This window comes from Anolis sagrei, chromosome 2 (genome assembly GCF_037176765.1).
Source record: "Anolis sagrei isolate rAnoSag1 chromosome 2, rAnoSag1.mat, whole genome shotgun sequence".
Classification (NCBI taxonomy): Eukaryota; Metazoa; Chordata; class Lepidosauria; order Squamata; family Dactyloidae; genus Anolis; species Anolis sagrei.
Window position 1 is genome coordinate 138,863,747 of NC_090022.1, and position 144,179 is coordinate 139,007,925.

General features: G+C 42.3%; 2 protein-coding genes across 8 annotated transcripts in view; one reads left to right on the forward strand and one right to left on the reverse strand.

The window, feature by feature from the left end:
- The first annotated feature begins 4,996 nt into the window (after positions 1-4,996).
- Positions 4,997-85,846, forward strand: RBMS2 (RNA binding motif single stranded interacting protein 2). 3 transcript variants are annotated; one of them, XM_060764067.2, is made up of 14 exons: positions 4,997-5,244; positions 56,011-56,201; positions 63,470-63,528; positions 65,368-65,459; positions 67,720-67,877; positions 70,347-70,426; positions 71,401-71,510; positions 73,342-73,388; positions 73,545-73,638; positions 76,355-76,405; positions 76,733-76,843; positions 76,938-77,030; positions 78,299-78,385; positions 80,281-85,846. In XM_060764067.2, exons 1-13 carry the CDS (start codon positions 5,101-5,103, stop codon positions 78,377-78,379), a joined length of 1,311 nt encoding a protein of 436 aa, XP_060620050.2. In that variant the 5' UTR covers positions 4,997-5,100; the 3' UTR covers positions 78,380-78,385; positions 80,281-85,846. The 3 variants fall into 3 exon arrangements, with proteins under 3 accessions (XP_060620050.2, XP_067320018.1, XP_060620051.2); XM_067463917.1 differs by lacking the exon at positions 4,997-5,244 and adding an exon at positions 6,010-6,202; XM_060764068.2 differs by lacking the exon at positions 4,997-5,244 and adding an exon at positions 6,011-6,188.
- Positions 85,847-90,823: 4,977 nt separating this feature from the next.
- Positions 90,824-144,179, reverse strand: part of BAZ2A (bromodomain adjacent to zinc finger domain 2A) — a 75,902-nt gene continuing 22,546 nt past the window's right edge. Inside the window, exons 1-30 of one of the 5 annotated variants that reach the window (XM_060764065.2) lie at positions 143,933-144,179; positions 141,086-141,154; positions 134,838-134,972; positions 133,300-133,842; positions 130,562-130,684; positions 125,332-125,553; positions 123,927-124,109; positions 123,766-123,826; positions 123,552-123,660; positions 123,101-123,202; positions 121,124-121,334; positions 118,804-118,865; positions 118,452-118,532; positions 118,106-118,354; positions 115,928-116,182; positions 115,033-115,247; positions 113,773-113,847; positions 107,576-107,741; positions 106,640-106,699; positions 106,349-106,493; positions 104,022-104,605; positions 102,891-103,116; positions 101,491-101,646; positions 101,230-101,393; positions 100,192-100,475; positions 97,850-97,982; positions 97,388-97,534; positions 96,849-97,087; positions 96,449-96,592; positions 90,824-95,328 (exon numbers count right to left, since the gene is read on the reverse strand). The exon at positions 143,933-144,179 is cut by the window's right edge and continues 34 nt beyond it. In XM_060764065.2, the coding sequence (XP_060620048.2) occupies positions 95,160-95,328; positions 96,449-96,592; positions 96,849-97,087; positions 97,388-97,534; positions 97,850-97,982; positions 100,192-100,475; positions 101,230-101,393; positions 101,491-101,646; positions 102,891-103,116; positions 104,022-104,605; positions 106,349-106,493; positions 106,640-106,699; positions 107,576-107,741; positions 113,773-113,847; positions 115,033-115,247; positions 115,928-116,182; positions 118,106-118,354; positions 118,452-118,532; positions 118,804-118,865; positions 121,124-121,334; positions 123,101-123,202; positions 123,552-123,660; positions 123,766-123,826; positions 123,927-124,109; positions 125,332-125,553; positions 130,562-130,684; positions 133,300-133,842; positions 134,838-134,970 (5,241 nt within the window). In that variant the 5' untranslated portion in view covers positions 134,971-134,972; positions 141,086-141,154; positions 143,933-144,179 and the 3' untranslated portion in view covers positions 90,824-95,159. Of the gene's footprint in view, positions 95,329-96,448; positions 96,593-96,848; positions 97,088-97,387; positions 97,535-97,849; positions 97,983-100,191; positions 100,476-101,229; positions 101,394-101,490; positions 101,647-102,890; positions 103,117-104,021; positions 104,609-106,348; positions 106,494-106,639; positions 106,700-107,575; positions 107,742-113,772; positions 113,848-115,032; positions 115,248-115,927; positions 116,183-118,105; positions 118,355-118,451; positions 118,533-118,803; positions 118,866-121,123; positions 121,335-123,100; positions 123,203-123,551; positions 123,661-123,765; positions 123,827-123,926; positions 124,110-125,331; positions 125,554-130,561; positions 130,685-133,299; positions 133,843-134,837; positions 134,973-141,085; positions 141,155-143,932 lie in introns of all 5 variants that reach the window. The other 4 variants (XM_060764062.2, XM_060764066.2, XM_060764064.2 and 1 more) reach the window with 4 other exon arrangements.

Below are 144,179 nucleotides of genomic sequence, written 5' to 3' on the forward strand. Positions count from 1 at the left end.
ATCTGTGTTAAGGGGGAACCATAATGCTCTTTATGGCCATTGAGAAGTCCATTGGGCCTGAACCAAGTGATGGGAGTGAGTCTTAGAAGTAGTAAGTGCCGCTGGAACATGGCCGTACAGCTCGAAAAACTCACAGCAACCCAAAAGCGGTAACACTTGGAAAGTATAGCACTTGGAAGGAGCAAGATGAGAAGAAGCACCCTGGCAAAGCTATTTACAAGGACTAGGGAGTTCCAGAAAAGAGTGAGATTATCTGCTTTAATGTTTTATCCTTTGCTGCCAAACCGCTCAAGAGAACACTTTCGTATACTTTCAACACAGATTAATTGCCACTTAACACCCTTTAATCACCTTTGTAATTCAATCTATTAAATAATAATACAAGACTGACTTTCTCCCCCACCCCTAATATTTAATTGTGTAGTGAAGGGGAATGTATCGTTGCCATTTGCCAATCAATGAGGTAACATTCTGTTCTGTTCCTATGCATTAAAAGAACGGAAAGTCATGGGTGAGGATTATGACTAATATGAAGATAGAAATCATCACCTGCACACCAAGCTATAGTTGGTTGCAAAGTTGCCAATCTTATTTCTGATCCTAGTACAAGAATATCTCTCTCCATGCATGTGTGACTCTGTGCCTGTGTATTATTTTGTGTTTGTGTTAGTACAGGTTGTCTCTGAGCTACAAACATCTGACTTACAAATGACTCACAATAAAGAACGGGGGTGAGACAACAGGAACTGAGAGAAATCTACCCTTTGAAAGGGAAATTCTGTCTTGAAAGAGTTTTCATGGGGAAAATGTGTCTCCACTGAAGCTTTTTCACCAATCCATGTTTCCACAACAAGCCAAATTTTTCAGAATTCAATTATCACAGGGACAGAAAGTGAGGTGATATCTTCTTAAGAAGGACACAGTCAGCAAAGCGAATGTTACAGGAGTAGTAACCATTCCCTATGCTATCCAGACCTAAAATTATAGATTTATTTGGCTGGAGTTACACTTTAAAATCCTTCAGAACAAATCTACAGAACCTATCTTGTTCTTTAACTCTTTGTTGTGGGAGGGGCTGCAGACCATGTGATCAGACCTGGGTTTGTTCAGGACTCAGACTCCATTTTAGAAACAGTTTGCTTTAGAATTCAGCAGAAATCGTATGCTTAGAGACTTTAGTGTGCTTTGAGAGTCTAGTGAACTTTCAGACTAGACAGAGACTCTATTAAACTCTCAGAACAGAGTGATACTTTATATTATGGACTGTTGATTCTAAGAACGATGCCCTGTCTTATCCACATAGGGAAACGACGTCAAATTATATCTGTAACTGGACTGATAAACAAAGTACTTGTATGGTGAATACATGAAGTTTGTGAGTAAACCAACTATGTTACTTTTAAAGAAGTCTGCTTATTTTTGTCTCTTAAGAGCATGATTTAAAGACAAATATATTTTAAGGGAGTAGATGTTTTGGGGTAACTAAAAGAACACTTCTGAAACCCTGCTATATATATGTATGTTTTTGTGCATTGACATCTCTTTGTCTCTAAAAGTTCAAAGACATGCCTAGGTACATCAGTTGAACAGCTGAGAAACCTAATTGCCTTGCACAAATTCCAATTTTATCAAAAGGTTATGGCATCCTTTTTCAACACGTTGTGGCTTCTATCAAGGTCATGCCTTTCCAAAGATCATAAAATCTCCAAAAAATTATAGAGATTTTCAAAATATAATTATCGTACATTTAATAAATGAACTCAGACTTGTGTAGGCAGGAGCTCTGCTCCTATATGGAAAACTTGCAAGAGGATTTTACACTATGGCGGTGTATGGACTTCTAGACCTAAGAGGGTTAGGATAATCTTTGGAGAAAGCTTCATTCATCTTAATGTAAATGGAAGTAGATGTGATGTAATTTAGACCCTTTCTACACTGCCGTGCAAAATCCGGATTATCTGCTTTGAACTGGATTATATGGCAGTGTAGACAACCTCACAACCACTGAGGATGCCTGCCATAGATGCAGGTGAAACTTCAGGAGAGAATGCTTCTAGAGACTCATATAATGCAGCTCAAAGCAGATAATGCAGATTATCTGTTTTGATAATCTGGATTATATGGCCATGTAGAAGGGGAAGACACCAGATCTCCTTTTGAATCATTATTGCTGTAATAATATGTAAGTTCCAGAGCAGAAGGGAAGAACTTTTGACCCTCCTGAATTTCCATCTGTCCCAGTTATCAGAGCCAGTGATCAGGAATGTTGGAAGCTAGTGTTCAACAAGCCCAGAAGGGCCATGGGTTCTCCATCTATTCTTGCCTTATGGGATTTTAATGGAGTGGGAGAGGTCACTGTTGATTTTGTTCCACAGGTGAGGATCTGAGACCAAGATGTCCGACTCCTATGTTCCATTGGAATGGACATTTGCCAGTTGCACACCACTGTAGACTGCTGCAGATGTTTCTCCTCTGTGCACGGGTTGGCACCACAGTTACATCCAGGCTTCTTTGTAGCCCCTAATGCCAGCTAACCTTCAGAATGTAGTATGGGATGCTGTAGAGTAAGTACTGGAAGATGCTGTGCTTTATTTTCACAACTTTCTCCCTGAAGACTGAGGAACATAGTTTTTATATGGCCTGTAGTATTTTCCCCTGTAGGGTTGTGCTAGCAAATGCTCTCTTACTGTTTCCAAGTAGTGGAAATTCTAACTGCACTTGCCTTTATCACTTGTTTCATTGTTTGGGTCTGGATAAAAGTTAACACCAAATAATGATGTAGATTGCAATTATCATTGCTTGGCATTGGCATACTGGCTGGGGCTGGTGGAAGTTGTAGTCCAACCCTGTCTGGAAGAGCACATGCTTCCTAACCTGGATTAATATATCATCCTGACTTTATCTTCCCTACAGATATGGATTCGGTACTGCTATTCTGTCTGGTGTTATTCGTACTTGTTCTCGTTGAAGGGTCCCAGTGATGAGGATTGGTTTCCAAAGGAGCTGCACTCATGAAAAGAAAAAATATACACGGTAAGAGCCATGTATGCCAATTTGTCAAGATGTCAGAGACATGCTGGAAGAAAGAAGCAAACAAAAGATGGTTATTCCATTAATTTGTCTTTTGATCCAATTCTTCCTGGGGAAAATCCTTGATTTGACAGCAGATGGGTCACGAGGCCACATGACTTACGAATTACCACATATAAGGAAAATTCCTTTGTTCAAATATTAACTATGTAGGCATAGAACGTATCTTGGAAATGGCAATTCTGCAGTGTTCTCAACATGATGGGACTAGAATTTATTTACCATATGGATGAAGTGGAAGAAGTAAAAAGGTAAAGGTTTCCCCTGACATTAAGTCCAGTCTGGGGGTTGGTGCTCATCTCCATTTCTAAGCTGAAGAGCTGGTGTTGCCCGTAGACACCTACAAAGTCATGTGGCCAGCATGACTGCATGGAGCGCTGTTACTTTCCCACCAGAGCAGTACCTATTGGTCTACTCACATTTGAATGGTTTTGAACTGCTAGGTTGGCAGAAGCTGGGCTGACAGGTGAATATGGCTGTGAGGAAGGAATAGACAGGTTCTCATAAGGGGGTTTAGCATTGTCCATATAGGATGTGAGAACTCCCTTGATGCTGAATCCAATATGGTTTCTGTATTTTCTAGTAAGGTATATTACTCTAGTCATGAGGTATAGTGATATGCTTCTTAAACATGTTTGGGTTCTATAAAATGTATGGTGCCATTGGATATTATGCTGCAAGACAGAAGAATGAGTGTCCCTCCAGCCAGTGTTTGACTGCCATTACTATGTGTTTACCTCCCAGCTATACTATTGGGAGCTGCAATCTCACACCAGTCCATAGATTCCCAGCTCCTCAAAATCTGTCTTCTGCATGGAAATGAAAACAATGGGCTTCATAATAGAGTGTAAAAGTTACTTGAATCTCTCCTGACGTTTTGTTCACATCTATGGCAGGCATCGTCAGAGGTGTGAGTGGGGTTTATATATCTGTGGAATAATGTCCAGGGTGGGAGAAAGAACTCTTGTCTGTCAGAGGCAAGCGTGAATGTTGCACTTGGCTACCTTGATTAGCATTGAATGGCCTTGCAGCTTCAAAGCCTGGCTGCTTCCTGCCTGGGGGAATCCTTTCTTGGGAGGTATAATACAACAGTCAGCAGAGTGATCTTGTCTGCTGTGGACTCATTTTGTTGTGTTTTGAATAATAATAATAATAATAATAATAACAACAACAACAACAACAACAACAACAACAATAATAATAATAATAATAACTACTTCATTTTTATACCCTGCCTCCATCTCCCCGAAGGGACTTGGAGTGGCTTACAAAGGGACAAGCCCGGATAATACAGATTAAAACATAGCACAATAAAATAAAGTCAAAACCAACCCAGCAGGTAAAAACATATCAATAACAAAGTAAACATCATAAAAACAATATCATGGCTGAATGATAATAGATGCTGAGTTCAGAGGGCTTAGAGTTTGCGCAGTGGTTCCTAAATAGAGCCAAGGGAAAGTGCAAAATCGATAAGGCCGGGATGGGAGGGTAATGTCCTTAGACATTAAGTGTCAGAATTACAGGACGGGAGGCCAAACTAAAGTGCAGGAGCTTTGGTAAGATAGGGCCAATTCTCTGGTGAACTGACTAGTCAAAGGCAGTTAGCTGGCCCTGATTGTTTCTTGTCTTGATTTTTTTATAGTGTTGTTTTTGTAGTATCAATGTGAACAGACTGCTGGAGACTTTAGTGAACTTGCCAGATCGGTCCTGTGCTACTGTTTCTTCCATTCAGTGCAACTGGAATGTGTAATTTGTATCCAGACTCTCATGTCATTTATGCTTGAAATTTTTCTCAATGTGAGTTTTTCCCCCCCTAGTTCTTTGGGTGGGGGAGCTGTGCCCGTCTGCCCAGTGCGAGCATTAGGACCTTGCGGAAAGCAGACACTCTAGCCCTGGATTCCAGGCTGGCTTGCCTTGGTGACGTAAGCCAGAAGCCCTGTCTCCTCTCTCTCTCTCCTCACTCTCTCTCTCTCTCTTTCTCTCTCTCTCTCTCTTTTCTGTGTGTGTATGTGTGTATGTGTGTGTGTGTCTCTCTCTTTCCCCTCTTCCCCCTCCCTTCCCAAGCTCACTAACATTAAAGCGAAAATGCTCCTTTCTGTGCCTCCTCGTGCAGGAATTGCCACTTTTGGCTACAACAAGAGCAACAAGAAGGTAAGGAGCCAATCCAGCATTTTTCCTCTCCTCCCCCCCCACCCCCCACAACCAGCCCCCTTCTGCTTCCTATTCCCAAGATCTTGGAAATGTCCTTGGCTCAGACAGGGAGGAGAGGCGCGGGGAGCAAAGGGTTGGCCTCCCCTGAATCTCCAAAAAGGAGGATTGTGCTAATTTGTGTGGAAAGGCTGGCAACAGGGCAAGAAGCCTATGGCGGGCTGGGTGATCTTGGCCCCTGTTCCCTTGGTGACCCCCATCCACCCTCTTTCACCAAGGCCAGTCTTCCCAAGGGCGAGTTGGAGCCTGGAGTGATGAGGGGGGAGCGGAAGAAAGGGGGAAGGAAGGCCGGACAGAGCAGAAGGCAGGGGGGCAGTGGAAATCACAGCACTTTGTGGCTCTCCCCGGCCATTAATGATCCCCTGGGTTCCCCCGGAGGGTGGGTTTGGGTGACAGGAGAGGAGAGCGGGCGATGGCGAGGGGAGGGTGGCCCCTCTGCTCCAGGAAATGGCAGGCAGTTCACATTTTTCTCCTGCATGGGGTTCCCATCAGGATCGGAGGGAGCCAGGCCTGCTCTGTTAACCCTCTCCTGGCCCCTTCCTGGGTGGTGGAGACTTCTGAGTCCACCTCCCACTGGGTGTTTTTCTGGGTGGGGTTCCAGGATGTGGTTTCTATGGCATCCACGTGTTCGGAGGAAGTGTGTGCCATAAAACAGGCTTCAGTCCCACCGCCCCAGCCTCCCTCCCTCCCTCCTTGCCCGCCCCACTGCCCTCCCTGATCCCAGTGCCTTGAGCCAGGCAGGAACACCACCACACGTGGCTGGGGAGATGGGGCATTCTGGCCGCAGGAGGATGCCGTGGAGCTGTCGTGAAGGGGGGATCGTGCCCATCGCCTGCTCCCCCTCTCCTTGGCTGAGCTGTCATTGAGAATCAGAAAGGCCTTCTCAGGTTGGCAAATAAAGGTTGGCTGCCATTGGGTTGAAGACTGGAACCTAGATGAGTTGTACCTCCATCATGAAGTATCTAGTTGAGGTTCAAAATGGGGCTATTTACAAGTCTGGATTTGGGAACCCAGCATTCTGGCATTTGAAAATCTCTGACTTCTCTCCATTGTTGGTTTACTGTGACCTTGGGTGCATGTTTTGCAGAGTAAAAAAGCATGGTGGGTGAAAAGGACACGCTCCTTTATGTTTTATTTTTCTGGTGGTGGGCACAGGGCTTGGTGTCCTCTCTCTGCAACTGGGGTCAAATGTTCTACAATGAATGTGCAATTTGTGGCCATTGTAGGAAAGAGGTTGCACTTGAAATCTAGGATGGAAAGCAAAGGCCAAATGTGTGTTGATGAATTGTGTTTCTCCATTTCAAGCACTTCAAAGATCCCCCGCTCTCTTGATTGTTTTGTGCTCATTTGACCATGTTTTCCCCTTTGAACCTGAGTGACATTCTCTTATCCTGACCCTTAGGTGTCCAGGATGTGTAAAAAAAAGGCCGATGGGCAGGCACAGGCTTTTTTTTTTTTGTATTGGAGAGGTGGCTGACTGTGCCATTCAGATATATCTCTGGGTTATGGACACATACACTGACTTGACCTAAAACCCATTTAAGGACAAATTTGCCAGCAATGCGGGTACAGTTAATATAAGCTGTGAGTCAAAGCAAAGTTGCTGCCACTTTTCTAGGGGTGTTGTGTACATGTTGTATAAATGTTTCCTATCTCTGCCACCTTATGCACCACAATTTGTACATTTGTGAATTTATTTATTTGCTTTATTGTATCATTTTCCTGTCTTCCAAATGGGGGCTCAGAGCAATTCCCCACAAGAAACCCAGATACAACCTCAAAGACAAAAAGTTGTAATGGTAAACAATGCCTGTGTGAGTTCTCGGCATCTGTGTTTATTTTAAAAGTACATTTATTATTAGATTGGCATATCTCTGGCTTTTTTTTTTTTTTAGTGAACTGGCATTTCAGTTCATGGTTTTGGCCCTGTAGGTTCAGGTTCGCTTTGTAGAAGTAGTTTTCCCAGTGGAAAGTGTGGAAGAAATTGGCCTCCTTCTGAATGTACACACATTCGTGCTTTAGTAAACAGGCATAACTATATGCTTTTTTCTGTACCAGATGATTTTATGTATACATTTAACTCATATGCTAGATCTTCAACCCATAGAGGTGTACTGTTCTGAGCTGGGACAATCATGGCTGTCTCTGTGAGTGTGAAAGAGAGCAGACAAGGATGTGTATGATATATGTAGACCAGTGGTTCTCAACTTGTTGGTCCCCAGGTGTTTTGGCCTACAACTCCTAGAAATCCCAGCCAGTTTCTGCTGTTAGTATTTCTGGGAGTTGAAGGCCAAAACATCTGAGGACCCACAGGTTGAGAACCACTGGTGTAGACTAATGCACTTGTGTGACCATAGGTAGGAGAAATGCCTTTTGCGTTTTAATTGAATGGTCAGGACGCCATGGAAAGCCAAGTATGTACAACAAGTGACTTTTGCTTGAAATAGACAAATCGTTTCCTATTCTGTAAAATGTTAAGCCAGCAACACTATTATATTTAACTCCATTTACATGGAAATAAAACCTGTTGATTGCAACAAAATTTAAATGGTGAAAACCAATGAAGCTAAACATGTTTAGGCACAAAACTAAGCAGATTCTGGATTGTATTTTGTGTTCTTCTAAGCCAATTCACATTCTGTAATGAGAACCCCACCATCTTGGACCATTTCCTGCCACTCCAATATTTTAGTCTTGAGTAAGTGCTGGAGTGTGTGGTAGCTCAGCACCAGTTACTTTTTTTTTTTTTTGATGCAGTAAATAATCTAGATCCAGCTCGGAATGGTACTCTTGTTAATTTTTGATACTGTGTCAACTCTAGGTATCTTTCATAATGACTTGGAGAAATTGGTTTCATAGTAGCTCGAAAAGGAGAGGCAGACTCAGTAGTGGTATTGGGGAAGCTTTGATCAGACACATATCATCAACCTATGGTGTTTCTCGCATTCCACCTTCTCCCCCATTCCTCTTGGAGGGATTTTCCAGAGCTTTGATTTTGTTGCTATCATATGATAATGATTCCCAACTCTTATCTTTCTTTTCCATCTGTTTCCTTTCCATCTTCATTTGGAGTGGCCTCAATGATAGCGAACAAAAAGAAAGTTAATCCAGGCAAGGCTGAAGTGCTCCTAGATAGTGGAAAGGTAGGCTAGGGAATAGAGATTCAATTTGTGCTGGATGTGATCAAACCTCCTTTGGAGACTCAGACCATCTATCTGGGTATCTTCCTGAATTTATTACTAAACCTAGATGTCCAAGTTCTGTCAGTGGCCAGGATTGAATTTTTCACTGAACTGAGTCTCGTTCATCAACCAGGAAATACCTGATCTTGCCTAAATGATGCATACATTACTTGGCTCATGTAAGGTGGTCTTCATGGGGCAGTCTTTGAAGAATATTTGAGAACTTCAGCTGATTCAAATATTGCAGGACTTGACTTTGTGAAACTTTTGTTAAAGCAGTCAGAGTAGCTGCATTTTTCAGCCCAGTTATAAAACACTGAGCATGCCAGGACCAGGTTATTTGAAATATATCCCAAATAGACTACTGCAACATGTTCTACATGGGATTGCCTTTGAAGACTATTCGGAAGCCAGATTTCTCACTGGAGTGGCATACAGGGAGCATACAACCTCCCTGTTGTGTCAGCTCCACTGGCTGCCAGTCTGCTACCGAGCACAATTCAAAGTGCTGGCTTTAACCTATAAAGCCCTAAATCAGTGGTTCTCAACTTGTGGGTCTCCAGATATTTGGCCTTCAACACCCAGAAATCATAACAGCTAGTGAACTGGCTGGGACTTCTTGGACTTGTAGATCAAAACACCTGGGGACCCACAGGTTGAGAACCACTGCCTTAAAGGTTCTGACCCAGCATACCTGTCCGAATATGTCTTCCTTTATGAACCAACTCAGAGGTTAAGACTGTCTGGGGAGGCCCTGCTCTCGGTCCCACCTCTTTAGCAGGTGCAACTGGTGGGGACGAGAGACAGGGCCTTCTCAGCGATGGCCCCTCGGCTAATGGAACTCCCCAGTGAAATCAGCTCCTAGTCTCCTGACCTTCAGAAAGCATGTTAAAACATGGCTTTGGGACCAGGCCTTTGGCCAATTATGCACTGCAATAAGTGATGGTGAAAAATGTGCAATGACTTTTTGACTATGATCTCGAATTGTGTGGTTTAATAATGTGTTTTAATCTTTATATGATTTTAAATTCATGTTTTAATGTAAATGTTTATTTTATGTCTGTTGTGTATATGGCATCAAATTGTTGCCTTTGTAAGGCCACTCTGAGTCTCCTTCGGGATAGAGAAGGGCGGGATATAAATACTGTAAAATAAATAAATAAATGAATGAACGAATAAAGTACTCTTCTATGTGAACTTGTTGTCATGTGCCTTCAGGTTGTTTCCAAGTAATGGCAACCCTATTGCTGGCTTTTCTTGGCAAGATTTGTCCAGACGAGGCTTGTCTTTGTTTTTCTCCTAAGACCAAGGGAATGTGGCTTGCCCAAGGCCACCGAATGGGTTTCCTTGGCCAAGTGGGGATTTGAATCCCAGTCTCCCAAGTTGTAGTCCATCATGCTTCCTGACCCCCATTTGAACTTGCCTGTATTTTAAGACCCTGGGGGACAGATGGCACAGCCAAAGTCCTGCTTGATGGGGCTGCAAGATGGGCTTCTCTAGGATGACCCCCAGGTTCTGCAACTCCTTTTCAGGGGAGGCTGGGCTCTTGCCCATGCTGTTCTCCTTCTGTCAGGCAGCAGAGATGTGCTCATAGAGGCAAATATGTAAGTCTTGCTGTATATGCTTTTCTATTGGTATAAGCATTTTAAGAGGTTGTAACAAAATATGTATATTGTTGTATTTTTCAGTAGTTTGTTGTATCATGTACTAATCAAGAGTTTGATTTGTATTTTATTATTGTTCCTTGCCTTGAGCATCACTAATGGGGGGAAGACAGGATGCAATTTTTTTTAAAGAAGAGTGTTTCACAAATGTAATGATAGACAGGATATGAATTTCAAAAACAATTGGGCTGTTTTATGTCAACATTGTGTAAGCTAAGCAGCATAGCAGCAGAGCTCACAGATGGTGATTGCAGAATCTTCTGTGAATTGTAATGATTATAAAAATAGGATTTGGGTCATTTTGGATCATTAGAGGTCACTGTAACTATGGATTTTTGTGTTATGTTGCTAATAATAATAATAATAATAATAATAATAATACCCCTGCAAAGGTAGTGGAAAATGAACACGCAAAAATACTGTGGGGCTTTCCAGACTGACAAAGTTTTGGAACATAATATCCCAGACGTCATGATTGTGGAAAAGAAAAAAGTTTGGATTATTGATGTCACCATACCGGGTGACAGTCGCATTGAGGAAGAACAACAGGAAATACTCGGCTATTATGAAGACATCAAAATCGAACTGCAAAATCTCTGGCATAAACCAGTACAGGTGGTCCCAGTGATCGTCGGCACACTGGGTGCCATGCCAAAAGATCTCAGACGGCATTTGGAAACAATAAACAGTGACAAAATCACGATCTGTCAACTGCAAAAGGCCACTTTACTTGGATCTGCACGCATCATTCAAAAATACATCACACAGTGCTAGACGCTTGGGAAGTGTTAGACTTGTGATTTGTGATACAAAATCCAGCATATAGATCTCATTTGTGTTTTTGTGTCAGAATAATAATAATAATAATAATACTTTATTTAAATGAAGATTTTAAAATGCCACCAGAGTCAGTGTGTTGAGCATTGAACTAGGACTTGGGAGACCAGGGCCCAAAGCCCCACTTGGTCATATTCTCTCAGCTGCAGAGGAAGGCAAAGCAAGCCTTGTATGAACAGATCTTGCCAAGAAAACCCAGTGATAGGACCTCCTTAGGATTGACATAATTTGGAAATGACTTGAGGGCACATGACAACAACAATATATATAGTAAAGTGAAACCCCAGCATTAACTTGAGAACTGGGCCCAAATGAGAACGAGGAATGTAAACTTTCTGGGGTTATGTTCCCTGAGTCCTGGTTCATTTTTATTTGTGCAGAGCTTGGTGGATTTATCTTTCTATGGGGTCCCTTAGCCTACATTATTGGCTGGGGCATTGGTATATCTGTGCCTTGTGTCATTTTTGAAGGAATTAAATATTCCATTTTGTAAGCCTGTATGAGATGCTCTACTGGCAGCATCAATATATATTTCCTTAAGATTATTTAAAGGCAACTTCTCTCTACAGATAGAATGGGTGCATCCTTTGAAAGTAAAGGAAATTTTGTGCATCACAATTTGCTGACTCTTTGCAGTTATTCTTTGATAATGTGTAGAAATACATTGTTCTGGAAACAGTTATTTAAACTCAGCTGGAGTTCTTGATCAGTTCTAAGCTTGAAAAAACATTTAAAAGTTATGCATGCAGTTATCATTGAAGGTTTTCTTTTAAATAGATCTTAACCTAAGAATATTTATTATTCAACATAATCTTGGTGAAAGCAACTCAGGGCAATGGACATGTTTTTCCCCCTTGTGTCCTCATGGTTTATTTATTACATATTTACCTTGCCTTTTCAACAAGAAAGTGAAGAGTGGTATATATGGTCCTACCTGCCAATGGTCTGTATTAGCGTTATGATGTAGTTTAGTCTGAGAGATCGTAATTTGCCTAAGTTCACCCAGTATGTTTCATGTGTCAATGGGAATCAGGAATCATGCCTCTATTTCTCAACTTACTTCCTACCCTTTATGTTTCTGCTGTTTTGCCCACTTTCCTGTTCTGCCCCCAAAGCATCCCATGTACATTTATTATCTGTACATCTCTCTTTTACTTTTCTTGCAAACAGTTTTTAAAACATCATCAACAGCCTTTCTAAAATGGTGTCAGGTTGGAATAAGGGTGGGAGAGGAAGTCTGTAGTCTAAAATGATGAAGGCCCTGAGCCATGAACCAGAGATCCCTTGTTCAAATTTTGCTTCTCTTCTGAACTCACTAGGATTATTTTCCAGCTTGTTCCTGCATTTGAAATTCCACTTCATGCTTCCTTTCTCTCCCCCCCCCCCCCGCGAAATATCCCAGCAAAACCAGATTTTGTGCACTCCTCTCTGTTGTCTGTGTTTCAGACTTTGTGATTTGTGGCTGCTTCTGCTGTAATAAAATGCTGCTTCAGGTAGCCTCTCTAGTTTAGATTGGCAGAGTGCCTTAAAGAGCTTCTGTGCCTTTAATTAAAACACCTCCTGCTTTCAGGTCTAGCTTGTTTTTACTGCTTCCTGATTAGTGCCAGCGGACAATTAATGATAACCTAGATTACTGTCCCTGGAACTGGCACCTCATATTGCCTAAATTCAGTTTCTAAGAGTCTGCATGTTTGCACGCATGTATGTGTGCATATGCGTACACAAAGTGTTGAGAACTGGCTTGAAGTAGCATGTTTCTTTCATTCGTTTTTGAATGGACAAGTAGCAATATTTCTCAATCAATACATAACACCTACAACGGGTGTGTATCCCCGCTAGTTCTTTTAGACCTCTCATCGGCTTTCCATACCACCGACCATGGTATTCTTCTGGAATGTCTGGAGAGGCTGGGAATTGGAGACACTGTTGTGATCATACATCTCAGGCAGGTTCTAGATGGTGGTGCTTGGGGATAGCTGCTCCTCAAAAAAAAAGGAGTTATGTGGCATTCTGTCCCCAATGCTTTTTAACATTTACATGAAACCACTGGGAGAAATCATCCAGGGGCAGGGTGCTATCAGTACGCTGATGACACCCAAAAATATTTCTCCATGCCTTAGCCTCAGCTAAGGTTAGCATGTCTCCTCTGAATGAATTCATAGAGGAGGTAATGAGCTGGATGAAGAAAAACAAATTGAAACTGAATCCAGATAAGACAGAGGTGCTTCCCATCAAAGGTACTAATCTGGGGAATGGAGGTGTGTCAACCAGTCATGGATGGGGTTACACTCCCCCTGAAAGATTGTGTCCGCAGGTTGAGAGTGTTGGATCCATCCCTCCAAATGTCAGTCCAGGTACATGAACCAGTCAGGAGTGCTTACTACCAGTTTTGATTCATATACCAGTTGTGTTCCTTCCTAGAATTAGAGGGCCTGAAGATAGTAGTACTTACCTGATAATCTTAAGGCTGGACTTCTGCAATGTGCTTTACATTGGGCTACCTTTGTACCAAGTTTGGAAACTCCAATTGGTTCAAAATATGGCAGCCAGAAATTGATTACAGGAACATCCAGGAATGAGCCTATTACACCTATCCTAAAGTCACTCAATTGGCTGCCAATTAGTTTCCGGGCAAAGTACAAGGTGTTGGTTTTGACCTGTAAAGCCCTACATGGTTTGAGTCCAGATCATGTTTTTCTGTACAATCCTCCCTGAAACGTCACCCAGAGGACCTTTTCATCGGCTGCCCCAAGACTGTAGAATGATCTGCCGGCAGAGCTCTGACAGCTGGTTCAGCCGCTGGAATTGAAGACACAAGTGAAGACCTATCTCTTCTAGCAGGCCTACCTAGATAGTTTTAATGATGAATTTTAAACTCGTGTTCTGTGTTTTAATCTCTGTTCTATGTATTTTAATTGTATTTTATAGGAATATGTTTTAATGTGTATATTTTAAAGAAATACATTTAATATGTGTATTTATAGAATTTTTACAATGTTGATGTGTTTCAACTATGCTGTAACCTGCCTCAAGCCACAAGGAGAGACGGGAAAGAAATAAAATTATTATTATTATTGTTATTATTTCAAAAATCATCATCCCACCAACCCTCACTTTGCCACATCCGAAACTGAGAATGGGACAATTAAATGAGGGTTATCCAAGGAGCAAATAGTCATCTATTTGCCATCTATGACTGTTTGGGAAATGGTTATTTATTTATTTATTTGTCGTGTCAGAGCAACGAGTCCATTATATTACATTTCTAACAGAACAGAGCAAAGAAATAGAAAAATACAAAACTTGTGAGTTTGGTAGTTGGTTAAATGTCCTTTGACCAGTATCTGGCCACTTGGAGTGCTTCTGGTGTTGCTGCAAGAAGGTCCTCCATTGTGCATGTAGCAGGGCTCAGGTTGCATTGCCACAGGTGGTCAGTGGTTTGCTCTTCTCCACACTCGCATGTCGGGGATTCCACTTTGTAGCCCCATTTCTGGAGGTTGGCTCTGCATCTCGTGGTGCCAGAGCGCAGTCTGTTCAGTGCCTTCCAAGTCGCCCAGTCTTCTGTGTGCCCAGGAGGAAGTCTCTCATTTGGTATCAGCCATTGGTTGAGGTGCTGGGTTTGAGCCTGCCACTTTGCTGAACATTCAAGGAAGAAACTTCTAATGAATTATATTGATTGATGTTACATTGTTGAATGCTTTCTGCTTGCAAGCAGATATTATAGGGGAATCTTTGCCATGGAGGTGGTGTAAAGCAATGTTATTTTGGGTGCAGTGTCTTTATTCCATCTTTTGGCAGTGGTGTTTTAGCCATGTTAAGAGGGCTCTGGCATAGAAGGAACCTTCTTCAAGACTTATCCCGCTCAGTGATGAAACAAGCATGAATAATACTCACTTAGTTTTACAGGGTTGCTTATATGGATGATAGAACAGAGCGTTCACAGTGCTCTGCAAATGCTTAGGGTCTACGTATATCCTCCAGGTGGTTTAGACAACACCTTCCACCATCTTCTCCTGGGGATTTTGCAAAGCTTAGTCTACTACAGGGGTTCTCAATCTATGGGTCCCCAGGTGTTTTGGCCTACAACTCCCAGAAATACCAGCCAGTTTACCAGCTGTTTGGATTTCTGGGAGTCGAAGGCCAAATCATCTGGGGACCCACAGTTTGAGAACCACTGGTCTACTACATAAAGAGTACCCCAAGCTTGGAAAGGCTGTGTGTGGTAGGTTGCTGTAGGCCCCAGCTAGTTAGTCGGTGTTTTCCACACTCAAAGCTTTCTCCAGATCAAGCTGACATTATTGGAAACAGAACTACTACTCCCAACCTTCCCTTCTGATCTCACCCCAGGAAAAAAAAAAGTATCTTTTGGGGACAGGGAAGACGATTTAAATTACCTGCCACACTTGAAATGTTATCTCTCTTTTCACCCTTCCCATTGGTAGAAGTGAAGTTATTCTTCAAAAACCATAGGAGGTATTGTTCATTAATTCTCCATATGTAGCTTCTGGCATCTTGATCTGAATTATTGAGAACCATATCTCCTTTTAATTCTTTTTGAAAGCATATTCCAAATTTTCATAATTAGAGGAGAGTGTTTGAAAACACACAGATGCTCTCTAGAAATGATTTCGCAATTCAAGAGGCAGAGCTTCTTTGCCAGACTCTTTCAACCTGGCCATATACACCTACCATGCCTGTTGTTTTATTTTATTTTATAAAATGCAAAAGGAGCCTAAGATGGCACAGTGGGTTAAATGGCTGAGCTGCTGAACGTGCTGATTGAAAGGTCACAGGTTCAAATCCAGGGAGTGGCGTGAGATCCCACTGTTAGCCCTAGCTTCTGCCAACCTAGCAGTTCAAAAACATATGAGTAGATGAAAGATATTGCTCCAGCGAGAAAGTAACAGGGCTCAATGCAGTCATGCTGGCCACATGACCTAGGAGGTGTCTATGGACAATGGTGGCTCTTCAGCTTAGAAATGGAGATGAGCACCACCCTCCAGAGTCGGACACGACTGGATTTAATGTCAGGGGAAAACCTTTAGTAATGCAAAATAATATGTATTCTGCCTTTTTGCCATACAAGAAAGTTGACTTACAAAGCAGGTTAAAACAGGAGATGGTTAAAGATCAATCGTAATACTAAACAACACTTGGGAAACAATCAAATAGCTATCATAGCAGCAGCAGTGAATGAAAACAGTTTAAAATAATTGAAAACATGAAAAGTGAGGGAAAAAATACTGCACTGTCCCTAAAAGTTTAAAAGGAGCTTCTACTGCAGCCAGTTAATGCCCAAAACTCTACGTAGGTGGGAAAAGGTCCTTTTATTTACATCTAAATCAAAATTCAAGTCACCAGATACTCTCTTGTCTTGGAAGCTAAGCAGGGTCACCCATAGAAAACCCTGTCAATTTCATGGTCTCACCATAAATAGAGATACACACAAGCTACATAAAAAGCAGGGCAAAGGAGGAGACAACTTTCTTGTAGGAGGGAGTTCCACAGCTTTTTTTTATTACCTATAGTCCTCTTGCCACACATAATTATTTGTCAGAATGATGCTTTGTTCTGAAACAGATTTAAAATGTGGATCTTGACAATAGGAAAAAAGCATACATACATACATAAATCATGGAACCGAAGTGGCAAACTATGGGTATGGAACACAAAGAGGTGAGTAGGAGCATGTGTTGTGTGTGTTTCCTTGCAAGACTAAGTATAGGCTTACCCTGTGGCTGAGAGGGACTCTTAACATAGACAGTCTGTGAAGTATGGACACAATTGTGCTGCAAAAGAGTCACAATATTTTATGCCAAACTGACATAAAGCTGGAGGCTATAGTCTTCACAGATTTGAAGACCACTTGAAAGGGGGCTTCCTACCTAATCATGGCATGTGCAACAGTGGGACAAAGACATAATACATGCGTCTTTGGATACGTCTTGGAGCAATAGTGCTCCGCTCTTCAATATATTTGGGATTTTGGTTCCAATAATTCCTCCAAGTATTAATCTTACTGACTAGAACTTCTGAGAATTGAAGTCCAAAAATGTTGTGGAGGGGACCAGACTTTCAGTCCTTGAGTGTGAAAATAGGTGTGCATCTAGTCGACTTAGGATGTCTTCATGAATTTCATAGGGTTTTCTTAGACAAAGAACAAGTCATTAAGCATAATTAATTCCTTTCCCCAGTTCTTAGATTTAACTGCATGATACTATGGTTGCATGTTAACTAGGGATAACTTCACTCCTTCTGCAGTAAGACAGTAACTCTAGATATTTCTATCTTTGGAGAGATGTGGCTTCTCAGAATGAAGAGTCACGTATTGCAAGTATAAGCTTCTACAGCAGTGGTTCTCAGCCTGGGGTCCCCAGATATTTTTGGCCTTCAACTCCCAGAAATCCTAACAGCTGGTAAACTGGCTGGGATTTCTGGGAGTTGTAGGTCAAAACACCTGGGAACCCACAGGTTGAGAATCACTACAGCAATTTATCGCATCGTGATCTGTTGAGGGTGTTCAGATCATAATAGGGTGAACTCATTAGTCATTTGTAATTGTGAAATTTCTGAAGTAATAAAATATAGTTACTTTTGGAAATCAGAAGGAAAATCTGCAAGCATAACTACTTCTGTTGCGATTTGGAGCTATAGCAATATTTTTTGAAAGTAGCTTTCCAAACTTTGATGTATCTCTGAGACCACCTTCAGTCATACAGATGGTACCCTGTATTTGATATTAGTCACTCCAACTGTTGAAAAAATGTTGTTCTCAGTGATGTCTCAGTTTACATATAAAGATATGGTGGACCTTCACTTGTCTAGTTCAAGTAGCCGAGCTTTGAATAGTTGCTATATTATATTGTTGTTGTGTGCCATCAAGATATTTTCAATGAGGTTAGTTTATCAAGGGGTTTTCTTGGCAAGATTTGTTCAGAAGACATTTATCATTCCTTCCTCTGAGGCTGAAAGAGAGTGACTTGGCCAAGGTCATCCAGTGACCTCTTTATTCTGGGGGTAGAGGAAATGGCTAACAGAGTGAAACCAAAACTATACTATAGTCTATGTTTTGGTCCAAACAAACAACACACTAAGTTTGAAGACTCTCTGATCAAATATGGGTTCAGAGAGCACAACTAATGCTTCACACTGCAGCACAGATTTTGCTCCACAGTAAGATGCAGAGGGCAGACTGGCTTTCTTCCTTAAGGATGATTTTTCAACCTCCTCTCCTGCAATTACCTGTGGCAGGCAGACGGTGGTCAGAATTGAACAAGGTGATCTTGAGAAGAGATGGAGGGGCCCGGGCTGAGGCATGGGACTAGGTTAATTGTCTTTTTGATCCCCGTCTAATCTCCTCATTTTATAAAATTAATGCTTGACATTGTTCCACCAGGTGCAGAACATTAAGAATGTCTCTACTGCAAAGAATCCAAGGGCTCATTTTGAGCACAGATTCAAATATGCTTTTATCACGAAGAAAAAAGAAAGTGTCAGAGCAACTTTTAAGACCATCTTGGACCTGAGAAACTGATACCTGTTTGTTTTGCTCTGGTCCCTTAACATCTGCACAAAACTAACTTGCACCTGTTGTGCCTCTGCTCTCACCTTTTGAAGGAGAAATCTAATGGGTTCACAATCATATTCAAAATGAATTATTTGGAATATGGTACAGAACGGAACTTGAAACATATACACTGAGATATATATGTACATGAAGCTCTTGGTGGCACAGCAGGTTAAACTGCTGAGCTGATGAACTTGCTGACTGAATGGTCAGTGGTTTGAATGTGGGGAGAAGGGTGAGCTCCCACTGTTAGCCCCTGCTTCTGCCAACCTAGCAGTTCGAAAACATGCAAATGTGAGTAGATCAATAGGCACCACTATGGTGGGAAGGTAACAGCGCTCCGTGCAGTCATGCTGACCACATGACCTTGGAGGCATCTATGGACAATGCCAGTTCTTGGGCTTAGAAATGGAGATGAGCACACCCCCCAGATTCAGATACTGCTAGATTTAATGTCGGGGGAAAACCTTTACCTTTTATATATGTACACATATAAAGGGTACAAGTGAAAAGTTAAAATAGATTGCTTTAACTCTATAAGGAATTTTTATGTTTCATTCTGTTCCTGTATTAAGTATGAAAAGGTCCAAATTTCAACTATTGCTATTAGAATAGAAATAATAACCCTGACATAAGACTATACAGTGGATTAGTTATATCAACAGATTTCTACTATCCAAGGCAGGCATGGGAACCTGCCCTCCAGGTGTTTTGGACTAAACAGGCTGTTAGGAACTGTGTGAATGGAAGTCCAAAACACCTAGAGGGCCAAAGTTTGCCCATGCCTGATCCAAGGTCAAAAAATGTGCTTGAGACTTGCTAGTCCTTTGGTCAATTCATTTTTGTATCAACCAAACCTGCATTTTGCCCTCTGGGAACAACAACCAGAGAACCAGACAGTACTATCTACAGTCAAGAGACCTTCAGTGCCATAAAAGGAGGACAATTTTCAGCTGTTTATTGTGTGTAGATCTGTTGCATTCCCATCTCTATTCTACCTTCAAATAAAAGCATATTTCCAAATCATCTTCCAGCCCAACCTATCCTGCTACATACATTTGAAGCCTATACAGAAGCTAAATAAGAGCAACTTCTCCAACAGGAAATCCTAATGATGATTCAGTATTTTTATACTTTTCAAGCTTGTACACTATTTTAAACTATGCAAGAGATTAGAGTGTGTGCATCAGATGATTAGCATCTCAGGCCGGTCAGCCACTGTTTGGGCAAGTTCCATCTTACCTCCAACAACGGCTGTGTTTTGCTTTGGTTTTCCAAGATAGGATGCACCTCTTGAGCTCTTGAGCAAAAATAAGGAGAGAAGTGAATGAATGAAACTTACAAGAAGCTTTATAATGGACACAGGGAGTGCAGATTCTGAACTTTTGCATGAGGGCAAGCACACCTTCAACATTTTCTTTCTTTTTGGATTAATGAAAGCAGACATTTCTAAGAAGCCATTTTTTAAAAATTCAATTCAGTTCTCTCAAAGGATCAAGAAAAGCCTGGCCTGTGACAAGTAACAATTTCTTTATCTAGCCTACTTGAATGGACCATTATGGGAATCATAGGGATAAAACCATGGTTTTTGTCCTTGAGCTTCTAACCAGATGGAGGAGGATAAACAATGCAGTAAATAATATTGGTTTGAGTGTTGGATTACATCTCTGGATCAAGATTTGCATCCGTGCTCAACCGTCAGGAGATAATGCTCCTGGAACATGGCCATACAGCCTGGAAAACTCACAAGAAACACGGTCAAATTCCTGTATCCCACCCTCCCATCCATGAAAGCATATGTTTGAATTGCTTTACTCCAGATTTACTATTTAGACTTAAATAGACACCCCAAAATTTTCTATGCAAGTTCAGGGCACGTTTTGACTCTTTTCAGAAAATTGTTTAGGTTCATTTGCATGGAATGTGATGCAAAACAATGTTTACAGTTTTTAAAATTCCAACCATACCTTTTCATCTCCTTCCAATCATGACTGAAATCATCAATCTTAGCCTGGGCAACTGGGTAGATTCCTTGGAGATTAGCAACAAGTCAAACTTGTTCCTCATGTTGTTTCAACGAAATAGCATCCTTCGTGGCTTTCTGTTTAGGTTGAGGGGAAGTAGGCAAGGCTTTTTCTATTACTGAAGGATAGATCTATTGGTGGCTGTTACGAGTTATTATTACTTTATTTAGGAATTTAAGCTGCACAAGTTAGAGGCTGGTCCCAGCAAGAATAGTATACAATTGCTTGAAGAAGAAATAGTGGGTGAATGATCATAATGGTGTCTCCATATTTGAAGGCAGTCTATATCTAGATGCTGGAGACAGTGAACAAGGGAGAGCTATTGCCTTCAAGGAGTGATATTTAAGCTTTCTCAAAAGCATTCAGCTGGCCTTTATACTAGAGATGGAAAGAATATATTTCAGAGCATTTTTATGAGCTGTTTCCTGTTCATTAAAATGCTGTAATTGATGACTTACTCTATACAAAGTTCACTTATCAGTTGAGATAGAAAACAGCATGTTCAGCACAGAAAATGTTCTTTCTCAGACAAATTATTTTCTGTGCAGAAAAAATTGTTTTTTGCACAAAGCAACCACATGTGAATTTTGCACAGAAATGACTCAGGTTGTGCTTGCTGTATAAACTCATGTATAAGTAGTCTTCATTTATAATTTGAGGACGGGTTTGGGGTCAAAATTATGGATTTTGATATGATAGGCTGAGGGTCATTCTGTGGAGAGGGAAAAGCACTAATGGTGTCCTGGGGGGAGGCGCACTTGCCATTTCCTCACTCAGGCATACAAAAAGCATCAGAGGGAGTAGAGTGGGTCACTGCTTCTTTACTTCTCCTGGGATGGACTACATACATTCTTGCCTTTTGATACTTAACTCAAGGAGGGGATGGTTCCTTTTCTGATGAGAGTTGAAGTACAGTACTCACATTGGCCTGTGGATAATAGGCTTGTGCAATTCAGTTGTAGGGCAATCGGTTTTTGGTATCCAAATTTAGTTGTGTATCCAGATTTTTTGGGGGAGCCTCTCGAAAATCAACTAATTGAAAAATCTGGTTTTGGCTTGGTAGTCAAAAGATCTGGGAAGATCCGGCCGATTGGTGGAATGGGGAATTTACAAGGCTCCCCTTTCCGTTCCTGGGACCCTTTCCTATCTTCCTTTCAAGAGAGTCTGGGTTTGAGTAATGGGGTTAAGGAAGCAGTGCGTAAGACACGTCACAGTGTTCTCCTATTCTGATTGGCCCAACAGGCAAGGGTCACAGGGAAATCCAGTGCGAGCAGGCCATGTGTTGCAGAATAGGGAAGGAGGAGCTGTGATCGGCTGCTACATGATCCCGTTACGGACAAAAAAAAAAGACAGCCGAGCCCTTACAGTTACGGCCATCCAATCAAGCTGAACAGCTGGATTGGCCAAAGAGAACTAGCCAAACTGAATCCATGCACAAGCCAAGGGCATAAGTCAACCTAGATTTATTTTGTTGATACTTTCACTAAAATTTCTAGACTTGTACGTGAGTATGTAGGGTAGGTTTCAAAAACAATGTAATCTTCAAACATTTTTTGCAGCAGGATGGATATTGCTAAAATTACCCATTGCATCTTTTGAGAAGGGAATTAGCAAAGAATTTCATCCCTACTTTATATTTAACAGAATGAGCACTAGGTGGACCTTGATGGAGAACTTTTATTTCCAAAAGAACTCTGAAACTAGAAATCTTCCAAGAGCAAGTTAATGATCAGGAGAGTGATAGGGTGGGCAGTCAGGAAACTAGCAGCATGCTTTTCCACCGTATCCTTTGAAGCTGCTTCCATGTGAAACCTCCAAGAATTTTTTTCCTGTTTTTAGTTTGTTTTGGTAACTCAGGGAAACGTAGTAGAGAACTTGAGGTCAAGGAAGAAGTTTCTGACCACATACCCTTTCTGGAAGTGAAACAGGATATGCTGGTTGAGTATGGTAGGAATCCAGCACATCTGAAGGACACCCAGTTGGAAAAGACCAATCCTGCTGCCAATCCTTTGTTGACTGCCTACTTGTGGGAAGAACGGTTCCACCTGAGCAGATCTGAGAACCATCTTTCAAGTCAAATCTGATTGGCTTTTGATTTACACAGTGTGTATCGTTTTGCATAATTTATTCTTTTTGTGAGCGTGCAAGACTGACTTTTCTTGCTTCTGACCTCGTTGCCCTTGGGTTTTAATATGCAATGGATCACAAATTAATGCCCTCACAGGAGGTTCATACACATCCTTGCTTTATTTAGTCTTCCAATGAATCCACTTTGGGGGATGAAGTGAAATACACCTTGGGAGCCAGAAGGTCAAGAGGTTATAGGTACATTGCATTGAGGAAGAGGGCTGTTTTGCAAAATTTTACAAGATGGGCCTTGAGTTTTTACTCCTCTTTAGCCAACTTATACTGACAGATTAAATTTGCTGCAGCTGTGGCATTTGCAGTTTTTGTCAAGCTAGAAGGGAACCAGAGTTGGACAAGGCAGGAGTATAGGATAACATAGGATTCAAATAATAAAAGTGAATGTGGTGCTTCTGGTTGAGTTGAATGCCACTGGCACCAGCAATAGACCCTAACTTCTCCACTTAGCCTTCTGGCTGTGTCAAAGGGATTGCTGAGACAGGAAAATGTCCTCAATCAACTTGACTAGAACCAAGAAGCCTCCTCCACCCCAATACTGGAAGTATCCCACGCTGCCAGGGTATCTAAATTGACTGAATCTAAATCTGTCCATTACCATATCTCTTCCATAGGCTGAGACAAATTCTCTTGAGTGCAGTTGCAGATAAACAGTCTATTAATACAGAAAATAATTTTTATTGCATTAAACCAATGAATTGTTCTTAGAGAAATATAAAGTATTGAAGTCTCTTTATATATATATATATATAGCTATATATATATATAAAATTTTTAGAGTCTTTTCTAAACACACTTGGCCTTTTATTATGAATTCTACATCCATAGATTCAACCATTCATTGCTTGAAAATATGTTTTAAGACCCAAAAGGAAAACTTTGATTTTGACATTTTATTTAAGGGACACCATTTTACTATTCCATTGTAGTACTAGTTTGTAGTACTGTGCCTATATGATGAGACTTGAGCATCCATGGATTTTGATATCCATGGAGTTTCCTGGAACCAAGCCTGAGTAGATACCAAGGGCTCATTCTAAACCCAAATACTAGAGTAATGACTTAGAGTCTTATCAGAGAAGATAGTAATTACAATTACATTAGCACTTTTTGTTGGGGCTTACCACATGACGTTGTTACTACAGGTGTGCGGGGTATAAGTTTCTCCCAATACTTCTGTTCTTTTGTTCATTTCGTTTCAGGGTGGGAGCACAAAATGGGAACCCCTCCCTTGGAATGAAAATAAGCTTGAAACAAAAAAACAAAAAAGCAGGAGTGGGTACCATTTCCTTGCCTGCTTTTTGGGCACCTTGCCTTCTGCCTGCCTTGCCTCACCTGCCTGCTGCTTGTCTCCTTTGCAGACATAACACCAGAAGCAACTTGCAGTTTCTCAAGTCGCTCCTGACACGACAAGAAAAAAAAAAGGCGGGGGGGGGGGGGGAAGCATCACAGGAGGAGTAGCATCTTAAGCCCTGTTTTTAAACACAGTTCTCTTCTGCAGACAGAGAGGAAGGCATTACGGAAATAGTGGTATCTTAACAGATGCTTTTAATCCAGGTCATAATGAAGGATATAAGGACAAACCAAACCGTTGCCAAAAATGATGGGGAGGGGAATCCCCCCATTGCTGCCAGCTAAAGAAGAAGTGAAATAGTGGGGCTGGCACTGGGCTCTATGGGGTGTGTGGAGCATCTTTGATATTTGGCAGGAAGGAATGGTGCCCTGCCTCCTTCCTGCTGCTGCTCCTGGAAAGGTGAGAGGGTGCAGCCAGCGGGGTGGGGTGGGGTGGGGTGGGGGGAAGGAATTTTTTAAAGGAGATTTTATGTATAGAAAGAAAGAAAAACTCTAAAAATTGGGGAATGACCCAAATGTTATAAAATTTCGTGGGCTAAAATTGGTAGATGTACCTTTCATGTGTGGTGATTTTCACTCCTCTAGCCCTAAAACTCAAGTGAAGGGGAACCTGGGGAAGCCCACCCATTGCCTCCAATGGACCGAAAATTATCTTATTTCTGACCGCGGAACAAAAACACCCACTTGGAAAGGTGACCGTTTTCAGGAGGCGTCGAAAACAAAAACGGGGGCCTTACAAGTGAAACAAACAGAAACAGCGATTCTATATGAATGCACAAGTTGTTACTCTTTTGTCATCCAGAGGGAGACTGTTTAAATAGCTGTTCTTTTTGCTAACACACACACACAAATCAATGATTGATCTCCTTTCTTGCTTCTGTCATGCTATGAATTCTCTTGAGAAAGTTACATTATTATACCAGTTTTGGTTAATCAGTGTGTATGTTCTTTTGGTGAGAGATTCGACCATTTTCCAGAGTGTCTCTTCTATAATGAGGTAATGCCACAGCATGGTAATGTCTCATTCTTTCTCTCTCTCTCTCTCTCTCTCTCTCTCTCTCACACACACACACACACACACACAACTGTGCTGCTATGGGATAGGGGTTCTTAGGATTGGAGTGAAAGAGAATCATTGTGGAGAGGGGGGGAGGAAGAGAGGAAAGTAGTCCTTGGCTTTGACTTTCTGCTTGACCCCTTCCACGTGGGGACAATGCATGAACTTCCTTCCACAACACCATGACAGGAAAATGTGAAGGAGTGGGATTTGCTGATCCTCCAAGGCCCCCTGACTTGCTTTTGATTGGCATTGCACTTAGGCAGACGGCCACTTGCTTGTGCTATTCCTTCCCTTCCTCCATCTTTGACATTTCTCAGAAAAGGACTAGTGAAGAGGGGCACGAATAATATTGGAGGTGGTATGTAGCTGGTGTATGATACTAATGGACACAACCATCCTAGAATGGTTTAGGAGATGTGGAAGGAAAAACGGCAATCCGATTGCATGGCATGTGCTATGAACAATCCAAATGTTGCAGGAGAGGGGCCTCGTGCGACAAAGCTCTTAGGTAACAAAACTGGTGGAAGATCCTGTAGTGCAAGTCTTATCGAAATGAATAGCTTTTGTGGAAATGATAGGTGAATTTAATTGTCATTCTCTCATTTTCTGAGTCATGTGTTTAGGTTGTAAGTCAGAGGAGAGGGATTGTCTTACTACCCGTTTTTACAGTTGGCGGAGGAGACATAAAATATAAAGCCTTTTGTCCTGTTTTGAGGAGTACCAAAAAAAATGGGTCCTTCATCTGCTGATGTTGCCAAACTCTGTTTTAAATAAGTAAACAAACAATGTAAATTAGATTTGAGATTCTTGGGCCGTAGTCGTAGTTGTTGTGCCTCAAGGGAGTGGTTTAAATTGTATGATATTGTAAGCCACAATGTTGGCAGGTATGCCTTCACCCATAGTAGAGATGTGTCCAAAACAGGGAGTGTTATAAACACAGACTTCTGCTGAACAGGAAAGGCAACATGTCTCCAGAAAGAGACAGATTGCAGAGTCCTTGACCAGAATTTAATTTATTAAAGTCATTCTTTTCCTGTAGACTTCCTTTAGAATCACATTTGTTTGGATAAAAGCAAAAAATAAGTTTTATCTCTTACTTTAAAAAATCCGAAAGAAATAGTAGAGGAATTATTTTAGTTTTAGCTTCTTTATTCTGAGAATTATATACAAATCAAATTAGTATCTCTCCATACCCATCTCCTTGTCTGTCTAATCTTCTAGGAAGTGAATTGATTGATAATGGTTAGAGTGTAGAGCTTTCCAAACATTTTATGTTGGTGGCATACTTTTTAGACATGTATCATTTTGCGACACAGTAATTCAGTTTTACTAGCAAACCAGAGGTTAAACCAATCCCTTATAAGAGATACATAAAAATTGTCGTAACAAAATGTATGGGGACACAACATATCTAATGAAAATATTTCATGTATATTTTAATATATATGATTTGTAAGATAATGACATACATTTCCAAGATTTGTGTAATTTCTCCTTATGTTTGTGCCACATATACTTACTTAGGCGATCCCTTGTTGTCCAAGTATGATGGTCTTCCAAATGTGGTGTCTTGGCAGTGGATATGTAGGTAACTGTAACTTCTTGACCCTCATGTTCTTTCACGGTGAGGACATCAGTTTCCAGGTGGAAGGCGGCCCCAGTCAGGGTTGGCTTGGCACGTTTCTCCCTTTTGCCCTCCATTTGTGCTTCTTTAAGTTCCACAGCACTGCTGGTCACAGCTGACCTCCAGCTAAAGCGCTCAAGGGCCAGGGTGTCCCAGTTCTCGGTGTCTATCCCACAGTTTTTACGATTGGCTTTAAGCCCATCTTTAAATCTCTTTTCCTGTCCACCAACATTTCATTTCCTGTTCTTGAGAATATAGTAACTATTTTGGGAGATGGTAATCACGGGCATTTGGACAACGTGGCCGGTCCAACGGATTTGATGGCGTAGGAGCATCACTTCAATGCTGATGATCCATGAGTCTTCCTAAGAGATTTGCAGGATTTTTTGGAGGCAGTGCTGATGGAATCATTCCAGGAGTTGGGTGTGACGTCTGTAGATAGTCCACGTTTCGCAGGCATATAGCAGGGTTGGGAGGACAGTAGCTTTATAAACAAGCACCTTGGTCTCCCTACGGATGTCCCAATCCTCAAACACTCTCTGCTTCATTCGGAAAATTGCTGCACTCGCAGAGCTCAGGCAGTGTTGTATTTCAGTGTCAATGTTGACTTTTGTGGAGAGGTGGCCACCAAGGTAGGGGAAATGGTCAACATTGTCTAACGTTACATCATTAAGATGTATTTCTAGCATTGCCGAGGGATTGGCCCTCTATGTCTTTTGCCTGCTGGAAGAACCCATCCAAATATATACTGTGAAAAATTTATGGTTTAAGATTATGCCAGCATATAATTTAATAGGGCTCTGTCCACCAAATTAGTTTTTGTAATTTTTTAATCATGTTGTGGGCTGCCTTGAGTTGCAGTTCTGAGAGACAGTCAGGAAGTCGAGTAAATCATGCAAAACTGCAATGTGGAAAAGGTCTGGCTAGGGAGAAAAAAGACCCATGGTGTAGAAAACCCTTGTGCATGCCTGTGTGCTTGTGCTCATTTGCACACACATATGTTTCCTTGTATTTTCTCTGCTAAATTCTGCCATGGCAGTAAAATACCAAAGAGGAAGCTGATTTGAATGGGAGGGGAACACCTCGTACTTCCTGTTCTCTTATCTCCTCCGTGGGAAAACCCTCTTCAGCAAAGCCCTGCCTCTCTGCTTAATGCTTAATGCTTACTTCTCTCGATGAAGCGAAATAAGTACCAACAGAAGTGACTATCTCAGCTGCAGCTAAAGCTCACTCTTTTATGACGGGGGAAAGAGACAGTGAGCAGCCACAAAGTCTTTGACGTTTCTGGCATGGAAAACCTCTGTCTCTTCCTTTGTTTCAGTCAGAGTCCATAATACGGTTGTTTTGGGTTTTTTCCCATGCCCTTGGGGGATGTTCAGTCACATTGGAAGTTCCTTTAGTACACTGCTTGGTATTATTTATTTTGGCCTTCTTCATCCTGGTGCCCTCTATGTCTTTTGACGTCAACTTGCATGATTCCTCACCATTGGTCAACAATAACAGGAGCTGATAGAAGTTGAGGCACCAACATTTTTTGAGGGCACCACCTTGGAAAGTTGGTCTACATGACTTGGCAGCAATTTTCCATTTCAGACAGGCCTGTTTTCTTACTTGTTCTGGAGATCTCATGGATTAAATGTTGGCTCTTTTGCTAATGAGTACCCGCACTTCAAAAATTACCACCACCCTACTGTCATGTGATATCTGCTTCATCTATGGTACATAGTTTCATTGGATCTCCATATTTAGGATTACGGCATTTAACACAGATTCAGACATAAGAAAGAAAATTTCCTTTGTAAAGGTAGAACATACTAATCAATTCCAGGGGTTTTCTTATAACTGGTTTTAATATGAGGCCTATTTAAGTGCTTTTTAATTGGTCTCTGTCACACTGCTTTTATGTGCTTCACTCTAATTGAAAGCCAATGCAATCATATTATAGGAAGTCACCAGAGGAGGGCAACTAAAACGATCAAGGGTCTGGAAAACAAGCCCTATGAGGAGCGGCTTAAAGAGTTGAGCATGTTTAGCCTGTATAAATATGTGAGAGGAAGACCTAGGGAGGAGGGAGCAAGCTTGTTTTCCGATGCCCTGGAGACTTTGAGCAATGGCTTCAAACTACAAGAAAGGAGATTCCATCTGAACATTAGAAAGAACTTCCTGACTGTGAGAGCTGTTCAGCAATGGAACTCCCTGCCCCGGAATGTGGTGGAGGCTTTCAAGCAGAGGCTGGATGGCCATCTGTTGGGGCTGCTTTGAATATGATTTTTCTTCTTCTTGGCAGGGGGTTGGACTGGATGGCCCATGAGGTCTCTTCCAACTCTATGATTTTATGATTTTGTGATTCTATGTAGTGTGTTGGAGTGTATGATACGAAGGGATGAATTGGTGGGATTTGACTGAATTTTGCATTAACTCTTGTTACAAGATGCCTTGGATGCTATAATGGCATATAGGTGGAATATTAAAAAAAATGAATAGATACACGTATATGCAATGCATATCTACATAATATATCCATGTTTTGTTGTGCTACTCTTATGTCCACTAAAAAGCAATATAAATATACTCTTGTGATGGGATACATTACTAGAAATAATTGCTTACTTTGTTGGGGTACAAAGTGTCAAAGAATTGGATTGCTTGCTTTGCTGTCCATTCAAATTCTTTCCCTCGTCATCTACTTAGGTTTAAACTATGCAAAACTTGTGGTATATAGTTTTCAGCTGGGAGGGGTCCTAGATGAAACCTGCCTAGTAACTGAGCTAGGAAGCCGTGCGTGTTCAGGGTATACTCACTATTTGACTGAAGATTTTATTTGTGTCAGAACCAAAGCTGTGAGTGCATCTATGCAAGAAGACTAGCAATCTCTTAGACAAAAACTAAACCTGGCTTGTGGGATGGTGTAGGGCTTCAAAATGTTGTACAAATTCCAGATTTTGTAGCTTCCATCAGCCCTTGCCAGCTTAGTAGCCAGTGGTAAGTAATGATGGGAACTGCTATATGATAATTAGAGGAATGCATCATCCCCAATGTAAACTTGACTAATGGGGACAATTGGAACAGTTCAAAACTCAGGTCTAGCTTATACAGATTGTCTTCTTCAGGTGGTTTGATTATGATCTAGGCCAGCGCTGCCTAAGCTCTCTGATGTGAATGATTGACAATTCATTTCTCCCAGTGTACCAAGTAATGGTTCAGTATTTGTGCCGTGTCACTACATTTGTTTTGTTCCTTCCTGCAAACTCTCCAGGAACAGGCATCTACAAATTCACTGACCAGCACATTCCATGGAGCGACTCTGTTGTAGGTCTTAAGATGCATCCGGAGAAAAACAGTATATTTTGTGTAGGGCTGAGGTAGGAACCATGTGGCTCTCCAGATGGTGTTGATCTGCACCTTCCAGTAGCCACATCTACTGGCTCTGCTGAGGAGGCTGTTGGGAATGGCACTCTAACAACATCTGGAGGGACTTGAGTGAAAGCAAGGTAGAAGTTTACCAAATAACTAATGGCATAGAAAGAAATTTATTGGCAGGGAGTTCAGGAGAAAAGGAAGTAAAGGTTTTCCCCTGACATTAAGTCCAGTTGTGTCCAACTCTGGGGGGTGGTGCTCATCTCCATTTCTAAGCCAAAGAACTGGCGTTGTCCGTAGACACCTCAAAGGACATGTGACCGGCATGACTGCATGGAGTGCCGTTACCTTCCCGCTGGAGCGTTACCTATTGATCTACTCACATTTGTGTGTTTTCAAACTGCTAGGTTGGCAGAAGCTGAGGCTTACAGCGGGAGCTCACTCCACTCCCTGTATTCAAGCCTCTGACCTTTTGGTCAGCAAGTTCAGGAGCTCAGCGCTTTAACCCACTGTGCCACCAGGGGCTCCATATAAGTAACCGTAAAATTTATTACCTTGAGTAACTGTAATGTCTGTTGCAGCGTACCCCAAAGGCACCAGATTCTGTGTGATTTTGAAAATTAAGCAGGGTAAGACTTGGTTTGTACTTGGATGGGAGCATGCCAACAAACACCAAATGCTCGTAAGCTATATTTCAGAGGAAGAAATAGGCAAAACCACCACTGGTGGCGCAGCAGGTTAAACCACTAAACTGCGGAACTTGCTGACTGAAAGGTTGGTGGTTTGAATCTGGGGAGCAGGGTGAGCTCCTGTTGTTAGCCCCAGCTTCTGCCAACCTAGCAATTCGAAAACATGCAAATATGAATAGATCAATAGGCAACGCTGCTCCATGTAGTCATGCTGGCCATATGACCGTGGAGGCGTCTGTGGACAATGCTGGCTGTTCGGCTTAGAAATGGAGATGAGCACCACCCCCCAGGGTCGGATGCAACTAGACTTAATGTCAGGGGAAAACCTTAACCTCTGAGTATCCCTTGTCTAAGAAAACCTTGTGATATTCATAGGGTTGCCATATGTCTACAGGCATCATGAATATGCGCGTGCATAGACACAGATTGTAATGTTTATGAGTGCAGAAAGCTTAAAATATAAGATTAATCAAATTTAGACAGGGAAATACTTTAGTCACAGCTATAGACTATAGCTACTAATGGAAATTTCTGGAAAATCTCTGACTGTCACATCCTGGGCATAATGATAAGAAATGGTTCTGTTCTGACCTTCTTTGGAGCATCTGTCTAGACCAGGGTCCCCCAATCAGATGCCCTCCAAATGGTCTGGACTACAGCTCCTATCTGATCATTGGCTGTGTTGGACAGGGTTTATGGGACGTGTATTCAAAATAACTGGAGAACTGTACTTGTTTTAGAGATATTTTACTGGCCAATATTGAAGACAGAGTGCTGGACGAAGGGAGCCAGAGACTATTCTTCAATGCTAATGGTGGGTGCGAGAGGTGTGGAGACAGCAGAAACACCTTGCAAAACTTTGTTTTTTGGGAAATGTAACTTGCAAAATTGGGGTGTTCTTGAATCTGTACTCTCAAAAATAACTTCTCCTAGCTCTGAACAGGAACATGAGCATGTCTGCAGGCTGGAATGCACAGCCAGGAATGTGAACAGACTGAGGTGTGGATTAGTTAATCAGGAATCGAGAAGTCGGCTGAAAGCAACATTCATTAGGTCCCGACTCTTCCCAAGGTCAGGTGTGGGGAGGCCTTCTTCATCCACTTCAGAACGTTCTGAATTGTCTCACCTCAAAGACGCCTTCTAAGGACTCCTCAAAAAGGTAGGGCGCAAGTATGCACAACCTGTTTTACCACGAGTGTTTGTGCAGCCGCTTTTTTAGGCTTGGCTTTTGAGTGTTGCACCCTCCGGACATTGCTCGGCAGGACTGAAATGAGGAGTCAGGGCCTAGGCATGCAAGGGTATCAGCCTCACCACACCCAGATGGCATCACCGCTGAAGCATCTCGTGAGAGCTCCTGTGATGTCACTTGCTGTTTCCTCTGCGCACCAGGATCTGGCTCTGCTTTTTTCTTGTCTTCCTCCGCCCTCTTCCAGAAACAGTCTGGGGCTGCTGTGTGAGATTGTAGGTCGTTGTCCGTCTGCGTGTGACTCATCCGAGTGTCATCTCAGGGAGTGATTTCGCAAAGCAACTTTCATCCTGGCGTGGGAGCTGTGATTCATGTTTTCGTTTTCTTTCTTTTTTTTAAAGTTGGCACAAAAAAATTATATAACTGAAACTTTGATAATTTCTTAAAGCCAGAGACAGATGTAAAGATTGTGGAGTGAGTGCAGCATAGTGGCCAGGATCAGATTTCTCCTCCCGCAAGCCCTGCCCCCTTAAAGATAGGGAGGAAAGAAATCACTGCTGTCCCCAGTGATTGGAGATAACAGTGGGAACTCCCCTTGTGTACCACTTTGAACTTCAGCTGCCGTGATAAGCTCTGTGCTTGAGCTGTCTGTGTGCCCAGTTGCTGCTCAGGTGGCTTTCCCCCTTCTCTTTCTGCACAGGAAATAGCCAACAAATTTCATATTTCATATTTCCCACTGCTTGCTTTTTGTCCATCTCTCAGACTTGAGAATTACAAGATTTAGATCACACAATTCAAACCAGTGCATATGCAGATAGCCCTAGGAATCTTTCTTCTTGTTTAGGATAGGATAGATCTGGGGTTTAAAACCAATAGAAATAGTGGCAACTTTTCACATCTAGTTTTTGTGTGTGTGTGTCAGGAGCGATTTGAGAAAACTGCAAGTCACTTCTGGTGTGAGAGAATTGGCCGTCTGCAAGGACGTTGCCCAGGGGAGGCTCGGATGTTTTGATGTTTTGCCATCCTTGTGGGAGGCTTCTCTCATGTCCTTGCATGGGGAGCTGGAGCTGAAAGAGGGAGCTCATCCATGCTCTCCCCAGATTCAAACCTGTGACCTGTCGGTCTTCAGTCCTGCCGGCACAAGGGTTTAACCCATTGCTCTTCTACTTGTACACTGGGCATCAATTTTTCCTCATTTATTCCAGGAAACTGAATAGTGAAGCTCTTAACAGGGATACTTTTGCTAGAATCTATATAGGAATTGGTAAGGAAGAGGCTAAGAAAAGGAAAGCAAGAAAAGGTTTTTGATGAAGTGGAAGAGGAATGGGTTTTTCAAAAATCCATTCAGATTTTCCCTTCTTTTCTAAACTGGGACCAAAAGAGAGAGTATATGGAGTGAAAACACAGAAGTCATTTTCAACTTCGTTCTCCCATGGCTTTACTATAGGTATTTAATTTGAACTGAAATGGCAATTTATCATAAATGAAGTATTTATTTTGTCCTCTAACAGAAATAGAGTAATGGTTAAATGAACATATTCACCCTTTTCTACTGAGATTCCTATCTGCGGTTAAGCAGATGATATGAAGTGTAGTTGATCCTGATGGAAAAGTGTAAAATATCTCTTTTTCAAAAGTACTAGGGGTTAAGTTCTTTGTCACCAAGTACGAGTGTATTTATGTGAAGTGTTTCAAACCAGTGGTAGATTCCCCCCTCCCCCACCCTCTAGCCACTTTTTCTTACATTGCATTTTATTATCATACTAGCTTGGGCACCTGGCATTGCCCGGCTTATTTGAAAAAGTCAATTGTTTAATTGTACAAAGTGCATAAAGTTGCATGTAAACTGCAACTCACATCATGCCAGGTTAACCTCGAAAAACTCCCATCAGTACTTAAAGTTGGTTATGTTGGGCAAGTTTGCTGTAGATGCATCATCGGTGGGTTTCAGTGTGCTTTCTGGCTGTAGAGTAAACTACAACTCCCACTATGGTGAGTCAGTCCCCTCAAACCCCTCCAGTAGGTTGAGTTAGTCATGGGGGTTCTGTGTGCCAAGTTTGGTCCAGGTCCATCATCGGTGGAGATCACAGTTTCTCTGGTTGTGGGTAAACTACAACTCCCAGAAAGGAAGATCACTTCCCTCCAAACTCCTCCAGTAATCAAATTTTGGCATATCAGGTATGTGTGCCAAGTTTGGTCCAGATCCATCGGTGTTTGGGTTCACAGTGTTCTCTGGACGTAGTTGAACTACAATGCCCCCAAGCAAGGTAATTTTTCCCCAAAGACCTCCAGTATTTTTTTTTTGCTGGTCCTGGGGGCTCTGGGTGCCAAATTTGGTCCAAATCCATCTTTAGTGAAGTTCAGAGTGCTCATTGATGGCTGGGGAACTATAAATCCCAATACCTACAACTCTAAAATGTCTAGGCCAATTCCCCTCAAAACCCACCAGCATTCAAATTTGGGCATGCTACTTTCCCTGAAAGGAAGTCCCATTTAATAAAAAGAGACTTGTGTCTAGTAAGTGCGTGCAACCTGGAACTATAAAACGGCATGGGTCTCACACATGCACAACAGTAACCCACACGTAAAAGTGCCCCCCCCCCCATTTTTATAAGGCGGGGAGAAGGAAAAACAAGTTCATGTGGGTTAGTCCGTAGACCCATTGTTTGAAGTGGCTGGAACGTCAAGCTTGCATGTCGTCCTTAAATTTCCTTTGGCCAGAGGTTGAGTGCGGCATGGGTATGAAGAAGTTATTCTGAAACCTCAGGCTGTTTTTAGCTTTTCTTTCTGTGGAAGCATGTGATCCCGGGCACTGTAACTAAGAGAACATTGGAATTGGGCTATTTGTCTAATGCAGTTTGGCTTTACATCCTCGACATGAAAGTAAAAATAGCCCTCCTAAGTCAGAAAGTCCTACTGGGGAAAGACCTCTGCCTGAGGCCTCAGAGAGAGGCTGCCAGATGGAGAGAAGACAGTGCTGGGCTAGACAAACCAAAAGCCAAACTCATTATAAGGTAGTTTTATTTATACATCCAGTTCCAACATATTCCTAGCGTGCTGACAGGCACAGGGGCTCTCTCTTGTCATTTTCCAACCTAAGACCATGCCTTGGACTCGGGCCCCATCTGCACTGCCATATAATGCACTGAACTCCAGTACATGACAGTGTAGACTCATATAATGCAGTTCAATGCAGTCAAACTGCACTATGTGGCAGTGTAGATGGGACATCAGTTGTTGTTATACCGACATCTTCTCAGAAGAAGAGCAAACTGGAAACTCATCCAAAAGGGTTCTCATACTCACTGTTTGGATGGAGAGGCAGACATTGGATTGTAACCTCCAGATGCACATATTGGGGAAAGGGGAGGAGAAGTGATATGAAAAGAGTGGCAGTTCTATCCTTTGCATGATGGTCTTCTTTGTGTATTTGGGTCAGGTTAAGAAGGGAATTGGAGTCTCACAATTTAAGGGCGGAGGTTATTCTTCACCATAGGGCAATGGTTTCTCAACCTGTGTGTCCCTAGGTGTTTTGGCCTACGACTCCCAGAAATCCCAGCCAGTTTACCAGCTGCTAGGGTTTCCGGGAGTTGAAGGCCAAAACTTCTGGGGACCCACAGGTTGAGAACCACTGCCTTAAGGATTATCGTCAGTATTCAGAGCCAGTGTGTTAATGCGTTGGAACATTGGACTATGACTCTGGAGACCAGAGATCAAATCCCCACTTGGTCCTCAAAACCCACTGAGTGATCTTGGGAAAGTCATATACTCTCACCTCCAACAGACAAGAGTCCTTTCTCCCACCCTGGACTTTCCACAGATATATAAACCCCATTTTCCTAGTTTTCAACAGACCTCACAACCTCTGAGGATGCCTCCCATAGATGCAGGTGAAAGGTCAGGAGATAATGCTTCTGGAACATGGCCATAAAGCCTGAATAACTTACAGAAACCCAACTTTGAAGAAATACGTGAAAGGTTTGCAGTAGGGTTGCCATAAGTCAGAAAATAATTTGCAGGCACACAACAACAATATGTCATTGGGGACATTGATGCAAATCTTCAGGTCATTTCAAAACCAGCAATGTGTCTCTGTGGTTTCCTTACACGCACTGCTTCTCTATCTTTCAAAGAGCAATATATGTTAGCCAGGCAGTAATGGACGGGTGAAACTACTAGATTGGGTGAGAGTGCTGAGCTGATTCTAGAACAGCGGTGTGTCATGTCTGGCCATTCCTGCTTTTAGAGGTGTATTCCATCAACTTTTCTGCCATGGTCAATATACAGTCTATCTATCTATCTATCTATCTATCTATCTATCTATCTATTTATCTATCTATCTATCTCGTGTCAGGAACGACTTGAGAAACTGCAAGTTGCTTCTCGTGTGTGGGAATCGGCTGTCTGCAAGGACGTTGCCCAGGAGACACCTGGATGTTTTGATGTTTTACCATCCTTGTGGGAGGCTTTTCTCATGTCCCCGCATGGGGAGCTGGAGCTGATAGAGGGAGCTCATCCGCACTCTCCCCACTCTCCTCCGACCTGTTGATCTTCAGTCCTACTGGCACAAGGGTTTAACCCATTGCACCACCAGGGGCTCCCTGGTATACAGTGAAAACACAGCCTAAAGAAGATCTGCGTTTATGGCTGGGAAATGCTAATATCCAAGCCTTGGAGGATCTCAGATTGCTATCAGAAGGGAGCAAGAATGTGGTCTCTGAGTCAAGTGTTGGTCTGAGTCAGCACAGAACAGCTCCTTATATCCTTCCCCACACATATTCCATGCAAACTTGTTCTTGGCATGATGCACTCTTGCAAGGGCACTTACTCCAAACAATTCATTCCCAGGGTTGGCAGATATTTACAGTTGTAGAAGTTGTTAGGGAATTTGGCATTTTTGCAGAACCTCACTGTTTCGGCAGAAGATGCCTAAGGCTTCTGAATGGTATGTGCATCAGAAGCCAACAGCTGCTCCCAGCTGCTGGAAACAAAAAAACAAAGACAGGATTGGCATTAGGACGTAGGTAGCTTCTTCTTACTCAAGCCTTGCAGGCTGTGGCAGTCTTTGTGACTGGGGCTGAGCTGAAAGCAGCAGTAGGTTATGAATCACTTCCTTCTTCGATTTGGCAACACTCTCTGGTGCAGGGTCTGCCCTCTTGTTATCTCCTCTGCCTCTTAAAGCCCTAGTATCTTGCCATCCCCCTGCTCATCCAGTAAAATGCTCTGAATTGTTGCTAACCACTTTCAAGTTGATGTTGACTTATGGCCAGACCAGATACCCTAAAGCAGTGGTTCCTAGCCTGTGGTCCTCCAGTTGTTTGGACTTCAACTCCCAGAAATCCCAGGTGCTAGAAATTGTGGGAGTCTGAAATACACTGGAGGAATACCTCTCTTCCCCAAGCAGGAATGCACACATACTTATTTTGGTACTGTGCTTGCGTAAATATTTTATGTTTCAGCAATTCACCATACTGGTACAGAGCAATAAAACTCTCAATAAGATGTTGACCATGGCAGGCTATAACAACAAATTAAAATGTCCCTCTGGCACAGTGAACACCATTACTCTTTGGAAAGCTCTTGCAGTGTTTTGCTGCAGCAGTTTCCAAACCGAGGCAGTGACCTTCCTTGTGTCAAGCCTGTCATCTGCAAACAGGCTTACTTTCCAAGTGCCCAGGATTCAATTCCACCCAGTATTAAGGCCAGTCACTTTTCTTGCAGCTGCACTTGTGGCTATTGTGTAGTATGTGACTGTTGTGGGCAACTTGGTTGGTGATTCCTTTGACATCACTTGGAATGAATGACATATTTCTTCCAATTGTCTCTCCAACTCTCTCTCCCCCCCCCCCCCCCATACCTGTGTCATTTTGTGGAACTTTTTTTAGTGACACTCTAGTGAGTGAGTGGTCCTATAGCCACCTGCAAAGTCATAAAGCCCACCATGGGTACAGCTCCTTTCTCTGCCAAGCAGTGTGTTTTCTTTCAGTCTGTCTTGCCTGGTTTTGCATGTGTCTGCTGACCATCTCCGGCACAGAAGAGGACATCCTGCACAATGTTATCTCCTGCACAGCACTTCTTCCTCATATATAAAGCATAATGTGACTTCATAAATGATAGTGAGGTTACACCATAAAGCAGTACTATTGCTCATGTCTTATTTCAGCTAAGATTATTTTTGTTCCACAGCTGCAGTTGTTGCTAGAGAATTCCTGCTTTGCTTTCATTCTATGACCAAATTTATTGAATCCATTGCGTACATTAGACTGTATGTTTTCTCACAGTGAGCTCGGTCTCCTACAAACATCTCAGATCCTCTCTTTCTACTTGGTTTGGAAAATGACCAGCCTCAGTCCTTGGGAAACACATTGGTCGATCCTGCAGATTTCTCAGCACTTCTAAGCAGGTTCAGGATCCAAACTGACAGGCACAACTGGACGACAAGCCTGGGACATTCATAAAAACAGATAGGCTGTTAAACCAGCTTCATACTATCCTTGACCCTGTTTGTTGGATACCTGTTTTCCACAGTGGAACAGGCAGTAAGACTGAGGCGGCAATGGGAAGGAGCTATGTTTGCCATTTTGCCAACTGTATTGTGGATTTTAAATTTTGTCCAGTTTCTGGATTGCAAATTGGTGTTTTTCCAGAAGCTTTTTTGCAAGCCATGGGAATAGAAACACCTTACAGTAACCTCTGTCTTCTGTGCTGGGACATTACTTCCCAATTGCCTGCCTTCCTGTTTCAAATAAACCCCATAAATTCAACATTTAGACTGGAAGATTGGTAGCCGTCATTTTAAAAGAGGTTTCTCTGCTTTACAAGATGGTAGACTTGTAAACTTATAAGTGCGGCCCACAGTCCTGGAAAAGAAATAGAGTGTAAAGAATAAGTGGTCAATAGCAATTTTGCAACTTCTAGGATTTTAAAAATCAGCTTACAACTTTCATTGATGAAAGTGAAGGGCCTTTGTTCCTGACTTTGCTTTTTATTGGGAAAGTCAGAGGATTTGTTTGTTGCCGGTGAGATGTTGCTGTGATGTGGTGGAAATGTAACTGCCACAATCTGACTGCTGGATGTGCGGATTGACCTTGAACCTCCTATCTCCACTTCTTGAACTGGTAGACCGCTACAGAAAAAAGCAGCAGAGTTGTATAAACAGCAGGACACACAAGAGGTGGAGCTGGATTGGCATCCGCATGGATCTGACCTTCAAATGTTATCACCTGGCAAGCAATACAAAACCACCAACCATTTATTAAAGTCCACTAAATATATGATCATAGTCTAGTGTTTGAGAATGCAGAAAGGGAGAGGTTGGCAAAATGCAATTCTTGACTACTGGGCATAGAGGTTTCTTTCTAACATATTACTCTACTAGCAGATAGGGATTGGGGTTAGGTGAGTGTAGCCAGTAGTGAAAGATAAGGGTAGTTGTAGTCCAGTAATATCTAGAAGACATCTATGGAAAACAATCAATCAATCAATCACTCTGTTTATACCCCAATACACTATGTTTTTTTTTGACAATACAGGAAAGGAAGATCTCTGGAGAAAAGAATGTGCCACACCTTTCCTAAACTCTGGACAGTAGAGATTCCTTGTCCAGCCTGGTTGTGGCCTTCAGCAGGAATGCTTTTTCGGGTGGGACTGAGCTACCCATGACCCTCCATATGTTGTTGCGCTGCCCTACATCACCCATAACTATTGGTTGTATTCAGTTGGCATATGGGAGTTGCAGTCAGACAACATGTGGAAGATCTCAAGTCTCGTTGCAAATGTTAGCCTGTACTACGTCACAGCAGCAGGTCCAGGAGTGGGAACCTCTGACCGTTCAGATGAACTACTCCTCTCCTCCCATCCCACTCACCTGTGCAGGATTTACTTCAACAGTGTATTTCCCTCCACAAACAGCAGAACTCTGAAAAGGTTTTATGTGGTAGGAGACTCCACCTTTGGGGAGGCAAAAAGTGATTAGACTTGAGCATGGCAACATTGAGGTTCTCAGATGTGCTAGTACGTTTCTGGCCCAGCTTACCTTTCCGAACGTATCTCCCCTATGAACCAGCTTGAGCATTAAGATCTGCTGGGGAGGCCTTGCTCTCGGTCCCACCTCCTTCACAGGTATGACTGATGGGGACAAGAGACAGGGCCTTCTCAGTAGTGGCCCCTCAGCTGTGGAACTCGCTCCCCTTCCCAGCGATACTAGTTTGAACTCTTCCCTCCTGGTTTTCAGAAAAAAAGTCAAGACCTGGCTGTAGAACCAGGCGTTCGGGGAGTCGCATAATCACAGTGCAATATGCATTTACAGAATCGACATAAACGAAGCAGCACGGACAACGATTGCAGGATTAGGTGCTATGTTTTTACAGTTTTAGTTGTATTTATATGTTTTTGTTTTCATTTTAATGCTCAATGTTTTGTATTTGTATGTTTTGTATTGTCATGTGGCATTGAATGATTGCCAAACGGTAAGCTGCTCTGAGCCGCTCGGGGTGAGATAAAGTGGGGTAGAAATATAGAAAATAAATAAATAATAACTAGTAATCAAGATTGAAAATATTTTCCAGTAGTGTATTTCAACCCCCCCCCCCCAAGTAAAGTCAATTATGACCTGTACTGTACATGCCCATGGCCACGTATGCCCACTCCAAGTGCAAACTATAAAAGTACTTCTTGCAGGCTTTACAAAATGTATATCAAAATGCATTTGTCACTATTTTAAGTTTCAACAGGACAGACATTAACATGTTCAGTTCTGCTTGTTGGCCTTAATTGTGCCACCGGATGACCGCTTGCATTGTTTAGCCTAGCTTTGCAGATAATGTATCTTCTTGCAAAGCATTTACACTTGGATTTACAGGTCTGTTCTTGCAGGGCTTGCAAGTATTGTAGCTGCAAAATAGTTTAGAAAGAAAGGGTTGTATGATTAAACCAACCGGAAGAAGAGGAAACAATACTAATAACATTCAAAAGTGATAGGGAGAACAAATCTACCCAAACATCTACTTATATTCTAGGGTTCAGCTAGAGTACTGGCAAGCATTTTACATAACACCCAGCTTTCTGACTTGCTTGGACATGTTAAGAGATGAAGCAACCACTTCTCACCATTCCTAACTCCAAATGTCCACGAATAAGAATAAAATCCTGTTTAATCAGTGGTTCTCCAGAGGTTGCGGAGCTCAAACTCCCAGAATCCCCGACCACTGGCCACGATGGCTGCAGGTTCAGAGTTTTCTAGCCCAACAACATATGGAGCCCAAAATTTGGAAATAACTAAGGAATTTCAAGAAGATTGAGCAAACAGCCCTGAGGAATTTACAGTGCAGAGAGGTCCAGCAAACCAACTTTTGTGCCAAATGGATTATCAGCAGGTCTTGCAGGTGTCTCAACATCCCAAGACAGCTCATACTGAATTGTTTGTCTTTATAATCTAAAAAAACTTAATTACAATTAGAGTTTTAGAATTCCGGCAGTTTTAAACATTTTTAGATAACTGTACCAGCTCACACTATTTTCTTTTAAATAATATAGTACTTATTCATCCGATAGTTGTTTTTGGAATATACACGTATGTTCAAGAACTCGGAAAAGGGATTTCTGAAATAAATAAATTATATTTACATTTTGCCTTGAGGAAGTCTAGACTTCTTAGAAAGAAACGGTTGTACAATTGACATATTTTGGTTCATAGGGAAAGATTCCCGCTCATTTCTCTCATGTCTTGTCATCAGTGGTGACAAAACCAAGTTCCCTTCTGGCAAAGAGAAGATTGCTATAGGATTTAGAGCAGTATTTCTCAATCTTCCTGATGCTGGGACCCCTTAATACAGTTCCTCATGTTGTGGTGACACCCCCCCCCCCCAACCATAACATTGTTTTCGTTACTACTTAATAACTGTAATTTTGCTACTGTTATGAATCGTAATGTAAATATCTGATACGCAGGATGCATTTTCATTCACTGGACTAAATTTGGCACAAATACCCAATATGCCCAAATTTGAATACTGGTGGGATTTGGGGGGGGGGGGGTTGATTTTGTCATTTGGGAGTTGTAGTTAATTTATAGTCCACCTACAATCAAAGAGCATTCTGAACTCCACCAATGATGGAATTGAACCAAACGTGGCACACGGAACTCCCATGACCAAAGAGAAAAAATATTGGAAGGGTTTGGTGGGCATTGGCCTTGAGTTTTGGAGTTGTAGTTCACCAACATCCAGAGAGCACTGGGGACTCACACAATGATGGATCTGGACCAAACTTAGTATGAATACACAATATGCCCAAATGTGAACACTGGTGGATTTTGGGGAAAATAGACCTTGACATTTGCGAGTTGTCGTTGCTGGGATTTATAGTTCACCTACAATCGAATAGCATTCTGAACCCCACCAACAATAGAATTGGGCCAAACTTCCCACACAGAACCCCCATGAGCATCAGAAAATACTGTTTCCTGATGGTCTTTGACGACCCCTCTGACACCCCTTGTGACCCCCCCCCCCCAGGGGTCCTGACCCCTAGGTTGAGAAACGCTGATCTAGAGCACTGGAAGACCATGGACTTAATAGTCAGCAACATATTTTACAGGCCTTGATAGGCAAAGTTGATCAAATGGCAACCCATGCCTTTTAAAGCTATGCTAATGGGAAAGAACAACTGCTGGAGAAATCTGAATTGGGACCTTTAAAAATACCTTTTTCCCCATGCTGTTTTTCAAATTAAAGCAGCCTTTTCCTTGAAGTGTCTACTCACTTCAATAAGGGTGCTTCTAACTGACAACAAAGCCACAGCTTTTGTTCTCTCTGATGTCTTTTTGGAGATCCATACATGTTTTATCTCAGGTTTTTTTTCCAGCTCCTGGTACTTTCAGTTAATTTTTATATCAGCTTTGAAAAGCAACTTATTTTAACACAGTGTAATATCAAAATGATCAGGACCAAAAGTTGTTCACGTTTCAATCAGTCTAGAGGTGTCCCAGAAACACAACGTGAGGCACTATTTATTTATTTATTTATTTTGTCCTAAGAAGCAAGTAATCGCTTGCAGAACGGGTTGAATCTCATCAGGAAACAACATGGGATGGAAGGGTTAATCTCACATTTTGGGTGAACTCTTTCCCAAAGCAGGCTGCTCTTTGCAGACAGAGAATAGAAATGAGATCATATATCTCTCTTGTCACATAACATTAGCCTCCAGGCTGAGGGCAAAAGAAGATATAGCAGGAGTCATTGTAGCGGTCTCCCAGCTTTGCAGTTGAACATGCCTACCAGCAAGTCCAGGGATGCCTCAGCTGTCAGTCTTGTCCCTGCCCTCCAGCTTCTGGTGGACTTTCCCATTCCGGATTCCTCCATCTGTCTGCTCCCACTTCTGATGTCTCCTGTCTTCTCTTTGCCTGAGCATAAGGAAGGGCTATAGGTCCTCTCTTCTGGGGGACACCTAGGAAAACCAAGAGGATTGCCTTTTTCTTTTTAGCAGCCAGCAGCCATGAGACCAGAGGGGAGAGGAGCTCTTTGTAGTAAGATACCGCAAATGGCTCATTCTTCGCCATATAGTACCACTTGTTTGGCAGGCAGAGGACCAGTGAGCAAACAAGAAGTGGGGTGTATTGTCCTCTCTTTTCACCACTGTGAATATTGTGGCAAACTCTTCCTCCCCTCAGAGCTCCAGACTGAATGTGTGTCTATACGTGGGCACTAGCTGCAAAATGCAGCATCTCCATCCAGAGGCCCACTTCTGCAGGATGCCTTATTCTCTCTTCCTTGTTGGAGGAGGCAGTGGCTGCCGCAGTGGTGGCCTGACAAAATGGGGACAGGCAAAGACTGCAAGAGTCGAAGGGGAAAAGACAAGGCAGTTGAGCAAGCATTTCAGTTGGTGGCCTGCATTTTTGTCAGTTCAGTTGTGAAGCTGGGATGAAGCTGAGTGTGCCATGAATCTGAGGCAACCTGCTGTTACTTCTCTTGTATGATAATCCACTTGAGCTCTAAAATAGAGTTGGCCTCATCAGGCGCCCATGAAGGGAGAATTCTGCAAGGAGGGGGACAATTATGAGGAAGCCTTGTGGATTCTCATCATCTTTTTGACCTTAGATAACAATGGAATTAAAGCATAACTAAATATACATACTACAGCAATACACATCCTGTGAAAGCTACTGTGAACAGTATCTTGTTTTAACATGAAATTTCTGTTGAATTGTCCATACCAACAGATTAAACCTAGCGAGTGGAATGATGGGGGAATAGATTTTCAGGAGAAAATGCAAATATGTCTTTTAACTGTTATGGCTTAATTATAGGTCTTTGGGGCCTTGAACATGAACCGTTCTGAAACCTGGCTTTAAGAGCAGGCTACAGGTCTAAAGTAATAGCACCAGCACATGTGGAGGCTGTCAGAAATATTAAAAATTAATATTTAAATTACAAAAATGTGAGTCAAGCACTGAAAGGCTTGAGTGGATGCAATGACTCAGTAGTTCAATATAAGCAGTCTGAGACCTATTAGGTCTCAGTGTTCATTTGCCTCAGTGTTAGCAGACCTCAGTCTGAGAGAAGGCCTCAGTGTTAGTTTTGTCTCAGTGTGAGAGGGGCATCAGTCTGAGGTAGCCCTCAGTGTGAGATAAGCCTCTGTCTCAGAGAGCCCTCAGTGGGAGAGGAACCTCAGTGTGAGAAGGCCTCAGTGTTAGTAAGCCTCAGTCTGAGTAGGCCTCAATGTATGAAGCTCCAGCATGAAGGCTGCTGTGTGTAAAGCTACTGTGTGAGGCTCCTGTGTAAGTTGGGTGTGGGAAGAGGCTCTGTGACAGTAAAGCTGTTTATCTGCGTGAGAAAGAAGCCCAGCATTGAAGCAAAGAAGGAAGCATACAGAACTTTATTTGTGTTATGGAAACCTTGTTTTTGTAAATAGTGCAACCATATTATTTTACTACTAAGAAAAGCCTCCTTGAGAAAAGATAACAATGGTCTGTGTGTTTTTTGTTCTTTTTCTCACTTGTGGTTACTGGCGTTGGGTCACACTGCGGCTAATAAGTTGCCCTGTTGTCCATTTATGAGGAGGGTCTTTTGTTAATAAGCCCACTCGCCCAACTGGAGATGTGGCCAGCCTAAATGGGGCTCCCCTTGGTTTTTGCCAGATCCACCTGGTTGAATAATATAGAGTGCAGTCTCCTAGCAACTACTGGTGGTTCTTCCTTTAAAAATGGCAGACTGGATTAGGAGGCTGAAGTAGTAACTGAGCAGGTTCATCCCAGCTGTGCTGGGCCATTGCCCCACAAGTGTCCTATTTGTCCAGTGTACAGATGTCTCAATCTAGAGCTAAACAGTTGGAAACTCAGGTACCAAAGTTGTGTGTCTGAATACTACTCACCTGAATTTCTAGTCCAGAGGTGAGAGGTTGCATATTGATGGATGGTTTTGAGAAGACACTATTCCTGTGAGACTTGCCAACAATACTTGGTTAGACTTTAGTCCTCCAGTCATATCTTAAGATGGACTTAGAGGCCTGTGGTCAGTGTATCAATTTTCTGTTCTATTCTATTCTCAGATGTTGTTGGCCTATAAGATGGAACCAGCTCAACCATACTCTTTTTAAAATTAGGTGAAGACATGGGAAGATAGGCATAGGAAGCACAGACAAAGGTTAGGCTGCAGGTGGTGTTTGGGTTTGGTCTCATATCAACAAGACATGGGGGAGCCCGCAGAGGAATTTCACTCTGGTTTAAGGAATGAACATAAAATAACACCTTAGCTTAGGTGGCCAAGAACCCAGTTTGGCTTTATATATGCAAACAATAGGGTTCCCCACAAAAATAATTCATCAGGATATTTGCTACCTTTCAAAAAAGATGAAAATAAAACGAAACTGAGCAGTATACGCAAGCATTTGAAAATCCCACTATAGAAGCACACTTTATTTTGTGAATATAAATTGGAAAATTACCCTCCCTCCCCTCCAAGGAGCCCATCTGCTGTGTTTCTCTGTTGACTGTTTGTGCTTCCTTCCTGGAAGAAGGTGAGCTTGCAACAGTAATTCACCCAAGGACGCAACAAGTAGCCTCTTCTATTGATGGGTAATTCTAAGTAGTAAATCATGCATGGATTCAGTAGGCAGCGGCCTCTCTGGGTGGGCACTTTGTGCTCGCATGAGGCTTGAAAGTATTGTGTTTATTTATTTTCTGTGGCAGGCTAACATGCCCGGTGCTCAGTTTGGGAATTACTGGTGCAAACAGCTTGTATTTGCCTGCCATCTCTGAGTGATTATCTTTGTGCATATTTGTTCTTTGAATCTTTGAATGTACTTGATGTGAAAAATAGTCTTGCATTGGATCAGTTGCATTAGATGGGAACAGGCATATTTTCTATCAAGAAAACGGAAAGGTGATATGTCTCTAAACAGGTCCTGTGAGAGGTAGCACCTCTTTCATATTCTTTCCTTACAGCCTCTGAGACTTACTATTGTAATATTAGGTGCCAAAGAAATATTTTTAACATGCTGCCTGTGTCAGAGGTTGGACATCTTCAGGTTTTCATGATCTATTTTGTTGATTTCCCCTAAGAACGCAGAGACTCACTACCTGGAGGCAGGTGCAAAATGATGATATGAGCCAGCAGGCATTTTGGTAAGAACTAAGGAACATGGTCTCTGAGCATATGCTTTGCCTAGGAATTTGTAGTCCATACCAGGACTATCTAAGCTTCCCACCAAAACCAGCTCCTGGTTTCTTTCCAAGCATTCGTTCTTTCAGGCAACCTAATTCTGAAGAAAAGGTTTTAAAATGTTGCTATTTTTAGCTCACTGGAAGCCAGAAACTCTTGCTGATCTAGAGGTAGATTTTGACCTGTCTTCAACCCACCCTTGGCCTACTAAGCTATAATAATAGTCTTGGAAACAAGGGCTGATCACAGACTTAAGGTGATAGAGATCTCTGAAAAACCTGTGACCATTTCCAGAGAGCCTGGACCAAGCCGTAGTTAACATTGAGTTCTTGAAATATTAAATCATGGCTACCAGGTCACTGAACCATTTCATAGTTTAAATAAACAATTTCCTGGCCTATTTTTTTTTTAATCGGCAGAGGTTTCTGTTAAAAAAAGCAAAATGTTGTCATTTAACTGTGAGCATATCCATGTTCAAATCAGTGGTAGCAGCAAAATAAGCAATTCATATTCTGGGGTGTTGTGTGGTTTCCTGGCTGTAAGGCCATGTTCTAGCAGCATTTTCTCCTGACATTTTGCCTGCATCTGTGGCTGGCATCTTAAGAGATCCTCTGAAGATGCCAGCCACAGATGAAGGTGAAATGTCAGGAGAAAATGCTGCTATAACTCGATCATACAGCCTAGAAACCACTTAACACCCCAGTGATTCTGGCGACAAAAGCCTTTGACAATACAAATTCATATTTTTTCTGATCCTTGATTGTATGAAGAGAAAAAAAATACTATGGTTTAGTTTTCCAACATGAAAAATATAGTTTTGTCAGTACAAATGAAGTCCTTCCATTTGGTATGAATGGGACTTAATTCAACAGTGAAATATTGTTCTTCCTGAATATTTCAGATCAGAAAACAGAGACTAGTTTACAACAATGCTGACCTGTCACCTACTGATATTATACCTCTATTACCTGGTTGGTAGGATTCTGACTAAAGCTGAAAGAGACTTTTCATACTTTTGAGATATTGTGTGCTCCCAAAAGCTTTTTGAACTTATCTACAGGGGTTTGTTGGCAAATTTGTTCACAGGAGATTTGCCTTTGCCTGATTCAGAGAGGGTGTGATTTATCCAAAGTTGCCAAGTGGGTTTTTTCATGGCTGGGCATGGACTCAAACCTTGGTCTCCAAAGTCAAAGTCCTCTGAAATCACTAGTGAATCCCTGTGACTCTGGAGACCACTACACCACAATGCTCACACCATTACACTACAGTGGCTCTCTTCAAAAAGTTGTATAGTTTTCTCCAGCCCTGCAATAATACACTATCAATATTGCAAGTTGGAGGTATGTCTGTGTATAGTTTGGATTCACAGCCAAAGGTGCCCTATACAAAACATTCCCCAGGTCACAGTCATCTTCAGTTGTCCTTCAGATTTCCTCCCATGCCAGTCAGTGTTCAGTCAGTGATGAAGATGCCCTGTGCTCCATTGACCTACATGCAGAGAGATTGTTCTCTCACATATTCAAAAACTAAATAATAATGACTTCCTCATGCATAATCGTGAGATCCAAGGTAAAACAGGCGTGTCTCTTTGTTGCTGCTATATGTGTGCAGGCGTGTGCAGGGTGGAGTGAAAGGGATACATCCATATTCTGCTACCCAGTCAACAGGAGAGTTAAGTTCTGGATTTCCTCCATGATTCATGTGGGTAGCTCTCTCTACCTTAGAGGAGAAAAAATTAAAATTATACTGAAACCAGAAATCCAATCTCCCTGTCTATTTCTGTCCCTCCCTGTTATCTCTGTGAGCTAGTTGGAGGCTCCTGAGTCAGAGATTTCAGTACCAAGTGGACCCTTTGATAGAAGGATGATCTCTCTCTTTCTATGATCACGTTAGAAATCTATGATCATCAAGGTAGGGCCTTCTCCCTGTCCACCACCAGCTCAAGCGCATTTGGTGTGAACAAGGAAGAAGGCCTTTTCGTAAGCAGCCAAAGACATATCTTTGCCATCGGGCACTTGGGGAATGATGAGGGACAGAAAGCTGGGGATTTTGGGGATATATTTAATTTCAATATAATTTTAATTGTATTTTTATTATATCTTAACTGTGTTTTAATTTTGTATTTATGACACAAATACAAAATTAAATGTGTTTAAGTTTTATTAGGACACTTCTGCAATTCTAAGATGCACCCTGTGTTTAGGTAAAGGTAAAGGTTTTCCTCTGACAGTAAGTCCACCTCTGGAGGGTGGTGCTCTTCTCCATCTCTAAGCTGAAGAGCTGGCGTTGTCCGTAGACACCTCCAAGGTCATGTGGCCAGCATGACCGCATGGAGTGTTGTTACCTTCCCGCCAGAGCGGTACCTATTGATCTACCCACATTTGCATGTTTTTGAACTGCTAGGTTGGCAGAAGCTGGGCCTAACAGTGAGAGCTCATGCCACTTTCCGGATTCAGACCTGTGACCTTTCGGTCAACAAGTTCAGGAGCTCAGCGGCTTAACCCACTGTGCTACCAGGGGCTCCCAGAGACGTTTATAGGGAGAAAAAGGTGTGTCGTAGTAAAAAAGAAATACCTTAAATATTTTTGAAAAGAGCACATCTAATTTGAAACTCTGATCACTGTTGCTCCATATGCTATCCATAAATGGCATCCTTGCTTTGAGTCCAAGTTGACTGTATGTATATCTGAAATATTGCAAGTCAAAGAAATGGATAATGTCAGAAACACTGCACAGAAAGTTTTGGACTTCTGCCATAAAAACTTCAGAAACCATTTGTTGTGAAAGATGAAATGTACAACTAGTACATTTAGTCTTTCTAGTACATGCATGGGCAAACTTCGACCCTCCAGGTGTTTTGGACTACAACTTCCACAATTCCTAACAGCTTACTGGCTGTTAGGAATTGTGGGAGTTGCAGTCCAAAACACCTGGAGGACCGAAGTTTGCCCATGCCTGTAATCTGGTACCATCCTGTTTCCCATAGGGACCAGTCAGATGCTTCCAGAAGGTCTATAAGTTGGATATGAAGCAACTTTTCCTCTGCTGTTGCATCTCCACATGCACACACATATACACAGAGCTAGTCTTGCTGTTGAAACTGGGTATTGCACTTAGTTATCAAAGAATGTCTAATCCCCACTTTGAGACATCTAAGTTATGTACAAGGGACTTGAGACCTCTGTTTTCTTCTTGTGATGGAGAACTCCACTGCATAAACTTGCATAGTTCTTTTCAGCAAGTGCTCCTTCATTTTCTTATATATATATCCATTAATAATATGATTTCCAACATAGTGTTAGCCTGTTGCAGCATAGCCAACACCTCTGTAACACCTCTGCTTCAGACATTAGATTTTTTTAAAAAAGAAATGTATTGAGTTGTGATATTTTGTGAGTTGACTGAGAATTCAGTTTAGGGGAAGATTAAGAATAGGTTAGGGCAGGGGTCCTCAAACTTTTTAAACAGAGGGGCAGGTCACAGTCCCTCAAACTGTTGGAGAGCCAGATTATAATTTGAAAAAAACATGAATGAATTGCTATGCACACTGCACATATCTTATTTGTAGTGCAAAAAACACTTAAAAACAATACAATAATTAAAATGAAGACCAATTTTAACAAATATAAACTTATTAGTATTTCAATGGGAAGTGTGGGCCTGCTTTTGGGATTCTTGTTGTTGTTGTTGTTGTTGTTGTGTGCTTTCAAGTCATTTCAGACTTAGGTTGACCCTGAGCAAGAGCCAGGTAAATGATCTTGGAGGGCTGTATCCAGCCCCCGGGCCTTAGTTTGAGGACCCCTGGGTTAGGGTGAAACATTTCCAATTAGAATTTTGTTATTTACATACACACAGCAGAAGACATTTCTATAATTTGTAAGTGGTGCTAAAGTTCTGATAAGCAGAGCTCATCCTGTCTGCTTTATAGCTTCATGATTCACTAAAGACAGCAAGGGGCTTTGCTTTGTCCCTCTTTTTTTACAATGGCTAGGTTAAAAAAGGGATACCATTATTAAAAATGAATAGAACTGTAAGGGCATTTTTGCTCCTGTGTGTATATATGTATATATACATATACAAACTACTGCATGGCTGAACTTTAGGGAGAATGTTCATAGCTGTTCAAGTGACAGTGACATAGAATGTCTACATTGTGGGTCTAGTTCTGTGTAGGCTCCACAACAGAATGTGAGTGCATGTCTGAATATTACAAATGTATTACAGCACGAGCTTTTAGAAGTCATGGTTAACTTGATCAGATCTGTCTGGTAAGCAAGTATGTACATAATAATAATAATAATAATAATAATAATAACAACAACAACAACAACAACAACAACAACAACGACTTTATTTATATCCCGCCACTATATCCCAAAAGGGACTTGGGGCGGCTTACATGGCAACAAAAGTGCAACACAGAACACAAAAAAAAATACAACAAAAGTTTGCCCAAATCGATGAGCAAAACCAAATAATATAAAATAACAACTTACAAACATTAACAGAATACGACTTGAATTAAATAATTGAATAAAAAATAACTGGTGACAAGACAACAATAAATTGAAATTAAAAACGAGCTATACATAGTTTTTGTAATAATACAGTGTTCCCTCGCTACTTCGTGGTTCACTTACTGCAGACTCGCTGTTTTGCAGTTTGTATGTGTGTGTGTACATATATATAAAAGTAGTGAGGGAACACTACACCACAGCAGCAAGAGGCCCCAGTGGTGGCCAGGAGGAGGAAGGTAAAGAGGGTGAGGAGGCGGCTCCTCCTCCCTCTTCACCCTCTTTACTTTCCTCTTCCTCCTCATGGTTGCTGCCGGGGCCTCTTGCATGTGTTTGGGCCCCACAACATCTCCGCCGCCTCCTCAATTGCAGGCCTCAAGTGGCGGCAAGAGGCCCTGGCAGCAACGACGAGGAGGAATATGAAGGTAAAGAAGGTGAGGAGGGAAGGGGAGGGGATGTCCCTATTTCGCGGTTTTTCACTTATCACGGGTGGTCCTGGAATGTAACCACCGCGATAAGTGAGGGAACAGTGTACATGTGTTAGTCTTTATGATACTACAGGACTCTTCTTAAAGGCGCAGCAGTGTTATTTTCCTTTTACTCACCTGACTGATTACAGTCAAACAAAAGGAAGAATTACCTGGCAGAAAAAGAGCTGCTCAATAGCAGAATAGTCTGCCATGAAAGATGGGAACTCTTCTTCATCGGAAGTGTTTATAAAGTTTGCGTGGCTGCTTCTCAGATTCCTTTAAGAGTGGATTCCTACATGCCGGGAGGTTAGACAAGATAGTGTTCCCTTTCCAACTCTCTGATTCTGTACTTACTCAAGAGTACATTTAGTGCAGTTTACTTCTGAGCAAGGATATGTAGGAAGGGTACCTTTGTAAATAGTGGGAAATAAATTAATTTACTCTAGGTTCATCCATGACTTTTAATCTCATGAAGAAATGATTCTGTCCAGTAACCACTATTCCTTGTTCCCTGAAGACTTTGGCCTTTTGGTCACTGAGTGGTCATCTTGCTTAGGCTGTGAGTTCCATTGAACTCAAAAGGATTTACACATACAGATTTCCATTCTATGTTGCACAAATTATTGAATAACATTATAACGTATATGAGATGGAGGCAACTGTTCATCCATTGATTTCACTGGTGCCCACAGTCTCCAAAATGTATCTCCAAAGTTCTTGGATTTTGCTCCAAGATTGTACAAAAAAATTGTTCTGCTGAAGACAAATGCATTTTAACTGTGGCAGCATCTGATAAAATGGACAATGTTCACAAAAGGTTATGCTGGCGTACATCTATTGCTCTTTATGATATCACCATATTTTTGTTGTTGTTTCTATTATTGTGTGCCCATTTTGAGCAAATATATAGTTAGGAAAACTGGCTTAATTCAATTATTTGAAACATTACTTTTTTCTTAGTGGTTTTAGATTATGGTTGGTTGGATTTAATTCATTATAGGAGCCCCCGCTAGTGCAATGGGTTAAAGTCTTGTGCCAGCAGGACTGAAGACCGACAGGTCATAGGTTCGAATCTGAGAGAGAGCGTGGATGAGCTCCCTCTGTCAGCTCCAGCTCTCCATATGGGGACATGAGAGAAGCCTCCCACAAGGATAGTAAAAAATCAAAACATTATATGTGTGTGTGTGTGTGTGTGTGACTAATCTAGCCTGCATTGTAATTGCAACACAGATAATATAGACAGTGCAGTATTTAAAGCGATAAAGGCTCTTTTCCCCATCCTTTCAATGTATTTTTAGAAATAATGAATGTGTTGAGTCGATTTCCAACTTTGGCGTGAGGGTGTAACACATATGATAAGTAAATTAAATGAGAATGTAATGGCATTATTTTTGCTGGTGTGGAGAATGCAAACTCTTGCTGCCACTGGAGTTTCTTTTCAATTCTTCCTCTGAACCCCCCTTACAGTCTCAACCTTAGGCCCCTCTCAAGCTGTGAGCTGGGCCTGCTGAATAGCAGAGCAGTTTTGCAATACGAAATGCTCCACCCAGCCATGTCCCAGTGAGCAGGGCAGAGTCTGTGACTTCAGCAGCCCTTTGCAAATGAATGATGGGAATGGAGCGTCCTGTGCACAGCCAAACATATGTGCCTCTCGTCTAGTCCCACACATGCCCTGGAGCAGAGAAGTCATTTTTAAACGCTCAACAATCCAGCGTTTGAGACTCTTTCCCCTCCTCCTGCAATCACAAGACCTTGCAAACCGCTCGAGGAATGAAGCAGTGTTCTGCGAGTCTTAGAAAGGGAGTCCAGGGAGTGGAGGAAGCAGGCTTGGAAAGATAAATGGGAGGCTACAGGCTTTTTCTCCATCCAGGAAAAATGGTGAAGCAGACAAGACCAGCATGGTTAAGGTTGCCCATGTGGCCTCCCTTCAGTTGTAGCTTAACATTGAACTGCAGCCATGAGAAGATAGATGATCATTCAATAGCTCAATGTAGTGAAAAATGTCACCTGCTCATGTCTGGGGGATCAAGCCATTGTCAGAAACACAGCAACCTGTCCAGCCAGTTTTTTTCCTGGCCAGATGACAACTCTAAATACAGATTTGAATTATCTTTGTTCAAACCACCACCCCTTCCTACATGCCCTGGGATGTTTCACCTTATTTGAAGAGTTTGGAAAGCACTTCTGGAAAACAGTGTTCTTCTCCACTATTTGAAGAGGTAGTTGGTCATTCATTCATTCCAACATTTTTTCAAGTAACTAACATTCTGCATATTGAAATACTTCAAAAAATGCTGTTTAGAAAACTTTCATAGAATCATTGAATTGGAAGAGACCTTGTAGGCCATCCAGTCCAACCCCCTGCCAAGAAGCAAGAAAATCACATTTGTTGTTATTGTGTTTCTCCAAGCAATTCTAAGGCAACCCCATCAAGGTTTTTTTTTTCTGAGGCTAAAAATATGTGACTTGCCCTAGGCCAACCAGTGGTTTCTCAAGGCTGAGCAAGAATTTGAACTCTAGTCTCAAAATATGTAGTCCAGTGCTACACTGGTTTTTAAAACCTTACAGAAGTAATTATTATTATTATTATTATTATTATTTTATTTATTTATATACCGCCCTATCTCCCCAAAGGGACTCAGGGCGGTTTACAGACACAAGAACAAAATGGCTAACATTCATTGCCAAAACAAACAAACATCAAACAATGACAAATCAACTAGAGCTGTGGGGGCCTTGAGGAGGGCAATGGCGAGGCCCTCCTTGTCCTGTTGCTGCCAGTAACTTTGTTCCTTTGAAGTAACTTTGTTCCCACCATTATGCCCATAGGGAATGGGATGTCACTGCAACTTTGCTATCCAAAAACCAAATAGTTTGTTACTGGTATCTACCTTATTTATAAGTCATGATTTCCAAACTCTTCTCTAAAGGCTTAAGGATATATCTTCGGTCCATATAGTTCGGATCTTTCCTCCTCTTTCTCAGAACTGAAATTCCTAAGATTACCCAGCAAAAGGGAACGTACAAATTTACTTGTACTGACATCATTTTTGTTCCAATGACATGACAACTTTCTAAAACGGGGGTAGTATGGGCACACTTGTCTTCTAAAGACCTTCTAGGGAAGGTCACCATAATGATCCAGGCAGAAGAGAAGGAGCAGTACCACTCACTGCTAGAGATTGTCCTTGCATCTCCCAACATGTGCCTGTGGTAATCTCAGGCAAAAATATCTCCCATGGTAATCACCAAGACTAATGAGTGTACTAGTTTGGAAAGCTACACTTCAGCCATGACGGGGTTGCTAACTGGATACTTAGAAATATTTCCTAGAAAAAAGGGTACCTGAGCATATGAGTAACAGGCATGCAGTCATTGTGCAAAGAACAGCACTGTCTAGAAGACCCTGAAATGAGAATGTTCTAACCAAATTTGCTTGTCGGCTATGCAATTATGACATCAAAGGAGCCTCAACCAATGATAGTGAGGATGTTTCCCCTTCCTTTGGATGCTCTCCTCTGACAGTGGCTGCATTGTGGAGCGGGCTTTGTTGCTTTTGTGGAGTAAAATCGACCAGAAGGGTGGAAGCTCTGATCATCCTGGATGAGGACACTTCCTTACTTCTCCCCATCGGGGGACTGAAGGCAATGGACTAGGCCGGGAAGGGGGGTAAAGAGGGTATTCTAGCTCTGGGCCAGGAAAAGGTACTGACATGCCCTGAAGCAAAATTGGTGTAGGCCAACCTGATTTCACAAAGCAAAGGAGGAAGAAGAGAGGAAGTAGTGGGTGATTCTGGCATTCCTGTCTCAAGGACCTCGTTCAATGCTGCCTGAAAGTGATATATCAGAGAACTTGTGCCAGAAGAAGACAAGGGACACTAATCACCTACTTACTCTCCTTTCCACAAGATATTTTCAACATATACTTCACTGTTGTAACTTGCTCCTTCACATCAACCATATCTGGAGGTCACGGTCATAAGTTTAGTAGGAAAGGAAAGGAGATGCTGAGTGGATGCGATCTCACAGATCTCACTTTGCTTCTGCCTGTGCTTGGAAGTCTTTTCCCACTAACAGTATTACTACATGATTTTAATTTATTTCTTTTATTTCTTTATTTACCGCACCTATAGCCCTCCTTTCTCAAACCTGAAGGGGACTCAGGGCGGCCTTACAAAGGGAACAATTCAATGACGCATGTAGACATATCATTGATTAATAAACAAACTCATAAAAACAAAGCCAACCAGTTGAAATATCACATTAAGCAACTATTTAAAATCATATAATCCAGGTCATATTGCAGGGCCAGACTCTTTTCCACCTTAAATTCAGATCTTTGCTCACCTGCTGGCTCATTTAGTTTTATGTGTTTACCCTGCAGCCTTATGTCTCAGTGGCCCAGCAGATGGCACCCCCAAGTCCCAGTGGCAGCAGCAACAACAACAGCAACAGCAGCAGCAGTGGACCAGGCGGCGGAGGCGGTGGCGGGGACCAGCTGAGCAAAACAAACCTGTATATCCGGGGCCTGCACCCGGGTACCACAGACCAGGACCTTGTCAAGCTGTGTCAACCGTAAGTCTTTGGAACAAAGTGACATGGAAATGAGATCTTGTGTTACAGGGAAAGTAAAAGGATTCAAGGCCAAGGAGGTAACACATATCTCCCTCCCCTTGCCCAAGTGAAAACCCTGGGCTTTCAAGGATGATACTTTCATGATCCCTACTGATGAAGGGTGTAGCACGGTGGTTCTCAGCCTGTGAGTACCCAGATGTTTTAGCCTTCAACTCCCAGAAATCCTAACAGCTGGTAAACTGGCTGGGCTTTTGGGCAGTTGTAAGCCAAAACACCTGGGGATGCACAGGTTGAGAATCACTGGTATAGCATCAAATGATGTAGCATCTATACATCCCAAAATCTATACATAGAGAGTAAGATGTTTTCAGCATTTATTCCTATGGTGAGACAAAGACTCTTCTGTATTTGATCCACTACCTTATCACATGGAGAGAAGGAAGTGTTCTAGCATGATGCCAGGATGCTTCCTTGGGGTAGCCTGCTGGACGCCATTATATGATGTAAGGTTACTTATGGTGGGGCTCCGTAGAGGAAGTGTCTTGGCTGCTTGCTAGGATGCTTCTCTAAGAATACAGGAGGCTTCCTGTGTTTGATAGAGAAGAACAGGGGGAAGCTTCCCCACATGGGATAAGGTAAGAGATGCAGTGGGTGATACAGGGCATGGAGCAACGGTTTCCTCTGATGAGGTCCCCAGCAGGGCAAGGTTGGGCAACTCATGACTTTCCATTGCATTGCATTGCAAAACCCATGAGCCCTAGCTATCATCACCAATGGTAAAGGATAGTGTGTGCTATAATCCAACTTCTTAAGGACAAGTCACCTAACTTTGGAGCTTGGACTCATGAATCACCAGGAAGAGATTTTAGAAGAAACAAAAGTAAATCCAGTTAGAAGACTGGGTTTTTCAATCTACATATCAGCTAAGCGATATAGTCAAGTCTGCAGCAGGACCTAAAGCTACAATCTGGGTTGACCAGCTGCCTTCAGGCTGGAGCAATTTGGGGGTGTTAATTGTGCTGCCACCCATAGAATGCAATGGTTATTTTCATTTGTCTGGCCTACTTTCTCTTCTGCTTCATTTTTTTCTTCACCTTACTCAAGAGTACTCAAGAGTATCTGGAAGCATGTTTAACAGTGGATTTGTAGGACTAGCTCTCATTTTTTTATCCCACTCAGGACAGTCCTTAGGGAGAAATCAAAGAGCCCAGAGATAGGCAGTTTCCCCCCAAATGTTTGTATCTTTCCAAGAAGCCTCCACCATTCTTAGGCACCAGTGGTATGTATAGGGAGTTGACACAACAGGACCCGATGACAGGTCTCCACTCCACTCCCAAGTTTTCTAGTCCATTCTCCTAAAATACAGAATGAAGGAAAGCGCTTTCCCTGTAGGAAGGTGACTAAGGGTGCCCCCCCCCCCCAAATCCCACTGACATTGCAAGGACTACTTGGGCTCCATTCAAATCACCCCTGACAGATAGCCATCCAACCTCTGTTTAAAAGCTTCTAAAGAAGGAGCCTCCAATCCAATCTTATGCAATTGGATTACCTGTAATTGTTGCTCTCAGTTGTAGACCACCCCAATAAATGCTATAACTGTTCCAGTTGTCAATGCTTTGTGTTCCTTTGGCCCGTTTTGGGATCTTGTGGGTCTCAGCCATTCTGTACTCAGGCTAGGTGATTCTCTAGTATTGAAGAGCAAGAAATTGACTTTTGACATTGATATTATGAGTGACCCAGGTAGTTGATGTGAACAGGATTGTGCTCTAAGTAGGAAATACTTAGTGCCCTTTGAAGAGTCTGTAAGTGTGCATGTAGAGGTACACACAGACAGAGAGAGTGTATTACTTGCTTTTTCCCAGAGCTTGGAGAAATTATTTTTGGACTCCTCCCAGAATCCCCCAACCATGGTGGCCAGAGGGGATTCTTTTTCCAAGCTCTGGCATTTGCCAAAGAACGCTTGTGCATTTTACGTGCCCTCGGTGCCAGAGCTTGTCCTCTCCCATTTCCCTTGTCCTTGTGTGAAGAAGTCTGAGGCAGCCTGTAGTGTTTAAAGCTAGGAGGCCCGGGAGGGTGGGCAGGCAAGGGGCTGTTCCTCTCTCACCTCATCTCACCCCAGCCTGGAATGCTGGATCCTTCCCCAAAGCCACACTTGACAAACGGGCCTGCTTCAAAACCAGGAATCTGCCGCGCTGAGTGTGAGGGAAGGGATCCTGGGGAAGAGTTGCAAGCTAAGAGGAGAAGGATGTGGGGAGGGGAAGGGAACCGGTCCAGAAGTTGAGTCCTGGCGGTTGCTGGCAGCTGGGAATGCTGGGTTGTGTTTCTGATTTTGCCTCCCTCCCTCTCTCTCTCTCATCCTCCCTCCTTCTCTCTTTTCCTTTCTTTCTCACAGTTGTGCTCGGTGCCCCTAGGGTGTCTCAGTTCCCACATCTGCCGAGCAGGAATTCCCCCTCTCCCCCACCACCCCGCAAGCCAGAGTGCTCGCTACACAACCACAGTATTCAGTGCTGTGATTTGTCCCATTCTGAAACCCTGCAGCTGGACTCCCTTGAGCCCGGGCTGGGAGGCGCCAGGACTTGGTTGTTCTTGGCGCCGGTCGGATTTCCTGGGCTTGTCCTTCCCCAAGCAGGAAATCCTGCTTGGGGTGAGCAGGAAGCACTGGAGGTGGGGTTGGAGGGTAGCTGGGATGGACTCTGAAGGGCTCAGCAGCTGGAGGGAGTGGGAAGCGGGGGGCGGGGGGGGGGGAGGCTGTCAGGCTATTTTGAAACACCAAAGTAAGATTTCATAGTTTTATTCACATTATTTATAATCAACTGAACAAATTTCTGTTAAATTCAGTAGAAAATCTGTATTTCATGGCCGGAATCACTGGGTTGTTTTAGGTTTTTCAGGCTGCATGGCCATGTTCTAGAAGCCTTCTCTCCTGACATTTCCCCTGCATCTATGGCAGGCATCCTCAGAGGTTGTGACACCTCACGACCTCTGAGGATGCCCGCCATAAATGCAGGCGAAACATCAGGAGAGAATGCTTCTAATCTAGAACATGGCCATACAGCCCGAAAAACCTACAACAACTCCGTAGAAAATACTTTGGAATAAACGTGAATGAAAATGAGCTTCACTCATCTTTGCTTCCTTTTTAACATAGTGCTTGGAAGGAGTGTTTCTCTTGGGAGGGGAAAAGGCTAAGGAGTACAGTATCATGTTGGACAGAACAGTTTGGTCTGACAAATGAGTAACTCATAAAAACATTAAACTGTTCATAAAAACATTAAACCAATGAGATGACTAATACCCATTTATGGTACTTCTAATATACAACAGGCCTGAGTTTTAAATTTGTTATTAATTGCCATCAAGCTGACTTTGACTTACGGTAAATGAGAGAGATCATTTTGTGGACTCAGGTCCTTAGCTTCCTTGATGGAATTCCTAACAACTGGTAGGCTGCTAGGAATTGTGGGAGTTGAAGTCCAAAACACCTGGAGGGCCCAAGTTTGCCCAGGCCTGATCTAGAATGTGAAATTTCTCTTTTCCTATCAACTTTTGCCTTAACAAACATTATTTTCTTTTCTAGTGGGAATCATGTCTTCTCCAAAATACAACAATCTTGGTTGAGTTATCTTGGATTTTAGGGAGTGTTCAAACTTGATTTCCTCTAGGACCTATTTATCTTCCTTTGTCACAGTCCATAATATCAGTAAAATTTCTCCAGTGCCACATTTCAGATGAGTTGGTTTTTTTCATATCAGCTTTCTTAACTGTCCAGTTTTCACAATATTACATAGAAATAACAAATACAAAGGCATAGACAATCCAGCTTTCATATTTAACGATATATCTTTATACTTCAGGACCTTGTCTCATTCCTTCATAGCTGTTCTTCCAAATCTAGCCTTCTAATTTCTTGACTGCTGTTTCCATTCTGATTCATAACTCATCCACAGTATGGAAAATCTTGAACTATTTCAATGTCTTTATCACCTAAAATTGCATAAATCACCAGCTATCATTATTTTTGTTTTCTTAATGTTCAACTGTGAACTCACCTTTCACTTTTTTCAGTCATTATTCCAAGTATTTAATCTTTTTTTCTAGTAATATGGTATTTGTTTTGTTTGTTCCTTAAGTTTTCACATTTCTTTTTTCTAAGTCTAATCCTGCTTTACCTATAATATGTTTAAGTTAAGTGGTCAGGGTGATAAAATACAGCCTTGTCTGACTCCCCGGTCTTTTGTCCAGAGTATAGGACAATAAAATGTTGTGACACACTCATTTCTTTAACAAAAATCCAAAGTTTTCATGATGTACACAATCAATTTTGATATAATATATAAAGAATAGACTGGTTCTATTTTGAAATTATTTTATGCATATGTTTGCGATATGATCCATATTGCCTCTTCCTTTCCTGAACCCATTTTGCTCCTGGTCTTGTTTTTGCAAATAAATAGAGCAACTCCATCTTCCACTTCTAATTATGAAATTTATTTGATTTCTGTATTTGCCATCAGGTGATGACTACATATACAGAATATGCTTGTGATGAATAAATCATTCATCTTGCAAAATTGAATCAGTCGCTTTGCTGATTCATTTCTTGATCCTAGGCCAATTTTCCTGCAGTTTTTGATTCTGCATTGTTTCCTACTTTTGCATGCCACCCTCCTATGATTTCCTATTTCATTGTGTGATCTTTTTTCCCCCTCTACCCCAGTATAGAATCTTTAAATTTCTTCTTTTGTCTCTGTAATTGGAAAATAAATTTACTGATATAATGCAAAGTCAGTCAGACTTTGCATTATATCCTTTGTCTGCTTTTGCTAAATATCTCGTCACTATAAATGCCACCCCATTTCTGCTAAGATTTTTTTCTCCTATAAAACATTATGTAATTATCTGACTTAAAATGACTTATCTCTGGCCAATTCAGCTTACTCACTCCAAGTATTGTAATATTTACATGCTCCGTTTCTTTTTTTACTATGTCTAATTTCCCCTGCTTCATATTCTTCATATTCTATGGTCCCATAATATGAGTTGCACAGTGTTGAACTTTCCTTTCATTCCTGAGCCCATCAACAGTCAAAAGTCCTTTTTGGCTTGACTACAGGTGCATCATTACCAACAGTGTTACTCTCAGTTGTCTGCCACTGTACCCCCCAACAGCTTATTGAGTGTCATCCAACCTGGGAGTTTCATCTTCTAGCACTTAATCTTGTTTCATCATAGTTCCTAGTAAAAGAAATGGAAAAGGAGGGTTACTTTTGGTGCAATCTAAAAGAGTATTTGCTATGTAGCCACTGGCATTGTCCTTTGCCAGTCTCATAAAGATCCTCTGCCCACATTGTTGTCACCCAGTAGCTGTAGTCTGACTGCTCAGCATAACTACATTTGACATACATCAGCATACACTTTTGCCTCACGGAACATGCAGCCTCGCCATTGGTGGAAAGATTTAAAATATAGCACTATAAATGTAACTCACCTGTTTGTAGTCATCCTCCCCACCCAGCCCCAAACACATTCTATCATCCATCTAAGCTGTAGATTGTGACTATATTGTGCAAAATCTGATGAGAAATTAGAAAACTAGCAGGATTTTTTATGAATCGCATATTAGCATATATTAATTATCCTGCTTAATTTATTCTGCATCTGTCCATCATGATAGATTAATAAGAAGTCATGTAGAATAGAGATGCTGTCTCCTGCCAAGCCTGTCTCTGACTTCTGAGATCTCTCTAAGTACTCTTCGCTTTTCAAAAAAACCCTTCTTTCTATAGTTACAAGAATGAGGGGCTTGTGGTTTTTCCCCTCGTCTCTTCCTCCTTCCTATCAGACTTAAGGCTTTTTGAATTTGTCACCAAAATCAAGTTCTGCCTCTAAACCATATGATCACAGACTTTCAGGCCAGAGAGTTTGGCTATGACTGCTGAATTGTGCCTGCATATGCTCTATCTTGCCGTATAACTCATTAATCTGTGTCAAGGCTTGTGCCCTCCAGTGAGCCAGTTTGCTAGTGAAACATTTCCATGTTGGATCCTATCCATGTTTGAGGGGGAGCTTTATGTGTGCAAACACACAGAGACACGCACCGCCTTATGCTGCTATGGGGCCTATAAACCCCTGGCATGTGTTAAGCACATATGTACCCATTTCAGACGTTTACTGGGAGACACATGCGAAACCAGCAACTATTTTTTTGGTACATGAAACAGCAGCTGGCTTGTAGTCAAGGTTCTGCCTTGGAGTGAGGGGTTGACTTCTCCCCCATTCCTTGCTAAGACTTTTGTGCCTTCAACTGCTGCATATTAGTTGGGATGTTACCTGGTGAAACTATTCCCAGAACAGAAATGTGATAATGGTAAAGTATCATCTGAAGGATTTATTTCCATTCTTCCAGATTCTGGAACAGGGTAAGCATTGTTGCTGTTGTTGTTGCTGCTGCTGTGTGCTTTCAGATAGTTTCTGACTTATGATGACCCTATCATGGGGTTTTCTTGGCAAGATTGATTCACAGGGGTTTGCCTTTGCCTTCCTATGTGGCCGAGACCTGTCCAAGGTCACCCAATGGGTTCCCATAACTGAGCAAGGGCTTGAAATTTGATCTCAGAGTCTTAGTCCAACAAAGTGGTTCCCAACCTGTGGTCCATGGTCCACCAGTGATCCGCAAGAACGAAAATATGGTTTGTTGCCTCACTATTACTACACCGTTGCAACAAGAGCGACTGGTCTCGCAAAACCCTCTTATGGTGCTGAGGCTTATTAAATATGGTTTTCTGTGGGTGAGCAGACAGCGATTACTGGATGGCATGTGGTCTGTATCAGAAAATAGAGCTGATGTGGTCTATCCAATGCAATTTTCTGAATCAGCACCCCAAATAACCAAACCAAATCTAAAGTTGACCAAAAACAGATTCATAATGCTTTTGGTACTAATGTTGGAGAGTGGTCCCTGGTCAAAAAAGGTTGGGAACCACTGGTCCAACACTTAAACGCTGCACCATGCTAGCTCTCTGGGTTATGATACCAGGGTAAAATACATGCTTTCCTATCACATGTGAGGCCTGGCATTGCATCTTTTAAAAATATAGTAAGATATCCCATCCAAGATGTATGCAAATTCGCATGAACAGTTTTAATCACTAAGAACTAGATACTTTATTGATTTGATTGTCAAGAGCAGCAGTATTTGGTCGACTTCAGTTACTATGGGAACTGCCTTAATTTTGTTACTTACCCTTATACCTTTTCCATTCTCCCAGATATGGCAAAATTGTTTCCACCAAGGCCATTCTGGACAAAACGACCAACAAATGCAAAGGTAAGTGCAGGCTGAGTGGTGCTTTGGCCTTTTTGGAGGGAGAATAACATTGCAGTTATACAGGAGAGGGAAGGGTGGTCTGTAGGTTTGTTATCTCTGCTCAGATGCCTTTTTCGAGTGGGAAAGCTCAAAGCCAGAGTGTTTTACGGTATCGTATTACTCTACCTTCTTTCGTTTTGTGATTAAGTGCCCTCCCTCTCCGAAGGCACCTTTTCTCTCATAGGTTGGGGGCTTCTAGCGCTGAAAACTAAACAAAGGTGTGGGAGAGGCAAGGATGAGAACTGGATTCCAGAGCCAAGTTTCCGGTGGTGGATGGGCTCTGTCTGGGCGGTGGGGACGGGTTATCTGTGTGGGAGGGCGGTGCCTGTGTGGGGTGGGGAGTTGCATTCCTGCCATGCCAGGCATTGCTGAGAGGGAGGAGGGAGGGGAACCCACACCGAGAGAAGCCTGGAAGAGGCAAAGGGGGATCTCTCTGCGGCCTGACTTAGCTGCAAGTGAAGCCAGCCCTCTCTCATTCTCTTTTCTGACTTTATTTGCTAGTCAGCAAGGTAGCATTGGCTCAGTGTGTGTGCGTGTGCCTTCAAGTCACCTGTCAACTTATGGCGACCCCATGAATTGCATAGGCAAGAAGGGTTCAGAGGTAGTTTTGCCAGTTCCTTCCTCTGAAATACAGCCTGAAAATCCTGATAAGTATTGGTGGTCCTCCATGCAAATTCTAACCAGTGCTGACCCTGTGAGCTTCCAAGATCGGATTGGATCTTGTCCCTTTAGGTATATAAACTCTCAGTATCGGTCCTCTAAATCACTGCTTCTTAAGCTCTGGATCCCTTTAGCTCATTGTTGGGGTCACTAAAATTTTGGCAACAGTAAAGGATTTCTGAAGGCCACCCATTTACACAAATCTGTTACCAACGTGCAGTTTCCAGTGGACTTTTTAGTAAAGGCCTCAGCTGTACTCCACAAAGAGGAAAACCAGTCTGTTCAGCAAGCCTTGCAAATGCTGATTTATTGTCAGTAGATGTTTGGTTTTTATACTTATTTTATATACCTATATACCAGGGGTGATGGGAGTCCCCAGTGGTGCAGCGGGTTAAACTGCTGAGCTGCTGAACTTGCTGATGGAAAGGTCAGCAGTTTGAATCTGGGGAGCAGGGTGAGCTCCCACTGTTAACCCCAGCTTCTGCCAACCTAACAGTTTGAAAACATTCAAATGTGAGTAGATCAATAGGTACTGCTTTGGGGTCGAAGGTAACAACTCTCCATGCAGTCATGCCAGCCACATGACTGTCCTAGGCGGTGTCTATGGACAATGCCGACTCTTCACTTAGAAGTGGAGATGAGATAACCCATAGTTGGATTCAATTAGACTTAATGTCAAAGGGAAACCTTTACCTTTACTATACCTGGGGTTATGAAAAAATTTCTCAGGTAGAAAGGGGTCATGCGTGGAAAATGTCTGAGAAGCCCTGCTCTGGATTGGCACTGGCCATGTGTGCTGACAGATGCACTGCTGTAATAGAAATAAAGATGAGGTGAGATGAGATCTAGAGATATGGTTTGTCCTAGGATGGGCTCAGGAATATATGTTAACCTGAGGACACAGAGTGTGGGTCATACTAAAAAAAGGAGGGATTCTCCACTCTTATATCCTCCAATTGTTTTACACTTTATTTCCCAAAAGCCTTCACAAATGTGGGCCAGTGGTGACATATTCTAGAGGCTGAAGTCCAAAACATCTGGAGGACCAAAAGTACTAAAGGGTTCCCTGTATAATCCACTGCCTCAAAGGCAAGGTACTCAAGATCTATCAACCTAGCTTTTCTCTCCTCTATCCTGCAGGCTACGGCTTTGTAGATTTTGACAGCCCCACAGCAGCTCAGAAGGCAGTGACAGCACTCAAAGCCAGTGGGGTCCAGGCCCAGATGGCCAAGGTAAGACCTGAACATATGCAAAGGGAACAACACTCCCTCCTTCAACAAAGGAGTGAAGCCTCCATCTCTGCTAGAATAGTAGCATTATAAATCCAGAGCTACAGGAAGAGTGTCACCCAGCAATAGCAAGGACTTCTCTTGAGCCAGTTTGCAACTATGTTTTGGTGCCCTTTACATGTTTACACCAGTGTTGTAGAAATGGTTTTTTTCTGAGTTCATTCCATAATACCAGTGTAATATTTAAACGGCACCCTTGACTCAGGTGTAATGTGATGGCACTTTTTCTGCTTGCCAGAAGCACTTGGCACAAACCAACATGGCTGAGGGATTTGGCAGCAAATAGGTTAGATTTGCCTTTGGCTCTTTTTGGGCTCAGGCAACCATTTTGCCACAAGGACAGCAGTTCACAGAGGGTACATTGCACGTTTGGATATGAACCGGGCCTCTTAGCCTTGATTTGTACTTCCCCCAGAAACAGGGAATGGCCCCAGGTCAGATAATTTGCATATCCATCTAATGTTGTCTTTTCTGTCTGACTAGGGCTTTTCAGGCAGAAATCTTTCCTGTGACATGCTACCAAAACATTTTTATCCAGTAATTGAAGCTAGGCCTTCTGTGCGCAGAGTATATATGTTAGTGTTGAATTGTGCATCAGATGCCTTTAGCAATTCCATGATTTTGGTTGTTAAATCAAACTAGCAGGGACAGTCTTCAGGGGCTCAAAACCAGCAGATACACAGAGAAATGTGGCTCTCTCTTTGGTTGAATCCACCTGAGAGGACATTGCTGTTGTTCTGGATCTAGCTATGTCACTTGCAAAGGTCCCTAAGCTTTTGGAACCTTATCACATAGAGATATACTCTATTTATATCAGTATGCATCCCTTATTTTGTTAGGACTGGATGCATATTATACTGATTCAGAGGGGATGCATACTGAACCCATCATACCTGTTTCTTGTGCTTAGAAAATACTTCGCTTTGACTCATCACACCACAGAAAGCTGGCTACTCCCAATATGTTTGAATGCCTCCCTACATCATTTTTTTTTCTAATATTGCACATCGATGTAGCTTGGAAGTCTCAAAGTGAGATTTTTCTGACAGGATGCATACTGATTTTAATATATGTAAAAGGGCTCCTCCGAACCATATTAAATTTAAAAACATTATTAGAATTCTGTGTGCAATTACTCTGTTCCTTTGCCATTTTGCAGATGGATTCCTACATAGTACTTTTTTTTTCGTGTCAGGAGCGACTTGAGAAACTGCAAGTTGCTTCTAGTGTGAGAGACTTGGTCATTTGCAAGGACATGGCCCAGGGGATGCCCAGATGTTTTGATGTCTTACCATCCTTGTGGGAGGCTTCTCTCATGTCCCCGCATGGTGAGCTGGAGCTGACAGAGGGAGCTCATCCACGCTCTCCTCAGATTCCAACCTCCGACCTGTCAGTCTTCAGTCCCGCTGGCACAAGGATTTATCCCAGTAGTTCTCAACCTGTGAGTCCCCAGGTGTTTGGGCCTACAACTCCCAGAAATCCCGGCCAGTTTACCAGCTGTTAGGATTTCTAAGAGTTGAAGGCCAAAACATCTGGGGAGCCACTGGTGGAGAACCACTGGTTTAACCCATTGCGCCACCAGGGGCTCCTAACGTATTACTAACCATATGGAACAAAGGTCATGTGATAGGAGATGTTCAGAATCGCATCCAAAGAGTGTCAGAAACTGAGTGTATCCCAATGTGATAGGATCCTAAGAGAAGCGCCATATTTTACACAATCCATGTTTCATAGTGGTAACCCACTGGTGCTTCCCACATCAAATACATAACAGTACATGCATGTACATGTGTCTTTAAACATCTGTCTTGAAACACATTTGGACACATTGGCAATTCAAGATGCTTGTGCAAAGATACATGTGCCATGCATACACTCTGCATGCTGTGGAAAACACTGCTCTTAACACATTCTCCACATCTGTTTCAAAATCCTGGGTTTCTCCAGTGCTTCCAAGGCCATGTGGTTTCTCATGAAGGGAAGTCAGCACAATACGTACCTGTGAAGCGAATTCTCTTTGTTTAGTTCTCCACATGTACTGAGAGCCTTTTTTTGTGCACAGAGGTTGGGAGACGGTGGCAAGTGTTGTGAGCTGAGACCGGCTATGAATTCAGGGAAAGGAGGGATAGTTTGAAAGGAATGAGTCCCGAGGGATGGGATGGACTATTGCTAGGCAACAGCCCTGACTTTCTTGTTTCCATAGCAACAGGAACAGGATCCTACCAACCTCTACCTGTCAAACTTGCCTTTGGGCATGGATGAGGCTGAACTGGAGTCGATGCTGAAGCCATTTGGACAAGTCATCTCCACTCGCATCCTGCGTGACGCCAGCGGCACCAGCCGGGGAGTGGGCTTTGCCAGGTGAGGAAGGCCGGCCGGCAGGGCGGGACGGCTTCCCTTGTTCCTTCTGCTCCTGTCCTAATCCAGATGGAGGTTTTAATGCATTACATTACCTTGACACCATGGTGGCAGATTGTGCTACTGAAGTGCAGCCCTCATTGCAGTCCAATAACATCTTCAGCCCCGGCTGGCTCAACACTCATTTAGGACTATATGCAAAGTGAATCTGGCCATTGTGATGTAAATTCTCCTACCTACCCCCTCCACACACCCCAACGGTATTGGCATACATCACGGATATGGAAATTCATGATTTGATGGTCTTGATTCACACAGTTCTGAAACAAGGTGTTCCTGTAGTGATTGTAATGTCTAGACAGGCTTGTGAAGGACTTGTGAGCAAGGATACAGATGGAGCAACAAGGCTACTAATTAAACTGTTCTGGGAGTGCCTGAGGGCTCTGGGGCCAGAGAAGGCTTGGCCCTAAAAGAGGAAGAACAGAAAGAACCACTTTGGATAGGAAATGTGGAATGTTGTTAGAGCTGGCAAAGCTTGGGCAGATTTTATGACAAAAGAACCAGGTTGACCCCAAATCTTCCCTAAAGTTATCCAAGTTCATTGACCATACTTGCAAAGCTGTAGAAATACTTCAAGATGTACATATCTTGATAACATCTGAGTGAACCGCCAACTCTGTTACACATTCTCACCTTTGTGTGCTTGTGGCATAGTGGTTTAGTGCTTGAAGAAGACCTTGGAGACTCATGGAAACACATTGGGTGACCTTGGGGACATCACACTCTCTCGGCCACAGAGGGAGGCAAAGACAAACCTCTTCTGAACAAGCTCTTGTCAAGAAAACCTGTGGTAGGTTTTGTATGTGTAAGGTATAGGTAAAGGTTTCCCCTTGACATTAAGTCTAGTCGTGTTCGACTCCGGGGGAGTGGTGCTCATCTCCATTTCTAAGCTGAGAGCCAGCGTTGTCCGTAGACGCCTCCAAGGTCATGTGGCCGGCATGACTACATGGAGTGCCATTACCTTCCCGCCGAAGGAGTACATATTGATCTACTCACAGTTCCAAGTTATTGAACTGCTAGGTTGGCAGAAGCTGGGGCTAACAGCAGGAACTCTCCCCACTCTCTGGATTCAAACCGCTGGCCTTTTGGTCAGCAACTTCAGCTGCTCAGCAGTTTAACTCGCTGTTACACTGGGTGTTCCAGAGTGCACAGTCCTTCAAATAACCTAGTAACTTATGGCATACGCATACATTTCATAGGGTTTTTTAAGGGCAACGAATACTCACAAGTGGTTTTCCCAGTTTCTTGTTCTTATAAATAGCCTCCTGTACCTTGTACTTGTTTGCGGTATCCATCAAAGTACTAAGCAGAGCTGATGCTGCTTAGCTTCTAAGATCAGATAGGATCTGGTGCCTTTAGGATAGTTAGGCAGATGTTTACTGTAGCGATGGCTTGAAAGCACCAACAAGAGCAGCACTGCTACCAGTAGTATTATCTAGGTTTCGTTTCCTGCTTTGTCCTGGTGTGCCCCCTGCTGCCAGGTTTCTATTTCACATCGAATAAGGCCTGGTTCCTCCTTTTCCGGCTCCTTTCTGGGATCAGCACATATCAGTGGAGGGGACTGTGGACTGCTCCTATGTTATTCCTGAAAAGCAGAGTAGGAATGATTAAGAGAGTAAAGTTTAGTTAACTTTTACTCTCTGGGGGACCTAGACTTGATTATTCCTTGTTGGGATCAGAACAAAGTTAAAGCAAATAATTGTTGGGGAGTGGTAGGGGCTCAAATTCTTCCCCATTTGCCCACCCCACTGCAACATGCTGCAGCTGTCAGTTTCTTTTTCCTTGCCACGGGAAATGCCTGCGCAGTCATGCTTTAAAGCTGGAAAGCATGATTGGAGAGAAATGCATGCTGGCCCGATAGCACCGTAGTGTGTAAACAGTGGCCAGGAGTATGACCATCTTTGCAGTACTGAAATCCAACACATCTGGACTTGGGAGTTATTTGACAAATATTGGATGACAAAACAGAACAGCTCTGTTATTCTTTGTGTTGTCATAATGTTCAAACTCGCGCTCCTTGATTTAGTGTTAAAAGCCATTGCACCAGGAATTAGCTGCCTAGAATGTCTTTTCCAAATGGAAATTGTGGTTAAGAGTGTGTTGAATCCTGTTTGTGGATTAAATCCTGAAGAAATCACGTGGGCAGATTTTTCTCAGAATCACATTAAAAGTGCAAGTTCTTGTGCATAAGGGAGAGATTGACATCTGGCTTTTGAGTTATAAGTAGTGTTCTGCCTTCCAGGCTTCCCAATATTTACAAGGTTGTCTCCTAGATTTCCAACTGCTCCGTCCGATTGTTTAAGGAAATCAAGATCAAATAGTTTATAAACTTTAAGTGGAATCTCTTGGTACAAAAATATGACACCCTTCCAGACCCCACCTCCCCTGACGGTCTCTCTTTTTCTTCCTCAGGATGGAGTCTACAGAAAAGTGTGAAGCGATTATCACCCACTTCAATGGCAAATATATCAAAACACCCCCAGGGGTACCAGGTGAGCAAAGAGGGAGAAGGACAGTCAAAACGACTGCACAGGATGAGTATCCCTCATCCCAAATTCTAGTGACCAGAAATATTCTGAATTTCAGATTTTGGGAAGTTTGGAATACATATATTTGCATATATTTACATAATAAGATCACTTGGAGATGAGCGTGTAACACATATGATAAGTAAATTAAATTAAATGTTGAAGTTTTTCTAATTTTGGATTTCTGGAAAAGGGACGCTCAACCTGTATGAGACTATTTGGAGTATTACGGTAGGTCGTGACAGTGTCCTATGCTGTAATTATGATCCTCCTGCCATTGTAACCATGCTGGCATAGATGCTGGTTGTGGCTTGAAGGCGCAGGTCAAATTCATGACTGCAGAAGAAGAGCTTTCAGTGAAGACCATTTCTGCTGAGAGAAAAAGATGCCTCGCCAGCTTCCAATCTGCATGAAGACTGAATAGCGTTCTTTGGGAAGCAGATGGCTTAGCCCACTCCACAGATATTTATCAACTGTGAAGGTTTTAACGGTCTTGGGGCCAGAGTGGGGAGGGGGCAGGTTGTGTCTCGTCCACGGGGAATAATGGCATTGGGGTGAAGCAACTTTTTCATCAAATAAGGAAGGTGCCTAGGGCCAGTAGCCAGACCAATGGGGGTGACATGTTTCGTGAAAGAGGCAAAGCTGTGGTTGCCTTGTGAACCCTAACATGTTCAGGACTAAAGGCAGTGAAAGAAGCAAACTGGTGTCAGAGGTGAAGATTATGAAGGATCAGAGCTAGGACAGATCTTGAAGTGGTGTTCAGAGCAGGGAGGTCAGTGAGGTGGCTCAACTAAGCCGATAAGAAATGACCTTTAGCTTGGGACTGAAGCTCGCTGGCAGAGCCACTGAGCTGTGGAACATCAGTAGGACAAGGGACAGTACAGATGTGAAATCAGTAGAGCATCTCCGTGCTAACTCCACTCTCTCTCCCTGTGTAGCACCTCCAGATCCATTGCTTTGCAAGTTTGCTGATGGTGGGCAGAAGAAACGCCAAAATCAAGGCAAATATGTGCAGAATGGACGAGCCTGGCCAAGGGAAAGTGACACGGTAAGGGAGAGGCCAGGAAGGAACATTGGGGCAAAAATGGTCTGTCATGAACACATACATGGTTCCCAAACATGGCATGGCTGTCAGTTGATGGGGTGAGGGGAGATGTATTCCTGAGTTTGGACAAATAACACTACGTAACAAAATTTGAAAAATGTTCTGTTTCTGGTTTGAAAGTGTTATTTCCTAATTGATTCTGTAGTACTTAATTTGAAAGTAGTTGTTATACTCGTGAAACTTTATTTTTGTGGCTGCCACAAACTATGTTGAACTGGTTGAGACTCTGTGAGATATTTGTTGAAAAACTATAGCAAAATGTGCTGCAGGATGTCCTGCAAAAACAAAGTTTTGTCAGTTTAATAAACTTTTTTCATGTTTTTATGATAGAACCAATTAGGAAAAGACCTGTATAATCCAGGAAGAAAAATCGTGTTACATAGTGCTATTCCTTGAACTAAATCTCCTGGAATACTGACCCAATTTCACTTGGGGAATTGCAAAGGTTAAAAATAAATTGCCCATGCTCTGTTACTTTTCCTGCCACTTTTCTCTTTCTCTCTGCTGAGGGCTGATTTCTTCTTTGAGCAGTTTGGAGAATCAGTCTTTTCCTCTTTTTTAGGCTCAGAGCAAGGGAAAGTGGGGAGGGTCTGGGACAGAAATTGGTGGGCCAGATGGGAGACTGCCATTACCACATGTCTAACTGGTGGGCTTTACAGCTGTGCCTGTTTGCCAGCCAGTCAAGTTGGTGAGACTCAAAGCGTGTTGCTTTAGAACAGTGTTTCTCAACCTGGGGGTCAGGAACCCTGGTGGGGGTCGCCAGAGGCATTTCAAAGGGATCACCAAAGACCATCAGAAAACTTATATTTCTGATGGTCTTAGGAACTCACCTGTCCTTCTCTTCCCTTTTGGAAACAGACAGTGAATCATCCCACCAAAAGCACTCTTTTGCTGTGATTGGCCAGCCTCTAAGCTAAGGGAAGGGCTGTTTCTGAGACTCCAAGCGGGAAGGGGAGAGCAGGCATGCTCATCGCATGGCAGTGTGGTGCGCATGTGAGGGCAAGGGAGAGCATGTGAGACTGGAAGGAGGCTTGCGCTAGCAAGTCCCTCCAAGGCATGGGGGTTCTGTGTAGGAAATTTGGCCCAATTCTCTCATTGGTGGGGTTCAGAATGTTCTTTGATTGTAGGTCAACTATAAATCCCAAATATCTAGATCTGTTTTCCCCAAACTGTACCAGTGCTCATATTTGGGCATATTGAGTATTCGTACCAAGTTTGGTCCAGATCCATCATTTTTTGAGTTCCCAGTGCTCTTTGCATGTAGGCAAACTACAACTCCAAAACTCAAGGTCAATGCCCACCAAGCCTTTCCAGTATTTTTTGTTTGTCATGGGAGTTCTGTGTACCAAGTTTGATTCAATTCCATCGTTGGTGGAGTTCAGAATGCTCTTTGATTGTAAGTTAACTATAAATCCCAGCAACTACAACTCCCGAATGACAAAATCAATCCCCCCAACCTCACCAGTATTCTGATTTGGGAGTTATTGGTTATTTGTGCCAAATTTGGTCCAGTGAATGAAAATACACTGTGCATATCAGATATTTACATTACAATTCAGAACAGTAGCAAAATTAGAATTATGAAGTAGCAATGAAAATAATGTTTTGGTTGGGGGTCACCACAACATGGGGAACTGTTTTAAGGGGTCGCAGCATTGGGAAGGCTGAGAAAAACTGCTTTAGAGCAAGAAGCAGTTACTGACTGGTTCTGAAGGGTGAGGAGAAAATGAGTGGGCATGGCTCTATATATGAACTGTACAGTATTTCCATGCAGGGCGGGATGACCTTGACCTATGACCCCACGACAGCACTACAGAACGGGTAGGTCCTCTGCTTTGCCCCTGTCTTTGCAATCTTCAAGGGGCCTTGCAGAAAAGACACCTGCATGCCAGCCTGTGGGGTGGAGGGAGGGCTTCATTTACATCTCTCTCAGTTTAGGCGTGAAGCTTGAGCTTTCTCTCCCCACATCTTCTGCAGGTTCTACACAACGCCCTACAGCCTGGCCCCGAACAGGATGATTGCCCAGACTGCCCTCTCCCCTTATCTTCCATCGCCTGTTTCCTCTTACCAGGTACATATATCACAAGACCCATCCACACCCAACTGTCGGTGGAGGCAACCTTGGATTTTTGCTGCCATGCAGAATGGGATTGAGTAGCAACAATACAGAAAATGGAGGGAAGGGACCTAAGTGTTCATCTTCCTCCTTTCACGCACATGACTGAATGGTATTTTTGACTAGGGAGGGACATAGAAGATAAGAAAATGTGAGCAATAACATGGTTTTAGCAATTGAGAAGGGCCTCCTGGTGGCATAGTGGGTTAAATAGCTGAGCTGCTGAACTTGCTGACCGAAAAGTTGACAGTTGGAATCCGGGGAGTTCCCGCTGTTAGCCCAGCTCCTGACAACCTAGCAGTTCGTAAACATGCAAATGTGAGTAGATCACTAGGTCCTCGTATTGCTTCTGTTGGAAGGTAACATTGCTCCATGCAGTCATGCCGGCCACATGACCTTGAAGGTATCTACGAACAACACCAGCTCTTCGGCATAGAAATTGAGATGAGAACCACCTCCCAGAGTTGGACATGACTAGACTTAATGCCAAGGGAAACCTTTACCATTACCTTTAGCAATTGAGCGTGAGTCTCAAATACTGATGATCCGGCATTGTGATTGAGGAATGACTTATTGGTTTAAACTCAGTCATAGAAGAATGCAGATTGAGGATCTGGTTTTTAAAGTAAAATGGGGAAGAGTGGAAGGGGCACTTTCAAAATTTGTGTTCTGCTTGTATCTTAACACTTAGTGGTCTCCCTTGACATTTTTCCTCATTAGCTGAGTTATGATACCAGAACCTGGAACTTGGTGAAGGGAAAAGTGGCGGATGAGATTACACGAAGTCAATAGTTGGGGTAGAGAAAGTGTAGATGGCCTCAGCAACACAACCAGTGATACTCCTAAAATAAGACCCCCTTAGCCTTCACTTTCAAAAACTAACCCTCTTTCCCCAATGAGTTCATTCTCAGTAGTTTCCAATCCTACCCCTGGTCCTGTTTGAGACTGATGATTCTGTTAGTCCTACCCATCATGGTCAAAGACGATGGGAATTTTCATCTAAAATATCTAGAGAGATTGAAGTTGGTGTGGCCTTTATCAGACAAACCATTGCATAGCTGCCACATCTGTTTTGGTGCCTAAAAGTAGTTTTAAACTGAAGTCAGGCACTTTTGGATACAAAAGAATGGGAATTTTAGATCAATTTTAAAGTTTAATGTTTAATAATATGAAAGGTTTTAAGGATTATTGAACTTCTAATACTTGTTTGGTTACAATTTTTATTGGAGGAGGACTAAGACACTTTTAATTCCATCAAACACTGGCTAACTTATTTATATTTCACTGCTGTTATGGTACATGTTAAAGAACAACCATGATAGCCATTTTAATGTATTTTAATCATTCTCTTAGTGTTTATGTCTTAATTGTTAATTATGTTATTAGTATAATTATGTTTATTTGATTACTCATATTCTGGTTTTCATGCTAATGTTAATTTCTCCTTTGTTATAAGTTTACGGTTATTGTTTTGTATTATTTTGCATTATTTTGAGATGGCTGTATTCGCTTACGGGCATTGAATGTTTGCCTTTTTGTGTGTGTAAACTGCCCTGAGTGGGTGGTCTATAAATAAACTATTATTATTATTATTATTATTATTATTATTATTATTATTATTATTATTTTACTGACACAAAAACACAGTATGTCACAGCAAACAAGATATGTATGCTGAATTTTGTATCACAAAATCACAAGCTGATCACTTCCCAAGCATTTAGGACTGTATGATGTATTTTTGAATGATGTGTGCAGATCCAAGTAAGGTGGCTTTTTGCAGTTGTTGTTGTTATTATTATTATTATTGGTATGTATATTTTTAATATGATGTGAGCCACCTTGGGTCCGTCCTGGAGAAAGGTGGCATTGTAATCTCCATAATAATAGTAATAATAGTAATAATAATAATAATAATAATAATAACAATAATATAATGATAACGATGGATAAGTTTGATGGAGCATCCAACCATAGTTTTCGGCTAATAATGGCCACCAAAGTGGTAATTCTTAGTAGATTTTAATTGTATTGTTTTAATGTTTTTAACTAATAATTATTGACTGTTTTTATTATGTATATACTAAGGCATCGAATTGCTGCCGATTGGAAGCCACCCTGAGTCTCCCCCAGGGGGTTGAGAAGGGCGGGGTACAAATATTCAAAATAAATAATAAAAATAAATAAACGAGGATTTAAAGATTGAACTGCAAAGATTCTGGCACAAGCCAGTCAAGGTGGTCCTAGTGGTGATCAGCACACTGGGTGCAGTGCCTAAAGACCTTGTCCTGCACTTAAAAACAATAGTCTCTGACAAAATTACCATCAGTCAGCTGCAAAAAGCCACCCTGCTTGGATCTGCACACATTATTCGCCGATACATCACATAGTCCTAGACACTTGGGAAGTGTCTGATGTGTAATCCAATACAATAGCCAACATAGTGATCTTGTTTGCTGTATACTAATTCTGTTGTGTTTCAAATAATAATAATAATAATAATAATAATAATAATAATAATAATAATAGCAGTGAGCAGTGAAACAGGAAGTCCATTATCTCTCAGCACTTTTCTTATCAGTGATGTCAGTTTATCTTTTGAGGCTGTTTTAAGAATTGCTGAAAAATATATAAGAACTATATTGATATAAATATTTCTTACGACCTCTAGGTTCACAGCCCGTCCTGGATGCACCATCAGTCATACCTCATGCAGCCTACGGTGAGAGCCCTCCCTTCCTCCCAAACTCTCCTCCTGACATCCTTGTCTTGTGTTATTTCTCGCAAGTGACAAGACAAGGGTCTTATAGCTGGGAGTGTCTCTGGGTTTTATTTCTTGGGGAATTACGCTTTGGGAGGTGGTTTTATTTGATGTTCACTGTCTCCTCCACTATAAGCTACTCTTAGTCCCTTTGGAGGCCTTCTTCCTTTGTTGTCACATTCTTGCCATTTTGTTTCCATCAGCATTCATTTTCTCTCTCTCTCTCTCTCTCTCTCTCTCACTCACTCACTCACTCACTCTCACATACTTTTTCCTTTTGGCAAGCAGGGGACAGTGCTGACGCCTGCCATGGATCATGCAATTTCCATCCAGCCCACTTCCATGATGGGGCCCCTCACCCAGCAGCTGGGCCATCTCTCCCTCAGCAGTGCTGGCACGGTAAGGAAGACCTTCCTCCCCTCCCCACCCTTTCCTCCCCTTTCGAGAGCCTTTTCCCCAGGCTCTTCACATCCCCTCTCCTCCTCTCCACTAGTATATGCCGGCGGCAGCGGCAGCAGCGGCAGCTATGCAAGGAGCCTACATCCCCCAGTACACACAGGTGCCTTCCTCTAGTGTCGCAGTTGAGGTAAGGCTTCCCTTCATTCTGCTCAGAATCGGTGGTCACTGACTTTAGATACACCATAGCTAGAGTGTTTATCAGCTGCGTTGATCAGCCTATTTATCCAGGGATCCTTGATCGGCTGTGATGGCACCGGGTTTGTTTGCTGGAAGCCCAGAAATTCTGTGGACTACTTTTGATCCAAGAATATTCAACACCAGGCAGGTGGAGCTTCTCCTTGGAGAGATTCCCCTCCAAAGCTCTTCCTCCCAGAATCCTTCCTCCCCAAAAGGGAAGGGAAGAAGTCCCCAATCAGTTTCTGCAGACTCTCTGTCAATATTCCTGATTGAGAAGACAGGCATTTTGGAAAGGGAAAGTGTCCCTGATTGAAAATAATAGTAGCATCATAACCCCCCTTGTATTATGCCTATTAGTCTGCAGAAGAGAAGGCTGAGAGCAGACATGATGAGGGCCATGTAAAAATATGTGAGGGGAAGTCATAGGGAGGAGGGAGCAAGCTTGTTTTCTGCTGCCCTGGAGACTAGGACACAGAACAATGGCTTCAAACTACAAAAAAGGAGATTCCACTTGAACATTAGGAAGAACTTCCTAACTGTGAGAGCTGTTCAGCAGAGGAACTCTCTGCCCTGGAGTGTGGTGGAGGCTCCTTCTTTGGAGGTTTTTAAGCAGAGGCTGGATGGCCATTGGTCAGGGGTGCTTTGAATGCAATATTCCTGCTTCTTGGCAGAGGGTTGGACTGGATGGCCCATGAGGTCTCTTCCAACTCTAGGATTCTATTCTTTCAAGAACTGTAAGGAGGGTGTTCCCGAATAGAGCAAGAGCAAAGATGTCAGTGAAACCTACTGACTCATTCTGAAACAAGTCCTGGAAGCCAGGATATGGCAGAAGTCTCAATGCCTGGTGTTACCAGCTGAGGAAAGGAGGAGGCTGCAAGAGAGTGATGGAAAGCAGAGGGTTAGGCATTATTTGGGAGATAAGATGAGAAGGCCCTTGAGACCCCATCAAGTCCCAGCAGATAGCTGTCAGTGAGCTATCTTTAGAACAGGGTTTGGAAAAGGTTTTTTTTTTTTTAAGACTCTTACTCTCAGAAATAGTATAGCCATGCTGGCTGATGAATTCTGTGATATGTGATCCCCCCAAATGTGGCTTGCCCAAGATCTGTTTTAGAGAAAGGATTTCTGCAAGCCCAGTTTGCCTGCAGCCAACTTGTGGGGTTGAAATGTTGTGGGGAAAACACCTGCCATTGCATTGTTCCCATGAGTATTTTGTCACAGGAGAACAGTGGCCAGCAGAGCCACGTGACAGTGGAGTCCCCATCGGATCATGCTGCCTATCCGTATCAGTACAACAAGTAACAACAGGTAAGGCTGGGGAAGTGATGGGAGGTGGGCAGGTCGTGGGGGAGGGAAGGAATCTATGACTTCTGCCTTCCACCCTGTTCCAGAAGGGCTGGGGATGGAATAGGAGGTCCTGGTTGAGGCCAGAAGAAAGATCATTTGAGTACAAGTGATCAGTGATCAATGATCAAGGCTGTGGTGGTGCAATGGGTTAAACTCTTGTGCCAGCTGAACTGCTGACCTGAAGGTCAGTGGTTTGAATCTGCGAGACGTGGGGAGCTCCTGTCTGTTAGCTCCAACTTTCCATGCAGGGACATGAAAGAAGCCTCCCACAGGATGGTAACACATCTGGGCATCCCCTGGGCAATGTCCCTGCAGACAGCCAATTCTCTCACACCAGAAGCAACTTGCAATTTCTCAAGTTGCTTCTGACACAAATTTAAAAAACAACAACTGATAGACTCACAGTGGTTCATCCATTAAGTAGAGTGAGGAGAATAATATTACTAGACATTTTGTGGTTATGTCAACATTAAAAGGCTTTGTTGGGACTGCAAGCTCTCGGGCACATTGTTCTTCCTGCTGATATACAGCCAAGAAGGACACTGTGGTGTAGTGGTTTGAGCTTTGGACGATGTCTCTGGAGACCAGGGCTCGAATACTCACCTGGCCATCGAAGGCCACTGGGCAACTTTGGCCAAACCACGCTCTTTCTGTCTCAGAGCGAGACAGTAGAAGACCTTCTGAATACATTTTGCCAATAAAACACTGTGATAGGGTTGCCATAATAAAAGACACAGGCAACAACTGTACACATATCATCAGGCCTTTTCTTTGCCTCTGTCCCCAAGCTTCTGCTTCAAACTGTAGGTGTTACAGAAGGAATCCTGACCTCACTGGAATTAGCAAGGCAAAGGCCTGTGACGTAAGGTAAAATAAACCATGTGTAGTTCACATTCACATGCTGTCTTGCCAAAGCAAGAAAATATGCTACACAGATGATCAATAAAGAACAAGAAGTTTACTTGTTATAATTCAGAACAACCATATGATCAGTTGCATTGCTTCATATAATGTTATTTTATGAGAGCTTTGTCTATTTGGAAAATCTTCCTCCAGCAGCTCATAAAGCAAGAGCACACTCTAAACTGTCTCTCTGTGCTTCTCTGCAAGCATCTGCATAGCTTAAGCATGAAAAATGTAACAGTAGCCAAAAGTCCCAGGCTCAGCTAGCTCAGCTAGTTCAGTATCTTATTTTATAGTTGACACATACACACACTAAATGATTTCTTACATGCCTAACAAGGCCCAGTGATGCGAGTCTGTGGTTTGGCACCAGGGCTCCAGCCTCTGAAACCACACCACCCAAGCGAGGTGAAGAGGGCTTTTCCACCTCCAGTCACTTTTATACACAACAGGAATAGTGCTGCAAAGGCCAGCCAACCTTTCCCATGGTGGTAACCAATCGGATGAGTCCTTGTTCTTAAGTTCCTTAATCTGAATTATTGCAGCCCTAAGGGCATGGGATTTTCTTAGCGCACTGTGTACAAAAGAGATTCACCTTTGCCTTCCTTTGAGGCTGAGAGCATGTGACTTGCCCAAGGTGGGTGCCCAAATATGGATTCCAACCCCAATCGTAGTTCAGCAATGAAACTACTACACCACAGTGGATTTTGCCTAGGCTGAGTCTTGCTCCCTCTATGTTTTTGGGTGAGACAGGTGGCTACCCTGAAAGAAACATAGCCGTGTTCACCCATCCCAGCCATATCTTACCCAGATGTCTCTCATCCACCCTGGCAGCAGGCCCCTCTCCCTTGCAGCCCCCTTTAGAGTCCAGCTCAGTGAGTGGGTGGGTGGGTGAGGTGGTGGTGGTGGTGATTGTGGGGCTACTTCTAATCATTCATCTTTCTCATTTTTAGTGCCATCGAGCAGCTCGGCTCTGGGCAATCACTTCGAGGGAGACAACTTTTTGTGTTCGTTTGTGTTTTTTTTAATCGTGCTGCGTTTAGAAGACGGAATTGTTTTTGGTTGTTTTGTTTTTTTTGCTTTCCCCCCTCTTTTTTGACAAGGAAAATGGTTGTTCTGTTTTGTTTTTGTTTGTTTTTTTAAAGAAGGAAATAACTGCAATAGACTTTTGACACCGAGGAACCAAAGGAGGTTAGAGGTGGGGGTGGAAAGAGTATCCCCCATCCTTTAGATGTACAGATGGACTAAGGACTATTTTAATACAAGGAAAACATTTTTGTGCGTGGGTGTGTGCGTGCGTGTGTTTGCGAGTTTATTTTCTGGTTAACAACGAAGTCAAATGCTTTGGATGCCACAAAATTCCCCAGAGAAGAACTGTTTTTTTCCCCGCTTTCTTTCTGAAAGGTGGCTCTGGGAGGAAATTTTTTGCTCCATTTGGATTTGTTTTGTTTTTATTTTTCTTTGGTCACTTAAAAGATTTTTAAAGGACAAATATGCAAAAGTGTTTGAATAACTTTTTTTGGGTTGTTTTATAAGAAGTTGCTCCGAGAAAGCCCCACCTTGCAGCTGTAGGATCAAAATCAATGCAGACTTTTGTTTTTCCTTCTTCTTTTTTTGTCCTCGGGGTTGGAGTTGCGGGAGGGAATTTTTGCTTTGAAAGGATTATTTTATTATTTCCAGAGGGTCGTTTTTTTTTCTAAAAAAGACAAATTTACAAAAAAACAAAAAAAAGGAAATCGACAAAAAAAATCTACAAAAAAAAAGAAATCGACAAAAAAAGTTGAACTTTTTGGACGGCAGCAAGAGGGGCTTGCATAAACCTTGTCAAGTTGGAGGGAGACAAAGCAGTTGGCGGCGTCTGACGAACTGAATGCTCTTCTATTTTTTTCTTTTGGCATAAACTCTGCCCCAGCTGAAAAGAGAGAGAAACAGAGTTTGCTTGAGACCTCAATTTTTGCCCTGTTCTGATGGGACCGGTTCTCGCTGGATGCTTTGGACTCTGATTTGAGCTTCTGCGCGGACTCTTCTTGGCTTCCACATGGATCTTCTCCCCGACCTGCCGTGCCCTGGTTCAGGAGAACAATAAACTGACTGAGGAACCTGCCGCCAGTGATGTGTCGCTACTTCTGGACTCTTGGACACCGAACGTAGATGTTGCCGCCAGCACCAGCAGCAGCACTTCCTCCCCTGCCCCTGGGTCACACTCTCTCTCACACTCACATACACACACAGTGCCTTCTGCCGCCTGCGGTCCGGACTGTGCTGCCGTGTGCCCTCTCCAATTCCTGCATGCCTGTTAAGCCCAGGTGCACAGTGCGTCTATGTTTTGGACAACCCAGCCGTGGCCGGGGGTGGCGGAGAGGCAGGTGTCGATGCTTCCCGCTGGCAGGGATTCAGGGAGGCCTGCTCCAGTTGCTTTAAAACAATACTCGCCAGGGCGCATCCTGCACCTTGCCGGAGCTGGCAGGACTCTTCCCTCCCTCTGAAATGGAGATCCTAGTTACTATGCACGTTCCCCATGCCACCGCCCCCCTTTCCCTGCTGCACATGCAGCCCTTGGTTGCTGGCTCCCTCCTGACTCGCAATAGCAAGCGACTATGTGCAATAATCCGGCCCTTCCTACAGCGTTTTCCCCGGCGAGCCTCTTGAAGGTACCAAGTGCTTTAGACACCTCTCTGCATGTTTCCCTTCTACTCTTCTTCTTCTTCCACCCTCCATCCCACCCTCATTGCTTTCCCCCAACCAGATGGTGCTAACTGTTGTCTTCTCTCTGCCACCGTAAAATCACCCAGCCAGGTTGGCATGAAGCTGCTCCTTTTGCCATGTTTTAAAACGTGGCTTTCCCAGACTTTCATGGAGGTGATTATGAGAAATCTTGCTCTGTGCCCCATTGCACTGCACCCTCACTCTTGACGCCTAGCTCGGCCCTTTGAGGAAATTGCTCTTATGTAGCTGACAATCAGGGAGGACAAATTGCAGAGGCCACATGGATGTCAAGGGAACCAAGGAAGGAAGGAGCCGGGAGAGAGAGAGCAGGAACATTAGAGGTGTATGGTGTGCATGAGTGTGTTTGTGCATGTGTGCATACATCACCCATGTGCTGGAAGTATGCGGTAGGGTGGCATTTGTAGAAGGCACCCCTGTATAACTGGGTTTGTGACATACTCAGGGTGCTTGTGTTTCCTTGTTTTTTAAAGGTCGCTTTTGGTTTGCTTCTTGAAAGCATTGGCCTGACTGTGAATAGGATTGGGTTTGGCTCCCAACAGGAGTGTTTGATGTTTCCAAAATGTACCTGCTCATTGGTATAGCTTACCTGCTGGTTATTGATCCCCCACCCTTCCTTCTGCTGCTGGTGGGCATGGTGGTGGCGCAAACATGTCAAGAGACTGGTGCCTTCCTCCCAGTAACCCTCAGATACTAGTTAAAGAGACATCTGGATATAAGTGAGCCTTGCTTGTCATCTCACTATTGCCAGAGTATTGGTTAGTGAGCTGTGAATTAGCCAGCAGCAGTTCTCTTACCCTCAAGGTGCTGAGCAAAACTGAAGTGCCTTATTTTGTGAACGGGCACTCACTTTCAACTCTTTTTCTCCCCCTTACATAAATCCATATAGGGTTTATGCACATTGACTTAGGCAAGATTTGGAAATGCAGTAGACCGATAGAAATATGATGGCATTGGCCTAGAATTTGAAAATGGTTTCCTCCCAATGTAAGCCTGGTGCTTACAGTTTGGATGCCTCCCCCAAGGGAAATATACCCCACTCGCTGACCTCACGCTTGGTCAAAAACTTGCTGTAGTAGCAATGTTTCATCATGTTTAACAATCCCAGAGCATGTCACTTTATCCTAGTTAAGATTAAAGGCGTCTAATGAAACATTGCCTTGGCTTCCTAAGGCAAGGATTTTACCAGGACAGCATGTATAACAGATTAGTTGGTTATCATGACTTCCTTGGTGCAGAAGGAATATCTAACTATTGTTATTTTAATCAATTGCTTTCAGACTCACTAAACCCTATAGTTTCATATCTTTCTTTTGCAGCTCAGGCATTCAGATGTAACTTAATAATGGTGAAATGGTGCTTAAAGGCCTTTCAGTGATCAATTGTGGCTTATTAAATAAGGATATTCATGAGATTTGTGTAACCACAAACAGCACCAAGCAGCTTAGTTACTGTAAAAGCACCCAGTTTATGAATAACTAAACATTTGAGTGAGTTTGGAATCCATTTTGGAAATTAGTGTGCTTTAGAATATGGGCTTTTGGTTTTGGATCTCTGCCATAAGGGAAAAATGCTTGTAATTAAATATAGGAATCTTTTCACTATGAATACAAATTTCTGTATCCTGATAAGCATGTGAAATTTACAAGCTAGTTGCAAGCACTTTGTCTTTCATTAATCTCAGTCACTAATTTGAAAGATTCATTTAGCCGACATTTCACACCAGAATTTTGTGTTCCAATATAATATGGGTGCCGAAAAGCCTCTTGTCCTCAGATAAGCATGTCAAAACCTGCAGAAGAGAATGCAACTGAGCAGTGCAGCAACCCACTTGTAAAACCATGTTACTTCCATGTGGGTGCCTCTGTGCAAGTTTATGTAGAGGGTATGGAGAGACAATGTAAGAACATGTCTAAGTGGCAGCACCCGTTTTCAGGATCTAAGCCCAGTGCTTTCAGAAAGCCTGTGCTTCCTTCTCACTCCCACCCTGCTCTTTTGCTCATCAGTCAGTTGCACCAGGCTTGTGCCATGTGCTGCTCCTTCCAAGGGCACATCTCCTTTCCAAACAGGTTTATGCTTGCCCTGACCCAGTTTGAGTGGAGTGTTTAAGGAGGGAGAAGCCACATCCATTGGTTGAGTGCCATTTTGCATCAAGCAGGCTGTTGTTGTGGCAGGTGCTGGGCAGGGGATTGGCATGTGGGTATAATCCCTTTGGATAGAAAAGAGTGAAGACCAGGCTGAGTCTTCACTTACATTCAGATGCTCCATTCTCTTGTTTCCATTTTTTTCAGTTTGCCACTGTAGCGAAATAACCAAACCTTCCCAAGCATAGTGTAGCTTGTTTCTTAAAGGATTTGAGCTTGGAAGAATTGCCCTTTTGGGCTTTGGCTGCTAGACTCTCCCGTGAAGCACAGCCTCCGGTCATGGGAAATTCTGGGTGTTGGTGGTGCAAAAAGGAACATTTCCAAATTCTGTGATGAGGTATGTTTTCTGTATGAATAGGCAGTGTTTATGGAGCTCAGTAGTTACCTAGTAAGAGCCACTGCAAGAAGGAAAGACGAATGTAAAAATGGTAAGGGAGCAAACCAAAGAGCCAAGAGAAGGGTGTATGTGTGTAAAGAGACAGAAAGGTGACAAGTGACCCTGAGTATGTGAATAAGGCTGTGGCTACAGGGTAGAACACCAAGGGAGAGCAGAAAACGGTCTTGAAGGAATTAAGATGGGTGCTAGGACTGGATGTGTAGCTATGTGTGTGTGAGAGAGAGAGTGAGTGTGTGCTTGCAGGCATAAGAGGTGTGCTGTGGGCAAGGCGATAATACAGACCAGATGCTTCATCACTCTAAAGCCTCCTTGGGCTGCCTAGTCCAGTTTTTTTCTCCCCCATCCCCTTCCTAAAGCGCTTCCTAGCCCCTCACACCAAGAAGTCACATCTACTGCAACCAGACAGGCGATTGTGGGCAGCTTATCCCCATTTCCCATTCTGAAAAAACCTGTGGTTTAGGACAAACCCTCACTTTCCTTTCCCCTCTTTTCCTAATTGATAACCTCCATGGGCTGCAGAGGCCTCCTTTTGAATGGCACTGCCCCCCCCCCCCCCCCCGCAGTACCAGCTCAGATCTGGAAGGAAGGGGCCAGGTTGCCTCTTTGCTGTTGCGGCAGCAGGGGCCTCATCTTCTTAGGTTAAGCCCATTTCCTGGTGGGAGACTACAATCGAAGGCCTGGTCAGAGGGCAGGAAGGTCACATTTATGGCTGCTCATCTTCTTTTAAGCTCTGGAGTTGCCATGGAGCAATGATTCAGCGTAAACCATCATTTACATGTCGAACCTGGGGCCCTGAACACAAGTTGTGACCTCAAGAGCGTGCCCTTCAGAGCTGCTGGAGTTTTGATCTTGTGCCTTGATTTCCCCTGTCCCATTCTGCCAGTGGGGGAACAAGCCCCTGCACTTTAAAGTCCCAGTCTAGCTAGGCCTTCTCTTGTCCTGCTAGCCATGAAAGTCACCCCCCTTCCCCGTGCGCTGCCTCCCTCCGTGTCTTGATCTGTGCTTGCAAAGCCGTTTTCCCTGCCGCAGCCTGGCTCCGCACAACCCACTCCTGCCCCACGCTTCTTCGTCCCGTCCATCCTGCAGAAGGGAAAGCAGCCAGAGGTCTCCCAAGACCTGGCAGACTGTAGGGGAGTTTCAAATCTGTTTGTCCCTCTTCAATGCTGGTATTTTTTTAAAGCGAGCTGCATCGTCCAAACCTCTTTGTCTACCTATTGATTCCATGCTTGCATTAAAACCATGTCCTCCTTGGAAGTTGTTGGTGCTATTTGGGGGAAGAAAAAACAACACCCGGTTCATGATTTCCCTCCATTTTTCCACTCACCAGTTCCAGTTTAATTTTTGTTTGCCATTCTTAGCTACACATCTACCTCACATGCTCTTGCAGTTCATTTGTATATCCTGAACCGGCAAACTGCACCTTCTCCAAGGGACAAGGTCCCCACCTTATCCTTAGGGAAAAAAAAACCTGGGTTCCTCTGTCTCGCTGGGGTCGGGGAGGGGGAGAAGAGAGGGAAATGTCTGTCTTTGATGAGAAAATATCCCCATGTTGCTGCTAGTTACTGAGAGTTTTGTTAAATGTACCGTTTTGCTTTGTTTTTTAAACAAAAATATCCTTTGTAATATGTAAATCTTAGCTAGCTTCTCTGAACCTGAACACAAGTGTTTTGCCCAAAGGGAGGACACAAGTTTGGTGGCCTCGGTGCGGGACCCCAACAATGGCAAGGAATCTACACAGGTAATAATAATGGTTCTTCCCCCCCCCCTTTTTTTGTGTGTGGTTTAGACAAAGCCTTCAGAGGCTGTGCATTTTGCACTGGAGAAAAAGAAAGCTTTTTATCTGAACTGGAGGTTGTAGACTGGCACCTGCCATTTGGTCTTGAAAGTCACGGGTGATGGCCATGGCCTCTCTTTTTCAAAACAAGTAAAATACAATGTTTCTTCCTGTCCTGGGCTTAAATGAACGGAGGCTGCTTTCTTAATGTTATGCCCTCCTCAAAATTGTATGGAAATAAGGAATTCAGAGGAGGCAAAGGAAATAGTTGGCCGCACATTAGCTTTGTTGAAATCCCCACATTTGCCTTGAAACCTCTGGGATCTAAGTCAAGGACTACAACCAAAATAAGAGTTGGCAACAACCTAATAGCAATGGTAGGGGAAGGAATTCATTTTTTTTTTTTTGCCAAGGATTACCATATTAGGGAGAAATGATCTATACTCCGTAGAAAGAATGAGAGAATTTACACTTTTAGCACCAAGGTGGTGTTAAAAGAAAAAGCAAAAAAACTCTTTTGGCATCTAGACTTGGCTTATCCTGGACAAGATGAAGCCTGACTGGCCATTGCTTGCCTCTCTTGCGCACACCCCCTCAAACTGCTGTAACAAAAGTGAAATGCTGTAACAAAAATGAAATGACGCTTCTCAGAAGCATGGCTCTTCCGGCTAAAGAACCAACATGTAACACAACCACAAGTGTAGGCAAATGGTGTCAGACAATTGCAGACAAACTGATTTGCAACCCAATTTCAGGTCAATCCGATCCTCACTTAGCCGATCCTCAGCAGAACGTCCCAGGCACTGAGTGGTGTGATTTCCTGCTTCCATCGTTGCCAGATATTTGCTCTTAAGGTGGCAGTACCAATATAGCTGTTGGCCACTGTTTTAGGGGAAGACTAAGGGAAGGACTTCAACCTTTGTCTTCCAAATTCCAGCTCACTCCAGTAGCCATAGAGCTGAAACCATTTCTCCTGCTAAGAGTTAAATGGTCAGAAGCAATGCAACCACAGCACCCTTCCCAATCCTTCTGGCCGCTGATGACAAACCAACAAGTAAACATTCAGGGTTGCAGACTCTGTAGTATTTTTCTTCTGTCTTCCCATCTCTAGTAGAAAGATCCACTGTGGGTTAAGGTTATTCTGAAATCCAATGCAACTAGCGCCAAACTCCTCTCTTGGACAGGTTTATAACTTTTCTGCACTTTTCTCTGGAGCAATATGTCCTTTCTTGGTGGGTTTGATGCTTGTACCGATGCCTTGCTCTACAGCGACTTGCCTTTAAAGCAGATAGCAATAGGCATCCATCCTAAACAACATCCATCCATCCGCTAGTTCATGTCTATGGTAGGCTTCAGGCTCTCTGATGTGCTTTAAAACACTTGATATTCCTGCTTAATAACAGAACATGTCAGCTAAATCAAAGCACCAATTTGCCATAGATGTACATGAGTCTTTTGCAAACTCATTGGCACTCAAAGAAACAGAAAAGCACTTGTTTGCCTCTGGCCCCATTTCTGATGCGAATACATTCAGAAGTCCATGTCAAAGGTATTGGATCTCTCAAACGCAACTTGTCTGTGCTTCCATTTGCCACAGACAAGGTGAGAGCTCTTGACTTCCCCATCCCATTTCATGTCTCCATTCATTTTCCCTGCTAGTTTTATTTATATACTTAGGACTATTTGTACAGGTTTTTTTTAATTGAGAAGTTTCTATAGTTTTGTATCTTTCATGCTATAGCCAGGCCTGTTTCTCTCTCTCAGTCCCATACACTTTCCCCTCTGTGGAGCTCCTGACTGGTCTCATTTTGAACAATTTTTTTTTTGTTTTGAAATAAAAGTTGGAAAAAATGTGACTTGACTGCTTTTTAGGAACAATCACATTTGGAGTGAATTTTGCACCTAGTGATCATTCAAAATATCCCGTTGGGATACTGGTCATTGAAGTGAACCACAAGATTATTTAACACAGACTTGTTGTGTCTCAAATGGTGACTTTCAGTATATTTCAGAAAACACTTGGATTATATGAAAGAGAAGCTCCTGAAATAGGCTTGGCAACATATAGGGGAATGCCTTACTAGGAGACAGAGGGATAGCTAAGTATTGGAGTGCATTTCATTGATCCAGCAATGATGAAATAGGGGCAGAAATATGAACATTTGCATAGCATACTCAGAATGATGCAGCTTTTCTTAGCAAATACAGCTCACAACAAGAAAATGGGTCACAGGGAACTAGAACTGTTGTTTAAATCAATATTATCAGCACAAAAGTTTGAACAAAAGGCTGTCGTCTAGGATAGGACTTCTTAAACTTTTTCCACTTGCTATCCTTTTCCACCCAATCCTTTTTTTTACATGACCCCTGGTATCTAAAATAGATACAAAAATCAAACAATTACTGAAAATATATCATCATTCCCTAGGTTTGCTAAAGAAGAAAAATTTCCTTTTTATGAAGTACAGCTGAAGCATCTTCTGCAGAAGATACTGTAAATACTGCAAGCTGTTATTAACAGATTTATGCAGGATGGCATTCAGAAACCTTTTGCTGCTCCCAAATGCTTCGGGAACCCAGCACTACACTAAGGCAATCCCATTTGGTCACGACCCACACTTTAAAAAGCAGTGGTCTAGAAGAAATTAAACATGCTGACTGAAACTCATTAAGTTACCCTGGGGTGACATAGTCGTTGCTCACGATTCTTATCATTCATTAGTTTGGGGAATACACAGGGACCATCTAAGTGCCCAATCCTTACTGGGCAGCAGCTGTTGAGCAACGGATCAGGGATCAGTTTCCCCCCCTGCAAATAGCTGACTAATGTTTTCACATACCTCCCATGTTCAAGCTTTTGTGTTGGGGAATTGTGACAAGGACCTTTCTGGTTAATGCATATTTAGAAATTTGGGATCCAATGACATTTTTTTCTATCAGCTCAACTGAATCTGCTGTTTCTAGGACCTATTCCAATTTCCTGCTTTTGTACTTGCATAAAGAAAGCACTTGAGCAAAGGCTGCTAGTGATAATGAAACCAAACAAGGTATTTCTAGCAAATAGCTAAAGACACATCCAGAACATGAACACTGCAAATTAAGCAGCCACCTACAAAGTTTGGAGCTGAATATGGTTTTTTCTTCTGTATTGCTTGATTCCTTACCTCTTAGAAAGCATTTTCTAGCCCTTATGGCTGGCCAGCTTGAAATATGAGAGCTAGAGATAATTTTCAAAAAATAGCCAAAGAAGGAAAGGCTTGGAAGTGCCCTGTGCTGTTAACAGCCCCCTTTTCTTCCTAGTCTTACCTTCCATAACTGGTTAGCTTTAAATGTTAGATCTATTCCCGGGTATATTTGATCTGTTGAGTCCAAAAATGGCACCAATTTTCCTCTGTCACCTCTTGTTTTTGAGATATAGAGCATATCTCATATACCAGTTCACCCACAGAAAATCATAACCATGTCTCTAAGAAAATAGAGCTGATGAACTCTATCCAAAACAATTTTCTGAAACAGCACCCCCAAATAACCCCAGGAATAGGCCTAAAAAGCAAGACACCAAGAAAAAAAAATTGATTGGTCTGGTGATTAATTATTCTGGTTCAAAACTTGATGCAGCCAAAGTGATCTCATTCACAACCTGAGACTCAGGCAAGAGATTTTGGATGCCTTTAGAGTAAATGTTTGTCTACCACAACTTATACTCTTGGGGGGTAATATCAACACTGTGGGAAGACAGAGGAGATTTTTTCAAGATGTTGCTGGAAAACTACATTATATACAAGTTCCTAAGGTTTGAGGTCATCGTGGACAACAAGCCACTGCCCAGACCCAATTGCATGAAGCAGCTTCTGGGTACACTGACACACTTGTCACCATGGTCAAAATGAGAAAATCAACAGATCAGGTAGATCCAGTCTTTCTGCTTCCATAACATTTTGCAAGGCAGCTAAGACTGGCCTCAGTTGTCCACTGAAAACTGGATGTCTTTCATGTGAAATGCACTCAAACTGGGGGGTGGGGGGATGTCAAAGAAAGACTGTTCTGCTAACACGAAGATAATGCAATAAATGAAGAATACCACAAGATTTTAAGTCAGTGGTTCTCAACTTGTGGGTCCCCAGGTGTTTTGTCCTACAACTCCCAGCAATCCCAGCCAGTTTACCAGCTGTTAGGATTTCTGGGAGTTGAAGGCCAAAACATCTGGGGACCCACAGGTTGAGAACCACTGTTTTAAGTGCTATTGGAAAGCTCACCCTTTGGTCACTCAGAATACTTTTGCCCTGAAATGAAAGTTTATGAAGGTTCTCAGTATGTTTTACTCCGGAAATCATGAACATAGTGTCAAGGTAGTATTTTTTAATAAGCCCAGGGCAGGTTGTCAAAAAGTAAAGAAGGAGTAATACTCTGATTATATCAAATTACCACAAGAAAAGACGACATTCCCAAGCATAATCTTCTCTATCAAACATGGGTTGTTTGTTGTTTATTCTTTGAAACTTGACAAGCACTCTAACATCTGTACTTGTGGAAACATCACAAGAAAACAAACAGGAATTCTAGACTTTTTTTCTTTCTTTTTTTAAACCTTATTAAAAATGAGGTTGGTCCTAAAAATATAGAAAGAAATCAATTTAAATTCACAAAAAACTGTACATTATCAAAAATTCACTAAAACAAACACATTTGGTTATTTATATAAAAAGTTTTGATATCCCCCCTTCCCCTCCTACTGTTCAGAACATCTCACAGGCTGATGGGTTGGTTACTTTCGGACATCAAATCAAGATGAAAGGGGAAGAAAAAGCCAGCAGTTGAATGAAAAGGCCAATTCTTGCTGTAATTCTCAATTTTAGTTTGAGAAATTAATTTAAGGTTCAAAAACAAGTGTGTATAAATGCGTAAGATCGTATCCTCTAATGAAACTCAAACTAGGACACACCTGGATTCTATTTTTAAGGTGTTAGGGCTTAAATCTAAAAATTCAGTATTTCTAATGAAAACCCAACAATGAACACATCCAAAATTCTACAACTTTTCTCATGACAGAGCAAAGAAAAAAAAAACCAAACCAATAGAACAGGAAGAAAAAAACCCATTAAAAACCAAAGAGAAGTTTTGTTACAGCACAAGTTTAGATAAAATATAAATATTTATGTATAATATAAAGTCAGTTTCAAATAGACTTCAAATCTACCACTTTATTTTAAAAGCAAAGGAAAACAAATCCCAAAATTTAAAATAAAATAATGCTTTGAGGTTATTTGATAGAAAAAGGCTACGTTTTTGTTGAAAACAATGGGATGGGGGGCTGGGGGGAGTGAGGTCTGGGTGGAGGAAGCACAGTAAGGGAGGTTTCGGTCTCCAGGCTACATCACCTGTGGTTACATTTAACTTACATCAGTGCTCTTGCAATTGGATTGGTCGACGCGGGTTTGGGGGAACACACAGGCATGGCATACAGCAGCGCACAGATCCTTCACTTGGCGGGAGGAAAGCCATTCCCTCAGGGACCCTGCCAGCCATTGATCTGCTCCTAAGTGATACCCGTAATTAACAATGGTTTGAGGAGCTAGGCTGGATAGGAAAAGCAGCAAGGGAGTTAAGGTCCCAGCGGATGGCTTTCCACCTCTCCAATCCACTTCAAAGTGATGGAAGAAAAGGAAAAGAACCAAGTGGTCTCCCTCTGATCAGTCCTATGCGCCTCCTTGTCTCTGCACCAGATACAAGAATAATGAACCTGTATCCTGGAACAGAGACCAGCAAAGAACTTCTACTCTCAGCAGGCATCTGGGATACGATGGGCTTCAAAGCCCACAGCGCCTGAACAACGCGCAGGTTGGCTGACTCGGTTTCCATAAAAGTCTCCCTTTGCAATCGCGTGGAGCAGGTACCCTCAGAGTGTGCTACCTTTTCGCATACAGATAACAAGAAGGCATCCATATGCCTGGACATGAGATGAGTGACTGAGAAGGGCTGCCTTAATGACCAACAACTCCTTTGCTATTTGCTAAGAATACCTCTGCAACTACCTCTACCCTCACTTGCTTGAATAAGACACCCACGAAGGAGGCAGGGAGGGACTGGAAGGAATACCAACTGCCTTCTGTCACTGGCCTGAGTCTAGCGGGTCTCTAGCACCAGAAATCCAATTGCAAACTGTTATATCTGTATGATTAAGGGCAGCATAAGCAGAGGGTATTCCCAATGGATTGTGCATGTTGAAAAATCACACCTTGAAACTGGTGTAACTCACACCACATCTAAATACTAGCTGGGCTGTCTCTGCTACACACATGGCTCTATTTGCAACAAAATGTGCTTTGAGTGGCTTTAGCACTGGGAGAGAGAAAAAAAGAACAATACAATACCCTTCCTTATGTGGGAAAATGAGCAAAACAAATCAAGGCTTTGCTACCCCTCTGAAAATATTCACTAGATTTCAAAAGGGGAGTAGGAAAAAAAGATGTAAGACATGTTCACATGAATTACTGATGCAAAGAAGTACAAACCAGCACATCTCCACAGGGCCACGCTCTTCATCAAGATGGACATACGCAAATGATTATTTTTGCATTCCCTTCTGTGTTCTGCCCAAAGCTGCACTTTAGCTTGGATGCAAGTCAGGACCAAACTAGGTCTGGTGCTTTAGGTAGCACACACTTCAAGGGGGTTGCCTACTGATTAGTTGTGAGCCTGGCACCCCACCCCTATTAAAAATGCTTCTCACAACCCCTAGGAATCACAGGAAATCATTTTGCCCAGCAGTATTGAGATCCAGGAGCGGACTTACTTAAAATCCGGAAATCAACTTCTTGTTTAGTTTTCTTCTTCTTCAGAGAAGCAACCCCCTCCTTGAGCTTAGAGCAGCCAGGAAGCAGAAGGGGTAAGAAGACAAGAACATAGCAAAATTGTCTCCCACATTCCCAGTGTGGGAGGGGTCATTTTAAGAAATCCCACATGGGCAGAGGTTTGCGGGGCCTTTGGAGCTTCAAATGCAAGCTGTGAGGAATGCATGCAGCCTGTGGTCTGCACTTTGTCCAGCTCTGCATTCAAACACGGATCAGGAAACAGGTAGCCAGCATGGGGAAGAAACTGTGCCAATTCCCCACCATCTGGTCCTTCACCTAATTTGAGGTCCAGATAGGCATTAAAGCAGAGTGGGGCCTAGTGCATCCTGCCAAGTTGAAACCCCCAACCTCCCTATCCAGCAGAGCCAATAGTAAGGAATGACGGGAGTTTTACTCCAACAGTAGAGAGCAATACTTTATTCGGTCCAAATGAGAAAAATGGGAGGACTATGTTTCTTTTTTCCCTAGCAGGATTAATCCCACCTCTTTCTTGGGGGGGGGGGGGGTATTAACAATACACTGGGAATCACGTTCTAAAACAGGAAGCAAACAATCCTGCCCACACACACACATAGACTGCAGATCAAGCTTTGTAGACAGTAGCCATCCCTGAGGAATAACACGAGGGCAGGTTTAGTGGAACGGGGACAACACTCAATAAGGCCAGAATCTCTTAAAATAAATTTTGTAGAGCTGGAGGGGGGCATCCAGAAATCCATTTCCTTCCTCCCTCATTCCTACTCCTGAAAGCACCTGTACTTTGGTCCCTTGTAGCTAACCAATACATTCCAGCATTTTACCCACAATCAGAAGGAAAATGGTCTACTTTGTTATGCAGAGACAGGTCTGCTCTATGATATCAGAGTGGATCTAATAAGTTGCCCTTCTGAAATGTTCCTTATGAAGGCAAAGTGGAAGGAAGATCTAGCAGGATGGTTCTGTGGTTTGCACGCCTAGAGAAAAGGATGATTTGGTTTCCTCTGTGGATTCCTGGATTATCCCCATTGTGTTCAACTCCCTTAGAAACAAAATGTGAAACAATCCAGCCATGAGCATGTGTGTACAAAAGAGGGGGCCCATGAATATGAACCAGTTCTGGGAACACACCCTTTCCATACAAGGGTTTGATCGGTCCAGCTCTCCAATTAAGTAGTACTCTTGGCTAAAGAAAAGACAAGTGGCTGAAAGGGATGAAACCAGTGAGCAGGTGCATCCCTGGGCATTGAGGTGGATCTCCTTAGCATCCTGTTCCATCCTTCCCCAAACGTGCACCCACTCTAACCCACACACAAATTTTAGAAAGGAGAATATCACTCAAAGAAAAGAAATGGACACAGCTACGGTTGGGTTACTCAGAATGGGAAAACCAGAGCTAAAGGGGAGTTGGGAGGGTCAAAAAAAAAAAAAAGGGGGGGGGGGAGAAGTGAAGCAGCATATTTCAGTGTCATCACAGCTGTCATTCCCCAAGGCAGGAGTGATCTGCTTGTATACATTTCAAAGCGACTCTAAAAAGGAGGAAAACTTAACGTCCACATTACTGGCCATTAATGCATGGAACTGACACTGCACAGAAAAAGTGTTCTTACACATTCACTAAGAACTATTGCTATTATTAAATAGCCCCAGCTAAGGTGGGGTTGTGGGTGGTTGCTTTTCCATTTTTTAAAAAAGGAAACTTTTTTTATTATTATTTGGCTTACACGGTCAGAGAGCATGTGTTGCTTGGAGCGAAGAGCTGGGGAGAGGGCTTCTGAAGATCCAGGCAGGAAGGCCGCCCTGTTATTAAATGTCAATCCAAGTCCAGTCATTCTGGGGAAGGTGGGGGAGGTGGGGAGATAATCAGCAGGTAGCAAATGAGCTCCCAAGAGACAGTAGGCAGCACAGGGCCAAAGGGGAGGCGCTCCTCTATGGCCTCCTCTCTCTTCTCCCCCTTCTGCTGGCTTCATGGGTCTGCCTCCTCTTTTCCCTGATAAAATTCCTCCCACCGGCTCTCAAAGAACTGGCGCATGGCCAGCCCCGCCTTGCCCACCTCCGACTCGTCCTCATTAAAGGTCCTGCAGTTGTCAAATACCAGGGCAGCATCAGCAGCAAACTCCTCACAACTTGTGTACCTATGAGAAAGAAAGAACAGCCGTGAGGCCTGGAGGCCTAAGAAACCCAGGCCTAAGAAGGAAACCGCCATAGCATAACAACAACATAAAAGTGTAACTGGTAGATAGGGTTAGCCCACACAACTTTATTTATTTGTGATATGATACTACGAATCTTCTGTATTTCAAAACTTTGTCTCCTTCCTTTCTTTTCCCCCACTGGTTGTAACAATTATAGGTCATAGCACAATCTAGCAGTACAGTGCCTGAACTGCAACTATTAGCTCTTACATGGCTGCAGTATGTTGTGGAAGATTACATACACGCACACACACACACATACAAAATGAATGGCCTATCCTCCCTTTTCCTTCCATTCCCTGCCTTTTCCTGTTCGACCGCATCTCCCCCTATGAACCATTGCGGAGATTAAGATCCCCTGGGGAGGCCCTGCTTTCCGTCCCACCATTGTCACAGGCGCGATTGGTGGGGACGAGAGACAGGGCCTTCTCAGTGATTGCTCCCCGGCTATGAAACTTCCTTCTTGGTGAGATCAGGTCAGCTCCCTCCCTCCTGTCCTTTAGAAGGATGGTAAAAACTTGGCTGTGGGACCAAGCTTTCGGGACAGGGCAATAAAGCAGCAATAGGAAAGATTATAAGGCCAATCAGATTTGACGCTGATGACTAGGACAGTTTTAAATGGTGCATTTTAATTTTGAGATAAATGTTTTTAATGTTTATGTATGTGTATATGAATTTGTGTCCTGGCATTGAATGTTTGCCGTATATATGCTGTGCTCCGCCCTGAGTCCCCTTTGGGGTGAGAATATAAATGTTTTAAATAAATAAATAATGGTGCCAAAATGGGAAAAGGGAGTAAGGGCCGTGGCTGTTGGCAGAAATGGAGATAGAGAAAAGGAAGATGAGTTAGTTAATCAGCAGCTACAAACTCATGAATAATCAAAAATATGGAAGTAAAACCAACCACAGATGGCCTTCACAGAATTATTTTGGCCTCAAAGGACAGATTCTGCAAACCAGAATCACCTCCTGAAATAGTTATGTACCAATTCTATTATAGGTGCCATGAATTAAGATGCTAGGAGGTGGCCCTATTACTAACTGTGTTCCCGGTACTTACCCACCACGCAGTAACCGTGCCCTCATGGTGGAAAAGTCCATAGGATTTTTTATGATTTTCCGGTAGCCAGGCACTAGCCGGGGATTGACTGGCTCCAAGAAAGGCCAAGCATTTTCATGAGATTCCATCTCCATCAAGATGATCCTGATGAAATAAGGACAATGCAGAGTCAAGGGCTGATGCAACTGACAAATTCACCAGGCACACTGAAAGACTCTGCCTAGGAGCACATCCCAGGGGATTTCATCCACACTTCATCCCCAGAGCAAAGGAAAGAAAGGACTCTTTCCCCAGCTGGAGAGATTTTTTCTCTCACGATTGAAGCCTGTTCCCCATATTTCCCAACCTCCTTCTGTCTGCTTCATAAAGCCCCTCCCTGAAACTCTGAAAGGAAACCTACTCGCAGAAGGTAAGGTCAGCGCTTTGGCCTCGTGCTGACACTCTTCTTCGCTTGGAGGGAGAGAGGCCTTCGCCTGAGTATCGTGGTGGGACATTTGTCAGGTTACTACGCTGTTGGGATCCTGCTGCCCGAGAGCGAGGGCTGGGCTCTTCCTGCCCCTGAAATGCCTTAGAACTACCAGCTTTCCTTTTCTTGCCCCGTCGTTGAGAGCCATACTCATCTGGGGATTCCCCTTGCATCTGTACAAAAGAAAAATGATAAGGGGGGAGAAAAAGCTACAATCAATACCTTGGAATTTTCTCAAAGGGAAAAAATATTTCAGAGGCAAAAAAGCACAGTTTTAATGCTCCCTGCTAGGGACACTGCAATCTCTCAAGGACATACATATACACAGCACATAGGACGCCCTCCCACTCCTTGAACACAATAGACTGTTCCACCTTTGTACATCCAGTGGGGTAAAGGAGACCCTACCAATCAGGTAGGAAAACCCAAGGGATTTTGGATGGGACAGATTCTAGCCCATATGGAGCCAGCACCTGAGCGATGCAGAGGGAGCAGAACCAGTCACCAGCTGGCACCTCAGTCATCTTAGGCCGGTGGCAGTAGAGGTGGCAACCACGATCACAGCTATCACACAGCAACAAGTTCTCATCATCGTCCCCTTTTCGGCACACTAGACAAGTCTGAAGAGCAGGGAGAACAAGGAAGGGTGAGGACCAGTCCCAAGCTAGTCAAAACACCATTCAGAGGACCAAAGGGAAAGCTGACTCTCTTGTCCTGGCCCCAAAGTGTAGCTACAGGTTTCATCCAGGCCAGATATTTGCTGTAGCCTTGGAATTGAGAAGTCTTTCCATACCACTGCATTTTCCTCATATCACTGCCTCATTACTTTATGTGCCTCTAAAACAGCCCCAAAAGAAGCACCAGAGATTTACTTTGATTTCCTCATCTACACTTGCTGCTCTGCCTTTCTCCCCAGCCCAGTTCTCCTTTCTCACCGCTCTGACAACTGACTTCTCCCAGGCAATAGAGCACTCCAGCTGACAGATACACAGGGCAACTTGGGCAGCACTGTGGCACCTTTCCAAAGTCTGACGCCAGATTCGCATCCGGGGCGTGATCTCATATGTACTGCAAAAGAAAAAAAAAGCCATGAGATAGGGGAAAGGCACCCTCCAGTTTTAAATAGTACAATTGCCCCTCCACATTTGCGGGCTTAGCTCTGTGGGTTTGATTAAAATGTTCTTATCTAGGAAGCTCTAGGTCAAGCCTCTTGAACCTCCAACCCTCCATGCATTTGGGCTTGCAACTCTCAGAAGCCCTAGCCAGCTTGTTCAATAGGCAGAAATTCTGGGAGATGAAGTCCAAAACACCTGGAGGGCTGCAGGGTGAAGAGGCCTGATTTCGGATCTCCAGTGCAATCTGGTAGAAAGTCACCACAGAATTGTGCTGGAGGATCTAGACATTTCTAGAGAAGTAAAAAGATGGCAATTTATTAATTTGCATTTTTTCACTTTTTCCCTAATCCCAGAAAATGTGAAGATCTGACAGTAGAAGTGACTGTGCACATTACTTCAACAGAAAATCTGACACCAGAGGCAGGAACAAAATGGAAAGAATAGATGGGTTTCTAAAATGACAAAAAACAGCAGCTTGAACCTGTTTCAGCAGACCATTTATTCAGAACAAAATATATGCATGCATGAAAAGAAACATCAGCTCAATAGCTGGAATCTTCTAGAGACATATCAAGGTTTCTTCCAAAGTGCATCTAGGAATAGTTTCCTTCTTTCACCAGACCACAGTTTAAATAATTTCCATTTCATTTTCCAAACTTACAGATCTGTACTTTTTACAAATCATACTGGAGATAGTACAACAGCTGATGTGATTTATCTGGCTATCCCTTTCTTCTCTGTTTTGCTGTTCATACAAACACAGGAGGAGATTTCAAAGTTAGTTGTAAGGTACACATAGCTACATTTGGACCAGCTAGAGAGGAATACTGACTTCCCTTTCCCTGCTCATGTTTTATCACACTGTTTATTACAAACACACTTCTATAATCTAATGCTACTGCAGTCCTTTTTCAGCATCCTATAAATCATTGTATCTCAACCTTCCTAATGCCGTGACCCCTTGATACAGTTCCACATGTTGTGGTGACCTACAACCATAAACTTATTTTCATGCTACTTCATAACTATAATTTTTCTACTGTTATGAATTGTAATGTAAATATCTGATATGCAGGATATGCAAGATATATTTTCATTCACTGAACCAAATTGGTGGGGTAGGGAGGGGGTTGATTTTGTCATTTGGGAGTTGTATGCATGATGGCCATCTTTCCTACCCAATTCCCAAAGACTGTGACAATAGAATGAATGCAAAGCAGGAACATCAGCAGGTGGCAAAGCACCTACAGAAGTTAAGTCAAGCAGATGGTGTAATGACACACAAGACTTCTTGAGGAAGCACTGTGACCACACGAAGCACCAGAGATCAGCAACAAGTGAACCTTTCTGGTTTCATTGAAGTGAAGAATACATGTAAACAGCAAGTTAATTTAGCAGACAAAGGAGAGGTCACTGAAAAAAACAAACATTGAACACCTGACAGCCCAGTCCAATCATCTAGGATCCCTAGGTTATAATGGTGAACAAAGGCAGACGTCTGTGAACAGGTGGCTGCTCAAAAATCTGGCAGAGGCAAAACACAGAGAATGGCAGAAAGAGGGCATAATTGCTTTCATTTAAAACTAGAGGATTGAAAAACACAACACATTTTAATATACTAGAAACAGGATCATCCACTAAAGAAAAATACGGGGAGAAAGTACTGCAGTTTCTGAATGCCAGAGAAAGAATGTGTAAGAGAAAATCTGGACTGCATAACTAGAGTTTTAATTGCTTGATGAGGTGAGACCACAAGAAGACCATTACCAATCAGCAAAGATGTAATTTTTTGTGTCAACTCCTGTTTATTAAAAGGCAGCATGAAGTGAGAAGTTTAATAAGCCCTCATTTAGACAAAATGTACCACACCAAGTCTAAAGGACAGAAAGCAGCTTCTTTCCAGAAATATTTCTGTCATCTGCTGTAGGTCTCATACAATCACATCAACATTCACTAGATTTTCAAAGACAACTGCAATGGGCCTTATTATATCCTCTTATCTTCTGAAGTTTGCTTATGAGACCTGGAAATTAACCAGACCTTTGATCTCTACTAAGATCAAAGACAGAGTCCAAATGATGTTAAGAAATAGGAATACAATTCTGATGATCAAAGTCAGTGGTGGAATTCAGCCAATTCTGTCAATGAAAGAAAACACTCACATTTCTGGGGTGCCTGCCTCCAGGTTGTTGGGGTCACTCAGCAAAGCTTTCTCTATCACCACCTCATGTGGGGGCCAGAGGGGCTCTCTGAGATATCTCCGCTCCAGGTTCTGCTCTAGGTCTGTCAGGCGAAGTACTGCTAAGTCTAAAGGGTTATTGGTTTCACGCTGCAACGCTGGTCCCTCACGCCGGTTTTTGATGGTTATGTGTTCCAGATGTTTCAGTTCATGCTCACAGTACTCCAAGTCACTACGGGTTGAATCAGGATTTGGACTTGTCCAACCCTGGAGGGAAAGCAGAGCCAAAGCAAAAAACTGAAGCGAGCAGGGCTGGATAGGATGAAGTGATGATTAGAGCACTCTTCTAGGAACATCCAAAAGCATTTGGGAGTTTTTGATCCAAGTACTGGATGAAACCAGTTGTTAGGTATTTTCTAATTATTTTCCCTGTGTCACTGCCCAAGATTGACACATGATGACGATAACATCTGAGGATAGATGCTTATACCAAGAACCAGGAGTATCCTCATTTCAGAATGAAACAACACTTCTAGAATGATGGACTGAAGTCAGTCAATCATTATGAAGAAGTTCGAATTTCTGTTAGTACAATGTACAATGTATCCCAAAACATCATGGAAGGTTATCAGTTATAAAAAAAATTACTGTCTAAAACCAATTAGTGTTCATGTTGCTGGCAGATTGCCAGTTAAAAAACTCATCGACTAGGAGAACAATATCCTTACATGGAATCCTTACATGGGAATGAAAATGTCACTGTACATTTCCCCTCTGGGCCCCATCAAGTTCTGTGCTATCTAATCTGAAACTGGTAATTCTCAATTTTCGAACCCCAGAAGCAGGAAGAGACTTTCATATTGGTTTTGAATGGGTACACCAGATTTAGATATTGCCAGAGACCTTAAAAATGACATGTATGGCATGAAATTTGTTCACCAGAAGTAACTCCTTCATAATAGTAATAAAGAATATACAACTAACAGGAAAGGTTCAGTCTCTACAGGATCTTGGTACGTACACGGATCTGCAGATCTGCCATGAGTACCCGCTGCTCCAGCTCCTCTACCCACTGAAGAACAGACAAGTCTATCTCAAAGGCCCGCTCAGCCACTGACCACTGGGCAAGGGCTTCCAGAGACACTAGATGGTTGGTGTTCTCGGATTGAGTCTGGAAAATGGGATCTGGGAGAAAAGGTAAGAACAAGTTATCAGGCATGCAGTCATCTAGGATGTGGGGATGATCAAAAACTCACTGGTCCATGGGATGGGGAACTCTTACCATTGGCAGCACGGGCATACACCTCCCGCAGGTTATCCTTGTGCTTAGTAAGGTGCTTATGCAAGGCTTTCTCCCGGATCCCTCGTGGGTGCAGTACTTGCAGGACAGCTTCCAGCTCTTCTGGGTCCTGTAACCACCACCAGCCACTTTGCATCTCTGTAAGGGGAAAACAGGAAAAGGAGGAACCAGCTCAGAAGGTGAAATCACTGACGAACATCACTTATCTGTAAGCTAAGTGCAGTAATACAACTTGTAATACAAAACCCTAGAGGAGAGCTTTCTAAACTGTGTGTTGGGACACATTAGTGTGGCACTTATGGCCCCTCAGGTGTGTTACATAAAAAATGCTTCCCCCACCCCTCAGAAACAAAGGCTGGCTGCCCCTGAAGGAGGAGGAAGGAGGAGGAGGAAGGAGGAGGAGGAGGTGGAAGCTTTAGCGGCCACACAAGCGCCACCGAATCCAAGTCCAAGCCCAAGCCCAACCTCCTGCCATCCTCCTCCTCCTTGCTGTTGACTGCTCTCAACCTTGTCCCTGACGGCAGTGGTCTAAACAGTGGTCTCAATCACTGAAGGGGGGGGGGAGGGCAAGAAGGAACTCAGTGGAGGGGCCCACTATGAAAAGAAAAACACAGAATTAGAAAATACCATTAAAGGGCATCTAGTCAAACCCCCTTGTGCCAGCCAAAAATGCACAATCAAAACAACCCTTGGATGGCCATCTACAGCTTTATAGCCATCTATGCTTAATCATGTCAAAAGTGGAATGCTGATGCTGTAGGTACTGTTATTTTTATAATTTGCACAATTTATTGATTGAGTTGCTGTAATTATCACTAAAATTGATAACTTTTTAATTCAGAAAAGAAAATCTGTTGAAAATTATGTTGATTAACCACATGGAGCAACTATTAATATACTACGATTATGAACTACGATTATGGATGGTGTGATTTTAATATGAAATGTGTTGTTTTTAAATGCTTAATATGTATTAGTTTTACTTTAATTCTAATTTTAATTTTGGTATTTTGGAATTGTATTGTATTAAGGCACTGAATATTTGCCTCTATGTAAGCTGCCTTGAGTCCCCTTCGGGGTACAGAAAGACAGGGCATAAATAGGATAAATAAATAAATAATATTATATGAAACTCTTGTAAGGGGTTGGCTGAACCTCTGGTTTGCTAGTAAAATTTAATTACCGTGTCACAAAAGGATAAATGTCTAAAAAGTGTGTCACGATCACAAAAAGTTTTTAAAGGTCTACCCCAGAGAGCCGTTTTACAAATAAATTCTATACTACTGTTCCACAGTTCTTCAAATCAAACATCAAAAACTCGAGAAAAGAGGTACACCATGTCCAAATTATGCAACAGGAATGAAAAAGCAACTGTATCATACCCGAAGGTATGGGCTGAGCTGTCACTTGTGTCAAGTATTTCTGCTCCATTTGCTTGAAGAGTTTAGTAGGGGGGCGCCCCCGTCGCCTTGGCTGCCCTGGGGTCCCCTGGGCTTTACTGGGAATCTCCTTGACTCTGGAGCAAGTACTGGGGATCCTGGAGCTGAAATGGAGAGGAGTGGAGGCCAGTGATGGCAATGCTGGGCTGGTGGTGGAGAGGCCATTTAGCTGTGAGGAGGAAAAACCAGGATCCATAAGACCACAAGCACACATATGTCAAAAAATCACTAGCCAACATGTCTGCCATCTACACAAGGAACTGCTTCCTTCTGTCTTCCAGCACTTCAACACTTATAGTGTGTTGTGATGGCCTGGAATACACACAGCTAAAACACATCTTTATTTATCTTCATATGGATAGAGGTATTTGGTGAGGAGGCAGCAAAATTTGAGAGTGAGAATTCCAGAGTGAAGCTTGGGACTCCACTGGTACAGCCAGGAAACCCTTCCAACTGTTGAATGCCAAACCTCTTTTTTCAGTTCTAACCGTGGCTTTTGAGATTTTTCTCTATGAACATTGAGGAGTGTATGTGTGTGTACACACACACACACACATACATATGAATGGAAAGCATGGAGGGATGAAAGGATCTAACAAACAGCAGACTGAGTACAGTACAGACAGTGAGAATAGAAAGTGAAGAAGTAGCTTCTCAGAAAGGTGAATATGTGTCTGAGTGGAGATAGACAGGAATGGCACTGACACTTGAGGCGGTTCTCCCCTATGAAAGGGCATCCATCCCACCCAAGGTTGTTGTTTTTTGGTAAGTCCTGCCTATTAGAGTGAATGGGAAGGTGCTCTGCTCCCCTGCAGAAAAAGAGCAGAGAAGGAATTGAGTAGCAATGCAACAAACAGAAAGAGAAAGAGAGAATAGAGATAAAAGCAGACAAAGAAGGCAAAGGGGAAGGGCTATTCCTGTCAGCTAAATCTACCTATCTATTTCCTTGATGGGGACTATATACTTGTGCAGACTGCCAACACAATTCCTTTATTCCTGTTGCACCACTTGCCTAACCAAGATCAAAAGGGGAGCTCACACTGCTTCCTCAAGGCCTTTGGGAATGACGCTCACCTGCCGGACTGAGGCCTTTGACTGGTCCCTGGTCGATGGTTTACACAGTTGGGGGGAAGCTTTGAAAGAGGGCAGTTCAATGGAGGTAGCATGTGGGGAGTTACTACAAGGTGCCTTGGGCAGCAGATTGAACCAGGCCACCTGCGTCGTTTGTGTGATGCTTTCACCCTCTGCAGCAGAGTCTGTTTCATCTTGAGGCACAGAGTCCGCTTTGCCGGGGCTGCTATCTGGGGTGAGGACAGAGCTGTCAAGCAACGAGGAAGCCTGCTGTGTCTGACTGAGCCAGGACAGGAAAGCTGACTGGGTGAGGTCATGCTGAGACTGGCCCAGGGACATAGACTCCTCCAAAAACCCACTGAAAGACATGGATGTGTACTCTGGCAATTTGGGCTCTAGTGGCTCTGATGGCAGCAGCCCCTCATCGTCCTGCCACGGCTGCCCCCACGAACGAGAGCCTGTGTAGTTCATATTCTCAGTCTCTGGGGGTGCATCAGTGGTCTCCTTTTTGATTGAGGGTGTTTCGTCTTCTTCATCCTTCAGGACCATTTCTTTTTCCAGTGTGTTCTTAGGTGGCTCAGGGACATCTGCTTGGGGGACAACAATAATGAGATATATTTATCTCTCCCCACTAGATGGTGCTCAGACCTATCTCAAAAATGTCAACTAAAATCCCCTCTAAACCAAGGAAACTCACTAGGTGACATTATGTTGATCCCTTTGGGGTCATAATAAATAGGGGTGAGCTCCCGTCTGTCAGCTCCAACTTCCCATGCTGGGACATAAGAGGAGCCTCCCACAGGATGGTAAAACATCCAGGCATCCCCTGGGCAACATCCTTGCTGCCGGCTAATTCTCTCACACCAGAAGCGACTTGCAGTTTCTCAAGTCGCTTCTGACACGAAAAAAAATCAATAGGAAATGACTTGAAGTCATCGAATCTATGGCAGCAAATCATGCCATAGATTCTATGTTTTGGGGCAAGGCACATACTACACTGACCCACAGTCCCTGTCCTGGTGTAAACCAGAACTGTGTTTTCTAATACAGCATTAATCCAGATAATTGACAGAAAGAGAGAATGAGACTGCTCCTCTAGAAAACACCAATAAGTTCCTCCCAACCCATCACTGAATGCTCCCTCCTAAAGGATTCACAACACAGATGGAAATCTAAAGTTCTGTACAGGTAAGGTAAAATTTGACCCACTGACATACCATATTTCACCTCGTCATAGTCACATTTTTATCCTTTTTTTCACTGAGAATGGGAGATGTGACTGTTATACAATTTAAAAAATCCATTTACAGGGCTTCACTTGACTGGCACCCAAGTGAAGTCCCTTAGCTCTAAGTGGACTAAGGGAGTGACTATTATTCAAGGAATACTAATACCAAAAATGGGGTGCAACTATTATGCAATGTATTGTCCTCTGGAATTCACTCAAATATAGTGATGTTATCTCTGTTCTTTAAGGCTGCCTCCACCCACATCAGCCAAGACACCAGTGTGATTCACATGCCAAAATTCCACTTTGATTTCTATTATTATTTTCAAATGCTTTGAAGTTCCTGCTTTAAACTTATCCCATTAGGTTATCCCAAATGTCTACTGCTAGCTGCAGGAATCCTATTCCTTGTGCCCTGAATCTCTACAGCAGTGGTTCCCGACCCATGGGTCATTGCCCCAAATGGGGTCATGAAGGATTTTCTGTGGGATTGCTGGGCAGTGGTGAGCTATGAAAATTTTAAAAAGGAAAAACAAAAAATCTTGTCATCCAAATGTTACTATGCTTGTGTTTCAAGCTTCACTCCTCTTGTTTCTACATATCTCTGAGAGCAGATTTCCAACCAAAACAAGAAACAGATAAAATGCTGAAAATGACATTAACAAAAATTCAACCACAATTTTTAAAGCTTCTTAATGAGTTACAATTTCAGTCATTGCACTAAATATGTTGGACGAACTGACACCAAATTTGAACACAAGACACCAACTAAAGCAATCTATGTCCTTCACTCAAAAAACAAAAAACAAAAATTCGTAAAGAATTTAAACCCCCCACAAAGCTAAATGACTATACAGAGCATGCGTTAAAAGAAGTTGCCATTATTCTGAATTCTATTATACTGAAAAATCTAACTTTGGTGTCCTTTCATTTACTCTACTAAAATGTCTATTTTTAATCATTCCGGGTAACTTTGGCACTATAAATGGGGTCACAACTCAAAGAAGCATTTGGGAACCGCTGCTCTACAGGGTTTTCATTCCTTCAGGGTTGTTTTTATTTTTTTTAAAGTCCATGTTTCTTTATTTGCAGTTTCATGTACCTGTAGAGGCCTCACAACCTTCTATAAAAATCCCACCGAGATGGGGCAGGACCCAATACCGGCGCCGGTATCGATCCTGCCCCAGTTGTGAAGCCCGAAGCAACTGAGCAGCACTGACCAACTTCTTGCGAAAGAACATCTGGCGCTGTGGAAAGAATCAGTAAAGAGGGGATTAATACAAAAAGATCTGGGTTCCACAATAACGAGTATATTTGTAAAAACAACTTCCAAAAGCCTCACTAAGCCTAGCAAAAACCACATTTTCATCTATCTATAACCAAAGACATTTACCTTGGAAAGCTTTTCAATTTGTCTCTCCAGCTCAGGCACACTGGAAACTGGAATTTCATTCTGGCAAGGGAAAGAAATATATTAAAATCAAATCTTTCATCTACCTCTTGAATCTAGATTGATTTCCCCACAGAATGCTAAAATATTCAAAGGTAAATGAATTGAGTGAGAAGTTTCAGTGAGGCATGCATTTGCTGACGGTAGCAATTGCAGACCTCTTTGATTTGCTAGTCATTAATTGGTTTATTGATTTATTTACCCTATTTATACCCTGCCTTTCTCAACCCTGAAGGGGACTCAAGGCAGCTTACATATTGGCAGTTATTCAACAAAAAATTCTAATGACATAAAATTAAAAAAAATAAATTTAAATTAATACATATTAAACATTTAAAAATATTACATTCAATATTAAAATCACACCATCCATGATCGTAGTCCAGGGCCATTCCAATTGTCATTGAACATATTCCATATCTATTATTGCACTGCAACTATTCATTAATTCATTCATTAATTCATTCATTAATTCTGAAGGCTTAATCCCAAAGCACGTTTTCGCTTTTCCTGATGAAGACCAGGAGGGAGGGGGCTGATCTAACATCACTGGAGAGGGAAATCCAGTCAAGGAGCCACCACTGAGAAGGCTCTGTCTCTCGTCCCCACCAGTTGCGCCTGTGAAGAAGGCGGGATCAAAAGCAGGGCCTCCCCAGTTGATCTTAATCTCCGAGGTGGTTCATAGGGGGAGATACATTTGGACAGTTACGCTGGGCTGGAGCCATTTATCCAACAGAATTTTCTGTTCCGATAATTCTGCTTTTCCTGTGTTTTGGAACCAACAATACTTCTTCCCAATTAACTATTTCTTATCAGAATGCAGATTCAGAGATAGGACACTTGTTCTTATCAGATGACCACAGTCACACTATCATCTACCTCATAGTCTTTCCGGGTTTTGTATGCTCTTTTTCTTCCTTCCTGATCCAAGTCCATATCCTCGTGTTCCTCAGTGATGCGTGGGCTCCTTCGCCACTGCCCTTCTTCCAAGCCACTGATTTCAGATTCAGGGCGACCAGTCTTTTTGGCTACAGCAATCTTCAATCTACAGTGTAAAGACAAGATGGAAGGAGAAAAAGTCCACTGCTGTAACATGGCAAAGTTAGGAGAAATTAATCTATTTTCTTCTAAACCCTTTGGAATATCAAAGATTATGGAAAGGAAATCAATACATGATCAGTCAGGTCAAAGTAGGATTATGCAACACTGTACAAGATATGACTTAAAAGATATGACAAACTCACAGACTCTTTCAGTGTACAGACACCTTGTTGTTGTTCATTCGTTCAGTCGTCTCCGACTCTTCGTGACCTCATGGACCAGCCCACGCCAGAGCTCCCTGTCGGCCGTTACCACCCCCAGCTCCCTCAAGGTCAGTCCAGTCACTTCAAGGATGCCATCCATCCATCTTGCCCTTGGTCGGCCCCTCTTCCTTTTGCCTTCCACTTTCCCCAGCATAATTGTCTTCTCTAGGCTTTCCTGTCTCCTCATGATGTGGTACAGACACCTTACTACATAATAAGTGTGTACAGACACCTTACTACATAATAATAATAATAATCTATATAATTAAAAATGTAATGTTCTTTGTGGGATTAAAAGAACTCAGAAACTACTGGACGAATCGACACCAAATTTGAACACAAGACACCAACTAAAGCAATCTATGTCCTTCACTCAAAAAACCAAAAAAAATTATCCGTAAAGAACTTAAACCCCCCACAAAGCTAAATGTCTATGTATGCGTTAAAAGAACACCCTCCTCCACCCTTCCCTCCTGCATGAGGGGAAAAAAAAACCTAACAGCTAAGAGAGAGGTAGCTTGAGAGAGAGAGGGAAAGGTGGCCGGTATATCCCTCTTGATACCCCCCCTGCCTCTCTCTTCCCAAAAGATTCAGAGAGAGGGAGGGAGGGAGGGGGGGGGGAAGGACACCCTCCTCCATATCCACCCCCTCCCTTTCCTTCCTTTCCTTTCTCGCTATCAGCAGCATGGAGGTGCCTCCGCTGTGAACTCACACGGGAGGGATTCTGTGTGTGTGTGTGCACCCAGAAAACTGGGAAGGAATTCTGGGAAATGAAGTCCAATATTCAAAGAAAGGAGAAAAAGGCACACTCTGTAAGTTAGAAAAGGCTGTCCAAGAAGGCACAATCAGAACACTCCTGAAAGATGGCCATCCATTTTTACTTTAAAGCAACACTGGGCTATATCTACAATAATAATATCTATATATCTATCATAATAATATCTATAAGTCTATAAGTCTATAAGTCTATATATATATATATATATATATATATATATATATATACACACATACATACACACACACACACACACACACACACACTAGCTGTGCCCTGCCACGCGTTGCTGTGGCCTATAGTAAAACTTATCAAAGTTGAGGTAGATATCTGGACTATTATGAAAGAGAGGTACCTACCTATTCCTTCCCCCTTTTCCTCCCCCTTTCTCTCCTTTCTTCCTTCTCTACCTCTTTCTTTCTTTCCTTCTTTCACTACTTGGTTTCATCCTTCTCTTTCCTTCATTCCCTCCCCCTTTCTTCCTTTGCCTTTCTTCCCTCCCTGTTTGCTTCCTTCTTTCTCTTTTTATTTCCTTTTATTTCACCACCATCATAACAATAACAATAATGCAATGTATTGCCTCTGGGACCTGACACCTCTCCCATTCCCCCTAAAAGGGTCTCATAGGAATAATAGCATCATAATAATCATAGAAATAACAACCTTTACCCGCCACGCGTTGCTGTGGCCAACCTTCCCTCTTTCTCTCCTTCTTTCCCTCCTTCCTTCCTTCCTTCCCTCCCATCTTTCCTTCTCCTTTTCCTTCTCTATCTCTTTCCTTCCTTCCCCCTTTTTATTTCTCTTCTGGTCTCTTTTCTTCCTTCTCTCTTTCCTTCCCTCCCTCTTTCTCTACATCTTCCCCCTTCCTTCACTCCCTCTTTCCTTCCTTCATTCCCTTTTTTCTTTCCTTCTCTCCTTCTTTTCTTCCCCCTTTTTCTTTCTCTTCTGGTCTCTTTTCTTCCTTCTCTCTTTCCTTCTTTCCTTCCCTCCCTCTTTCTCTACATCTTCGTCCTTCCTTCACTCCCTCTTTCCTTCCTTTATTCCCTTTTTCCTTTCCTTCTCTCCTTCCTTCCTTCCCCGTTTTTCTTTCCCTCCCTCTGTCTCTCATTTCTTCCTTCTCTACCTCTTTCCTTCCTTCCCCCCTTTTCTTTCTCTTCTGCTGTCTCTCTTTTCTTTCCTTCCATCTTTCCTTTTCTTTCCTTTTCTTCTTCCTTCTTTCTCTAACTTTCCTTCCTTCCCCCTTTTCTTTATCTCCCTTTCTCTTTCTTCCTTCTTTCCTTCCTTCCCGTCTTTCCTGGATTTTGACAGGGTGGGAAGGGGCGGGGTGGGGTTTGGAGATGGCGTGAAGTAAAAGGAGGTAAGATTGGGGCAGGGGAGTGATGGAGCGTGGGGTTGTGTGTGTGCGTGCGGCAGGGTGTGTGTGTGTGCGGGAAACGGCGCGGCAGGGCTTGGAGTGGGCATGGCTTCCGCAGAGGGAACGTTGGCCGGAAGACTGTGTGCGCGCGCCAGGGAACTTGCGGCTGGACACCAATGCGCATGCTCAGTTGTTTTGCCGTTTTGTGAGTGTGCTGTTGTGTTGTTTTTCATTTTGAGTAGATATGTTTGTACCTTATGGGTTGTGTTATGGGCATGGGAATTTTGGTTAAGTTTCATTGGGGGGTTTGTGAGTTTTGTTGTTTTGCCGTTTTGTGAGTGTGTTGTTGTGTTGTTTTTCATTTTGAGTAGATATGTTTGTACCTTGTGGGTTGTGTTATGGGCATGGGAATTTTGGTTAAGTTTCGTTGGTTTTTTTTAGTTTTGTTGTTTTGCCGTTTCGTGAGTGTGTTGTTGTGTTGTTTTTCATTTTGAGTAGATATATTTGTACCTTGGAGTTTTGCTGTCCGGTTGAACCAACCTAACAGATTTATATATATAGATAGATATTATTATAGGCATATAGAATTTTTTGTTAGAGACATACAGATATTATAGACATGTAGATATTGTTATAGACATATAGATATCATCTATATATATAAATCTGTTAGGTTGGTTCAACCAGACAGCAAAACTCCACAACCCCCCAACGAAACTGTACCAAAATTGCCATGCCCATAACACAACCCACAAGGTACAAACATATCTACTCAAAATGAAAAACAACACAACAACACACTCACAAAACGGCAAAACAACAAAACTCAAAAAACCCCAACGAAACTTAAGCAAAATTGCCATGCCCATAACACAACCCACAAGGTACAAACATATCTACTCAAAATGAAAAACAACACAACAACACACTCACAAAACGGCAAAACAACAAAACTAAAAAAAACCAACGAAACTTAACCAAAATTCCCATGCCCATAACACAACCCACAAGGTACAAACATATCTACTCAAAATGAAAAACAACACAACAACACACTCACAAAACGGCAAAACAACAAAACTAAAAAAAAAACCAACGAAACTTAACCAAAATTCCCATGCCCATAACACAACCCACAAGGTACAAACATATCTACTCAAAATGAAAAACAACACAACAACACACTCACAAAACGGCAAAACAACAAAACTCACAAACCCCCCAACGAAACTTAACCAAAATTCCCATGCCCATAACACAACCCATAAGGTACAAACATATCTACTCAAAATGAAAAACAACACAACAGCACACTCACAAAACGGCAAAACAACTGAGCATGCGCATTGGTGTCCAGCCGCAAGTTCCCTGGCGCGCGCACACAGTCTTCCGGCCAACGTTCCCTCTGCGGAAGCCATGCCCACTCCAAGCCCTGCCACGCCGTTTCCCGCACACACACACACCCTGCCGCACGCACACACACAACCCCATGCTCCATCACTCCCCCCACCGCCACACACACACAAGCAACCCCACTCGCCCCCACTGCCGCACACACACACACACGCGCAACCCCACGCTCCATCACTCCCCCCGCCGCCGCACACACGCGCGCAACCCCACGCTCCATCACTCACCTGCCCCAATCTTACCTCCTTTTACTTCACGCCACCTCCAAACCCCACCCCGCCCCTTCCCACCCTGTCAAAATCCAGGAAAGACGGGAAGGAAGGAAAGAAGGAAGAAAGAGAAAGGGAGATAAAGAAAAGGGGGAAGGAAGGAAAGTTAGAGAAAGAAGGAAGAAGAAAAGGAAAGAAAAGGAAAGATGGAAGGAAAGAAAAGAGAGACAGCAGAAGAGAAAGAAAAAGGGGGAAGGAAGGAAAGAGGTAGAGAAGGAAGAAATGAGAGACAGAGGGAGGGAAAAAAAGGGGGAAGGAAGGAAGGAGAGAAGGAAAGGAAAAAGGGAATAAAGGAAGGAAAGAAGGAAAGAGAGAAGGAAGAAAAGAGACCAGAAGAGAAAGAAAAAGGGGGAAGGAAAGAAGGAGAGAAGGAAAGAAAAAAGGGAATGAAGGAAGGAAAGAGGGAGTGAAGGAAGGGGGAAGATGTAGAGAAAGAGGGAGGGAAGGAAAGAAGGAAAGAGAGAAGGAAGAAAAGAGACCAGAAGAGAAATAAAAAGGGGGAAGGAAGGAAAGAGATAGAGAAGGAAGAGGAGAAGGAAAGATGGGAGGGAAGGAAGGAAGGAAGGAGGGAAAGAAGGAGAGAAAGAGGGAAGGTTGGCCACAGCAACGCGTGGCGGGTAAAGGTTGTTATTTCTATGATTATTATGATGCTATTATTCCTATGAGACCCTTTTAGGGGGAATGGGAGAGGTGTCAGGTCCCAGAGGCAATGCATTGCATTATTGTTATTGTTATGATGGTGGTGAAATAAAAGGAAATAAAAAGAGAAAGAAGGAAGCAAACAGGGAGGGAAGAAAGGCAAAGGAAGAAAGGGGGAGGGAATGAAGGAAAGAGAAGGATGAAACCAAGTAGTGAAAGAAGGAAAGAAAGAAAGAGGTAGAGAAGGAAGAAAGGAGAGAAAGGGGGAGGAAAAGGGGGAAGGAATAGGTAGGTACCTCTCTTTCATAATAGTCCAGATATCTACCTCAATTTTGATAAGTTTTACTATAGGCCACAGCAATGCGTGGCAGGGCACAGCTAGTATGTCTATAATAATATCCATGTCTATAATTATAATAATAACTATATACACGTATAATATGTATACATCTATAATAATAATAGCTATATAATATCTGTAATAATATCTATATGCCTATAAAAATATCTATAGGTCTGTAATAATATCCATACATCAGTTGCCCGTTTTTGCTTGAAAGATGTATAGCCCTGTGCTCCTTCTATTTTTTATCAGTTTTATACTAATTCATGTAATGCTTTGAGTCCCCCCAGGGGTGAGAAAGGCAGTATATAAATCCTGTAAATAATAATAATAAAATTTTGATATGAAATAAAAAATAACATCTATAATAACACCTATATACCTTAATCATACTATCGGTGTCTATAATAATATCTATATGTCTATAACAACAACAACAACAACAATACCTATATAATATCTCTGAACTGGGTTATATGGCAGTGTGGACTCAGGTAACTCAGGGCCCTTCCGCACATCCATATAACCCTTTGGCCTCGAGGAGACTGAAAAGGGGCCTATATTAGGTTGACACGTTGCCACTTCAGTTGTGTATTGAAAGCTTAGAAACCAGCTCTTTTCTTTCTTTCCCATTTCTCCACGAGGGGGCACAGCAACGCGTTGCCGGGTACAGCTAGTAATAATAATAAAAACTGAGTTGTATACCACCCTATGTCCCCAAAAGGACTCAGGAAGGGTTCCAACATAAAAGGCAAACATTCAATTGCCAGAAAGAAAAACATACAGACAATGACATCAAAACAAACACATTCAACAATATAACACAACCTATTTTAACTTAACAAACAAAATAACAACTAAAAGCATCATAAAATACCCAAATCCTGTTAAAACATACTAAAAATAATTATATTATATCCGGTGATAGCATGGGCCTGGTACTTTTCAATTCACTAAGATAAATTCTAGTGACACATACCTGCGCAGTTTCCCCTCAATGATCCATTTGTTTCTCCTGTGGTTGGACATGTTCTCTAAAGTCTTGTCAATTTCACTGCAGTAAAAGAAGTTAAAAAGAATTGTGTTTTGGATGGTGACACATGTATATGAGAAAGCATCTAGAACAGTGGTGTCAAACCCAGCTGTTTTTGGATTTCAGCTCCCAGAATTCCTGACCATTGGACAGGCTAGCTAGGGTTTCTGGGAGTTGGATGCCCAAACAATTGGAAGCAACAAGTTTCACAATCTGATTTAGAGATTCCCTTGATAGCAATGTGTGCTGTGTGGTGTTATTCCACAAAGAAATATGCAAAATCCAGTGTGCAACATAACTGGGCAGCAGCAGAGCAAATTAGCCACTCAATTCTTTCAAGATACAGGAAAACAGCTCATGTAGGGACAAGACTTTTGGATTGCCAATACAATGATAAATCTGGTTTTTTTTTCAGGATGGGGGGAGTGTTCCTGAGAAAAATGAAAAAAAATCACCATTTGGAGTCTTCTCTGCACAAATTCTGAGATGTACATATTTGTGATGTTACCAAGATAACATGCTGCACCAAACTTTTGTTTGATTTTCAAGATTAATGAATATATGTTAGGGATTTATTCTCTAGCTGCTTCAGATAAATGTGTAATATAAGTTGTCCCAGCAGGCTCTCTACCTAGGCTGCTGTTGTATGATGGTGATCTAACACATGATTAGCTTTTGCTCAAATGAAGCCACTAAACATGGGTTAATATAGAATGAACACCTGTGATGAAGCAGGGGCTAAATTTCAACCTTTCGCCAACTTGATAGGCCATAGTATCCCAAAACTGGCTATAAATTGACTAATTTCTAGATCCAGTAGTGACTAGAAGATCCAATTTTCAAGCTGAGGAGAAATGTTTGGGAGTTAGTAGACTCCATGAAGCAATCTTCTCCTCTAGGACTGGAAATATATAACTTCAAAATATTTCAAAGATATATTTTCTTTTGTGGGTGTGGGGATAATGGGGAATAGTGGGGAGTTAGGAATTACAAACTCTGGTTGTACTGGTCCATTTAGTTTTCTTGGCAAGGAGAGCCTTTATGAGGTCTGTGCGCAGACCTTTTTCCATCCCAGGCTGTGGTGGTTCCACCTCCTGCTTTCCCCAACCCATTCAGTAAAGCGACAGCCCCTTGAGACCTGCACTGTATTCGGATTAGAGCTCAGAACACTATACAAATAGCACAGAGACACAATTCAGGACTTACTTGATGATAAGAGCACTGCTGTTGAGTTCATTGACTAAGAAGGCCAGGACAGCAGCCTTCCGGTCTGGGGGCAGTGACTGGAAGGGTTTAGTACGCAAGCTCTCACACAGGTTATCATCTGCCCCATAGGCTATGAGGAAGCAGCGAAGGATCTCAGACACAGTGTCACGGTTCAGACTTATTTCAGAGAGTTTCTCCCCAAGAATCTTCAGTGACTAGCAGGATAAAAGGGAAAATCACCAGCAGTAGTTAGAAACACAGTCACTCAAAAGTCTGCCTTTCATTTAAAACAACAAAACCTCACAAAACAAACTGTTACTGACTGAGAGAACCACAGAAGAAAATGTGTATGCAGTGTCTGATGAAATCTCAAAGCCAACCCCAGAGCAGACAAAGATGTCTAGGTAGGCATGAGCAGGGCTCTATGTGTTACACAAGTCCACAGTATAGTCTTACAGCAACCAGAGTAATATTACACACACAAACATGGTCAATCTGCAGGTTTTATACTTTGCATAATTAATATTTTCTTGGCACACAATTTTAACTCTGATGTTTTCCTCGTCCCTTTTAAGACCCCAAATGATATGTTCTGAACCATATTAGCCTACTTAATCTCATTCTTTGACCCACTGATACTGTTTATCATCACTAATACCTAATAAGCCAGTGTTTTTGAAAGACTTCTATACCTTTTTTGTTCTACTGATCTTTCTTATAATAAACCTAGAAAAAATAATACAAATGATGCAATGCAAAGTACAGATGATTGTATTGTGCAGGCTCACACACCATTAAAGGGATGCCATTAACATCCCTTTTCCAGCCTGTATTTTTCCTCCTATTTTCCTTCTGCACATCAACATTACATAGAACACAGACATCCATGCTTTACCTGGCAATAGGGAGGGAGGCCAGGATCACGCAGTGCAGCCTTCACTAGCTTTACCAGGAGGTCCAACACTTCACCCAAGCTGTCGCCTACATTGAAGAAACCCTCTTGCAGAGTATTCAGGCTGGGAATTTCTTTGTCAACATCAAAACCTAGCACCTTGCCATAACTGTGTAGAAACTCCACAATAGCTAAGCAGTCTGAGAAGGCATGGCTGGGTAAAACCAATCCAGGAATGCGAGAAAACTCTGGCAGAAGCTAGAGAGGGAAGAGATACATTATATGCAGCGACTATACTAGTCCTACTTGTACTTTAACATGATTTGGGCAGGGACTGAATAAGGACAAGAAACTAGATTATGATTTAGTACCCAAAGACTCAATGCCAGACAAGCTTATACAGAATACATTCAGTTCCATTGGATATACCAGGTCTAATCAGCCAGACAAACAGGTGGGCATGAGAATTTAAAAGACCACTTCAGTATCTCAGAAACAAACAGAACGTAACTGAGACAATTTTGGTATTTTAATGAGCAAATTCAGTCAAACTAATGTGTCAGAACATTGGATCATATGTCCATTACTGAGCAAAGTGGAGAGAACAAATACGAAACTGCCAAAGGTCTAATTGGGAATACCTGGGAAAGCACTAAGGCCACACTTTTAATAAAAACATTGTCTACATCAGGTTGCTTGACAAGGGTAACATGAATCCTATAGAAATCTCATGTTCCACACATTGAATTTGATGAAGAAAAAATATCACTGTGAGAAGGTTTTTTAAAAAAAAAATGAAAAGGCTGGGCTGACATGTTGTCTATTTTCACGTTGTTTACAACTTATTGAAACCCCGAGACAAACTATCACAGAGGTTTCTCAGAAATATTTGCTTAGAGAGGGTTTGCCACCTGCCTTCTTCTGTCACTGAGAGTGTGTGACTTGCCCAAGGACACCCAATGGGTTTCCATGGCAGAGTGGGAATTTGAGTCCTGGTCTCAAGTCATTGTCCAATTGCCAAACAACTGTACCATGCTGGATCTCAGGCTGACATGAGCTACTCAATTTTGCTGTCCAGTTTAGATATGAACAAAGATGTTCTAAAATAGTATCTTACTATCCTGATTCTGTGCTCTGATAAATAAGAGCAGCAATGGATTGTTTAATTAAATTCCACCCTATCCCACTTGCTATGTTTTTGTTTTCTTTTGTGTTTCTATTGTAAACCTAAGGACAAGGACTGTCAACTATCTGTAAGCCACTTAGGGAGGTTTTGGAGCTAAACAGGAGGCTCTAACTATCATAAACAAACCAACATGACACTGAGATGATCTAATATGAGCATCTCAGTTAAAAAGAAAAGAAAGCAGAACTTTTGTTCAGACTCTAAAATTTAAAATAATTTAACTCCCCCTAACTTACCTCTCAAATTTCTTGGACTATACCTCTCATCTGTGCAAAACAGTTTAGCTAATGGATAAGGGAAGTTATAGTCCGAAACACTTGCAGGGCTAGGGGAGGTTGTACTATGCTAAATCCACAGCACTGCATGTTTACATTTCTCCCTCAATTCTGTTCCTGAAAAGCCACCATGGCTCTGACATTTCTCATCCTGGATTATTGGTTTCTGTTGGCATGATCTGGAGAAACTCATCATGTCATGTCCTGCAGATCCTAAGGAGCAATCTAAGGGTTTTTTTTTAATTGATTCATTTATGTATTTATTGCACAGCTCTGGCTATAGTTATACAGAATGGTTAGTCCCAGAATAAGTTTTAAAAACCAGGAGATGGTTTGGATTCACATTAATCAGTTGGTAGAGCTACAATTCTTTGTGTGGCTCTGTTTCATGACTCATTCCCCTCGTCTATCTGTAAGGGCTAGCCATCCATTCTCTATCACTTTTCTTTCTCTGCAGTTTTGCTATCAAAAATTCGTTTCTTCTCAAAAAACTGGAAACTTACAGCAGAATAAATTTGATCAGTGTTATGAAATAAAGACACATTATCTGCATACATTTTGTATCCATAAGAGCATGGACATATACCCTGAACCTCTAGGCTAAAGAGGCTGAATGAAGCTTTCAGCTGACTGCTTTGCTTCCCAAGCATAACAGTTCCTTCACAACAACAGAATGAAATATGCATCTGCTTCTTACAAAGGTCACTGCTCCAAGCATACCTGCTGGTCCCCCAGACACATGTCCTCAATGGGCTTTTTCATCTCTTCCAGGATCATTTGCTGCCTCTGCCGTTCCTCCTGCCGCCGCTGGGCAATGAGGTTCTTATCTGCTTTTCGGGGAATTTTTACAGCAGTGACCACCTTTTTTTCCATGGGCTTCATTTTTTCTTTTGGCTTTACTTTCTCTTTCATCTTCTCTGGTTTATTCTTTTCTGGCTTGCTCTTCTCTTTCTCTTTCTTTACCTGGGGCTAAAAAAAGGAGACACTTGTCAAGTTTTCACTGAGTTCATTCAGGATCTGGACACTTTCCACCTTTTTCAGAAAAATACTGGGGATAATGATCTACCTTAGGCTTCTTTTTTACTTCTTTAGACTTGACTTCCTTGAGCTTTGGTGCCTTAGCTTCCTGCTTTTGCTTATTTTGAGCCTAGCACAAAAACAAAACATTACAATGTTATCAAGACCAGATGAAAGAATCTTTCAAAAGAGAAGACAGAAAAATATATTACAGACATGGGCCTCCTTGCTGCAGAACTTGACATGTGTGCCTTGTCTTGGGAAAATATGCCATTTTAGCAGTAACCCAAGCAGGAAATTCTCACAACCCACGTTCCCTGCTTTATCCAAGCTCATTTTCTTCCCAAATCATTTCTCCCCTTTCCATCTCTGAGTACAGTGCTTTGTTCTACTGCAGGTACCTTTTGCCTCATTTTCTTCTTGATCTTGTTCATCTTCAGCTTGTCTTCATCACTGAGTACCTCTACAAATACAAACAAAATAAAAGTAGAATGAAATAAAAATGTGTGCATACTTTGCAGGAAGATAAAAAGGAGTCATACAATAACTTTGTAAAAATGAGCTTCATTAACTAAGTTTTCTCCATTTTATGTTAGACATTTTATGGCATTGTTGTTGACAGATTTGAGAAGGGACAATACCTTCTCCCAAAGGTATACCCCCCCCCAAGTCTGCCCCATCATGGTTTTAAAAGGTCTAGATCTAGAAATTCGATCACCAAAACAGAAGTCACTGGAAAAGTGGAAGTTGCTGCAAGAAAAAGTCATTCTTGGATGTATTTTGAAATAAATCTTCAAATGATCTCTAGAAAGTTCAAAAAGTTTTTCCGTATGCAAGCTTTAGTTGACCTTACAGATTTCACATGTGCACTTTGTTAAGAGTTGGCTAGAAAGCATGATTAAAAATGTTAAACTACTCTTTTTTGTGATGTAGGAACCTATTCCTATTCTTTACATCTTTTCCGCTGTCAGTAACACGTTTTCTGTTAAAAAAAAGTAATGCCAAAGAACACGCCAACTTTGTTAAATGTGATGTACCTGTATCTAGAGATGCATCTTCATTGTAGAATTAATGTGGCTTGACACCAATTTACCTGCCATGAGGCAATGTTATGAAATCATAGGAGTTGTAGGTTCACAAAGCCTTATTAGCCTTCTCTACCAAAGAGCATTGATATCACACCAAATTACAACTCCCAAACTTCCATGACATTGAACCATAGGAGTTAAAGTGTGTCAAATTGTATTAATTCTACAGTGTAGATGCACTGTGTTATATCCCTTCCTCAACATTTGTGGTTTTGTCTATTCTAGTCCAAAAAACAAGCATCCAAAAAAAAAATCCTTTATTGTTTGCTTAGTTGTTAGTCCCCAATACCTCCCAGGAGTACTATCACTTTCTAAAACTAGCCTGATATAAGCCTACATGCTCTAGTGCAATTGAGTGTTGAAATTCAATTCTGAAAACCAGGCTTTGAATTCATTAAGTCATGGAAATCCTCTGCATGACCTTAATAAAATCACACTCTCTCCGCCTAAAAGGAAAGCAAAGGCAAACTACCTCTGAACAAATCTTGACAAGAAAACCTTAGGATCATCATAAGTCAAAGACAACTTGGAGACATACAACAATGCGAAATTAACACCAAAAGCTGTTATCTCCAATAGTTCAAAGGTCTGACTGATAAGAAACCTTGTAGGCTTAGATTCTATTCAGCCTCATATCAAATGTATGGTCCCTTTATTCAGTTTAACAATAACACAGCTGCTCTCTTATAGTCCCAAATTAAAGGCAGTGCACAAGCAACATATACTGCATGAACATGTGATGGAAACTTTCTGCTACTAGCACTTTTGCCATTTTGTAAGTACAATGACTTCTACATACGTCATAAGTCACAAATTAACCAACTCATAATTAAAGTAGTACTGACACTCTCCCTCCCCTCCGCCCACAGGGCACAGATATAAAGCTTCTCCCACCCATTCACAAAAACAACACTCACATTTTCAAGATTATAAGGGAATGTGGCTGCCTAATATGTAATATAGCAGAACCTGAAGCCACCCAATATGTCCCATTATGTTCTTGATGCATCTCAGCTGGGCTGCAAGTTTTCTATATTAAAAACTAAACCTACCTGAGCATCCACAACACCTGAAAAACAAGGCTGCCCGCTTCTCAAGATTGCATGCATACAAACAAGACAGAAGTCCATTTATATTTCTGTTCCTGAATCTTTTAGCTTTGAAAAAATTAAAAACATTTTAATCCCTCATAGCTGTGGAGACACAAATGAAAGGTTGGAAGAAAATGCCTGCAAGTGCTTCCAGTTCTCAGAGGCCAAGCTCTGATGCTCTGAATATCTGCTTCCCCTTCCCCTCAAGGTCTCCAGTCATGTTCTCTTACCTATAAACTCTTACTGCCCCTTGCTTATCCGTTCCTCTCTTCCTGCTGCCACTCCGCTCCTTGACAAGAAATTCCAAATTTTGCAAAAACTCAAACATTAGTTGCCAGAAAAAGCATGCAGATGGAGATTTATGCAAAATAAGCAGAATCGCATGCACCTTGTTGATTTATTTTTGAGAGCAAAAATTGAATTTTCTTGGTGCACAAAATCAACAGCCTTTCCTCCAGATACTGACAAATAATTCCTGCCACAAACTAAAGCTCTTTCTTGTGGAAGCTACTTGTGTGCTGAATGTCCTTAATGGGTCGTACCTTGTGCTTCCAATTTCTTTAGAACCCGGGCATCCATCTTGCTCAAAAGGCTGGACACTTTCACTTTTGGGGGTCGACCCCGGCCACGTTTCACCTTGGGCATTTCTTTAGTCTTCGCTTTCTCAGTATTTGGGGGTCGACCACGCCTGCCTGTGATTGCCTGGATACGTGAGGGAATTTCTTCAGATGCAAGCTGGACCCACTGCAGACCCTATAAAAAGAAGAGAGAATTCAAGAAATTGATAGTTCCCCATCTCTACTAACCAACTCTTTGTAGTTTTTTTAAGTGAAACAATCTGTCCTGGTGACACTTTCCCTATTCCTCAAACCCTATATATAGTTTTATATACATATACACACACACACACGCACACACACATATACACACACAGAGAGAGAGAGAGAGAGAGAGAGTCTGATCCTATTTTTAAAAATGTAATTTTTGTTTAACAAAAAACAGACAAGCAAACCTATAAAGAACCATATATAAAGCACTAGACAAAATACACAGCGTCGGAGAACCATCCCTCAACCACAAAAACAAAACTATATAAATATTTTTTCTTAATATAAAAACTAAGTAAAACTAATACAATGTAGTCCATAACAATAATCCCCACTATGACTATTGCACCTTTATCACTAAAGAAATAGAACAGCAGTGCCTACTTTTTTCCTGATAGTTTTCACTTCTTCACTTTTTTTTTACATTCATAATATAGCATTAATGTTGTCCTTTGACTATTAGCATCACTCTTCTAATTAAAAAAAAACCAGTCTGTCCCCATCTTCAGTGAAGAAAAGTAGCAAATAAGTTGGTCTTTCTTAAATTTAGTCAAGGATTTCTCCTTGATCAACATGATGAGCTTGTCCATTTTGGCTATTTTATACATCTTTATAAGTTCATTTTTTTTGCTTTGGCTTCCTCTATAGACAGGTCTATGCCCTAATCTTTGGGCATAGATTAGATTTGGGCATAGACCTGTCTCTGTTTATCTTAGAAAGCCTCTCTAGCATCAGATACCGTCTATAAATCATTTTTTTCCCTTTCAGATCAATACTCATTATAAATTTTGAACTTTTTGTCCAAACCTTTTCCCATTGTTCTACCTGAATTTGATGAATATTTTGTGCCATGCAATCCTTCACCTGTTCCTCCTCTATTTCATATTTTAACAGCAGTTTATGCAATCTAAAAATCAGGTAGTCTTCACAAAGTATAATACATGATAGTGTCAAAATCTGAATTTCCCCCCACGAATCCAAACAAATTTTATCCATCTTAAACCATTCTGTAATTTGTCTATGTGTGACAAATTACAGAGAAATTTCTCTTCTAAAGCTTCATAAAGACATGTTTGAATATAATATATTCTTATATATTTATTCCACACTCATAATAATGATCTCCTTATGAAATTGTTATTGCCTGACAAAAGATTCTGAAGTGATGTTAAAAATAAGAATTAGGGGAGGTATGAACTTGATGGGATGCAACAAATGCATAGGGTGCTGTGAGTTTTCCGGGCTGTATGACCATGTTTCAGAAGCATTCCCTCCTGATGTTTCACCCACATCTATGGCTGGCATCCGCACAGGTTGTAAGCTCTGGAAAACTCACAACCAACCCAGTCATTCCGGCCATGAAAGCCTTCGAGAACACACTGAACAAATGCATACTTCATAATGTATCACACTGCATCAGTAAATAGTAACGGATATAAGTTACTACTGAGTCCCATTCAAGATGAGATAGAGCAGCGTAGAAATACAGTAAATAAATAAATACAAATTACTAATATCTTGGGAGAACAAAACTAGGTCCAAAACACAGTATTTTTACAAAAAAAAAAAAACCTCAGTAAGTCTAAAACATCACAGGCACTTTGCCATCTCTGTACAGTTTTTAATTCCAACAGAAGGACACCTTCAGAAAACCCAGAAGTAAATGAGTTCAGGTTTTGCAACAAAACTTACCTCAGGTGTATCCTGTTCTTCAAAAAAATCTCCCACTGGCATTCGGGGACTGAAGCTGAAGTGTTCACGGCAGACATTCTGCACAGCATTTCTGTTCAGGAACTAGCAGGGGAACAAGTCATGAAAATAGGAGTCAAGCTATGTATAATCCAGCCTCTTACTAAGGGAGGCATTTTCTCTATGAATTGATGAAAGTTTTTATCAATTGTTTGAGGAGGCATATAGGCAAGAAATGCAAATAATGATTGACTGTGTCTAATTTATCAGGCAATGGTCAATGTCTAATGTAAAAGGGCATACCTGATTTATTAATCCTAGGCATTTACAGTCTGTAGAGAAAGACTATAGAGTCAGCAAAGCATTTCTGAGGAGGACTGCTAGGCCAATGCTCCACAGAGACAACATGCAACAATTCTTCACCCTTGATCACTATCTGGAAAGCAGATTTTACCTTTATAACCTCTGGAAACTGCTTCATCCTTTTCCCACACGGAGAATAGTACCAGGTCTCTCCCTGCCAGCGGTTGTTTCCCTTTTTGATGCGTACCTCCCTTCGCCACCTGAGTATGAAGGTGAATGATAAAGACTAGATACCGGCATTTCCCACTCTAGATTGTGGTGGTATCAGCCCTGTTATAATGCAGCAATCAAACAGGATTACTTACCCATGCTTTAAAGGATAGAACACTTCATCCACTGTGGCTATCCGCCTTCTAGCAACATCATCTAATGAGAACAAACAACCATTGGCAAAGCTTCTAAACCATAATTAATCTTTTCATTCAGTCCAGACAACTAAGACATGTAAGTGAAAGAGCCTACTTACTCTTAGCTGATGCATCTTTCTTGTTTTTGCTTGTCTTTGTTGTAGGGTCCTTTGGGCAGGTGTTCTTGGATTTTTTCCCCACGGGAGCGTTTACAGGTGCGGATTCAAGTGATGCTTGTGAATCTAGAAACTCTGCACCCTCTCGCCCCACTTCACTCACACTTGCCAGCTCAAGGCTGCTGTCTGTAACAAGGGAAGGAAAGAAGGAAAAGGAAAGAAGGAACTTGAGCTGGGTGGGGGGACGGGACACACCTTACAGATAAGTCTAGAAGGCAGACCAGAAGATTTAGAAGTTTGTCATGCTTCTTTATTTCTCCATTCTGCAATGCAGAACACTCAAATAAAACACATCTTTACTTTGCCCTAAGTGGAACTTGTTCTGCTCTAAGGGCTGTGATTGAGGAAGAAATAATAATCCAGAATTGATTCATCATACTTTTTGGGAAAAGGAATAAAAGAGTTTACTCTCTCAAAATCTCAAGGTGCTTCGAAGTACATAAACCATTAAAAAAAAAGATTTGGACAAATGATACATAAAACTAGGACAAATTTCTTCCTGGCCTGCACAACAACTGAATTGCTCATATTTGAAGAAACCACCTATAAATGTGCAATGTTAAAAAAGAACAGCATATTTCAAATATTTATGTTTAGTAGGTTAGCCTCATTAGCCTCTGCTATTTCATAGTTTATCCCTAATGAAGTCCTAGCAGTTGAACAGACCTCCATAAAATGAATACTGTTAGACTGAGGGCACAATGTGCGTAAGCTTGTTCTCATCATTTGGAGCTTTCTTTCTCCCTCCTCTATAGAAATGCAGACTGCCCCATGATTGTAATGATGAGATGGCTTTCTATAGCTGCTCAAAGCCTGGCATATGTCTTCTATTTTATACTGCAGAGGTCAATTTTACATTGAACTCAAAATATAGAGCTCACACTTTTTATGCAGTGGTTACTGAAAATTCAGCTAAGCAACTATCTATCAATAATAATCACTGTATTTGCCCAGTACTCTAAAATTAGGCTATGATTCTTCTCACAAGCCATAAACAAAATGATCCCAATCCATGTTTTAAAAAATCATAAAGGATGCAATCCCTTATACTTTCACCTACATAATCCCTTCTTCCTGATATTTGCACAATAAAATGGTCATTTATTACTGAAACCAAGTCTAGTAGAAAGTCTACCTGTCTCTTTCGCCACAACTTGGAAATCAAACCTCTCATGAAATGTATTTCAAGATTCCACATAATATTATGAAAATTTTCTGTAAAGTTTGTATAACTAAAGTTGAATTAATGCCTTAAGGGATCTGGCATTTTCACTGGACTTCGGTTATAACAATGGAGCAGGAGGCCTTATAAAGAAATACCTCTTGGGACAATTGGTCTTTTTCTCACCTTGCAGAACAGATTCTCCAAGAACAGGTGGCAAATTGGAACTTCCAAAAAGTGAGGTGTCAGGCTGCGTGTCATCTGTCAGAAGGCTGAAGGAGCCAGAGTGGTTGAGAGAAGGGCTGCCAGGACAATCTAGGGCAGAAATATCAGGAGCATCCTCCAGGGGGGATTTGTCGCTCACCAGCTCAGAAGTATCCATCTCATAGAGATCCCCTGTCCCTGGATCTGTAAGTCATGAATTGGAGGTGAAGGCATTATACATCATCTAACACATTGGTCACATTTCTCTAGAATCTTAAATAGGATCACATCATTATCTACAATTTTAGGCTGCTTTTAATATGTATAGTCTTCCTCGTTATACTCCTACAAACTAAGCTAGTGCTAACCACATATCATAAATAAGAGAATGAAGCTGACAGAAGGCAGGCATAGTTTAATGCAACCTGCAGAGTTCATGACAGAGATAGGAACCGAATCAGGGACTTCCAGGCTTATGTCAGTTTGACTCACATGAAGAAAGAAACCTTTTGTGGTTTTGTCAATACAAAATTCAACACAACAATAAGGTCTTTCCAATTCCTGAAGGAATATTAAGAAATATGGAAAAGCAGGATTACAATTGGTGAACTTAGTCATGAAAGAATTATAGAAACAAAACATTATTCCTCTTAGAACATTTTAAACATGCAAAGCATGCAAAGTAATAGATATAAAACAGTTGCCCAAGAAAAAAGGGCAGTGGTGATGGAAGCCCAATCTGGAGAGATGGTGGTTGACAGAGAGAGGGTCTGGCAAAGTGGGCAAGGTGCTAAGCCTGATGGCTGGTGGAGTCGGCAGACTTGGAGTGAATATGTTGGTGCTGCTTTGGCTGCTGTTGGCATTAAGACTGGCCTTGGAATCATGTCTGTGGTCCTTGATTTCATTAAGCAGAGGAAGACTCTTGAGGGGAGTAGTGTCTGTGCCAAGCAGGATGGTATGAATGATGAGGCTGAGGAAAGCCCATCTTCTTCACAGTGATGGACATCTTATGAGTGTGGTCCAACTTAGAATCCATGTCTGTATGGAACAGGCCAAGTTCATTGAAGGGCAAGTCTTTGGTCTTCCCTCAAGTAGCCAATGAAAGTCCCAATGTTTGAAGCCACGCTCTCTGGAATACAGCAATTGAATGGGCCATGATCTTAGCAGAGAGGGCTTTAACATGTTTAACCTGCTGAAGGAGGTAAGAAATGAGGGCCTCAGATTCATACTGAAGGACAGTTGGAGTCGTTTTGTCCTCTCTGGAGTAGGCATCTAGGATGGGAGCAAGCTTCTTTCAAATATATTACTGGCAAGCCAACATGTTGGATGCATAGTTTGTAAATTTAAGAAGTAGGAAGGCTGAGTAGATCTTCTTAGCCACATCGTCCATGACTTTTCCCTCGTTATTAGGAGGTGATGACTCAAGCCTGCATAATGTTCTGGACTGGGCATGCCTCACAATAGTTGAGTTGGGTTTAGCATGGAATTTAAGCCAGAATGTATTGTACTGAATGTGATACAGGTCGTCAAACTTGCATGAGGCTGGGAGTACCAAAGCTGGACTGGACCAACATGCTCTAGCCATGTGCAGGAGACAGGAAAGGAACCATCAAGGACTTATGATGGGGGTTTGGGCATCGTCCACATCGGATCATCAGCCAGGAGTTCAGGCTGCTTCACTTGAAGACCTAAGGCACCAGCTACCTTCAACATGAAGTCTGTGAAGGCTCCACGGTTATTAGAGTGTGAGGGTGGGAGCCCAGGTACATTAGGTCTGGGGCAGCTGTCGAGGTCTTAGGAACCAGGGATCTAGATCAGACATGTTCAAAGTCCAGCCAAGGGGCCAATTGCGGCCCCTGTTCAAAATTCCTTTCTTCCTTCCCTCTCTTCTTTCCTCTGTCCCTCCCTTGACTTCCTTCCTCTCTTCATACTTTCTTTCTTTCCTTCCTTCTTGGGATTCAGGGTCCAAGAAAGGCAGGCTCCTCAGGAGGAGAGAAAAAGAGATGGCAGCCTTCTGCATTCCTTCTTGCATTGCCTTTTCTTTGAGTGGCTTCAAGTTCGGGAATCCCATCCCAGTGGCCTCTTGTCCCTCTCTCTCCCCCCTCCACATCTTTTTTTATTTCTTTGCAAAGGAAGGCTCCCAATTTCCTTGCTTGCCCCAGGTGCTCATTGCTGCTGCTCCTGCATGCTTGGAAAGGGTGGGCCCTGGACATTGAGTTCCTGCCTGGCTTCCCTCCCTTCCTCCTCTGCCCCAGCTTTGCCCCACGTCACCACCCCAAGTTTTCCAAAAAGGCTACCCTTCGCTGCAGCTCCTCCCTTGGGAAGAAAAAGGGAGACCCAGGCAGCAACTATAATCCCCCCGCCCCCAACTACAATCAAAGCCCTTTCAACAGATAGCTATGCCACCTCTTTGGAAGGAGACTCAACCATACTTTGAGGCAGTATATGCCACTGAATGACACAACCTGAAGGCACACAGCAACAATCCTAATTAACTTGACTCTCTCATCAGCCGAAAGCAAGCTGACATTTCCCACTGAAAGACTGGTACATTTATGTTGGTTAAAATTGTTCTTCATTTCATATATTGCATTGTTGTTTCGTAGGGGGTTTTTTTGCACTACAAATAAGACCTTCATTTTTTCCAAACTATAGTCTGCCCTGACAACAGGCTGAGGGACCATGAACTGGCTCTCGGTTTAAAAAGTTGGGAACCCTGACAGCAAAAGAATCGAGTCATAAGATCATCTAGTCTATTACTGAAAGCTATCTGACTAAAGTACTAGGCCTAAACGTAGCAATACTAACAAGTGACGGTTATTTTTCTTGCTACTAATGTAGCGGAAAGAAAAGAAGGCAATGGTGATGCTCACCATCAGGACGGTGAGCAGAACTACAGCCAGAAAGTCTCCTTTAAAACTAAAGAAGGTTCCGAATTGCACTGCGAGAATGCAGTTAACTCTATGAATGGTATGCATTCACAGAGACCACGAAGAAGAAATACAGTGTTCCCTCACTTATCGCGGGGGTTCCATTCCAGGACCACCCACGATAAGTGAAAATCCATGAAGTAGGGACGCCCTATTAATTTTAATATTTATACATTATTTTATATATATTATATATTCTTTTCTTACCCGCGCTTCCTTACCCACCTCCCAGTCCATCCCAAGCGTGCATGCCTGCCTCCCTGGCCTCCGCAGAGCCTCCGTAGCCATACAGGCAGCAGCAGGCCAGGAAGACAGGCCTTCCCCACCGCACCTCAGTCTGCCGCACTTCCGGGGTGTGTAGAGCCAGGGAGGCAGGCCTTCCCCGCTGTGCCTCAGCCCACCACACTTCTGGGCTTCCTGGCCTCCACTGGATGTAAATATTTAATATTTAATATTTTTATTAATATTTTCAAAAACCCACGAAACAGCGAGTCCATTAAAAGCAAACCACGAAGTTGAGAGGGAATACTGTATCAGCTGAAATGTCAACATTTCAGAAAGGGTAGGCATAAGACTAATATAGTTGACTGACAATGCACTTGGCTCAAGAGACGTTGAAGGAGACGTTGAAGATTATGTTTTTATGGTTTTGTTTGTATTTTATACTATATGTTAATGTTTTAATTGTATTTATAATCTGTTTTATCTTGCACTTTATAGCTGCAGAGGCATTGAATTGTTGCCAATTGTGAACCGCCCTGAGTCACCTTCGGGCTGAGAAAGGCGGTATATAAATGTGGCAAATAAATAAATAAATAAATATTCAATCTAGTTAAGAAAAGAGCTATTAGAACAGGCAGAGTAGATTTTTATTTAACAGCAGGATTTAAGCTCTTTTTGCATTTCTGAAGATTGTAAAATTTCTTTCTTATGAATGATTTTGGTAAAATAAAATCAATTCAAAATGAATTTGAATCTAAACAAAAAACTGCCAGACATGTTCTTTATATCACTAGTTTCAGATATTGTTTGTAAAAAAAAAACTAGTGGTGCTACTGGAAAAATTGGATGTTTTAAGGTGTTAGTGAAAATGCAACATATTTCAAAACACAAGCATTGGTGGAACAAAAGAAAAGATTTGAAGTATAAGTGGCAAGTAGAAATCAGTTATTTTCTATGCTTGACTGTTTCAGTCTTAGTCAGTTGTCTCCAAAATATTGTTTGCTCACTTTTTTGTATTTCTTTACAGCACAAAACAGACTCCAATTCTCAGTATTTAGTCAACCCTACCTATGACACTATGTAAAAGCATAACTCAAGAACAAATTCAAGAAGATGTATCCAGGATTGATCCTAGATCAGTGGTTCTCAACCAGTTTTGGCATACATCTCCTAGAAATCCCAATCAATTACCAGCTGTTAGGATTTCTGGGAGTTGAAGGCCAAAACATCTGGGGATCCACAGGTTGTGAACCACTGTCCTAGATAGAGAAGCACTCATAGAACAACAGTTACATCATTGTAAGGGCTAACTTTCCATTTAATTCCATTCAGCATTTTGGCTTTGGTAATTACTATATATCTGATTGTCTTCCAGGAGGTAGAGTCTTGGTAGTAGGTCTGTAAATGACTGTGAAGGACGTATTCTGGATCCACATGGTTATTCACACTGAGGACATAGATTTCCAAATGGAAGACGGTTTGCTTGAAGCACCTTCCCCTTGGCACATTTCTTCCTATTGCCCTCCATGCCTCCTCAAAATCCACAGAACAGCTGATAAAAGCTGATAAGACTTAGAACATTTGAGTGTGTGTGGCAACTAACAAGAAGGGCAAATAGCGCCCAAATCTTTGTTTGTAGCTGTCCAGACACAAAAGCTGTCAAAATGTATAACAATTGTGATAACACACTGGAAGACTAAACATAGATTTTTTTTTATTTTTGTGATCAGAGCAAAGTTGCAACTGACTGTTTTTATACAAGCCCAAGTTAGTTCCTTAACTAGCAAACTCCATATAAACTGCTATTATAAATAAGCATTTATGAGAATCAGGTGAAAAAAGGAGGGGATGGAACCTAGGTAGAACTGCGAAATTTCAATAGGTATAAAATACATTCAGACTTTCCCTACAGACTCTCTCCATTATACAAATATTAAAAACACAGGATCTCTATACTTCTTTTTTTCCATGAGGCCAAACTATAAGGATATCATTTCAAAGATATGAAGGCAATGACCATGTTAACCCCCAGCCTAAAAGGATATAACCTGTCCATTTACCTCTGTCAAGTGATTCAAAAGGCTCCAAGGAATCTTCTAGAGGAGGTGGGATTCGTGAGGCATCTTCCAGATGACAAGCATCTGATTCTAAGACAGAAGCTTCCTGGGTGAGTGGCTCACCAACTGGAAAAGAAGCAATGAAGGCATGCATTTTCAGTTCTACGTTTTATAGGTATTTTAAATGTCTTACTGCACTTTTTAGGCATCAATGAAAATATGATGTATTTCATATTTTATTGATGTTCAATGTATCTCCTGTTTCCCAAAAGAACTTAAGACACATCAACACAAACAAGCATTCTCTCTATACCACTTCTAAATGTTAAAATCATTTTTCTGACACATTATTCCAGTAATCAATAGTACTTGGCTTGGTCTACTTATTGAAGTTACCATTCTTCTATACAATGGCATCAATACATGCAGCATTTTAAAGAACACAAGGAAAAAAGTGCACTTCCTACTCCAATCTGTTTTGCCTCATATCTCCCTGAATTTATAATATGAAATAAAGAGAACTATATTCCCTAGGAATAACTGGCAGACCAAAGGATATTTTGGGCCTCTCTATTCATAGCAAACAGAAAGGGAAGTCCATAGGCAGACAATTCCCAATGCAGAGCTGAAGAGACCCCCAGTGTCTTGTCTTTGGGGTTCTCTGGGCTGAGGTGGGTCAAAAGAGGCATTCTTGGGAACTATAGCAGGAGGCTATAAAACATATGAGCCTGAGACCCCTCATTGACCTCATGTACTTTCAACCTGGTCTTAAAACTGTATCAATACTGAAACACATAGTGAATTCCTCCTTTAAGGAGAAATTACCAACAACAAATGACTAGAGCAAATAATCCAGGAAAAAATGCCATCATCTCATTGCTTTCCTAGCAATGTGGTGGTAACTCTGCTGCAGATGTTCTTGTATACACACACACACACTTCACACAGCTTTACTCTGCGTATTTGTGTTCCTCACTGAAACTCATGGAGAGATTTCCCAATTAAATATAGTTAAATTCAATTTTGTCAGCAAAGTCCTGATATTATTAGTGCTACTTCAAATTTTTACCATTTTAATTTTGTCAACCAGGGGTATTTTTAATAGCATAAAAATGCAGTTATGCAGAGGCATTCACAAAACTCTGCTCTAAACTGGTAGGACTATAGCAGGCATGGGCAAACTTCAGCCCTCCAGGTGTTTTGGATTTCAACTTCCACAATTCCTAACAGCCTATTGGCTGTTTGGAATCGTGGGAGTTGGAGTCCAAAACACCTGGAGGGCCTAAGTTTGCCCATGCCTGCACTATAACCATTATTATCCACTGCATCAGATGCAAAAAAGAGCATATAACATACATACACCACATTTCTATTCTGACTTTAAACACCTTGTTGTTAAAAGCTTGGTTTCAAAAAAGGTAAAAGACTTTTTATCCCTCAAAAACATTTGAAAACAGATAGCTAAAGTCTTTACCAGTAAGAAAGATCTAGATGTAAACGCAGATGGAGTCCTTCAATAAACCTGGGAACCAACTGATCCAGTCAAAATAATGTGTTGGAGAAAGTTACATACAAAGATGAGACTTGGTAGTACCTTTGCTTTCTGAGTAAGCCAAATGTCCACAAACGTTTATTAATTTAGCGTAACTTCAAAGTTGCACAAGATGAAGCACAATTTTCTAAGAAAAGCAGTCAAATAATACCTTTGGAATAAAGTAACAGGACTTTCAAATGCAAAGCACTTGATGATTTAACGTATGGATTGCAAAACTCTGACTAGAGACCTTCTGAGTTGGAAGTCTTCATTATACTCAAAAGAGAGGGTTCCCTGACAATCCCTGGTGTGTTCTAGCATTCTGTACACCTCTCTAGGGCAGAAAACTACCGTAGCTCTCCAAACTTGCTTACTTTGCCCACACTTAACACAAGATTAGCACTGAAGCTAATACAACACAATCTTTTACTAATCCTAGAAGATACAGAAATGCAATTCCAGAACACCATTTCTAAATCTTAATAAAATAAGAAATTATTAATTCTCAATGAAATGCCTCTCAGATCAAGCAATGTACAGTGTTATCTCACTTATAATGGGTGTTACGTTCCAGGACCACTTGCGAAAAGTGAAATCTACAAAGTAGGGACGCTATATATGTATATTGCATTCTGAGGGTGAGGCAGAAACAAGGAGAGATTTAAAGGCACAGGACACTTTTTTTTTGCTAGCTATCTCTGCTTTGCTTTGCAATCTCTCTTGATTGGCTTTCTCTCTCCCGAGGAGGAGGGTGAAACCCCCTACCACACTCCATCGTTGCTAGGAGGCGGGATTAGAACACCACTCTGGGCAACGGCAACCATTCATAAACTGGGAGGCAAAAAAACCGCGAAACAGCGAGTCTGCGAAAAGCGAACCACGAAGTAGCAAGGAAACACTGTATTTCAATGACTATTCACACAACTGATAAAAATCCAAGAAACTAAAGAGTACAAGTTAAGACATTATAGAGGCAGACAAATCCAATACTGACACAGATATTGTGAAAAGACATATTCCAAAGCTTCATATGCACATACATATAAGAGCATACATATAAAACTCTCAAGCAACTTAAAAGTAGCACAAATAATGCTCACTCCTCCCTGACTCACCAGTAATAAGTAATGCCTTAACCTTTTGATGCATTACTTTCAACATCTGGGTTGGAGTGTATACTGAGTGTATAAAACATTTGCTGCTATACCTGGCTCCGTGTTTTCCAACTCCATGCTCCCCAATAGTCTGGTACCATTTTCTGGGACTGCAGGTGAGGTTTCCTTTACAGTCTCTTCACTCCTTGCCTCCTCCTGTTGTGCAGAGAAATCTTGGCTGCCAGAGCCAAGCATGGGGGAAGGCTGAGATGATGTGTAGAAGCTGGACGGGCCATTCTGCAAGAGTTCAAAGTTCTGATCATCAGGGAATGAGTCGTAGAGCTCTGGTGAGTCAAAATTCAGTCCCATGGCCCCAGGGTTTCCATTAGGCCAGAACTCTGGCCCAGTGCCTCCTCTCAGATTGGTGCTATGCCCTGGTGAACTTTGCCGGTTGCTTCCAACAGTACCATTCAGTGGATATTGAGAAAACAATGGAGTGTCCTTGAGGTTGTTGCCATTGCCAGATGGATATTGAGAGTAGTTCCAGAGATAGTCATAGGAATGGTGTACGTGGGTGTTGCTTGAGGAGCGGGTCCCTGAAGTACTAGCATGAGATACAGTAGTTAAGCCGTTAACATTCACATCTCCATTCAGACCTGGAAAGACACAAGAAAAAATATAAACACAGAGGAAAGTTCTCTCGACCTTTTGGCTGTGCTTGCCTTTTAAAAGGCAGTGGGGGAAATGATTTAAACTATAACAAAGCTGATTAATTAGATAGGAAATACCTGTTTACAGCTATTCAAAGAACAAATGGCTTTAAAAAAATCTTCTCAGCAAACCTGTGATGCATGCCATTATTTCCTTTTTGCAAAAGAATAAATTCAACTGTTGGTTTCAGATAAATTATATGCAGCAGATCAATGAAAACTTGGTATATATGCATTTATGTAACTCTGATTCAATTGGACTACCCATAGTTGGGATAAACAACTGGGTTTAACTGCAGAAGGAAGAAAATTCAACTAGTCTAGTACTGTTGTACCCCAAGCGGACTTTCCTTTCATTATAGAGAGTCATATCTTTAACTTGTTAGGGTAGAATGTGAATTTTCCCGACTGCAATAAAATTCTTAAGAAATGATCTGTTTTATTTTTAAAAGCACAGAAATGTATGCATGTAGCCAAGTGCTTCCCCAAAAGACAAAGGGGGGAAAAAACAAGAGGATTTAGAAGCAGCCTATTTTTTTCCTCTAATTGGGAACACTTCTAACAATTTCTAAAAGGAAAATCGTAGATTTCCATGTCAGCTTCAGATGTCACAATGGTCTCAACCTGAACAGTACACAGGCAAACATAACCCTGCCTACTGTTGTGGTAATCAAATCCATACAGTTTTCCTGAGGCTTAGTCATTGTTCTGACAATATAGGTCATAAAACCATATACACCAGTGGTTCTCAACCTGTGGGTCTCCAGGTGTTTTGGCTTACAACTCCAAGAAATCCCAGACAGTTTACCAGCTGTTAGGATTTCTGGAAGTTGAAGGCCAAAAAATCTGGGGACCCACATGTTGAGAACCACTGATATACACAATTAATGCTAATACTTGTCACAAATATTGCAAATAACTGGTTCACTACCCGCACTTACTCTTCCCTTGCTGGGGGAAGTTCACAGGAGATCCGTTTGTGTAGACATCCCCTGAGGAAGGCGGAGGTTTCAATCCTGAGGCAGCAGGTGAAGAGGGAAGGCCAGTGAAGTTAAAATGGTTGTTTGCCTCCATTTCTGAAGAGACAGAGGATGCAGCAGAGCGTTAAAAGCAATACACAATTGCAGGTCTGCACAGGCAGCAATATAAAGCCTCCCCTCTGTCATTTTAGCCACCAGTGGCCAAAGATTATTTATTTATTTACCACATTTGTGCCCTGCCCTTTTCACCCTGAAGGAGACTCACAACAGGCAGCAATTCAATGCCATACACATATATGCCCATAAAATGAACGAATACAATTAAAATCCAAACAGTTAAACATCCATTAAAATCACATGATCCAAATCATAATCCAGGGCCATTCCATTTGTCAATCACATTAATTTGTGATCATTTGTTGCATATATTATTTTCTAGAACTGTGTTCCGAATGCGCCATGCATTTTATATCAATAATGATTACAACAGAATTCTGTAACTAGAGGCATGGAACTTTTCTGGCCACAAGGGTCAAATGATGCCAGGAAGTGGTCCCCAAACCACATCATTCCCATGCATATTGAAAATAATGGTGTTATCTGAAATGCATTTTTTTGCATTCATATTATTGTCCAGGTTGATGATGTTTCTGGTGTGGAGCACTGGGGTTTGTACTCTGTAATACATCTGAAGTAGGTTTATATCCAAGAAAACTCATGCTAAAATAAAAACCCATCAGTCTTGAAGGTGTTGCCATATTCCCTTTTTCTCTGCCCCCTCCTGCCTCCTTTTTTTACATCAACAAAAGGCAATGACAGTCCTTTTATGATAGTCCATTGTTACTCAGTAATTTGCTGTTTACTTTCTACTTCTGAAAGTGTGGGTAAGGGAAATGATTTGAGAAACATTTTCCTATTTAAGAGTATTTTATATCAAACAAAAATGAAAAACAGAAAAGCTAAGAAAAAAAGCATTAGCAATGTTTAAAAATGTTTAAAAATCTGTTTTGATTCATTTTAATGTTGCTTTATAAGCTGTTGTTTTTAATTGTTTAATTCAGATTCTTATATGTTTATTATGTTTTTAAGGGTGTTTTATTTGGAAAACTCTGTTGTGCTGGGCTTGGTCCCGCTTGTAAGCCTCCCCAAGTATCTTCAGGGAGATGGTCGTGGGATATAAAAATAATGTCATTATTATTAAGATGTCTTTCTCTACTCAGAGATAACAGGGTGATCACTCGATGGCTCTCTCTACCTTTCTTTAGGCCTGACCTAGAAGTGGGACCCGATGAGGAACCACATGGGTCAAAGATGGGTCAGAGATCACCCATCCAAAGTGCAATATTGAGTCAGTACTACTAGAGATGAGCGCGGATCCATTTTTGGCCGTTTCCTACAGCCAATCCAGCGTCTTCAGTTTGTCTGTAATGGGATCACATGGCAGTTGATCTCGGCTCCTCCTCCCCTATTCTGCATCACTGTTTAATCTTTTTTATTTTCTTTTATTTTCCTTTATTTCTTGATTCTTTTTATTTAGTGGGACTGACTGGGAGTTGGGGACGGGTGGGTGGGGTGCGAGCATGCATTTGGGGGCTTGGAGAGTTTGGTTAGTACATGAATAGGAGACTGCCAACAAATATAAGGTGCTTTGGACTACATTTCAGAGGAAACTAGTTCTGCGTACTCCTTGTCTAAGAAAACCCTATGAAATTCAGGGGGTCAATATACACACACATTGTATGGAGTAGGGAAGAGCATGAGTGAAATTGGTTTATGTATGGTCCACTGCCTCTTAGCTAATCTTCTACATTAGCTCTTAAAATTACCAAGGAATGCAGACCTTATAATATCTTAACCAATAAAAATGGACGACCTTGGGTCCATTTTATAGGATGCAAGCTTATTTCAGAGACTATACAGTTAAGTTTAACATCAGTTGAAAGACTGCAGTGGTTCTTAACCAGTGGTACACATTCCAAAGTAGGACACAAAAACACTCTAAATGGGACACGGTGTTTTAGTCACTGAAATAAAAATTATCCACAACACTACACTAATGCAGGAGAAAAATGTATACCCAACAGTGTTCATTACAATTTTCCTTTACCAATAATATCAATATTTTTGTTTCCTACTCCTAATACCAGTAGTTGAACTGTGGGAAAAGCCACAATTTCCCGTTACTGAAATTAATAAACTAAATGCATGCACTGTTCACAGAAGCGGAACAAAAGACAAGTGGTCATAATCTCTTAGTATAGGACCAAATCCATTCCCAAAATGTTAAGGAAATAGTTCCTAATCACTGCAATCCTGCTAGAGCCATAGGATGCACCTACACCAGGCATGGATAAACCCATGCCTGCGGGACAGATGTGGCCCTTTGGGCTCTTCCCTCTGGCCTCCGTCTGTCTTGGCCCTCTTCTCAGCATGTGGACATGCCCCCAGCCTGAGAGGAGGGCCGAGGCAGAGAAATGCCACTGCCGAGTGCTCTCCAGAGAGCTCTTGGCAGTGGTGTGTCTCTTCCTCCTCTCAACCTGGGGACACTGTAGGTCCCATTCCCAGACTGAGAGGAGGACCCTCCCTCCAGACACCAAGCACCCCCCTTGCATCAAACACCTGCCCATGCCAACTGCCTTTGGCCTCTCCCTTTGTCCAGTCCGGCCCGGCTGCTCTGCCCTACCCCGGATTGCGGCTCTCATTTTAAAAAGTTTGTCCATGCCTGACTTGCACTGTAGAATTGATGCAGCTCGACACAACTTTAACTGTCATAACTCAATATTATGGAAATGTGGGAGCTAGTTTGGTACAGCACTCATGCTCTTTGGCAAAGATGGCTAAAGAAATCGCAAAACTGCGACTCCCAGGATTTTGTACCATGGGTTACAGAACTGCAGTGAAAACCAAGAGTTCACTGTTACTGGCTCCACTGCTGAACCACTCTTACTGCCAAGAGGTTACTTCCAATGTTCAAGCAATTGCAATAGGACGACACTCTGGGGAAGCATAGGACAAACCTACACCTTCCTCTATGTGATAATCCTGTAGATATTTAGAATGCAAATATGTCACCCCTCAGTCTTCTTTGGCTAATTGCAGTTGCACCCTATTGACTAGAAAAATTTAGAAAAGGTTGTATTATACAAGTATGCATTGTTTAATGGAACAAATCATAAAATTCTAAAGCAGAAAATGCACATTTCTGATAAATACTATTACAACATTCATAGCCTAGGCAAACTATTTGGCCTATAACTCCCATAATTCATGATTGTTGGCCACAGGAAATGGGGTGAAGGAAGTTCAGCAACATCCATCCTTATCCTAGGATGGAAACAGTAAAATAACGAAATTTTAAAAGGATTTCCCTCCTAACAGTTCCAATATGAAATCAACTTATATCACTCACATGGTCTAAATCAATCTTACTTGTCCATTTGCCCCACTCTCCACCTCCAGAATAGCTGTCAAAATCAAATTTATGTACCCAACACAGGTATAACTATAATAAATGTCTATGAAACATGTATTTATTTATTTATTTATTTATTTATAATAAATAAATAAATAATATAACTATAATAAATGTCTATGAAACATGTATCTCATCCACAGCCTCTGCTTCACTTGTTCAGTAATTCTTGCATCAGGAAGCTTGTCTCCCTTCTGCTCCCACGCATGCACATACACGTATATTACTGCAATGTCATGACAAGCTTCATCACCTAAACTAAGAAGCTTCAATAACTGCTGTGGGTGGGCTGCTACCAACGGTGGCAAGAAAGTGCCCTTCTTCCAAAAACATCCACTATCAGGAATCACCCATGCTTGTACTAAGATCACCCTATGCCACTTGCTGTTTCCCCTTCAAAAAACAATGGATCATACTGTGGTGGTGCCTAACAGCTGATCTGAGCATAAAATTGCTGTAAATGTTTCTTTAAGATCCAGAGTAGCAGTACAGGGACAAGCTGGGCTGCCGCTGAGGTGAAGGGAGGTGCTGGGAAGCCATTGTAATTAAAGGGGAAGGCAGAATGGCTTCCTAGGGAAAGAAGTCGAGCAAAATGGATGAATTAATTGCACCCAACACAAAAAAGGAGTTTAAAGGGAGGAGTGTGGTTTGACAGGAACCACACATGCAGAGATAATACTGAACAGCTGATACAGTCTGAGAAAGTCCCATTTGAATTTCTCCTCACAATTGTTACATCTTGGCAGTTTATATCAAATTATAAAATAGATATTTATTTGACAGTATTTGAGATCTACATATGGGGGGAAGAGCCAGTCCATTTGTTATGATATGCCTTGGAGCCTTTTCCCATCTCCACTGGAGACTAGTGAAGACCATAAATGAGGCCTTCTTTGCATAAGCACAGTGACTTCGTCATCTCTTCCTAGGAGAGTCTGCTTGTTAAACATCAGGTGACAAGTCTGATTATTTTAACTTACCTATCTCCCCAAACTCTGCTTACCTTGGCTGGCATAAGCCAGCAAAGCTTTCTCAGTGGATAGTCCACCACATTATTTTCCATCCCACTCAATAAATCCAGCAATATTTTTATACTGGAAGTCAATGTGAGAAGTTACATTAAAGAGAAGACTATAAGACATTTAGATGAATATCTTATAGTCTTCTCTAGCATGTATTAATGTTTCAAATTTAATACTGACTGTTGACTTATGCTGATCCCATTAATGTCATTAGGTTTTCTTAAACGAGGAATACTCAGAGGTCATTTTTGAGAATTCTACTGGATTACAAATATATCATGAAATATAGATTGGAAACAATTAACATGAATCTATAAAAAGAGTTCATTATACATTCTGGCCTCTGTATCTACGGAGTCGACCATCTATATCTTGAAAATGTATCTTTTTAATCTAAAAAGTAAACTTTAATTTTGCTATTTCATATAAGGGACAGCATTTTACTACACCATTACATATAGTGGGACACAAGCGTCCATTGATTTTGGTGTGCCCGAGTGGTTCTAGAACCAAACCCCAATATTTCAATTGGAAGGTTTAATTATATTTTATCAAGTCATCTGTGTATGAGCAACCATAAAACTATATTAATGCAATCTTATCTCCTCAAGTGTGAAAAAGGACCCCAGAATATGAAGTGCTACCTGTTCATGCAAAAATTTGGGGTAGGCATGCAAGTTTTTGTGTGAATATTTCTTGGGGCAATTGCCCTTGACCAACTAGAAAGACACAAAACACACTAGAAATTGCCTCTTCAAATTATCTGCAGTTATTAACAACAAGATAACCCTAAACTATAGCATTTTGTGCCAGTTGGCTCCTAGGGAGCAGGGCAAATTTAGCCAAAAGCTTGGGGAGATCAAGTAACTGAAGCCATATCTGATTAAAAGGGGGTATTTCAAAAAGCAACAAACATTTTATCATTTCCTGGCCACTTCCTAAAACAATAAGGGAGGGAGAAGAAGGCTGCTTGCATCAAGGTTCAGCACACACTTTTAAGCACCTACCTCAAAGCCAGTTACCAGGGATTCCCTTTTGCTCATACCCCACCTCCACAAACACATGAAAAGCTCTTTCAGTCTAAACCATCATCTGTTTGAACCACACTCACAACCATCTTTCTAGTACTAAGAGATGATCCTAGCTACTCAACTTCCTCATAAATACACAAGAGATTGTCATCAAAAACATCCCACACCATATAGACATAGTATTATTCTTCCTATGCACATTAAACCCATAAGAAAGAGGCTCTCTTGTATTATTTATTTATTATATTATATTTATTTCATTTATATCGTGCTTTTCTCAACCTCTGGGGGGAATCAAAGTGGTTTACAGCAAGTAAATGGCAAAATTCAATGCCTCACAAAATATAAAATACAACACATAACTAAAATAGCATACAACAAAAATTAAAACCAGAAAACTATAAACAGCATAGAACTGAAAACATTTGACATTGCACCGATCCCAAAGTTGTCTTGATACTAGAAACAATCTTATGCACTGACTATAATATGTAGTTGAGGGTAGTTCCAAAATACAGAACCAGGACCCAAAAATGTCTACTTAGAGAATATAATCTCTATCTGCAATATTCTGCATTCAAAATGCCTATATTTTATTCTATGACCCTGACAACATATCTCCTTTAAAACAAGCATTATATTTGTTATACCAATGTGTGTGTATAGAACTAAAAAAAACTGTACCTTTTTACAAGCCATCATCTCCATAAGCTGTAACACCAGACAGGAATTTCTAATGAAGATGCAGGATTCCTAAGGGGACAGGATACATCCTACCATCACCCAAGGATGGAGTAACCTCAGTCAGTTCAAATGCAATGACCTACCAGATGTAGATCCACAAGCATCTAAGGGCCCTTCCACACAGCCATATAACCCTGAATATCAAGTCAGAAAATCTCACAATATCTGGTTTGAACTGGGTTATCTGAGTCCACACTGCCAAATATTCCAGTTCAAAGCAGAAAATGTAGGATTTTATTCAGCTGTGTGGAAAGGGCCTAAGTCATGCTCCCTATACCTACAGAAGCCAAAACGGTCTGAGCAAACCTCCTTTCTCCTCCCCAAAAAAACCCCACGGATATGATTGGAATCTCCACACTTAAAAGGCCAAAATGAGTCATTTGAGGCAGCTTAAGTCCATCCCACAAATGCTTCCAGGCAGCGCTAACCCTTCACTCTTCACCTCACACACTTCCATGATGATATTCCCCTCCCCTTTCTCCAGAAACAAAACACAAATGCAGACCAGGCCCTTGCCCTCTTCCTCCATGTCCTTTGAATCCTCAAGGGCCCTTTCCTCTGCAATTCCTAAAATCAGCACCACCCACCTCCAAATGTTCTTTTCCACCCAATACCAATAAAAGATGGCTTGGCGGGATCCCATCCCCCCATCCCAAATCATGGGGAGAGGACCGCTTTCCTCCCCCTTTCCCTCCCACCCATCAAGCCTGTGGGAAGAGGTTTTTTTCCATCAAGAAGCTTCTGACAACACTGGCCTTTGCTTGATAGGACTCCCTCAGAAATTTGTTTTTAAGGAGGGCTAAGGATCTGGGTGGCATTTTGCAGGCTTGTTGGTTTGAATTAGTAGAATAGGGTTGCACTTACACTAGAGAATTAATACTGTTTGACACCACTTTTACTCCCATGCCTCAATAATATGGAATCTTGAGAGTCGTAGTTTTCTTCTCTGCCATACAGTGCTGCTGTCTCACCAAACTACAAATCCCATTATTTATTTACTATATTTTATACCGCTCTATCTCACCCCAAAGGGGACTCATAGTGGCTTATTCCACAGCACTGAGCTGAGGAAGTTAAAGTGGGGTCAAAATACATTAATTCTACACTGCAAAATTCAGTGTTCCCCAAAATCTGGTCTATGCGTTCTGAACTTCAGCTCCTAGAATCAATGTCCATGGCAGCTGAGACTTCTGGGAGTTGAAGTCCAAAAAAACCTGGAAGATGATCATGGGTAAATAAAGCTGGCGAAGACTATCAATCTATCATTTTCAACCTGATTTACCAGAGTATTTGAGAGAGACTAAGGGTCCTTCCACAAAGCCCTATATCCCAGAAAATCAATGTGGAAAATCCCACATTAACTGAGCGTGGACTCAGACAACCTAGTTCAAAGCAGATATTGTGGGATTCTCTGCCTTGATATTCTGGGATATAGGACTGTGTAGAAGGGCCCCAGGGTGTTTGTTTTCATGTGTGCTGTGTCACACTTCCTTGGATCTCTGGGTTTTTCCACACAGGCATATGACCCAGAATATCAAAGCAGAAAATCCCACAATATCTGCTTTGAACTGAGCTGAGTCCACACTGCCATATATCCCAGTTCAAAGCAGAAAATGTGGGATTTTATTCAATTGTGTGGAAGGGACCTGCATACAGTCGCAAACTCCATTAAAGGACCCTTCCACACAGGCATATGACCCAGAATATCAAGGCAGAAAATCCTACACTATCTGCTTTGAACTGGGTTATCTGAGTCCACACTGCCATATATCCCAGTTCAAAGCAGAAAATGTGGGATTTTATTCAGCTGTGTGGGAAGGGACCTGCATAAAGTCTCAAACTCCATCAAAGGACCTTTCCACACAGCTGTATAACCCAGAATATCAAGACAGATAACCCACAATAACAGCTTTGACTGGGTTACCTGAGTCCACACTGCCATATATCCCAGTTCAAAGCAGAAAATGTGGGATTTTATTCAGCTGTGTGGAAGGGACCTGCATAAAGTCTCAAACTCCATCAGATAACTCTGCTTTGAACTGGGTTATCTGAGTCCACACTGCCATATAATCCAGTTCAGTGTGGATTTTATGCAGCTGTGTAGAAAGGGCTTAAGGTAGCTTGCAACTGCATTATACGCTCAGCGGCATGGGCCAACTTTGGTTGAAGTGTTTTGGACTTCAGCTCCCACAATTCCTAACAGCTGGTAGTTTGCCTGGGACTGTGTGTAGGAGATGGTCAGTGTGTACACCAAGCATGGGCCAACTTTGGCCCTCCAGGTGTTTTGGACTTCAACTCCCACCATTCCTAACAGCCTGCGGCTGTTAGGAATGGTGGGAGCTGGAGTCCAAAACACCTGGAGGGCCAAAGTTGGCCCATGCTTGATGTAGACTCACATAATGCAGTTTCCATATGGCAAGGTAGATGGGGCCTGAGAGAGATGGAAGGTCAGACTGAGGAAAGACATAAGAAACCCCACCCCGCGTAGAGAGTTTCCATCTCTAGGGCTGGATGGAGGAGAGGGCTGCAGCCCAGGCCACCTCTGCCCCTCTTGCCTTCCCTCCCTGCGCGCCAGGCCTCCTCCTGCTCCTCCTCCTCCCAAGGAAAATGGACGCCTCCCGCTCCCCCTGCGGTCCTCCAGGAAATAGGTGCTGCGCGTTTCTCCCTCCTCCTCCTCCTCCTCCTCCTCCTCGGCCTCCCCCTTGAGCTTAGGCTAAAACTTCTTCCCCTCAGGAGGGAGGGAGGGGTACCTGGGCACTGTAACCCCCTCCACGAGACCTCCCTCACCTGTGGGAGGTGTCAGCCGCCGCCGCCTCCTCCTCCTCCTCACATGGCCCGCCGGGGAGGAAGAGCAGCAGCCGCAGGAGGAGAGGGTCGGCGCAGCATGGCCGGGGCCCGGAGTCCTCGTCGGCGTCGTCAGGGGAAAGGCAACGGCAGCACACCGCCCCTCTGTGGCCAGGGAGAGGCCAGGCCGAAGCCTCGCCAAGCAAGGCCGCTGTCGTCGCCCTCCTCCTCCTCCTCCTCCTCGTCGTCG

Coding starts and splice junctions, on each gene's coding strand:
- RBMS2 (XM_060764067.2), top strand. CDS start 5,101: ATGTGTGTATGTGTGTGTGTGTCTCTCTCTTTCCCCTCTTCCCCCTCC. Junction 56,202..63,469: donor CTTGTCAAGCTGTGTCAACC/GTAAGTCTTTGG, acceptor CCATTCTCCCAG/ATATGGCAAAATTGTTTCCA. Junction 77,031..78,298: donor CCTCTAGTGTCGCAGTTGAG/GTAAGGCTTCCC, acceptor ATTTTGTCACAG/GAGAACAGTGGCCAGCAGAG.